This window comes from Diadema antillarum, unplaced genomic scaffold (genome assembly GCF_040938485.1).
Source record: "Diadema antillarum isolate AM-2024a unplaced genomic scaffold, OU_Dant_1.0 seq00001002_RagTag, whole genome shotgun sequence".
NCBI lineage: Eukaryota > Metazoa > Echinodermata > Echinoidea > Diadematoida > Diadematidae > Diadema > Diadema antillarum.
The window spans coordinates 506,179-650,357 of NW_027271840.1; the positions used below are offsets into that span (position 1 = coordinate 506,179).

At 37.9% G+C, this 144,179-nt stretch overlaps 1 protein-coding gene, 1 long non-coding RNA gene and 1 other non-coding gene across 3 annotated transcripts; all 3 read right to left on the reverse strand.

Moving 5' to 3' along the window:
- Positions 1–7,167: 7,167 nt before the first annotated feature.
- Positions 7,168–113,322, reverse strand: LOC139742472 (liprin-beta-1-like). Its single transcript, XM_071653010.1, has 26 exons — positions 112,322–113,322; positions 100,963–101,192; positions 77,929–78,000; positions 74,652–74,765; positions 73,657–73,788; positions 72,803–72,865; positions 71,915–71,977; positions 66,232–66,280; positions 65,233–65,294; positions 64,646–64,724; positions 62,370–62,467; positions 61,241–61,393; positions 58,546–58,572; positions 56,902–57,486; positions 47,701–47,905; positions 32,856–33,012; positions 32,020–32,163; positions 23,928–24,078; positions 20,927–21,127; positions 20,213–20,335; positions 17,816–17,863; positions 11,163–11,288; positions 9,927–10,115; positions 9,164–9,349; positions 8,343–8,420; positions 7,168–7,750 (listed from the first exon to the last, which is right to left on the reverse strand). The coding sequence occupies exons 1-26, from the start codon at positions 112,392–112,394 to the stop codon at positions 7,706–7,708; spliced, it is 3,453 nt and encodes a 1,150-aa protein (XP_071509111.1). The 5' UTR covers positions 112,395–113,322; the 3' UTR covers positions 7,168–7,705.
- On the reverse strand, positions 104,986–105,058 carry Trnas-aga (transfer RNA serine (anticodon AGA)). The gene has a single exon. It is a non-coding gene; the product is annotated as a tRNA-Ser (tRNA).
- LOC139742473 (uncharacterized) lies at positions 106,298–108,416 on the reverse strand. The gene is made up of 3 exons (XR_011711705.1): positions 108,318–108,416; positions 107,693–107,798; positions 106,298–106,497 (listed from the first exon to the last, which is right to left on the reverse strand). It is a non-coding gene; the product is annotated as an uncharacterized lncRNA (long non-coding RNA).
- Positions 113,323–144,179: the final 30,857 nt, after the last annotated feature.

The window sequence follows — 144,179 nt, forward strand, 5'->3', positions numbered from 1 at the left end:
GTTGGATTGATGGGACTTTTTCACCTAAGTGGTGAGAAGTAAAGATGGCTTCAAAACTTTTTGCTTGCCCAATTCGGGCAAGCATTTTTCTCATTGTTCCAAAACACTTGCCTGACTTTGATTTTCACTTGCCCCGGGCAATCGGGCAAGTGCTTATGTAGCACCCTGCTGTGATATGTACTCATTACAATATACATACATCAATAATGCCATAATTTCTTCATTATTAACTACAGACCTCTCTACAATTTATGCACTAATTGTACCCTTTCTCTCCCTCTCTTGTCCTTTTTTCTTTTATTTCTATCTATCTCTCTCTCTCTCTCTTTCTACCCTCTCCCTCTGTCTCTGTATTGTATACTCATTCAGTCAAGAGACATGCTTTTATACTGAAATTCATCTCAAATTTATTTCAATTCAGACTGTATGTCCATTTGTATGCCATAATGTGACTTGAGTGGATTCACAGGGGTACACCACTGAGAGACACGTACAGCATAATTGTCGTATTTAACATTTCACTCTGTAAACAAAGCAAAAGGTATTTATCAAGTCATGCTTTTCCTTGCTTGAAAATCAATTCAAATTTAGCAGTAGCAGTTTCTTGCATTCCCCAAATAGGCACCAAAGCAAAAATAAATCAATGAATAAAATGTAGAAAAAAAAAATGTAATGATGCGAAAAGTCACAGAACATGAAAATGACAGAAAACCCTTCAAAAACCTTCTATCTGTCTTACATTTTTGGGTGGAAAAAGCAAAATGGTGAATTGACCAAGTTTGTGCTACATCTACAACGAATTATACAATTAGTCTGTATAACTGGGACCTTTACACCATTGTCATGTGATGTGAACTTCTCACATCATAATTAAAGAATGTATAAATGAGATTCAGAAAGAATAACTGCTCTTTAGCCAGCCTCACGGAGTACACATTAATTTGAGGAAACAAAAAGGAAATGAATATTAAAGTATGTTTCTTGAGACTAAAGTCAGGGGTAGGTCTGAAGTGACAGGTAAAGGGTAATGATACAATAAAATGTAATTTCGGATAAACATGGACCAGGTTTTTCACAGTTCTGCAAATCAGTGAGTGAACACAAAGATTGCACAGCAGGACTTTTTGCCCCCCCCCCCCCTTAATGAATACTGCAAAGCAGAACACAAAATTTATACTATGACGGAGAATGATTTGGCTTGTGGGTATAGGACTTCATTTGAAAATGAATAATTGGGGAGTGTTCTTGATACAAAGAATTAATTGAAAGAGAATAGATCAATCTATCAGAGAGAGTAAGCCAAATTTCTGACGAAATCATCATGAAAGATATTATTGTAGTTGTAGAGACTGTCACAACTGAATGCTTACCACTGTCTCAAAGAATATGCCCTGTTACAAAACAAACAAAAAACCTTGTTGAACTATGTACAAAAACTATACAATGAGGCTTTGAAGTTTAAATAAATCCTTGAACAATAATATCAGTGCATGAAGCCAAATATAGTGAAAACTCAGTATGTTGGTTGACACAAAGAAAATATTCATCACTGCTGTGCAATACACAAATCATAAAATACAAACAAAATGTAATCAATCACATCATAGATATAAGGCGGATAGGAAAACTTATTGGAACTCATTAGTAATTTTCTATACTGACAAGTCTGGAGATAACAGAGTAGTACAAAATATAGGTCAAACATATAGGCCCGAATTCACGAAGGTGGTACAAATGAAACCATGGTCTAAACCATGGACAAAAACCATGGAGCGCAAAGTGTCTCACGGAATATTTCATTACGAAATTGGTCACTTCGTCGACAAAATGACCATTTCGTAAACGAAATTATCATTTCAGTTAATCTAGTTACAAAATGTTGTCATTTCGTTAAAAAATAATCATTTCATCAACGAAATGACTGATTTTATAACCAAATATTCCGTGCGACACTTGGCGCTCCATGGTTTTTGTCCATGGTTTAAACCATGGTTTCATTTGTACCACCTTCATGAATTCAGGCCAATGATTGCATTCCAATATACGGTTGTATACTTAGAATTCAAAATGGCACGTACTGCATTTTTCTTTCATCGTTATGAATTATTTTCGGTCTCACTTATAACATGCATTGATGTAATCGCCAAATTCTAAGAAACCAATACAGAGTTATAGATCCATGATCCTCCGCAATTAAAATGCATGTTGTATATCAAAACCCATGCCCATAAATATGGAGTCAGAGCAACATCAAATGTCAGTCTGGTTGAAGTGACATTACATGGAACATAAATAAGGCTTCAGCTTTAACTGATGTAACAATACAAACATACGCTTGTAAATATAAGTATATGTAAAACTTGTAAACATATCACCAGCCACAAAAAAAATATGAAAAAACTGAACATATAAATACAAATGACTGTACATGTACACTGTAGTTGTACAAACGATGAAAAATATAAAAAAGTGAACATATCAAAAACTCCACTTGAATGGCAGAAATCATGATTTTACCAATTCTCTCTATACATATAAACTTCAAGGCAGAGTTCAGAACTGTGCAAGCACACCTTAATCCTCTCATAACTGACAAACTGATATAAAAGAAGAGAGTTCTCAATTCAAAACAAGGTCTGCTCTCACACCCCGACAACAATGATAGCATTTACCACTCGCTTGTATACAATTTAAAATATGTTCAATTTTTGCACCTTTACCAGTGTCACACAGGGAGTGTCTTTACAGGTGCAACTTTGCACCTTCCAGACCAGTTAAGTTCCCTCAAAGGTGCAACTTTGCACCTTTCTTCTGTATGAAAGGTGCGAAGTTGCACCTAAAGGTGCTCCAAGTGTGACAAAAGAGTTCAACGTTGAACCCCTATTTTTTTCTCAGAGTGTATAGAGTGGGTTGAAAAGGGAAGAGAACTCAACATGCACAAATAAATAAGAATTCCACAAGGGAGTAGTAATAAGGTTCCCCCTAATTTACAACTGTACCTACACAAAAAGGAATGTTAGGGACTAACAAAAGAAAAGAGGGTCATATTGTAAAGTTACTGTTTAATGCAAGTTTCCTGCATGTTTACTGGAATCCTGGGAGAAAGAAGAGGGAGACAATGACTGGAATGGCATGAAAAAAGAAGCGGGAGGGGGTTTCATTATTTCTCATTATTTCTGATAATTTCAGAGACAAAACATAAAACTAACTGCCTAAGAGTACGGGAGAACCTCAGAAGGATTAAACAAGAGAATTTGCCATTTAAAATATTGTAATTTCATCAATGTACTACTTCATATCACCTCCAATATTTTGCTAATATTACTCACTGTTACCTGCAAAATCATCTTGTTGTATCAGGCATCTAGCTATATCTGACATTGTTAACAGTTGTTGTTGTTGTTTTGGGTTTAATGGCAATCAGTCATAATTTCGACTATTTTTGCCAAACTTCACATTGTTAACAGCATTCTACCCTACTTTAAATAGAAATACTGGGACCGGAATGAAAATAGTCACTTTCACCAATACTACCGTATACATGCATTAGAAATTTATCATATACCACACATGTGAGAAAAGAGCAATTACGACTCGTACATAAAAAGAAAAACCTCTCGCGCGAAAAAAAAAAAATGCGAATAGAAGGAAGCTCTGGTTTCCACAAGAAGTGAAAATAACTTTACGCTAAAAATGAACTATCAAAAAAAAGAAAAAAAATGAAACCCTTCAGCTCCAAAGTTATAAAATAGGTTTTTGATGTGGTAGGACTAGAGGTCATTATCCTAAGATTTGGTGACCCTGCAACTCCCAATCACCCCCCCCCCACCCCCAACTGTCTATCCATCAACCTCATATTCGCCATAAGTGTGAAAATGAGAGAAAACAAACTGAATAGAAATATTACAGCAGAAATAGAAATGGCTGTCCGCATTACTGCCATTAGAATTCAAATGCTCTCTCCAAAACAAATACATGAAATCAATTAATCAATCTATTATCAATATCATAACAACACATACAAAGTGTAGAACTTAAAATGTGGTTCAAAAGAACTACCTGCACTGTGAGACTTTCTGAGGAGAGTTACCAAATATGCTGAAGCAAAATATTACAGAAGGAAGGAATCTGATATTGAGCAGGCAAGAGCTAACTTAAGATAACCAGAATTTATTTCAGCCATGCAAGTTTACAGAGGAAAGAACCAAGAACAATTATCACCTCTTTTTACCGCTGATGTTTGCCACTTCTTTACGGCAAAATGATATTCAATCCTATTTGAGAATGATGTCACATTAAGGGCAGTTCAACACAAAAATAAAAAACACAAACAAAAATTCATCTATTGTCCAATACAGGAGAGATCTCTAAATCTCAATGGACATAATTGACATCCATTAAACAAGGCCAGAAATTGTATTGAATTTTTAAAGATATATAATGACTTCATAATAATCATCCAAGAACGTAATCAATTCATTTATTTCAATGAAGGTATAGAGTGAAAAATCCAAAGCCAAAAATAAAATGAGAATAACATTACAGGGGTGCGACATTTAAACAGAATGGTATTCTAATGGGAAATTATATAAAGGTGCATGGTCCCGGTGTTTTAGTCACATGCGTACGCGGGCGCACGGCGCAAGTTTCCTATAGAGACCTACGCTATTGACTCCTCTTTAGCGCTTACGCTTTGGCCCACTTTCCTGAGTCCGAAGAAGTCCGATTCACTGTAGTCAGTGGTCGAATCACAGTTCGGCTCATGATTCGGCTGAGGGGGATGACAGCTTCAGCAAACTTCTTTTGTGATGTCATAATAACAAGCACATATGCACGCACCCTGGCATTACTACAGACTGCACGATGCGCAGAGAAGACAACAAAGGCAACGTTACTTAGCAACACCCACACACTTTACTCTTGATGACAGCTAAACTTCGGTAATCTTCGTATCAATGCTAACGGTGATCGGCAGTATCATCAACAGCGCCCTCTACACTACCGGGACTATGCACCTTTAAGTAAATTTAGAGGTCAAGCAATACACCCAACTCTTTTTTCTTGGCTTTCAAACACACTATGTAGCACTTTGGTGAGTAAACCACATGCGTTTGGTATGGCCATAAACAAACATCAAACCTAACTGACCAAATGTAAGCACACTTAACCCGTTGAGGACGAGTCCCGAGTATACTCGGGCAGAGGTCTATTGGAAATGCGTGTTGTAGCAAAATCAGCCCGTCCTCAACGAGTTAAAGACTCGGGAGCATGGTGATATCGTGGAGTGGGAAGGTTGGCCTGGCTCAGATATATTCAAGAATCCTCCAAATGAATTGTGTACAGCTTCATCATTGATCTCAGTGTATTAAGTACACACATAGCAATAGAATCACCACTGGAGTTGACTGATACCAATAAGGAAGTTCACGGTTAGCGCGTGTCTCATTTGACCCCCACATACACCACAGACTCTCAAACAACACGGACATGTGTTGTGATCAAGAATTCCTTGTTGAAGCATGGCACCTTGTATTAAATCAATGCTCATGAAATGCATGGAGAGATTTTTGCTAATCAGTGTTGATGAATGAATAACTTACACCTGTACGTTCCAATTCAGTCTAAAAGACACACATTGTAATGACATAATTCAGATTCTCAGTTGCCCAAGGATTGTATTCATTTTAAAGTCAGTGGTAAACACACAGACAGTCTCATTTGACCTTTGTTTTGCACATGCGCAAATCACAACCGTGAACTCCCTTATAAGCCCACGTATCGAAGGTGGAATCGAAGCATATATTCGCAGATTGGTCAGTGCTATTCATATAGGCTTCGTACATACCCCTGCGGGCGGGGAAAGAATCGGGCCAATGCCTTCCATGAATTCCGTCGCTACCAGGTATTTAATGCATTTCTCTCAAGCTGAAGTACATTTCAGGCAGCATTGTTCACCTATCCTCTCTGTTGACATGAAAATATCAGCAGTCCAGGCATGAGTAGCAACAGCCATGCATACGGTGTTGAACGGTGACAGACGTGAAATTGAATACTGTGGGACCATTGGTGGATGGTGATTTTATTTCATTATGCACATTTGACGTCAGTTTTGTGGGGAACATAAGAGGGTAAGGGACAACACAGTGCACTTTCTTTTCTTTTCTCTCTCTCTCTCTCTCTCTCACGTGTATTTACACACCCAGCAATACAACTCAGAAGGTTAATAATTTTCTCTGGTAGTTCAGTGTATGAATTCTGCTTACAAAATTTTCCTTGTACATCAATTAAAAATTCACCCATAAATCTACATAGAATAATCAAACATTTATTGGAAGAGCTTGTGATGGGAAATACAGCCTGACGGCAAATAATTTCTTTCTTTCTATTTTTTTTCGTTATTCCCCGAAATAAAAGTCACTAATCTTTGGTGAAATATTCCGCCAACAATAGAAGGAAAACAAGGCCAAAGATGCGATGCAAGAAAACCCTGAAATCTGAGCATTCATAAGCACTTGCTGATTGGTGTATGGATTGTAAAGACAGCAACACAAGCAAAGTTACAGGTGTGAAGACAAAATGTACAAATACCAGTTTCAAATGTGAGAAACCATAGCTTGAGTTCATATTACTTTAACAATTCATTAGAAAGGTGAGTAAAAAACATAAATATTTTCATAAATAATAGCACTTTCCGCACGTCACTATAGTCAAGTTTTTCTTGTTGCAGAATTACATCGTGATTTTCCTCTCATCAAACAATACAAAGTGACAACAGGAAATCAATTATCACAAGTTATATGTGAAAAAAAAAATACAACAACATAGAAATGACATTTAGTATTCGTCAAGTATCAATGTTTTCATTTTCCATGAAGTGAGGTTGACAAGTCACTGGGACTTTGTTCAATAAACCCTATGTGTGCTATGAGTGTCAATTTGCACAAAAAAGCCACCTAGCGCTGTACACAGTGTCGTCCAAAGTCCCTGGCACAGAAAGAGGTAAATCCTTTCGACTGCAGGCAGCCCATTGGATCCTGTGCACAGTCTGAGAGGGAGCGGGTCAGTTGACGTCATCTGCGATGGAGAAATATTCGGTACTCCATCCCTGCGTAGAATTACGGAAGACCCCGTACAATGTGCATACTCTTTTTTTTTTTTTTTTTTCAGCAAGCTAAATTCACTTGATAGAGGAATGGGTCTATTCCTGCGTGGTTCTCACAGAATTGGGTGTTTCTGCCAGGATCTTGCCACCAATTACGCTTCCGTTGAGTTGGAGACGAGACTTGAAGAAGCTTCCGATTTGCAATGCTCACAATTACGGGGCATTTTCTCTTTGTCTGTGTTTCACATATATTTTTCATGTGCATAACTAGGGAAACCATCTGAATAGCTCATTCCTGCAAAGTGTTCAGTATGCAAGCTGCACCGTAAATCATCTTCCCATGTCAGTTGACGTAATCATCACAATTCTGCTTTGCCTTTTCAAAAGAAAAATTATTCCATCCACATATCCAAAATACTCGTCACGGCTTATAAAAATACACTTCCGCATAAATCTTGCCAGGACACGGTGCCAGATGTTCCCACTTGTTCTTTTGGCTTGCATATATTCCTTTGTCTGCAAAAAGTTCAGCGCAATAACTGGCTGGGCCTGAGGTTGGGCATGTAGTGAATCTAATCCTGCATAAGAGGTTGGTTCGTCACATCACACGTGGGTGCTTCGCTCCATGTCCGAGTTTGACAGCATGGTCTGAAATTGAGAAAAAGATCATGACAGTTTTGAATACTTGTCATTCAAAACATCAAGCAGTGCATGTACCAAAGAGACTTGTCTTTTCACTAATTTGTATTTTCAATTGCAAAATTAAAGGGATGGTATAATTTTGGTTGAGATGGGGGATTCAGATATCAACTTTTGGTGAGATAATTAGAAACCACTTATGAAATATTAAAGAGCATACAATTCTAAGAGGAATTAAAAGTTTATCTGATGAAAATCGGTTTTGAAATGGCTGAGATATATATACATATATATATATAAAGGACAACAAAGAGGTCCTAATAAAAGATGGATCCCACCTTCTTCTTGGACCTCTTTGTTTTGGATATCTCAGCAATTTCAGAACCAACTTTCATTAAATAAACTTTCAATTCCTATATGAACAACAAAGGGAAAAGTGGAAGGAATGTTAGGTTTAAGTGAACATTTACAATGAATAGTTTAAATCAAAAAATGAAGGAAAAAGATGGAGCACCAATCCCCAGAAGCGTAGTTTTTCAGACTCGATGGCAAATGATGAGACAGAAGTCCTTGATTGGGTAAGATGGAATGATAGACTCACCGTCAATGAGTTGATCTCTTCTGACAGGGCTCCAAATTTCTTGGCCGTTCCTTCTTGCATCTCTCCTCCCTCCGCTCTCTGCAGAAGGATTGAAAGTGAATACAGCAAATCTTACCATTTTTGAAAGGGTAAAGTTCCGAAGATGTGTTACTTTCTATTGTGGGTTTTTTGTCCATTGAATATGTCTGAAAGAAATCCATGAAGAGTACATTTCCAGACCTCCCATCCCTTCTAGCTGAAAAACAGGGATAATTTGGCTCAAAAGTAGGAAAGAAAGAGCAGTTCCCATATGAGTGTGTCGTAAAATCATCAATAAAAATAGGAAACTCCTATTGAAACAAGATCGAGAAAGAGTCAAAATTCAGATTCTTTCCTCCACATTCAGATTGGTTGGGAGGTCTGCATTTCTTCCTTTACATTGAATTATTCTAGAATTACAATGCTTCAACCAAATGACTTCGAAAAAGAGCAGCTGCAGTAACTACTTTTCTGTTATTATATAAAAAAGAAACATTTTATGTACAAATCATCAGAAACGTTGCCGAACAACATCATCATATCACTATACACTGAGTTCAGGAATCTTGGGAATCTTGGATTTCAATAACGATAAAGTCTGTGCTGTTGCATAATCCTCATATCCTTATAGCCAAAAAATTATCCAGCATTTTGGTAAAACAACAACATCAAAAAGGATAAAGCAATTGCAAAGCAAGTGCACCACTGGACATGTGCACTACTGGACATAACATTTAACGCTTCATGTTAAACGTCACAAATGAGATGAGTTAACGGAGTCAAAGGTCAGATTGTACCCCGACCTCATCCTGCTGTCGGTGTACCATGTCAGCCCGCCGAACCTCCACCCGGTAGCTGGGCGGGGGCGGTCGGCTCCCATTGACGTGATTCGACCCGTTCATGGAGGGTTGGTGGCCCAGATCCATCGGGCAGACGTAGTCGTCGAGCTCCGTCCCTCGCTTTTGCTTCCCAAACGTCCTCTTCTTGGGCTGCCGTGAACAAATTTTCAGGAATAGATGGTCACAACTCACACGCCTGATTGAATACTGCTGTCTCTTTTTGCAGAATGACACGCTTTACAAATGTGTAACTTATGTTTAATGATTGTCAATTTTCATCCAATGTCCTTTTGAATCTTGTAGTTCCATCTCCTTTCATACTAATGATTGCATCACATTGTAAATTGCTACATGTATATCACTGCTGCAACTGTACACTATCTTGGTCACACATGGGACAAAATAGTATGCTTTCCATTTACTGCAAACCTTACATCAGGCTTTAGAGCCAATATAAAGCACATGTACTTTGAAGAGATATTCTTGACCTAAAAAAAAAACACAGTAAATTTGATCAATTATACCTGCATCAGTAACAGAAATCCGAATAAGGTTAGGAAACATTCTCCAAAAGCTGTTCATCACATGACATCAGCTAAAGTGTTGCACAATCACATGCCAACAATGGCAAAGACCCTATGACATCACAATGGCTTACACCCTTTGACATCACAATGGCTATCATGACCCTATGACATCACAATAGCTCAGAGTTCACTGAACTCACCTTGACCTTGGCCAGGAAGTTGAGGGGCATGTAGGTCGGCTGTTTCTCCGCCTCTCGCTTCTGCTGCTGGATGTCGGGGCCAATCAGGGAGATGAAATGGGTGCTGAGGTGTCGCCGTAGCAACGTCTTGTTGCCTGGGATACAGAGGATAGCAGCTAGTGTCTCTGCTGTAAACCTTGGCTCTAGGACCTAATTAGAATTTTTTTTTAAAGGAATATGAAATAGACATGTACATTTTGCCATGGCACACATCAGAATCTTAGGCAGTACATTACTATATCAGGGGAAAACACATACACACACACACACACACACACACACACACACACACACACACACACATTCAAATCTCAAAAATGTGAAGCTGCATTTTCATGAAATCCCCCTGGTCCCTGGAACAGACATGGTTAAAATTAGGATGCATAGGTCTAGATCTGCCAGGGATAGAAGGAAACATATACGAACAGCAAAATTTCCTTGTCCTCTCATTGATATATTTCAATCAATGCAGTAGTCTTCAAGCAGGTCTGATCACTTTTTATCATATTTTAACACACAAATCAGTCAATAGGGAAATCAGAATTTTTCTTACCAATATTTCAATTGAAAAAAAAAATCTAGAATGAAATCAACTACTACTTACCAATATTCAACTGAATTTTCAGTCTGTAAAGAAAATCTACTTTTCTTTAACCCGTTGAGGACGGACTGATTTTGCTACAACACGCATTTCCCATAGACCCCTGCCCGAGTATACTCCGGACTCGTCCTCAACCGGTTAATAGCAATATTCAAATCATCAAATTGGTCTAAAGGTAATCACTTTAAGTGATCTATTCTATTCTATTAGTATTCTATTCTAATTGTATTCTGTTATTATTTTATTTTATCTATTCTATTCCATTCCATTCTATTTTATTCTACTCCGTTCTTTTCTATTCCATTCTATTATACTCCATTCTATTCCATTCCATTCTATTTCATTCCATTCCATTCTAATCTATTCTAATCTATTCTATTCTATTCTATTCTATTCTATTCTATTCTATTCTATTCTCTTCTAATCTATTCTAATCTATTCTATTCTATTCTATTCTATTCTATTCTATTCTATTCTACTCTGTTCTATTCTATTCCATTCTATCCTATTCCATTCTGTTCTATGTCATCTATCATAGGCAAATTGGTCTGGAAGGAAATCAATTGACAACACTTCTGGTTTTTTCTAGATCTTACCATGAGGGCACCATGTACTCCGCTACCTCGCAGGTTGGGGGCGTACTCCGATAGATCCACTGATCTCAGCCACTCCATCACTCTATGGTTGGTCCAGAGAGTGACCTGTGTGCCGGTCTCATAAGGCTACATGAGGGCAGGGAGGGGAGGAGAGAGGGGTGTAAAATACAAAAACTTTACATAAAAGAGGTCTACAAAATAACGTCTACATGGTTATAAATACATAGGTTATGCACTTGACTGAAATTTTACTATAAAGATCTACATACAAATAGCTACATACATATGATCAATATAAGAAGACATAGAAACATCTGGTGATAAAAAGGTTTGAGTCATATTGAAGATTGTTCCAATTTGGGGCAAATTGGAAAGCTTTTGATATTGTTCATCCCCCCCCCCCCAAAAAAAAAGAAAGATAAGAAGTTTATTTGATTATATTAGAGAGATTGTGGAACAGCCATTTGACAATAATATTCCAAATTCACTTAACTTCTTCTAACCTTTCTCCAAGATAAAAAATATATGAGGCTGGTGGCTTAGTAAAACCTAAAGTAAAAATCACCAAATTAGTATTCTATTCTCTTGACAAACAGTCAATATTACAGGCCAACTTTATATTCCAGGTATTTACCTAAGCGATCCAATAACAACGGGAAGAAAGAATGAGCTAATACATTGCTACAGGTGTTTTGAACAAGAAGAAAAATCTAAAATTTCAAGAAAAACAACCATCACCAGAAGACAAATTTTCATGCAAAATATAAAAATATATTAACGGCTCTGGCAAAGAGCAAAATAGAGTGCTTAATAGTCAAAATCATTTTACCAACTAAATCTACGAGAAAGACATTTTCTTCTACATTCTTACACCCAGTGTCACACTTCGCTATTTCTTTACTGAATCAAAAACCCTCCACCATGAGTTGGAGTACCTATCGGCTTGACTTTGACCTAAATATCTTGCTCTTTGATTGATGGTATGATTTCTACACTAATTGAAGAACTACACTGCTATCTATTTTTTTTTTCTTATCCCAATGAAATCTAGACATTTTCACTGAAAAGAACTTGTTAGTTTTGCAAATATATACAGATGTCAAGACATCCCCAAACACAACACATGGATTGAGCTGAATTTGCCAGAGCCTTTATCATATAAAGTACTTGATACTTATATTCCTTCCTCTGCTACAGATACATATAACAAAGTGCCACACGTACACCATTCTACAATTTAAATGCATTTAAAGAATACACAATTACAATGGACAACAATAGTCACATACATACACATGGTTGGGATACAAGCATGTGGAAAATATGTGCCCTAAAATGGACGCCCCAACTAATAACCCTTTAATATCTCCAGCTACTTTGCAGCCATTGCCCATCACAGATGTTAAGAATTTCAGAGTCATGGTAACCTTTTGTTTCTATTTGATTGGTTGAGGGTTGATATCATGTCTTCTGGGCCCTGTTTTATGAAGAGTTAAAATTGATTATAAAGTTGATTTCAACTGTAAGTATATGGCAGCCTGTGTGGTAAGGAAATTCAAAATCGATTTTATCTTTTGAATTCTGGATTATGTCTCAATGGCTTTCCTTGTGTCCTTCAAAAAATATGATGCAAACAGATAGACTTTGACCCTCCTGGTGGGTAGCAATGTCCCAATCATGGAAAACGCCTCCCTCTATTTCGGGCAAAGCCCACAACATTATTCTAAAAAGCCAAAAGCGGTCTTTACAATGTGACCCAACAGGAAACCCCGATAAGCCACCTGTCCCCTTCACAGTTCAATGGATGTGAGAAAGAAAAAATTTAAAGTTCCTGTGATTAAGACTACTGAGACAAATTGTGCTCCTGGTATTGTGTCACTGCATACAGTTTGTACATGTTTCTACAGTGACTGTACATTGTTGGAGGAAATGTCTCTATATTCTTTGCAAAGTCTATGATGCTAATATCACTGATTCATGATGGGATTTACCCAACTCTCACACTCATCTCCGTCCCCCCCCCCCCCCCTTGATTTTTGATATGGATTTGTACAAGTTAACACAAGTGCAAGGCATACCCCTCCTTTTTCTTTTAATATGTGCGTCTGTCTACAGTAACGCCTAACTAGGCCAGGCTATTTAGGTAGATCATAGAGCCGGGAAGGGGGGGGGGGGGGGGGGCCTCCCAGGCCCCCCTCCAGATCTCGGCCATCGACTGCGCGATCGCGACGAAAATTGGCACACACACTGCCTATGATGTAATCTAAAGTGCCACAAAGTTAAATTTTCAAAAAATTATCATTTATGCTAAATTATGCTAATTTATGCATAATGATGCATGAAATCAATCAATTTGGTATAAATCACTAAATAAAGCTCAAAACAGGCACATTTTTTGTGTAAATATTCTTTTTAGTGTCCTTAGCAAATGTAAGAGAAAAAAATTGTGCAATCATAAAAAATTTCCTAAGTTTTTTATTGTTTTTTGAATTTCTTATGTATCTCCTTTTTTTTTGACTTTATGTTTTTCATTGTTTTTTCGATGAAATTTGTCCGCGACATTGTTCCGAACAAGAAAATAAGTTACTAATTGATTTTAATCAATAAAACCCCCCAAAAATCATGCTTTTATGAAATTTGCCTGTAAACACAATTTGCATTGAAATTGTACACGAATTCACGTTTTTGAGCAATTTTTGGTCTGACATGCACGTGCATTGTATTTATGCGACACTTCGGAACCGCGCACCCGGGCATCGCAAATTTGGTGTCAAAAGATGCGGGAAACTTGAAAGAAAAAAAGTCATGAAATGTCGTGGCGATAGCTTCTCGCGATAGCGATACATCGCGCGAAACGTCGAGGGGGGGCCTCGGAGACCCCCCCCCCCCCCCCCCCCCCCCGGCCTAGTTAGGGTTAACACAAGTGCAAGGCATATTGTACCCCTCCTTTTTCTTTTAATATGTGTGTCTGTCTATAGTAACCACTCAATGAAAACAAAGCAGGTAGTCCTTATAGACAGGAGGCCACTACAGACAGGTTTGACTGAACTTTGTAAAGTTCATATCAGAAGTGAATGGCGTGTGCATGCATTTGTAACAGCTTTCGTAGTAAGTGTATCAGTAGGTGACATGATGTTATGCCTTGTTTTTAAATTTTTTGCTTGTTTTGGGTTTTTAAATACAATGTACATGTAAATACTGTACAATACTTAAAACCAGTCTACCCTGTAAGCTGTATTCAGATTTTAAGAGCAGGACAATGTCTTGTTCCAGAAAACTGTACTGAGTTGCAATGTAATCAAACATACAGCAGCAGTTTTGTCAAAACTGGACATTAACATGCTAAAGTTTAAAATCCTAAAAATTTGTTGTTTCTCATCCAATTATGCCAAAAACTTCTACTATTTTATCCAACTTCAAAAAGAAGTTGATTTGCCTGTGTGAGTTAGATTGACGATGAAGCCACGAAAAAAAAGAAGGATTAAAGCAAGCAAATTACTGCAACGCAAAAGTGATATCAACAAAAATTGTTGAAATTATTTCTCAAGCTAATCAAGCGAGGTTTGCGATGATCAAGTGTCCTTTTGCTTTTTATCTAATGTATGGTTTTGCTCTTGTAAGAAGAGAAAAATTATTGAAACAGAAAATACGACATTGACAATGGAGAAATCACCATTCATTTGGCGATTACTGTTATGTGTTGGGAAAAATGAAAACAAATACATCATTTTTAAAAAGAAAATGATAATAAAGAGTGAAATTCAATATTTTCAAGTATCTGACAAATCATGTAAAACTTTAAAGCATAGATTACCCAGACTGTTAGTATTCTAGTCTCTTTTTATGATTACAGATGTAGGGCTATTGAATGGATAGTATAATATTGGTGGAGATGAGGATCGGGATTTTAACTTTTTGCAAGATACCACTTATGTATAGAGCATACCATTCTAAGAGGATTTCATAGTTTATTAGATGAAAATTGGTTTTGGAATGGCTGAGACATCCAAAAACAAAGTAAAACAAAGTAATCTTAATATTACAGGTGAGTCCCACCTTTTATTAGAATTGTTCTGTTTTGGATATCTCAGCCATTTAAAAAACATTTTTCATCAAAGAAACTTTGAATTCCTCTTGAAATTACATGCTCTTTCATATGTCATGAGAGGTTTCTCATTATCTCACCAAATCATGTTATAAACCTGAAGTTAGGTCTCAACCAAAACTAAACGATCTCATTATAAAGCCAACTGTTTCAGAGGCAATGTCACAAGTGTGATTTCATCCACTCCAGATCTCTGCCCCACAAAGGAATGTTACGATGTTGTGATGTGACACACTCATGTAAAGGGTAGTTTCATATGCTTTGCAATTTATAACTCCCTTCTATCCACCCCTGCCATCACATGATCACTTTCACATGGTCATGTGACATAATGACATTTTATATTACGCAGCACATATTTTATTATGGTTGTGCAACAGAGCAGACTGTCGATGTATTTAATCTCTTCAATGCATAGTTCTGAAATTTCCACCGAGATTTTAGCAGACGCTGTAAGCTTTCCATCGTTCAAGGGTTAATGTTTGAATCAGTTCCTGACTATATAATGATACTTGCCCTGTTTATTTAATACAAAAGAATGATTCCATTAGCCAATTAAGGAACAAATTGATTTTTGCTACAACACACATTTCCCATAGACACCTGCCCTAATATGGACTAGTCTGCCATTGCTAGGTCCTCATTAGTAGAAGGAACATATGAAGTGCTAATGTATTTTACTATTAAACCCACTCAGTGCCAAGATTTTGACATCTCCCCTGACTTTGTACACAACCCACCAGTTTCCCAAAGGAAATGTGTTAATTCTTCCTTTAGCTACGGACCATATGCAATATCTGACTTTTTACTCCTTGTACATATATAAGTAAGTATGATTCACTTAATACACACCATCACTAGTTTTCCCGTCAGTGGAAGAACAAATAAAAAAACATTATGAAACTTGTCAACAGAGAAGGGGGTTTTTCACTTGAGATGGTGTAGACATTTGCCACAGAAAGACTAACACCAATATATACAGTATCTACACGTGTACTACACCAACATAGCCATTCTACGGTAACATACTACTCAATACATCGTGAGTGGAAGTGAAGAGTGTTATGTTAAACATTAGTGTTGTGATTAACTCTGTGATTAACTCAAGAGCGAGCAAGGAAGAGTTCTGTATCTGGTTCAAAAGAATATTTCTACTTAAGATCATGCATTGCTGTGAGGAACAATCCACTCACCCCTCCCTAAACACACACAAACACACAAACATAAACACAAACACAAACACAAACACAAACATAGGCATACATATTTTGCATCTCCCTTCCTTTTTTTTTTTTAAGACTTTAAAATGGATATTCAATGTAGAAAATACAAACCACTGTCTACCTAGAATTGGACTGCTATCTTACAAACACAAAACTTTTTAAAGAGATCTTGAATTGAAATGACTTCTATTTTTTTTTTCACAACATAGAAAACTTCAAATAACCTTGAATTTTGCGTTGATCATTTGTATGCGAAGGTTTGTGTTCTTAAAAAAGGTCCTCCTTTTCAAAATGTAGCAGTAAAATGATATAAACATTTTCATCTTTATCTATATCCACTGATTTGGGAATTCTTTTTTCCCCCCACAATTTGTACATCAGTGCTGTTTGTTTGTTTGTTTGTTTTTTGAATAACTGGTCCATTAAACTTCACACAGCACAAAGCCACTGCCATACAGTACATGCAGAATAAATCTCATTTCCAAGTTCACTCTGTACTTTCATGTCACAAGACGCACACATTGTCACATGGAGAAATAAAATTGCCGCTAATAAAATCAAATCTACAACTACTACTGATGTACACGTACATTTGAGCTTGAAATATTTTCTAGAATGATGTAAATGTCAGTCTTTTCTGGCTTCACCCTACAATGCTACTTGATGTGCGAGACGCAAATAATAGTTAGATAAAATGCTGAGGGGATGACAAAGGGTAAATTTGACTTTTTAAAAAGCTGAGTTCTCTTCAACTATTAAAACCACAGTAGTTTCTATTCTCTTCTGTTTTGTGTTTTGAATTAATATAATCTTTTAATCATACGTGCAGTCCTCAAATTAAGAGGCTACCAAATTGATCAACAAATGCCTAGTAAATGGGTAGACAATCTCGCTTGGATTTCGACCATTCTCTAAATTGTAATTGGTAGTGATAAATTTCCACACTACCATCAAGACAAGTGCCATATATTTGATCTTTACAATTATTTTCATGCCAGGATATTTTCTTTTTTTCTCCTTATTTTTGGCTTCAAATTCAAAGACACAAGAACTCTCACACTATCATGACCTGAATAGAATTAAGAGATATTAGAGTTTCCTTCCCAACAATTTGAATCACGCCGCACAAAGACTGAAATTTGTACCATTCTTTCCACACATTGAAGGCTCACCAGAGTTTTAATAAGCAAGCACAAAACTATATCAGTTATGTAGCAATGGCCATTATAATGTAAGAATAGCTTGCAGCATATATTAAATAATGTGCAGATAATATTAAAGATATTGAAGTGTGAGAAACATTGATGAACATCCATGCATTGTACCATTTCGTTACTCCACGGAGGCATATTTTTAAGGTTTTTATACCACGGCTGCGGGAATAAAAAGCATGAGAAGAAGTTATAGACCTGTTAAGCCAAATCAAAAAGAGATAAAATATATATATACACACAAATGACACACATGTATGAAGAACAGGAAACAGAGATAAAAGGGGCGGAATATCTCGTGGGCGTCACCCGTGAGGCCCAACAAATATTCCATGTGCACAAGAAAAGCTGAAAGAAAGATTACACGGAGGAGTTTTGTTTGTTTTTGTTCACAGTTTCCCATTAGTTCGTCAAAGTTGTTTCTACAATGCATGGAAATGTCAGATCAATTTTCGGTGAAATAAAGTCACAAAAGCATTTAAAAAATGAAAGAGAAAACTACATATGTATGTACCAGGTAATCATATAATGAAAGAGCGATGATCACTATTAAGTATTCTGCTCATACATACAAGAGGCGTGAACATGTGTCTCAAACAAAATTGATTGATGGCTATGACTGCAATAATACAGATAAATAGATTGAAATACAGTTTGGGAATGCTAGGCAATTCTCATGACTACATGTCAAAAGAAATAATTTTATCATGACTCAACTATGAAATACACGTATCATACGCAATCAGTGTACATTGCTTAATGGATGACAGAATGCAAGTACATATGAGCTGCTCGGTAAATATTTAAATGTACATGAATGCACAAATAAATTTCAATGAACTTTACAACTTCTATGTTTTTCATGTTCTACTCCAAATTTGGTGGGGGGTTTTTCTGATCGTGCAAATTGCAAATGATTTCTTCAGCAGACAGATTTTAAACGATAATTGCACTACAGATGTGCATGTGAACATACATTTGTACATAAGCAAACAAGAATTCATATGACATTGTCAGTTGTTTTGGGGGAAAAGCTAGCAATATAAATTTTTATTACAAAGTGTGGTGCTGGGGTGGGGGGGGGGGGGGGTGGGGGGTGGGAGGGGGTGGGCTAGGTCTTGTATGTGTATGTGTATCAGTATTGAAGAGATGAGAAGAATATGGATGAATGGCATGGAACTCCAAAAGGGGGGAGGGGCTGGTAAAAAGTTTACAGAAACATATGAGGTAGGAATTATCACAAGTTATCAAATGGTTCATACACATGCACGGAAAGTACGTACACACTCCACGAGACAAATGGACTCGCACACACACTTATTGATGCCGCTGCACTATTGCTTGGCATACACAAGAATGAACGAAGCGGCGGGACAGAATAAAATGAACACATGACAGGCATTCCGTTAGGGGATCTTTACAACACAGAGCAAGGGAGATAAACACGCAAACATGCATAAACATGTTATTCATGGTAAACAGGAATGATACAAAGTGTTCTTTCTGTAACAGAACAAAAAAAATATGTTCATAGTGAAGTAAATTAAGACGCGTCGCATACGAGGTTTGATGGAACAAGAATCTGTCCATGCCTTTGCACATTCCCCCTTAACCTCTTTCCTATCAACTTTATTGCATTCTCTTTATGACGTATTACATTTGCTGCTTTATTGATATATGCAGGTGGATCAGCATCTTTGTGTTGTAAAGACTTTATTCTAAAGAAAAATAAAAGTAAGAATGATAAATATGATGTTGTCATTACCATTTTAATAACAGCAAAAATGAAATATCAAAAATAAACCTAAGTCCTCCGGTTCTACTATTAAGTCCTGCAGTGATAGTAAAAGATACAGTAATATTCATAATTACCATCATAATTGCACTATCTTTCTTATGATTATAACAATGTCATGATAATTAGGAAAATGGTAATCATCCAACTACAATAAATACTTTAGAACTCTATCATTGTACATAGAGAAATTTGTAAAAAAATCCAATGTCCTTATTATTAAACAATGGCATGATCAGCTCAGCCATGAACAGGAAACCCTTTTGCATCGCTCCTTGTATACTATAAACTCTACATTCTTCGGCAATATGCAAAACTACTTAAGAAATAGATAATATAAGGTCATCCTCTGCATCACAATACTCCACTTGGATGTTACTCCTTCTCACACTGCATCCCTGGCACTTTTTTGCAACTCCCCTCTCTGGAAGTCCATGCCTAACTCCACTGAAACTATTAAGTGATGCTGGCGTTTCCAAAGGCCTGGCTTAGAATGATGACAGCTACAAAAACTGGGAAGGTATACAGTGAGGGAATAGGATGACGTGCACTGTGATTATTAATGTTATCATAATTATCACCATCAGTATCATCATCATTATCATCATCATGATCATCACCATCATCATCATCACCACTATCGGGATCACTGGCAGTATCAGTCGCAGTATCACAATCATGTATGGGCCATGTTTCCATGGCGACGCATCTCTCACCTCATCCGTGGGTCTCCTCCGGAGGCAGCTGGGGTGGAAGTTGTTGAGGCGGAGGCACTGCACCCCACGCATGATGCTGGTGTGGTGGAAGGCACTGGTCACTTTCAGGAGCAAGAGGTCATCCTAGACATACCAGAAAGGAAAAGAAAAAATGAAAGAAAGTTTGAGATGTTTGTGTAGCAGTATAATCTCAGTCCATGCACAGCTACTTTGTATAAATAAGGAGGATTATTTCTTGCAGACAAAGTGTGTATACACAGATAAATGTATGTCTTTTTTTTTTTCTGGTATTAAAATAAGAACAGATAATACGTAACTGCTACAACAGTATACACCCTTAGCAAAAAGCAAACAAATATCTTTGTTGAGGCAACTTGCTTTCCTCAGCACTTTTCAATTATTGATATCAACACAGAGAAGTAAAGAGAAGACTAGTAGCTTTTGAAACAACAGTTAAATATTTTTCACTATTAATATCAACACAGAGGACTAATGAAAAGTCAATTAGTTTTTGAAGCAAAAGTTAAACTCTTTTGAATTATTAATATCAACACAGAGAAATAAAGAGAAGTTGGGTAGTTTTCAAAACAAAATTTAGCATGAAAGTGGACTCCAGTGGACCCTCCCCACCTCCAATTCTCAATCATCCTCTCCTGAAGACAGGATGGATGGGGGTGGTGGGATTCAATCGAGAAAGAGGGCGTGGCAACTTACCACTGTCATGTAATGGAGCATCCTGCCGTCCACTCTCGCCTCCAGGAAGGTGTCCTTGTACTGGGGTAGGCCCACGTCATCCAGCCAGCGGGTCACCCAGTGGTAGTCCAGCTCTCCGGGCTTGTCCTCTTGCTCCGAGCCCACGGCCTGCAGTGCCAGCTGGAGCTTCTTTCGGTGCAGCGGGTTCTTCAGCCCCAAGTACTGGGGATGGAAGGAGAAGAGGAGGAAGGGGGTCAGAGGAGAGCAGGTGCTAGTTTCACCTTCTCACCGGATACAAGTCACAACAATACATGACAGCAGGGAAGCAAACCTTTTAAACAGCATTGCATTGTTCTGATGACTAAAAAGGCATGCTTTTTGGTGGGTTCTTCAGCCCCAAGTACTGGGGATGGAAGGAGAAGAGGAGGAGGGGGTCAGAGGAATGCAGGTGCTAGTTTCACCTTTTTACCGGCTAGTGATATGAGTCACAACTACATGTATACATGACGGTAGGGAAGCAAACCTTTTAAAAAGCATTGCAGTGTTCTGACGACTAAAAAGGCATGCTTTTTGGTGGGTAAAAGACTATCAATCCAGCTTAATATCTGTTTGCACATACATTGTACAAATGTATATCTACATGTATGTATCTATCTTTAGCAAGATAAAAGTTATGTATTGCTCCCTTACCATTTCAGTCGATATACAGAATGTAAACAGAATTGAGCCACACAGGAAACTTTTTCGTTTCCTCAGAGGTAATTTTAGGTAGTACATCAATCAAAATCAGATGCCTAATGACCAAAATTTCAGGTAGCATGCACTGTATATATTCTTCAACTGAATGCTACATGCTGTATCAATGAAAAGCATTAATGAGTTTTAGTTCTGCGACATGAACGTTGAGATAATGTTTTTTTTTTTCTCCGGGTTTGACAATGGAAACGGCTGTCTCGGGCATGTACAGATAAACCATGATTGTTGCCTACAGTGTCATAATAGCATTCACATTGCAGATCGAAAGCTCAGTATTTTAGCTGGAAACAGACTAGCCTGGCAAGTGACCAGAGTTTTCAATCATACACAGAGCTGACTACACTTCACTACTAACTAAGTAACTACACACTGTACTGTGACTACATTTGTCAAGATGTCCATGGACAATGCAGGAAGCAGGAAATGGAGCCCTATCAATCTATCGGATGAACAAAGGTCAGTTACATGAATGAGACACTTGAGTCTGTATAACAAACCACTTCATTCTGATATACAGTAAATCATCATTAGCAAACCATTCTCTTCAGTGGCAGCATATAGACTGAAAGTTAATAGTCATGGTAAACTGTTTTACTCTGCTGAAACAAGTGCTCCATGTGTCATACTACTTCCATTTCTATATGTGGGACTACACAAGTCATGGGGGATGGAATAATCCTCTCTAAATACGTCAAGCTACAACCAGTCAAACATAACATGTGCGTGGTAAACACGTTCCAATGAAGCAATCATGAACGATTTATCAGCAACACCTGTATTGTGATGAGATACATTGTATGCCCGGATTGTGTCAATCTTGACAATTACATCCATAATATTATCATGTCATTAAAATCAGTAGACGTGCAAGTTTGACTGAAGTAGGATAGTACATTTGGAAACCATGATTAGTGCAGGCCTGCTAGAATAGAATTGCCTGTAAGTGAATACAACCACCGGAGCATACACTTGACGGTGACAGTCAAACCCCATCGAGGCTGTGTTTGTAGTGCTGCGTTACGGGGATTATGAGCCAAGAGCAATTACACATGATCAAAATCTATATGTAAAGCTCGGGATCCAGGTGAGCAAACTTTGCACCAGGTTCCGGCAGTAGGAATCTGACAGTAAACTATTTGTTGTTCATTATGAGCTTTGCACAGATACGAACAGATACTCAGTGCGGAAGAGCGAACAAAAAGCACACATACCTACACTGTACCATAAACAACTGTCAGCCTTTAATTTCCCCTTGTCAGCCAGTGGAAGTTGGACTTTAGCATGCCATGCAGCTTCAACAAGACTATAGAATAGGCCTCCGAAAGTAAATCACATGCTTTACTTTCCTTTCTCCAATCTCCCAAGATACGTAACTGAGCACTCCTGGAAGACTTTTTTAGAGTCATGCAATTTTATAAGACATGACCATCAATCAAGTGCAGCCAATGACAGAGATCTTCATTGTTACAGAGACTCCAACCCCAAGCACCTCTGGAGATTCTCCCGCCTGAAACCCCTAGCAAACGGGAGACCCAAGTTTATGTGTGCGAAGCGCGAAGTTCCTAGGGTTATAGATGCTCTCTGGTGTATATCTAAGGCTTATTTTTGCAACATACGATAGCAATAAGTAAGAAATCCTTTCCAACGGGAGACATCGAGCCAGGGCGGGAGAGATTAAATCTCAAACGGGAGAACGGGAGATTTTGCAAAAATGGGTTTTCGGCGGGAGATCTCCCGTCGAAAACTGGAGAGTTGGAGTCTCTGTTGTTCTATTATACACCCGGCCAGCCATCTGTGCAATACCAAAAGTGTTTGATGCAGAGTCAAAGAAGAAGACGACTTTTATTAAAGGGGAAGGCTAGTAACTGATCAGTGGGAATCAGTGGAAATGCTGGGAGATGATTGTTCCAATCCTTATGGGATTCATTCAAGAGTTCATTGTATATCTATTGTTGTGTGAAAATGATTTGCTTCAGAATGGTCTCATATTCAAGTAACGTGCAGTTTAATGCTTCCAGGTTAGCGTCCCTGGTCAGTGACGGAGCATTAATCTGCACATTACTTGAATATGAGACCGTTCTGAAGCAAATCATTTTCACACAACAATAGATATACAATGAACTCTTGAATGAATCCCATAAGGATTGGAACAATCATCTCCCAGCATTTCCACTGATTCCCACTGATCAGTTACTAGCCTTCCCCTTTAACTCTGGCCTTTTAGGTTGTTGTGAAAAAAAAAAAATTATGAAGCAAGAACTCTCACCTTTTCTATGTCCAGGGGAGTGGCGGTCAGCAGCGTCCCACCGTTCTTGACCCACACCCTGCAGGCGGAGGCGTACTGTGACAGCCCCATATTTCGCAACCAGTCAGCGATCTGATCACCTTCCCACTTGGCAAAGGGTGCGTTCACATCCCTGGAAGCCGGTGAAAAGGAAGAAAACGGAAAGAAGGTATAAATGGGAAAGATTCAACAAAGTTGGATTCATTGATGATGCAGTATTGGTAGTGCCTTCATCCATTTCAATAAATTGCCATCATGGACACATGAACATTGCAATCATTTAATTTGGAATGCCTGTGTGAGTTTGAGAGGGCAGTGGCAAAGACTTTAGATGAATTTGTGCCAAGTCTTGGAAAATTATTTCACCAGGTAACTAGTCAGAGTAAAATCTTATTAAAACACAAAAAGGGGGACAAAAGGTCTGAGTGTATAATGGATACCATTGAGCTATGTTCATACACAGTACTGGTCATTTGATTTGGTTGTGGACAAACGGGGGAAAAAGGAAAGGTGAGCAGAAAAGGAAAAATGAAGCAAAAATGCAAAAAGAAAAGATAAAACAGAATCCTCTCCGATGTAGAATAATGTACAAATCTTCTGACAAGCATTGTCAATCAGTGCTGATGCTATAATGTAGATGGCAGTAATAGCACCTGGTCCAGTATTCATATGAACAGAGAGTGATAGATAATGTACATCTCAAGATGCATATATACAAAGACAATAGATAGAGACATAAACAGATGGATAGACAGATGATAGATACATTGACATATAGAGAGATAGATAGATAGATATAGATAGATAGATAGATAGATAGATAGATAGATAGATAGATAGATAGATAGATAGATAGATAGATAGATAGATAGATAGATAGATGGATATAGATAGATAGATAGATAGATAGATAGATAGATAGATAGATAGATAGATATAGATAGATAGATAGATAGATAGATATATAGATAGATATAGATAGATAGATAGATAGATAGATAGATAGATAGATAGATAGATAGTTAGATAGATAGATATACAGATAGATAGATAGATACATAGATACATAGATAGATAGATATAGGCTGCGTTTATCAACTCCTTTTCTCGGCAGAAACAGGTTATCCAAACAGCTTTCAAGGAATTTTTACGAGTTGACAAACGCAAAGCTGTTTTGAAAGCCCTTTAGGAAAGCCTTTTACGAAAGGGTGCGTTTATCAACTCTCCTTTCTCGGCAGAAACAGGTTATCCAAACAGCTTTCCAGGAATTTTCACGAGTTGATAAACGCAAAGCAGTTTTGAAAGCCCTTTAGGAAAGCCTTTTCGAAAGCCACAAATTTGTGACGATCCAAACAGGTTTCCTAAACAGGTTATCAGAAACCTGTTTGTAAAAGCCTTTCGAAGTTGATAAACGCAAAGCTGTTTTGAAAGCCCTTTAAGTCGCCCTTACTGCGGTTACGCAACCATGCGTTTCCGGTTTCTGAAAAGACGCGCGCCACGTAAAGTGCACACGAGTACGTGTACACAGGTGTATACAGCTGTGTGTAATGCATGCATATGCTTGGAACAAGGAGGTGTTTCTTTCACCAACAAGGTTTGAGAAATAGAGTAACAACAGTCTCATTCCCTTTGATCCCATGTCTCATGCCGCCACTCAGAAATATTTGAAGTACAATGTATGTGCTAAACTGGAGCTGCCTCACAGATAGGCCAGACAATCATTGATTCATGTGGCATTGTATCATGACTCGTCACTCTCAAAGGAAGATAATTATGTCTTTATGATGGTAATTGCTTTTTGCCGTCCCTTCTTAGAAAACAAGCGGCACATTAATAGTACAGGCAGTCAGGGCTTTAGGGCTCTCGAAAGGGCTATGGAAAGGGCTTTCGAAAGGGCTATCGAAAGGGCTATCGAAAGCCGTTTAAACAGGGGAAAGTTGATAAACGCAGCCAACGAAAACAAGCGGCACATTAACTCTTAATGTGCCATGCCCAAAACCCCTAACGTGCCAGAGGTTTTTACTTAACGCCAGAATGTTTCGAAACTGGACTGACAATGTAATTTAAAACTACCATATCTTTGAAACTGTCGATTGTTTTGAATTGAGTTCTACACAACAAATATCGAGAAATGGTTGTTCTTTCGTGTCATGTAGTCAGTTTGCCGTAATATCTATCTGAACCTAAAATATTGCAGAAACAATTAATATCATCAAAAAATTATTAGAATATTTTGTGTAGTATGAAAAGAAACAGTCAGTCGTGGTTTTTCTTCAATAGAACGCTCCCTTGACTCTGTGAGAAAGTTTTAGAGCTACATCTCCCCTTTCAAATGATAACAAAATTGTCTTCTAGAATTGTATGATTCCAAAGATACAAGCAGTTTATTTTGTCTTAGCAATTTCTTTTTCTGCCTCAATAATTCATTCCCAAATCTGAGTCCTTTAGTCCCAGATCCTGTATTTGAAACTAAAGTAATTGTCCCGGGCCCTGGAAGAGTGTCTTTTGTCCACTTGAGAAGGAAGCACCTACTAATCCTGCTTTTGTCTATGCGGACTGCGGGCGGGCGTACTCTATTGAAATCGGCAGGCCTTTATCAGCGAGGGATTTGTGCGCGCGCAATTCCTTGGTAACGGCGGAGATAATCCGAGTACTGATTGAGTACAATACACACTAGTGGTTGCTAGGGGCAGTTTGAAGGATGAACATAACTCCTGAAATCGAAGATGCTGCCATGATCTGACTGATAAAAGTGTACACGCCTTCCGGATTTTTTTTTTCTAACGCCGTATCCAATCAAGAATCCGATCAACCTATCGCCAGCCGCTGTCATTCCGATCACAACATTACTAAAATATTTTAACAAAATTAATTCACGATAGTATACCACTTACATATTTATTGCAAATCCAGGAAAATCAAAGTGAAGTGGGTTTTGGCTAGAAAACCAGTTCAATCTCACCACCACGAGGTCAGTCGTTCGGAGTAACAAACCACGTTCTTGCAAGCCCAGCGCTGGTGTTTGAAGCCACGAGCGTGCAACTGAAAAAGCTCACCATTCATTTCATGATTGGGTAAAATAGCACTACGTAGGGCTGAGCCCTCTCATTCTCGAAACGATCACCTCACTTAGAAATAGTAAATTTCAATAACGCTGTACTTGTGAACTATTCGGCTATAGTTGTGAAGTAACTAATCTTGCAAACAAATAAATTCTGTCGGATTTGAAATTTTCAAAAGTCAAATCAGAACAGAACAGCGAAAATAAAAACGCATTGTGACAAGACACTGAAACATGACACAGATAAACAGTGAAAGGAAAGGCAGCTTGCGCATATCATGATGAAGGGGCAAACAATGCAATTACATTCAACGAAATTATTACGGTAAAGAATAATCAAAAGCCCCCCGAGCAGGCCTGATTTGTATAGCTAAATTGGCAACAAGAAGACAAAACTGAAGGTGGTGATATATGGAGTCTACACTTGTGTAAACGACAAATATGAAATCAAGTTTTACATTGCTGGTATGCTTTTTCGATGTTTGCTGTCTTTGATTGTCTTTAGTCTCATTCGCTAATCACATTTGATTATCTGAATATGACATTATTCAGCGGCACATTCCTTACTTTCGCATGGCGTAGGAAATCTCTATAGCGCCTGTCAATATTGGTTTCACCGAGCGATTTGTAACCATCAGAATCATTTTGATCTTTCATGGAAATTATAACATCACTCTATTACTGAAGTTCCTTCATTGGTTTATAATAGCCGATGGATGTTAGTTCCGTACTTGAATTCAAACCTATCATTTACCTTCATTGCGCTGTGACACAGTTTTCACGAAGCAGCATCATCCGACATTTCTTTCCTTTTTTGTGTGATCTCCAACACTGATTTACTCCAAGGACTGAACAGCGGGATTAGAGTTTGAAGTTTTCAAGATCTGTATGCTAACAAATAGTTTGACGTTACTTTGCATTGGTCATGCTCTCTCTATCTGTCATCTAAAGTTCTACGTAATAATAATCTTGAGGGATTTGCTTGAGTTTGAACATTTTCCTCTTCACCTGCGACTCGGGGAAAATAGCATGTTTCCATATTAGAAGTAGGAATAAAACGATAAGCACAGCTCAACAAATAATATAAATACGTGAATATACTTTAATTCTGTGTCTCACTCAGCGATGAATGTTTGGAAACCTATCGGATTTTAGGTTTCGAGCTTCCTAAACAGTTGCAATCAAAATCAAACAAGAAAACCCGTTTGCGAATTTGATATCGGCTGTCTACGAATTATCGAATTCTGTTCTACTTTATCGAGTCTGTGCTGTAGGCACGCTACTCTCTCCAACATTTTGTCTGCATCATCGCTTGGCGATAAACGATACTGCTTTGATTTTTGTCATCATGAAATAATAAATCGATCATTTTGCGTGGTTGAATAAACAATTACTATGATACACCAATCGGCTGTCGATGGTTCTTTTTTGTTTGTTTTCTTTTTTGTTTTTGTCTGTTTTTGTTTTTTGGCCAAAAGAAATAAAATATATATTCTTGACGTTCGCAACGATTCCGGTCGCTAATTCGAGAGTACGTAGTTAGAGACATTTGCTGTTCCCATACAGCCAAAGTTGTTTACACGCCATTTATAGCCGGAAAGCTACAAGAACTAAAACATCCTTCAAAATACGGCAGCAAAATGACAAATCATACGGAGAAGGAGACATGCACAATGCGTGAAAACTAATTTTCTTCAAAATGTATAGGGAAAAGAAGAAGCGACATAATAAGAGAGAAGGCACGGCGAAAGAGGTAGGTACCCTACAGTATATGAAGACCAACTGAAGAGAAACTCTAAAAGAAAAGAAAAAATGCAACAGTTAACGCTAGCACAAAAACAAATGCTAGTACAGTGTACATGGAAAACATCATAGTTTGGCCGCTTTTCACGTGCACATCGTCACATACAGAGAATCAGGCGCTATAATGTTCTTTCATATCCGTGGAGTTGAACCAATACAGCCAGTTTGCCCCAAAATCACAGAGAATACTAGATAGGTTTATTTCTATTTACTTTTGTAAGTTGATTAGTATTGGTACTATTCGCATGTCGTCGCTCAAAACAACAGCTCTCTTCGCGCTTTGAGAACGCTGCCTACAATAAATTTTGAAACTGAACTGAGCAAAATAATGTTCATCTTCAATGCTCTATATTTTGTCTGAAATTCCGAAACACTAGATTTCTACTTTGATTTTCATTTCGCTTCGAACTATAGGAGACGACGATCACGCCAAAACAAACTAGAAACTACGTGTGGTACCAAGCGGCATAGTTTACAGGTCTACTTTCCTTTCACTGTACACGTGCATAGACAAGAACAAAAGCGTTTTCTTCTTTTGTATGCCAGCGTGGGGACGATTAGTGAAGTTCAACAAAACAAAAGGATGAAAGACTTGACCGACGAACGAAAGCTTACCGTATCTGAGGGACAAAATCAAAGCAGCTTCCCGCCGGACAGCATCCAAGCGGAACAATACAAGTGGAACCGCATAGACAATACACGCAGATTCAATAGCATACACACGCGTGGTTTACCAATGAGTCTTTTGATCTATACACATCACGCAGAGGGTGCGCTCGCTGCGGATTTTCCCGACGCGAAAAAAATACGTCTAGCCGAAGAATCACGTATTTACTCGAAATTTTCCAATGTAAGCATACTCATATTTCTAGTGGAAACGATGGCTATGCTAGTCAGCTGCCAGTACATATCATTGTCAGTTTCTTGGTGTAACACATTATGGTACCATAAGAACTTAAATGACCAATGTTTTTCGTGCTCTTCTTTGTCGCCGATCGGCGACCATGGCACGTCAGGACTAAGGTCGCCGTTCGGCGACCATGGCACGTTAAGAGTTAATAGTACAGGGGAGTGGACAGGGCTTTCGAAAGGGCTATCGAAAGGGCTTTCGAAAGTCGTTTAAACAGGGGAAGTTGATAAACACAGCCATAGATAGATAGATAGATAGATAGATAGATAGATAGATAGATAGATAGATAGATAGATAGACAGACAGATAGATAGATAGATAGATAGATAGATAGATAGATAGATAGAGATAGATAGATAGATAGATAGATAGATAGATAGATAGATATAGATAGATAGATAGATAGATAGATAGATAGATAGATAGATAGATAGACGAACAGATACAATTCATGGACAAATATATAGGATAGATAGATTGATAAACAGAAAATAAATGAATAAATAACTATTAAAATACATGAATAGACACAGCGATGTAGGTAGATAGGAACAGATACACGCAAAGAGAGCTTGACAGACAAATGGATATTAAAGATGAAACGATAGTCAATTACATGGAGATTACAAAGTAATATATTGATGAGTGGGTACACTGTAGGATAGATAATTTTTGTGGCCATAATATCTCGTACTGATTTCCCCAAATCTCAGTGAACAATGCCTTGAAGGCATTAATCCAGCTCTAACCCCTGACAGCCAACTTTCGCAAGAGTTTGATTATTGCAAATTTCGCGAATCACTGTTATGCTGCAAATTTAACAACATGCAAAAACATTGTGAACAGACAGGTACATGTAGTAGTTCACTTCTGATAATCTTGATGTCAAATCGCAAAAAAAAAAAAAAAAAAAAAAAACATTTCGCTAAAATGTCTGTAACCTCATTTGTGAAAGTATCTTTACACAAAAGTAACAACTATCTTTTATAGAAGTGCATAGGCCTGGCTACTGGCAGAAGTGGTGTGAATATATGTATAATGCAAAATGTGTGCATACACCTTTAATAGTGTGTGTGGTGGCATATTAATACACTGTGCTACCCTTTCTGTGAGCCCCATTAAGAGTGTGTTGATAACGGTTCAACACATGGACATTCACCATGTACTATAATTGAGTGTATAATAAGCAGCACATTTAGCATTGATCAACTTTACCCATCCACCCCTCCCCCAAAGTGCAAGTTGCATTGTGTACTATATGTTTATATCACATCTTAATGCATAATGTCATGCCCAAGGGCACTTTCCTAGGTCAGGAGGGGAAAAAGCAAAGTAAAACAAATAATGTTTATAGTGACCCTGACTGGTTGTTGTTGTTGTTTTTTCATCCATCCAGACAGTCTGATTATCAACTAGTGTGGGATGTACAATTTGACACCAAGTATGAATCCTTTAAGATTTTTTTGAACACTCCTTAATTTTGCAACAGTGGCAAATAAAATAGATCATTGATACAGTATTGACAGTGCTGAAAATAATGAAGCTGATGATGATGCCAATATAATAATGATGATGATAATAACAATAACCATAATTGTATTCATAATAATTATGATACAGCGTTATCAAGTGCTACCACTAATATTGACCAAAACCACTGAATGAAAAACGTATGGTCAAACCTGACTGCTGCTGATATATCTATCTCACTTCTGTGCTGTCTGTAAGTTTAAAACCGAAAGAGTTGAAATAGATTGCTCAGTCAACCGCTTTTCAGCATCAACAATGCTGCATTCACACTACGCAGTGGGGGCCGAGGATAAGATGGTGTACTCGTGCCCAAATTACTTCAGTACAGAAGAGGTAGAAAATAAATTATTTGAATTAATTTCACAACTGTAGTCTCTTTCATACACATGGCAAGGAATAGAACGTTTTAGTTGCTAATCCTTTTAATTGCTATTAAAATAGTTTTATCACATTGCACTTCAATTATACAACTTCCACTTCACTGCATCCCCTTTCTGACTCCACCCCCCCCCCCTCAAAACAAAAACAAAAACTATAAACATGAAAAAATCAGTATCCAATTTGTAAAAGTGTCCCATCTACCGGTTTTAATAAGGTGATATTGTCTTTCAAAACTATGAATCGTAAATGTGTGTGTATTGCATGTTTACTGCAATCTATTTCACTATCAGCCCCTTCCGCCACTCCCATACCAACCCTCTCGCCCCTCGCCCCCCTCTCCCTTTTTCAACCCCCACTCTGCAAGACTTGGAATAAGGACTGATACATACGTTGAACCATTCTTCTTGAGGTCCCGGGACCAGGCGAGGCGCGGTCCCGCCGTGGCCCGCAGCCGGCTGTTCCTGGTGAACTCCACCTGCACCTCCTCGTCCTCCTCCTCCGGGTTCAGGGTGGCCGAGCCGCTCCTCTTCAACCTGGAGGGGTTACCATAGCAACGTAGTTGTGATTCACACTTCCAATGTCATGACCCCTTTGGGTATCCTCAAAGTGATGAAAAATGAAATCAATATGCATAGTCCCTTGCCGCACGACTCAAAAGCGAAGAATACAATTCAAGGTTTTCAGAAACCTATCTGAAGGAAGTAGTTGTCATGGCAACAAAATGTCAAACTTCCTTTACTGGCTTCTTCACATCAACATTACAGAGTGACCATGAAACATAATGGACATATAATTTAGAGTGAACGACACTTCTTACTCATCGTTCCAACCTGAAGGCCTACAGGTTATCATACGGGCAATTTTAATACAATAGTATCATGCACGTAAAATCTAGGATAGATAGTAAAATCAAATGCAATGACTACATTTGTGGACTGACTAGCAGCAAGCAAATAATAAGGACAGTGACCATGAAGTCTTAATCCAATCATACACATATTTCTTGATTAATAAGAAAAGACAAATTCATATTTGGATGGTTCAACTCAAAATAAAAGCAATAATAAATGATTATTTCACCCAACTTTCACAGAGAAATCCATCATCAAGAATTCTTTCAATCCAAATATGATATAAAGTCAAAAAATTAATATGAAACTCTTTGGGAGATCACATGACTACATAGGTCACAATGAGGAAGGTATCCACGGTAGACAGGACTTACTTTCCAATTAGCTTCTTGATTCCTCCTTTGCGGCGGCGGTAGTCAAGGGGCGGAGTTCCGGGCGGGGCCGGGTACCCGCCCCTCTCCAGGCTCTGGAAGGTGACGTTGCGGGGTCGCTGCACCCCAAGGCCATCCTCCCCTTCGGATTCTGTCATGGCTGTAGGAGTAGGAGAAAGAGGAAGAGGAGAAGGATGAGGAGGAGGAGGAGGAGGGGAACAGTGAGAATGTGCATAAGGGGTGTGGTCACAAATTCTGCATCACAAACTCTCACTGCTGTTATGCTTGGTGGAAACTGAGATGCAAGTCTCCAAAGTACTTCTTCATGCTACCACATAAAACTTGCTGCCTGGATGCAGCGTGGAATAGAGGGTGTGCACTGTAATATGACTCTTCAACGGATATGTCTCCAAAGGCATTTTGATACAGTGTTCATGTGTACAGAGCTACATACATCATAAGGAAGGTAAATGCTCCTCATCCAGTAAAGACACAATAGTACACTTCAGAGACATAAAAAAAAAAAACATTCTATGTATTTCTTTTGGATCTGAAGAGAAAATGTACGCTGCACAGACTTTCGTTCACTATAAATTGTTGTAAACTTGCCCTTGTTAATTCACAGTATTGCAGACACAATGAAGCTCTATGGCATAAACACTCCTTCCTTGACCACAAAACAATATCAGGACCTGATATAAATGGCAATGCAGATTTCATCACAGAAACCTAGATTATTCACACCCTCCTGTGATTAATGGAGAAAGTAATAATCAAACTGCTGAGAATGAGAGCTTTAATGTAAAAAGAGGGTGAGGGGTTTGAGAGAGGGGCGATATAATGAGCTATTAAAGTCTTGCACAGCAGGTGTCATGTTCCTGCCCTCAGAACATCTGTTAACAATAAAATTCTGCTTTCATAGTTTTGCTGTACCATTTGCGACAGTTAAGAAAGAACTGATTTATTTTCAACACACACACTGCTTTACACACACACACACACACACACACACTCACTCACTCTCTCTCTCTCTCCGTCTCTCTCCCTAGAATACTAGATTGAGGTTTTAAAAAGGCATACATGTATTCAGGTCAAAAATAAATTGGACTTAAAGCAAGAGAACAGGAAGAAGAAGAAGAACAAGATGAAGAAAACAGGTATAACCTTTCCAAATATCTGAAGGTTTCAAATGGCCATATACATCGTGCAGATTCCAAATAGATTCTTATCAAAATAATTATATACAACATAAAGAAAGTGGAAAAAATAGGAAAGGGAGAGAAAGAGAAAAAAAAGAAAAGGAGGAGGAAGAAATGAAAAGGAAGAGGAAGAGTGAAACTGGAATCGTCACAGAAATAGAACTCCTACTACAAGCTGCTTTGTTTGATACAAACAATGGAGGACTTATATGAAAAGTACTTGAGGTCAAGGACTAGACATTGAAGATGGGAGTCTTATCTTATGGTGGGAAATTGTAATCATGTTAGTGATGCACACGAATGGATCTGTATTTACAAAGTGTACGTACAACTATGTCTCGCATTCTTCATAAAATATTGTTCATTGACAATATGATTATAACGATTAAAAAATAGCTATATAATAGCTATTCCTCCTAAAAATTATAATAATGAAACTAAAAATGAAACTAACAATATACAGTGTAATCATATTTGAATGATGATAATTACTTCAATAATAACAGTAACATCATTAGTAATTGTAGGGAACATTCGAAATTCTTGACATTTTTTAACTGATATAATCATTATTTCAATATGGTGAAAACAATACAATTACAGTAATACAACTCCTGATGAGAAATACACTACAAATCAGTACAATAACAATGATGACAATAATCAGAACGAATAATAATAATTAACTTGATAACAATACAACTATAAATCATGAAAATAACTATAATAACAACAATAATGTCATTCATAATTATTGGAAAAATCTTGAAATAGAATTAAAAACATCCGAAATGGCATGTTTTTCTGCCAGTCATTTGCTGGAATGAGTGAGTCACTGGGTTGGTTCATTCCCCAGGTTCCTGTTTTCTTCGCCCCATGAACTCATGCGGATAATTAAACTTTCTGGCAAAACAGAAAAATAATAGCACTTTTCGGTGCCAGGGTCATTAAACTGGCCTTCCATAAAATATATCACTTTGGAGGTATTATATGAAAAGTGTTGATTTGGCACTTACTGCCTCCTGCACCACACACCAAATGTCGGTGGGGGGGGGGGGGGGGGGGTGGGTATGGGAGCAAAATTTAGACCAACTTTTCTGACGATTTTCTAGCAAATTATCTCGCTCATTCTCACGTCTCTTCAATATGTAGCACGACACATTTTGAGGTCTCAGAACTCTTGCCAAATGTATTGGCAACCTACTATTAAACTAAAGTAGATCTTTTTTTTTTTTAACAGAGTAGGGCCTACTGAGTGTGAGGATGCAAAAACTGCTCTGGAAGATGCTAGACTGCTTGAAGGAATACAATTCAAAGTCAATCCCCCAAATCAGCACTTGAGAACGATTTTTGCATGAATGTATACAGTAATGATTTTCATGAACTGAAGAGCATAATCATTCAAATATATACCCTAATCAACAAAAGTTAACCCCTTTATGCACCCAGGTACTGAGCTGTAACTTACACTAAAGATCTCTAATTCCTCGAAATGTGAGTTACCTCTTCACCAGCCTTCTCAGGTTTTTATAACAATTTGCCTCACTCCTACTGGAAGACCATGGTAAGACAAGAAAGAATCACTTGGATTAGGTTATCTCTTTCCACTGGCAATTCATTACCAGACATCTGTTCAATTCGGCCAAGAAAGCACTCCAGCCGATGTGCCAATCAGCGACCAGAGCACATTTGGGGTAAAACTATCGAGGTTCACCAAAGTTGGCCCTGTGCCAAAAACTTGATCACATTAATGTTTCCACTTCCACAGTACTTGCACATACATGTTTGTTTGTTTTAGTTTGTTTGCTGTTTACAATATCATATCCGATGGGTGAATACCGTGAGCATTAACCAAAAGTGAAATAAAAATTTGTCAGCGAGTGAGCAAGTTTCTCATCGCCGGTTGAAGTGGGAGATAATATTACAGAAAATATCACTTGCCACTTGTTGACACTATTAATGTACCCACATTTGTGAATGAGAATTCCTGGAAACACAAAGTTTTAAGAAGGGCCACTCAATTAGATTCATTCAGGGGACTCCAGAATGTTCACATTTACATTCACCACTGCCAGAAGTGAAATAAAAGTGAGATAAAATACATGTAACATTAACCAGAAGTGAAATTAAAGTTCGTGAGCGAGTGAGCAAGCTTCTCATCACCGGATGAAGTGGGAGATAATTTCACAGAAAATATCACTCGCCACTTGCTAACACTATAACTGCGCCCTCATTTTGTGAGTAAGATTTCCTGGAAACACAAAGTTCTAAGAAGGGTCACTCAATCAGATTCAGTCAGTGGACTCCAGAACATTCACATTTACATTCACCACTGCCTGAACTCCATCCTCTTCACATCTTTTCCCCCTCCACACCCCTTCCAACCCCAATCCCAACCCCAACTCCTCTCCCTGTCTCTCTCTCTCATCAAATGGGAGATTATATCATTTTCATCACATCTCTGGAATCTCATCCAGACATCCAGCGGATGACGCCGTGACACAGATGTTCTAAACGCTCGCAATTAACGCTCGCCAACTGCAGCACTGCGGTCTAATTAGTCATATCATCGCCCTCCCACCGGTGGAAGCGATTCCGAGCAGACACAGAGATCGGTCTGGGTGATGCGGTAGCCATGGCGACCGCAAAGGGAGGCTGTCAGTCACGATGCAGACACATCATTCTCTTAATGCGGAGGAGGCTCAGCTTTCTTACAGCACACAAAGATCAGTGAGGTGATTAGATAATCCGAGGGATTTTCCAGGCAGCCACACAATACCAGAAATAATTTGCCTCGTGTGGTTGAGTCATCTCCGGCAATTCACAGCCGGTACGCTTGGCTAGATGCAACACAAACAACCACACGGCCTTTTACAGATCTCGCTGTTTAATAGTTGGCATTCATTGTTAAGTGCCTCCACTTAACAATCTCATTATCAGACAAAAGAAGGGCAATTAGCCGTTAAAATGCATTTGACTGTAAAGGAAGGTCACATGATGTGTTTATGAGTGTGATGGGGAATAAATCTATTTAGAGAATCATGCCATGTAATTTTTTTTTCAACACTCGTTGCACATACTATGTACACAGACTGCACGATGTCCTGCACAGTGTGTACACGTAATATACACTGATTGTACATGTATGTCATGCAATTGAATTTAGATTTCAAATCTCTACATTCTATCCAGACAGGAGCCTAAAGTGGCGCTTGCATGATTGCTCGCGACTGCATTTTCTGCCATAAACACAAAAGAAAGGGCACACATTTTCACTTTACTAGCACAAAAAAATTGTCTTCATTTCCAATACACTGTCTTCCTAATACTAACTAGCATTCTCTCACCAACTATAATACACAGAAAGTACTTCCATGTGTTTACTGCCATCCTTAATTCAGATGTACCGGTGACTGCCAGCTTTAATACCTGATTTATTGTTTCTGTTAGGGTATTATGAAATTTCTATATCATCATTACGTTGCCATAAACTTAAACTGATATGAACATAAAATGCAGAGACACAGTTTTAGCACTGTACCTGTGCTTTCCCATAGAGTTAGTGCATGTAGCTTTCATACTACATCACATAACTTTGTTGTGTGGTCCCATACATCATGTATGGTGTTGGGTTCAATAGATGCTGGCATGGCCTAGGCATACTATAAACCAGAAATTTTCATGTACAGGAAACCTTCCTGAAATTTACAGGGAGCTACGATTGGTGAGAGTAAAATTCATGCAGACATTTTTGTCTACACAATCCAGTTCATGTACAAGTTACTGTAAAAGGGCAATTCCACGGTAACTCACGTTACAAATAATGGGTACATTTTTGGGATAATGTGCCAATATCTTTGTAATTGGTAGGATCTACAAGTTACTTTTTTCATCATGGGTTAAGTAGACATACACCAACTAAATGAATCCAAAAAGAAAAATAAAGGACAAACATGTTGGGATTCTTGAATCATTTAATTTCGGTAACTCGCGTTACACAAAAAGGACATGGTCAATTCTATGAAGACCTCTTTTTGGAAAGTCTCCTCATACTAGACAATCTTGATAAAAGTTTTCCTACCTTGAATTGATAGTGGGTTAGGACTCATAAATTAACAATATCAAAGTTGAGTAACAATGACCTGGAAAAATGTAGGGAGCCTTTATGTCGGTAACTCGCGTTACGGTAACTCGCGTTACGGTAACTCGCGTTACATTATGTCCACTAACACAGGGTGACACAAATTGATGACATACAATTGTTCTGATGGCACTGAATCTTGTGTTGAATAATCTGAGAGATGCTTATTTGTGTAGATAGTAAAACGAATAAATGTTAAACAAATATTTTACTAATAAACCCAATAGAAGAGTGTGTTTAAGACTAATAAGAGCTTCACTCCTCATAGAGACCTTGAATATGTTTGAATATATACTAGATGATATAGGTGTATTATTACATTGTAAGTTTCAGAGTGTAAAGATGAAAAATGTTGAAAGTCTTTTTAAAACAAAACATAAAAGTATCAAACCCTATATACAAGTTTACGAAGCAGCTTACAATCTTTCAAAAATTCAAATCCTATCTTTGTGAGGAGTGAAAACTAGTACATTTCTTTGCAACTGATTGACAAAAAGACCAGTTCGTAATTCCACTTTGTGCATGAACAAAAAAAGATCATTTGTACGAACAGACATTTTGGTTTGTAAATTCACTGACATTAAGCATCTGTGATGCGATGATTATTCATGCGATCCTTATCTAAATGATGCTTGCCGGCACATCCACCTGACAGCAAGAATGGTATTTTGCAATATAAACGGAAATAAGCTGTTACTGCATTCAATACAAAAATAATGAAATGGATGCCTGCTAAATTATAAATTGATGGGAGTATTCTGATCCCCTGATCTAAATGCAAGTTCATTCTTTTTTTGAACAGAAGTTCCATAAATTGTTATGTCATGCAAGCTTTATGCATTATGCTGCTTTGAAAACAAGTGAAGTGCCGAACCAACTGAGAGAAAAGAAAGGTCATTTGTACCAATGTGTACATGAGCTACAGTGTATAACATACGAACTGGCTTATTACCCTACATCGACGTAAATAAGCACTGAATTGATCAGTGTTTTAGTAGTAGCCATGATAAAAAAGTCATGGGCGTACATACTCAAGCAGTATTCAAACTTACGACCTCCTGATCATGGGACAGGTGTCATCTCCACTAGACCACCGTGCTTTCGCCCGACAGCAAGTGCTGGTTCTAATCCTTATAACATGCAGTGGGTACTGCGTAATTATTCAAATTCATGAAATTCTTCCGTTGAGATGTTTTCATTGCAACTGATTGACAAATTGCCCTACATCAACGTTAATAAGCTCACTGAATTGATCAGTGTTTTATTAGTAGCCATGATAAAAAATCATGGGCATACATACTTGAGCAGGATTCGAACCCACAACCTCCTGATCTCCGGACAGGTGTCATCTTCAGTAGACCACTGAACAAGGATTAGAACCAACACTTGCTGTGCTTTATAGCATTCTGTAATAAAAATTCTGTAATACTGATGCAGGAAATTCAAAAGATAAATCTAATGGTCTCATTCACTGCTGGATACATGTACAGTACGCAGTGAAAGCCAGGCTAGACTCTTCAATGTGGCATGTGATCAGTGGCCTTGATGCTAATCACAGTTTATTAGGCTGCCCTCCTTTGTTTCAGTCAAGCATAGTGTGTATAGCATTGCATTTGATTGTTTTCACCACAATCTAGCTCAATTAAGTGCTAAAATTTGCTTATGTTGGGGGAAACTTGTGTTTATAGTTGGTAACTCGCGTTACATGCCGGTAACTCGCGTTACATGGTAACTCGCGTTACACTTTTCATTGACATTTTTTAATGTGATAACAGTGTTTATTCAAGTCAACATCCTGTGTACAGTATCAGGGTGTGATGAATTTAGAAAATTATGATTCCCAACAAATTACCTCCATTGCTTCCTTCAGAATGAAAAATATTTCTTGTTTCGGTAACTCGCGTTACTTGGCTCAAGGGCTGAACTTTCATGTGGTGATTAGAATTTTTTGAAGGTGGCATAAAAATTTCCTCATGGGAGACTGAAGTAGAACCAATTTGCTTCTTTAAAATAAATTAATTGAAGTGCTAGCAGAATTTTTCTATTAAAAAAAAATTATATCAAGTTAAACATGCATTTTAGCAATTTGGATGACTGAAAAATTGTCTTCAACATTTGTAGCTGTTTCTCGGGAAATATTTGACCGATTGATATAATTCTTTGAGTTTCTTTAATTTCAATATATGGGTAATACATAATGAGTAATTCTTTTGCAATATGAGAAAGTTGAAATTTTAGTGCCATGTCCACATTCCCATGGAATTGCCCAAAACAAGAAATTTTCATGCACATGAAATTGTAATGAATTTTGTGAGGAGCCACGATTCTCAAAGGTAAAAAAAAACTTTGTCTACACAATGCAAAAGTCAGTGAAAAAATGACAATTCACACAAGTCTCGTGCCACAAAAATAGCCATCAGCTCCAATTTATGAAAGATTAACGCTGGGAATGTTTCTGGTTTTACAGCATAACCTTAAACTGCTCAGTTTCGTAAATCCTGAATGGCGTCAGGTTACATAACCCTTCCATTGTACATAACTTTTTTACAATGATCATGATCAGTCCCATACACCTTGTATGGTGTTGGGTTAAAAGTATATACTGCCATTGTACAGGTCAATAGGAGTGCAAGTTGATGAACCAAATCATGTCAATTTTGGATGATTTCATCAGACATCATCATCTGTTGTCAAACTCATATAATGCAAATTTATGTAGAATGTATCAATTATAGAAATTGGAGTCAAAAGGAGCCTGAGCTTTTGATCCTAGCAGAATCTTTATCGCGGGCAAAATGACAAACACAGAAATGAAGAATACACATAGCAATAGAAATTATGTAATGTCCCATCTTTTGTATTCTAGGTTCTAGGCCAGAATAAAATTATGTGTTGAGGCAATGAAAGATGATATGATACGATACGATATGGATTAGCATTTTCAATGTATCATTTTGTGCATAGAGTACTACACAAAATGTAAAACACTTTGAAACATTGTGTACGCAGAAAATCAAAATGATATACATATAGACTACCTTTTGGACGAATGTACAACATGATCCTTCCCTTTTAATGAACCAATGTTCCAAAATGGCACTTGTAAAAACAATCCACACGCTTGAGAAATTTGGGTGATGACTTCCACAAGAAATCACAGACGTACAGTGTATACAGCCACAAACTTCAAGTAGCTGGCATCCTTTAAGAGCAGACAGACAAATCCTAGCATGTAAAGAGAGTTTTTGTCCCTGTATTCTCTTTCTGACTGTAGAACTGTGTATACAGGTGTAATCACAAAACAGATACAACAGCAACAAATACAGGAGTGACTAAAAACAGATTTATACATAGTCTTGAATCAAGCTGTCTTTGACAAAAAAAAAAATAACATCTAAAATCAATCACTGGTATTTTAAACACAATAATGCTGCCTTGATAGTGAGGCAGTAAAATTGACAGTCAAAAGCTATGGATACATCCGGTGTGTATGCATGGAGGAATTTTAATGACACTGCAAATATCCACCAATATTTGATTGCAATTATAAACAATAAGCAAGCAATTGAAGTGACTGAAATGAGGCTTACATCGTAGGTTCCAAAGGTGAGAAACGTCTCTTTTTTATCTACATTTCTTCCTCTCTGTTTTTTTTTTCCTCTCTCTCTCACCCCCTCTCTCAATGTATATTCCTCTGTGTATCTGTCACGGGTATTTGACTGCCTTGTAAAGCGTGACGTAGTAGGCTCTTGTCAATATTTGTACGATTTACAAACATGAGCTTCAGGCAATAGAAAAGAAAAAAAGGAAAAAAAAAAGATACAAACAGCATGAATCCACAATAAAGGAAATGCCTTTATAGCCTTTGGCCCACATTTAACCATTCAATGGCCTAGCTGCTTGGAACTCCTTGTTTGTATTGTGATGTCATAATAGAGTGACTTCGAGGAACCGATTGTTGTTATTTACCCCCTAACAAGCTACCAGTTTCCTACCAATATCACAACCCTGACCCTCATTCTCCTCTTAGGAGCCCTAAAGCACCACCCCCCCCCCTCCCTCCCACACACACACACACCCATCCCTTCTAAATTCTACTCAGATTGTAGACACAACTACTTTACTTTTGTACAAACACTGTCAATTCAATTATTGTGTAGGTGCTACTTGTCCACTATTGAATTAAAATACACGACCATTTCTCTCCCCTCATCTTTTTAAACTTTCCGTTTGTCTGTCTGTCTGTTTGTCTGTCTGTCTGTCTCTCTTCTTCTTTCTTTAAATTTTTGGTCCGATAGTATGATTCAATATATATTACAGCTGTATTTTTATCTCCACACCGACTAGGTAGTCACAGCAAATGTGTGTATCAGTTTGTTGGACAGTTCACTCAAATTTCACATTTTTATGCACCATCAGATATACCGGGTACAAAAAGTTATACTGGATACCAAAATGTATACTGTGTACTATACACTGCATCTAGATGTACACCACAAACTTAGCGTGTCACAGCTAGAGTGTAGTGTAAATCATAGAGTGTACAGTGTACCATGAAGCTTTATTGTGTATCATCTGCTATACTGTAAAACCATCATAGTGTAAAATGTAAGCATGGTCTTGTAGGATGTAGTTTTCAAAAATTGTATCGGAAATAAAGACCAGTGTTCACAGTTAAATGGCTTGACGTCTGCAAGTTTAGCGAAAAAAAAACTTTCGTGCTACACTACAAGTCTATTGAGAAGAAATCTTCCCCCCCCCCCCCCCAAATTTATGCACACAAGTGCATTTTTACATCACACACTCAGTTTCTTGCCCTAGTTTCCTTAGGGCAGGAACTACCTGAATGTTTTGACAGAGAATACATTTTAAAGTACAGTTCACACCATGTTACTGTTATACAATAAAATCAGAAGCTTCATCAGAATCAAGCAATAACAGTTATAGACTACCAAAAGATTCATGTTTTGAATGAATAGTGACATTTTCACAACAACATACATTGTAAACGAATCATACTTGACATCAATGACATCACCACCTCACAACTTTCCTACTGGTGATGATGTCACTGCCTTGCAACTTTCTCATTGGCTCACAGACAAATGTATGACAAGCAATGCATGTTTGGTCAATGATTTAGCATCCATTTGTCCCCTTAAAAGTTACTGTAAAGTCAGAAATTTTCACACCCATGAAACTATTGATAATCTTGACTCCTCGCAAGATTCATGAAAGCTTCTTGCATATGAAAGCTTCTTGCATGTAAAAATGCGTGCAAAAGTTTTCGTCTACACAATGCACTGAATGCCGGTGGCAGCTGCGAAAAGTTTCCTGTCAAGAAAAAGGCCGGCAGCTCCAATTCGCAAAAAGTTTCATAATGTGTAATGTTTATGTTTCTAGTTTTACCGTACAGTTGCTAGGTTATCACGAGATAACCGCTTCTTGATGTATTACAAAGGATGAAAGTGATTCCATGCCATAACAAGTAAATATAGCTGAAGATTTCTTTAAACACAGGAAAGACATAAAACTTTATAATTCTAAACTTCACAATTCCCTAACTTTCTTATATAAACAAGATCTGATTTTGATGAAAATCTCCCGTTATGGTTGTCTGAGGTAATATGATTTGAATACAAAAGGCCACCCTCAGTGTGGTGCAGATATGCACTTTAAACGGAAACAGCAGAAGCACAGGCACAAACTTCAAGTAGTTGGCATCTTCTCAAGCAGTAGGTCCCTATACTATAAATCCTGACAATTGAAAAGACTGTCTGTGCCTGTCAGCTCGCTTACTGGCAAGTGGCCAAACATCTCGACAGTTTAACAGCATTTCAAGCCTTAAAATCTCAACGGCATGGTCTTAAATGTTACTAATGTCTCTAATGTTGCCCACCCCCCCCCCCAAAAAAAAAAATAATCATAATAACATTAATAACTTTATGGACAAACTGCTTCATAAAATGATGACTATGCACTTCAAAAAAGTGGCAAACTTCCAGCAACTGGATTCAATGTACACACTTTTTCCAATTATCATACCAGGGATACAGCAAATCCTTTTCAAAGCAACCGAATCACTCATAATTATATTTTTGTTCATAAATATCTCCATTTAATGAGCATAATTTTTATAACTTTGATATGCTCGAGTGTTCCCTCGTCCATTTGAACAATGTCACGCAGCTCAATTGGCGGTTGGTTGGCAAAGTTCTGAAAAATGTTTGAGATTGTGCCAAAACAATGTCGCAGTGCAAGCAACATCTTCATCAAATCAGATCCAGAAATAACAGACAGCATCTTTGAGATTTGTATCAAGTACCCTCATCTCTCTCTCTTCCTCAGTTCTTGGGTTTAATAACTGTTTTCCACCCTTTTTTTCATTCTTGGGGCCAAGGATGTGCTCTTGTTAATTCTTGACGCCCATGACCTCTTGAAGGCTACAAGGTTTCCTGCGGGCTATTCAAACTATTCACCACAACAAGGGATACCATCCTTGTGTGATCTGCACTACAGTTTTCTTCAGCTGTAGAGGAATATTTTATGTGGAAAACAGTATTTTTATCTTTCCTGCAGAAAATATGTGTAGCAATACATTTTTTTTTAATTTTTTAACAATTTTTTTTTTTTTTTTTTTTGGGGGGGAGGAATATCTATAACACATATTATCCACGAAAACTGCAGAATTTTTTAAAACAAAAACAAAAACAAGACTACACAATACTATTTAAAAAACAGCAGTTGGCATCTATGCACAACATATCATTTCTCTGCAAACCTGCACAATGCATTCAGACAATGTGATGCTGAAAATACACTTTTCTCTTGGAGACCTTTCAAGTTGTTTGGCATTGCTGCATAACATGATATTATTAGTTATCCCCTGCTTGTTCACGAAATACGGGCAAATATCTACGGTCTGGTGCCATATTCCATGAGGCCGAAGGCCGAATGGAATATGGCACCAGACCGTAGATATTTCCCGTATTTCGTAAGAACAAGCAGGGGGTAACGATTTTATCTTTTAGTGTAAGTGCTGACCTTCTTCTCGCTGATTTCCCCTCGTGAATGATGTTGAAATCACCGGCTGTCAGCCACGACCATGTTGACTTAGGCCTACGTCTCCTGAGCTGATTACCATGTGATGCGCGCATACAAATACGTACACGTACACGCCATAAGATACTGCAGTGCAGTAGCCAGATATAAGTTGCTGTTGTTTATCAAGTGTCTAGTGGTCTCAGGTTATGTGCGCAATACGCTTGAGGACCGCGCGATGTCCATTTGTTTTGTACAGGATTAGCGCGCACTTTCCTATAAGCGTCTTTGGTACACGCGCAGCTGGCTGTGTAATACAGTATCATGATGTCATATCCACGTAATACGGGATAGACTAAGTGGTTGATTGACCAATGAGATTACAGAATTCACGATCACTAAAAGATAATACAGCTTGACCAGTGTTGAAGAATGGAACATGAATACTAACTATCCTGTGCAGTATCTGAACATACATTGTACATGTAGACCTACACAGAGATTTCTCTAGTGTAGATTTCAATGCAGTGGGTATACTAGATCTTCTTAAATCAATTTAATTCATGTTATATCACACCCTACAAGCACAATATACGTTAGTATAACAAAAAACATCCAGACATGCACACCAACAAGCACAGACACACACAAACAGACGCAAAGAATGATTGTACTTTAGACTCACTTCCTTCCCTTCTGTCTACTGAATTCCTGCTGCGGAGCATGAGGCACTTTCAAACGCAGGTCAATCAAGAGTCAATTGAAAACACAAAGTACCAATGGCAGAGCTTAATAATAATCTGCCACTGTCCACATTGAGTTTCACGTCCAGCTGTTTTTACGTGGCTTCAGGAAGGGCTAGCTACATGTATGTCCACTCAACTTCAGTATTCAATCGACGGCAGCTGACCGATGGTTTGTCAGGCACGACAAGTTCGTTACCTTTCCTACACAGTCCAAAAAGTGTCCATGGGGCACTTTGCAAAGTCATCGTAATCATCAGTGTGCTCATGCAGCAGCCATTTACACACAGGAGTAGCCTGCGCACTGCACAATCGCATTTCATGAAGTCACTTTTTCATGATACAAGGGAGCTAATCATGCTGCAAATTACGAGCCAGACAACTCTATCATGACTGAATAATGCCTCTAATAGCACAAGGTCAACGGAATACTAACAAACACATAGAAACAACAAGAATAGTGATGAAACCACACACACACACACACACACATGTGCACTAAAAATAATCCATCATTTTACTAATGGTGAAATTACGTTGTACATTTTACATAGGAGCCTACATTGTAACTCCCATGTGTGTATCCCACACTCTACTTCAACGCTAATTGCATATAAATCCCTCTACACATTACATATTGCATTTCCATGATGTGTGTTCACCATCAGAGGGGAAGATATAATCATGCACGTATGAAAACCTGATGTCGGCGAACGCTGTTCGAAATCATTCAATTGTGATAATGGATTACTTCGGACTCAATAGACCAGAAATAGCTCACTGAGTTATACCAGGGATGAATTTCAAGGCAATATCAGACAAGATTACTGTGGCATTCATTTCTTCCCTCTCTCACTTTCTCCCTCTCTTTCTCTTCTTTTTTCTCATACATTCATTTGCTGCACCTTTCATTCTTTCTCTTACCGTGTCCATTTCTGACATATGCATCTTACTTTACGTAAATAAATTCCTTCAATACATGTACATCTGCCCATCTACATGTACGCTGGCAATGGAGTGGAGTATACATATTTTACAGATCTTTAATATTTCTGTCAACATCTACCTTTCCCTATCTTCTCTCACTGTGTCAGTCTTTATCTACCTTTACTATCTCTCACTCTCTCTCTCTCTCTCTCTGCCTGTAAAGTTCTCATCAAGCCTATCTCTTTCTCTCTTTCTCCTTCTTGCCCTCTCTCATATCTTGTCACTCATATTCTGTCCTACATTGTCTATATATAGTGTATCTAGCTATTAACTATCTCCTTATCTGTCAATCCATCTATCCATTTTACCTATTTATCTATATACCTATTTATTCATACATTTATTTACCTATTCATCAGATAATCTATTTCTTGATATATTCATCTATTAATTTATCCATCTCTCTATTTATGTCTATCTATCTACCTATCTACATTGTATATTATATTTATCTACCTTTCTATTTCAATATTCATATCTATCTATCTATCTATCATCTATCTATCCATCTATCTATCATCTATCTATCCACCTATCTACAATATGTATATATCCACCTATCTATCTATCTACCTTCATTTCTATGTCTTCTCCTTACCTAGGTTGGGAATTCATATCTATCAAAGACTATCTATCTATCATCTATCATCTATTTATCTACAATATGTATCTACATGTATCCACCTATATACATTGTATCTATCCATCTACCTCCATTTCTATGTCTCTTTCCTTACCTAAATTAGGAGCGCTGGATGTTTTCTTGGAGCCCTTCTTGAACAGTCCCTTGCCGAAGGACGCTCTTGTCTTCCTGGTCTCTGGACTGCCGTGGGCCGACGCCGAAGCCTGCTGGTTCTGCAGCGGTAGCTGGAACTCCTGATTCCTGCGCGGGGAGGGCAGCGTCCGGTAGCCTGAGGGGTTGGACCTCGACGCTATTTCAGTCTGTTTTGGGTGCAGGGTCGTTGTGTTGAGGGAGGGGGGTGGGAGGAGAGGGCAATGTAGACGAGGTGAATGCATGAAAACATTTAAAGATGGTGAGAGCAGTGGTAGTGAGGTGATGGGGGATAGGGCGTTAAAAAGAGACGGGGAGGGGTCATTCCACAGAAAAGTTTGCAGTAGAAAGTTCATGTATTGGCATGCAAGACAAAGAGAAAATTGAACAAAGGTTGTTCATTTCCAATGGGTATTGATTTTCAGCAGGGACAATTGAATTCAGGAGAATAGAATGACAAGACATCAACAAAAGACACAAAGCACACATAACATGAGTCAGAGAATTAACATCACCACAGACAAAAGACAAATATTTGAATAAAGGAAAAAAAAAATCAAACATTAAAAGAAGCAGTACATAAATCACAGCATGAGAAAAGAGAAAACAAAGAAAGAGGAAAAAAGTGAAGAATAGAAATGGATTCAAAGACTCAAGCATGAACACATTAAAAAAAAAAAGAGGAAGAAAATGAGGATGGAAATGTGTGGGAAGGAACATACATACAGACATTGAATGATGTGAAGGGAACGAAAAAAAAAATGAATTGAGCCATAATGTTGACATAATACAGGAGTGTCACAAATACATGAAGAGAGAAAAAAAATGACAGCAAGGAGGAAGTATGGTTGATAGATTAAAGATGACTCAAGGCAAAGGAATGCCAGACCGGAAAGACGCATTTTTTTTTTTTTTTTTTTTTTGGGGGGGGGGGGGGGGGGGGGGGTGGATTGATAGGAGCAATGTTCACATGGTGGATATATTGAGGAGTAAAGGAAGGTAGGAGAAAAGGGGGTGGTGGGGGTGGGGGTGGAAAAGGAAAATACCAGTAGGGAGTGAGTATACAGATGTTATACAAATGACACACTCGGTGGGTAGGCACTCCTTCAGATTCAATTCAGTCATACATCATGTAAACACGCTCCTCACTCCAGCAGCTGACTATTAAAGGGAACACTCAACACTACTTCGTTATAATTTAAATACTCTATATTAGTACGGTACTACAATACCACTCATCTAAAGCTCACTGTTTACTGCTACAGTGGACTCCAGTTATATTGAAGTCCTCGGGACCGGCAGTTTTCTATCGAAATTTTGTAATAACCGAACAAATAGAGTGGATAATGTTGCAGCCTGAATTTTTACTTTGTTGTAACCGGATTTCGTCATAACCGTGTTCGTTGTGACGGGAGTGCACTGTAGTACACATTCATGTAAATATTTCCCTCGGTTGACAAGTGTATCTCAAAAATCATCAAGTTTCAGGAGTGTGAAAAAAAAAATCATTTTTGCAGCATTTTTCACAACACAACGTAATTGTTGATGTCAAATAATGTAGAAACATTGTTTTGGATCACATTAATAATACTTTCAGTGTTCTAAAATTTAAGTCAGCATTTTGTACACTCAAGATTGAGCAAGGAAGTGTTTTGATATGTGCCAATAATTGATATATGAGGTATTGTCAACCGAAATGTGGTTCTATCTCATTGTGGTTTTTGCTGTGTTGGTTGAATCAATTCAATTCTATCTAATTCAATACGAGAAATGGGTAATGAACGTGGTCAATGAGCGACATTAGATTTGTATTGTACGCATTTTTAAAGTGAAAATGTACTGCTAGCAATGTTTCTGTAACAACTACTATATATCATTAAGCAATGATACAGCATCTACAATATTAATCTTGAAAGAAAAGCATTGATGTATCTTATTGTTAACTCTTTATGTGCCACGTTCGCACGTCCGACTCAGTCGGCGGCTTGCCAACTTCGCATATTCTGCTCAACAAACAAAGCCGCCAAAACCAATCGATAAATCGCTAATCACTGCTAATCCCGCGGCACAATGAAAGCGTTTCTCGTGCTTTTGTTTCTCTCTTATACAGCTTGCATTCTATGTGGTAATTGACTATCAAGCGATGTTCCCAACTAGATTTGCTCGTACATTTTAAGTTTCTGTCAAGGTTTTATGTGCAAAAGTCATGCCTGATATAGAGTAATGTAGCAACTGGTCATTCAAAAGAAACATTGAAAATAGATTCGTCATACAATTTATATCGAAACAAAGCTTGGCATTCCTCTTTAACTTTGCCTACTATTATGCCCATCTTAACAGAAATTTGTAGAAGTTATACAAATTGGGAAAACAGAATTCTCTCTCAAAGCATGACTACCTTCATGTCTCAAAATAAGGTGGCACACAGGGGGTTTGCACCATGGCACATAAAGAGTTAAATTCCACTGTACAAACTTGATATTCAGCTATTAATGGCATATCAACTACAAGTACATAGTTGGAGTACCTGGCATCCTGTCACATTTTTCCAATGTAAAGACCTCTGCTTTATATATGCATTTCTGTTCTTCTATAGTTGCAAAGTGAGAAAGGATATTATTATAACGCTTTTACCACAGTTGCAATTTTTTTTTTTCATTTATGTGGAGAGAGCCCTCTTTAGATTATAGTTTGCACATTGCATATTTAAACCACCATGTAAACACATACAACTGCACGCACCCCATTGACTACAACACACACAAACACAAAACACACATAAAGCTTGCATGAACCACTAGAAATATCCACACACTTTCTAACATTCATTCTGACATACAACCACTACAATACATTTCATCTGAGCAATGTACAAGTGCATGTTATATACCATTGTTCATTTTCCTAATGAGCATACAGTATGCAAATGCAGTGAATGCAGAGATAAAACATGCTCCAATGAGTTAAGATATATATCACACTCAAGAAGCAAACATATAATATAGGGGTTATTCTCATTCATACTGGATTAAAGAAGCTGCTAATTAAATATCATCACCAAGTGCAAAAGCACAAGGAACAAAAATTAGTTTGTATCATGAATTAGTATTTCACACATACATGTAAATGTAGTAGAAAAGTTCCCATGAACTCACACTGTTGTGTTATACAGGCACATCTAGTTTTGAAAGACCAATTAACTTTTTACACAATTGAATTTTTACAAATTTTGAGCTTTTAGTCAACATGAGTATAAAACTGAAGCAGGATTAATACTCTATTAACCATGTTGCACTGAAAGATGAATAAAACAAACAAACAAACATAAAAAATTAATGTCACAGATGCGTTTTGTTATTCAAATCCGATGGTAACAGGTATTGGATGAAGTGGTTCCTGTAAACGCACGCTGTCTCTGTTCATCATTCTCTTCGTCAAATGCAACACCTGTGAGGAATTTGAAGGCCTCTTGTTGATTAGTGCCAGGCGACCTTAAGGGTTAAGTTCCACAATTTACACTAAAATTTAGAAAGTTATCTGCAGCTACTCAAGAGGGGACAAGGTAACAGGGGACAGAATGACATTCTACAAGATAAACTAAAGGAAAAGCCGATAGTAAATCCTAGGGTAAAAGTAGAAATTCTCATTGTGTGGAAATCTTTGCGCAATTTGAGCAACATAGTCGAGCACAATTTTTTTTTTTTTTTTTTTTTTTGCTTGTTATACATACTTTTCATATTTTCAATCTGTGGAATTAAAACAAGCAAAATTCATCTCACCTGGTCAAGCACACAAAAATTACTCACATGAAAATTTCCACTTTTACAAAATATAAACATTTTAAAATAGTGATAGAAGGTTAATAAATATGAAGTACTCAAGCTATTAAAACTCCTTTAGGTAAAATGAGAAATGCATAGATATAGATCATACATGGCGTGATTAAATGAGGTAGTCTTGATCGTAAACAAACAATTCTATTATATACAGAGTATGTCCACGAAGGTTGGATGAATTCTGGTCAGGGTTAATTCTAGTCTGATGAGCCCATGTTGGGATACGGATATGAAGCAGATTACTTCTACAATCACAGAGACTCCAACTCTCCCGTTTTTGACGGGAGATCTCCCGCCGAAAGCCCATTTTTGCAAAATCTCCCGTTCTCCCGTTTGAGATTTGATTTCTCCCGCCCTGGCTCTGTGTCTCCCGATGGACAGGATTTCTTACTTATTGCATATCGTATGTTGAAAAAATAAGCCGTAGATAGCACCAGAGAACATCTAGAACCCTAGGAACTTCGCGCTTCGCACACATCAACTTGGAGTCTCCCGTTTGCTAGGGGTTTCGGGTGGGAGAATCTCCAGATCAGAAGGTGCTTGGGGTTGGAGTCTCTGCAATCATACAATCATCAGTTCATCACAGCAGCTCTGTAATCACATGTGATGTATTTGCGGAAGTAAAGCAAATGTTAATGCACATGAACAATACTCTGATGACAGTGGGTTATTAGGTGGCATGGATGTATTAATTATTGATGGACTTTGAATGGAGGATGAGTTGGCAGTGTTGTAGTTGTCCCTGCTCACAAGCCAAAGCACCAGCGTCATGAACATCACAAGTATGACTCAAACACTTGCAAGTCACTATCAAGTCATTAGGTGGAGGTGTCGTGGCTGAGTGGATAAGAGCGCTCGTCTGTGAACGACATGAGCGTGGTATGGTTCGTGGGTTCGAGCCCATGCCAAGCCCGACACGTTTGCCCTTCAGCAAGGCACTTTATCCACATTGCTGCTCTCCACCCAGGAGTATAAATGGGTACCCGGTAGGATGAGAAAGCTTATGTTGGTTGATCAGCATGTCCGCGCCTGTAAAATGGCTGCGACTGGCTGGAATGCTCCCCAGGGAGTGGAGAATGAGCACTGTTAGTGCTGGTTGGAAATAATGTATCCAGTGACCGGGGTAATAATAGTCTGTAAAGCGCATTGAAACCCTGAAGTGTGTGAAATGCGCTATATAAAAACCAGCTATTATTAAAAACTAGCTATTATCATAATTGAATACTAATCCTACATCATTACAAATAGCAATGACAGCATTGCAGTTATGAGTAATGATGTAGAAGTCATTTAGTAGCACTAGTAGTAGTAGTATTAGAAGTAGTATTAGAAGTAGTAGTAGAAGTAGTAGTAGAAGTAGTAGTAGAAGTAGAAGTAGTAGTAGTAGTAGTAGTAGTAGTAGTAGTAGTAGTAGTAATTGTAGTAGTGTTAGACGCAGTAGTATACAGTAGTAGAAATAGTAGTAGTTCTTCTTCTTCTTCTTCTTCTTCTTCTTCTTCTTGTAATGGTCGGTTACCTTAAGAAATATCTGAATATGCAAAATATATTTCATCATGGGATCAGTCTTGCATCTGACGTGCTAACTTTTTCCCACAATGCAATGCATAATGTGTTTTCTGATGTATGTTTCTGCTGGCATTGCATAAGATATGACTCCATTACATTTTACCCCATACTGCTCCAATTTTCAACCCAGAGTATCATCTCCTTTTTTTTTTCAAACCAGTCAGGAGATAATCACACTTCACATCAATGTTTTTATTAGGTGATGAATGGGACAAGCTTACATGAGTTTATTTGAGACACAAGATTCATATAGGATTGCACTGAGCTCATATAAGGTCATAATGGTGAATGCAGGTTCTATAAAAGGAGGCAAAGAGCTCATATAAGTTTAAATCTAGGTTCAAACAGGCTTTGAATGAGGTAGAAAAAACGTTACTTGGGTGAACCAATGTTTTCTAGAGGGTTGGGTGAGATTCATATAATTCATCCGCGTGTGCATAGGTGTTGCACAAGGTTGCATAAGGTTCTTCTATGACTATCATAAGTCTATGAACATATAAGTGCATATATAAGTGTTCTTCCCAGTACAGCTTATGCCTAATGGTCCATTTACGCACACATTGGTTTTGTACAAGTTCGCACCAAGCTCGTAATATAAACTGACATTCAAACAAATTGTTCAGGAGAAGTTGATATTCAGGTAGCAGAGTTCGTTTCAGTATGTTTTCTCACAAGGATAAGGATGCTTTCCAACAGTCGCACGGGGGCTCAAGGAATGATGTGAGTTTGGGTGCACAAGAGTTTTGCAGGTATGCACAAGGTTGTACAGAGGTCATATCAGTTCATTTGAGTGCACATGGGTTTCTCACAAGATTTCAACAAACAGGTCACAGTGCACATAATGTCTTTCTGTCAACCAGCTCACCCACTTGACTTTCATCCACACTGTGACTTCACAGTATATATGACACCAGTGAATCAGAGGGATTATGCCATTTTGACTCATAACGGTGCGACACAGGTTCACTTTCTTTCTTGATCACAATGCAAAGCAGCGTTCAATCCTCAAAACTACACTGGAAAGAGGCGATTTAGGGTGTTACGCAAGGTTAAAAGCCAAGGCAAAATGCAATTACTGCAGTGCGAATTCCAGCCAAGCTCCTAAACTGATGAAGCACGTGGCAATTTGGCAAGATGTTTTCTCCTGCGAGAAACTTAATTTTAACTTGACGGCAACATAATAGTGCAAACCAATCTCAGAACAGAATGTGAGTACAGCTGAAGCAAATGAAGAATAAGCAGCCTGTGTACAGTTCCTCTGACTTTAAATGAGGGGGGTATAAGAACCTACAGGACCTCATCATTGTTGAAAACTTAATATGTTTACTTAACTTTAATTATGTTGTTTTGCTGCTGCATGTTATATCACAATACATATATTTACATAATGCTGTATTTTATTTCAATGTCATACTTCTTTTCTTTCTTTTTTTTTTTCCAGATCGATGTGCTTAGAAACATCAGTTTTAAGCGCTATATAAATGTTATTCATTATCATTATCATTATCAAATGGAACTGCTACCCAAGGGGTGCAGGGATATTGAAGGAAACCCACTTGCCCTGCTTGCCTGGGGCAATCAAAAATTAAGGTTGGGCAAGTAAAATGAAAGGGTAACTATCCATAAAGATTATGGGGCTCTTGACTGAATGCCCATCAGGGTAAGTGGGGGGGTATATTTCTCCGCATATAAGACCCGAGGGTGCAAAGAGCATACTATATACGGGTGTACATGAGCATTATACATTCTATATGTACATTGTACATGTAGGTATAGATTCTAATCACTGGGGTGATATCAAAATTAAAGTACATATAATAGTTACAAAGATTTTTGAGCAATATAACGTGGATTGAAGGTGCTACACAAGCTATTAAAAAAAAATAAAACTATCATCATATCTCATTGAAATGATAGTATTGGACTTGTGACTTTGAGTTCAACAAAGACCTGCCCATGTCATTGGTTACGGGAATGAAATGTCTTTCAGTTCAATTTCTCAACCAGAAACTCAGAGACACAAATTTCTATAGCTACTAACTATTCCAAAGCATGGGGTTATGCATAAGTGTTCATATCTAAACACTGCTTTGCCCCTACAATGTAGGGCATTGCAAGAGCTTCTATCGACAGAATTTTTCAGACCTTGGTAAATTTTATCACACAGCCAGTAAGCCAGTGAGAAAAATGCATAAAGTGGGTCAGTGCTGCGGTTGTATCATTCAAGCCGAAAGTCGACGGTCGTCTCATGGCAAATGCAAACTCATTCATATTAAAGGCAAGTGCATCTGAAAATAAAAATGGCTACTCACAGTAAACATATTTGATGCTGCGGTAAGAGCTTTTATAATGGCTGCCATCTGTAAAATTTGCAAACCAATTACAGATACAATCTCAAGGATAAGTAGTTATCTCACCTATAGACTCAAAATTCTGTACGATTTTTTTTTTGTGAGAGCATGCTTGACTTGAAATTCTGTACGATTTTTTTGTGAGAGCATGCTATTAGACACAGCTGTGCAAAAACATCTACACTGTACATCTCTACAAATTTTCTCTACCATATGTATTATCATAGATTTCTTCACAAGAGTATTTGGCTACATCACATCCTAACTCTGAAACTGTAACCAATCCATGAGACGTGCTGAAAAATGACTATATAATCTTCTAGAAATATGCATCTTTTATGCATAGTACATGTTTGCACGCATTGTAGGTTTAGTGCATAACTCTCTGCAAAAATATACATCTTTCACTGATTAGCTCAGGAGTCCTATACTTGTGGAAACATCCCATACATTTAGAGGAAGAATGCTCAATCCAGCATGATGAATGAAAAATATGAAAACAGATCACAAAATTGGCACAGACAAATACGCTGGGACTTTGTTTTATGCTCATGGCGCGATTCCAGTTTATGAGTACACAACACAACTGCCTTGTAGCATGATGAACTTTTATTATAATGGACTAGAGTACTGGATGACTTCCATTTGTGGAGGCATATTAGAATTCAGCATCTGTTTTGTGTTAGAGAACAAATATGAGGCCTGGTGTGATGAACATAAAAATGCATTAATTGACCCATCTAGTCAAAGGAATCATATTTCTATGGTTTGCTGCTACATAGTTTATCAAGATTTTCTCTATTAATTTTCAATATTTATTTATGTCATATATTTTGTAATCATTTATCTTTCGTACAAAGTTGTGCAAAATATGCACTTCCATTCAAGTCCCTCCTTGATATTTTAATGAAAAGTTGTGTGGTTAGGTGCACAAATTTATGACCCTCTTTATTCCTTATTCACAAGTGATTCTTAAATTGGCAACAATAGTTCTTGTTCAATTGATACATTTTGTACAGCTTTTTCTGATTTGTGCAGACTCAATGAATTTATCCATTTTCAATGAATCTTTCTCCACTACACAAGATATGCAAGAAAATTCATAGTTGCCAATTTACTGAGAATAATATACAAGAAAATTCAGAGTTGCCAATTTACTGAGAATAATATACAAGAAAATTCAGAGTTACCAATTTACTGAGAATAAAAGATATGCAAAAAAATTCAGAGTTGCCGATTTCATGACAACACTAGAATTTCTGCAGCAATATGTTCCCAAGACTTGATGAGTTACGGGCCAGATGAATGCTGTTAGAGTGACATGAGATGTATCGCAAAGATGATGCGCAATGGTTCTTTGCTGAAGTTGGAGAGAAAAAAAAAAGGCATAGGTACAGAAGACTGAACGTTTACCTCCGGGTCTGCTGTTTTCGTAGCAGGTAGGGTCATGTGACCAGGAAGATTGGTAGCATCGCGTCGGAAGGGGGTTACGTCCGCGTCGTCGGAGTCTGTCAGGTTGGGGTCAGAATTAGAGTCGGTGGCACCGTTTTCGTTAGCTGCGTTCCCATTGGCCAGTTCCCTGGCAATCAGGCCCTGATTAAGGAACGCAGCTACATGTTCGTCCTCTACGAGGTCACAAAAGTCGTCACCTACCGAGCTCCGTTGGTCAGTGATAATTTCGGTGGTGGCGTCGAGATTGAAATTGACTTTCTTCACAGCGTCTGGCGGACTGTGAGAGTGGACGGGGAAGGGCAGGGTCTTTTGAGTGTCCGAGGGAGGCACCTCGGTGAGCTCAGCGGTCAGTTGGAGCATGTCTTCCGGTAGGGAGTGGTCAGCCGCATCTGGACTATGTGCGGGAGGGTCAGGGCTACGCTCAGCCTCCGATGTCGGAGGGGTCTCAAGGACCTCTAAGGATTGGGGGGATTTATCTGAGAGTGGTCTCAAGTCATTTGTGTCGGGAGTAAGACTGGATAGAGTACTGTCAGAAGGGGGGTCATTCTGTAAGGGCAGAAAAACATGCAAGGACAATGCAAAAATATAAGTAGTTGATGATCAAACACAATGATTCCTCAAAAGGACACTGACGAACATGGTAGTAGTAGTTACTCAAGTTTTTAAACGTTGTGGTGATTTGAAGGAAAAGTTACTGTCCAACCAAAACAAGAGAAACTCCAAAATGCACACAATGCTCAAAATGCAATAATTTTAAGTCATGAAATGCATGTGTCACACAGTGACTGATGTCATTATTTTATACAAATTTGTTATATTATCAAGAAGTTGAAATTCACACGGAAAATTCACACATGTTTACGAGACAACCTGTAGTTTATGAAATATATATGAAATATACTTTAAGAATATAAGGTGAATATATACAACAATATTTCATACATTATATTAATAGATACAAGTAGATCAGATTAATAGCAAACACATGATGCTGAAACAAATATATTCACATTGATATAATTATACATTAATTCACATACATGTAGACATTGACAATACTACAAACATATCTAGATGTATGTACTGTATATAATATTTCTGATATCTACCTGCTGTGGCAGATCTATACAACAGGGAAGAACAGGAGGATGAACATTACAGATGTTGTATCTTTTAACCCACTGAACACTAACTGCTCAAGTATGTATTTGGGCAGGTGTCTATGGGAAATGAATGTTATAGCAAAAAAAAATCAGCTCGTCCTCAGTGGGTTAAGGCTTGCATGCAAGTCAGGTCCAAATTTTTTTTCAATTAAGAACGTCAATCTACAACTACATGATAACCAGAAGGTAGTCTATGAAAGCTTCAAACACTATTACAGGAATTTCATGAACATTCAGTACAGGGATTTACTATAATGATGATGCATTAGAGGCAATATTTGCATTATTGTACACGAAGGTATAGGATATTTAATTGAGAAACACCAATTAAGAAGGATAGCCATTTCAGAAAGTGATATGTATAAATACAAAGGAAGTTTTCTAGATAAGGAGTATGATGCAATACTTTTTGTTTTGGTCCTAAATTTAAGCAGGTTTTTACCATTGTTGATCTAGCCTTTTTCAATCGCTACAGGGTGAGAAAATAAAGACAAATAAAAAAACAACATTCTTGGATGTTAAAAATAAATAAATAAATAAATAAATAAGCAATGATTTAACTGTGGGTGAAACATGAAAAAATGTGAAGGTGTATCATCAATTAATATTCTGCTTCTTTCAACAAATATGGCATGGTAGGGTAGGTATTGACATTATCATATTGTTCTACCAATGTCACAATTTTTGTGGGGTATATTTTGTTGACTTGAAATGCAATGAAAAATGATCATAATAGTAATCATGTCAATTTGATTATCATAAATAACAGTAACAAGGAACTATCACTTGGGCCTGTTTAAAACATACTGTATACGCTACAATTTTCGCATACATAAATTTTCGCGAATTGCCGATATCACACATTTTCGCGAGTGGTTAAATTCGCGATTGGGGGACCAGAGAAAATATGAAGTGGCAAAGAAAGTGTGAATTTTCAACTTACTAGCATATAAGAATGATACTAGTTATACACTGCATGAAAAAGACTTGCCAAACTCTGCGAACTAGTAAGTTAGAATTCAACATTTTTGAAGTGGTTAAGTCCATCGCACTAGATTTCTCACGAGTGGTCCCCTTGCGATAATGGATTGGCTCTCTACAGTATTCGTAAGTAGACGTGGACGTGCGTAAACAAGCTTAGCCAGTATGGTCTGTTCGGTAAGCCGTGACATGGTACTCTAGTACTGAAATGTTCGTATCATCAAGGCAAGGGATTCATTTTGGAAGGTAATATTTTCGCGTGTTGTTAATTTCGCGAATACACTTGTAGCTCCCGACTCGCGAAATTCGCGAAAATAAAACCCCCGCGAAATATATAGCGTATACAGTACTTGAAACATATAATTAAAAAACATCTAGGGTACTACAGTACCAACTAGTTCACAATCTGCTCCAACAGAACTTTTTTTTTCAGGAACGAGAAACAAAGTTTGTAGTCTAGCTTTACCAGCTCCATGTAGTAATTCTGATAGGCACAGGAGGTAGTAAACAATTAGTTTAAAGACTGGTTCAATTAGGGTGCAACCAAACCAAAAAGAGGTTAGCTGTGCAGAATTGTAAAAGGGTCTCATTGATTCTTCATCACCAATGGCAGTGAAGATGAACTGGGTATTACACAAAGATCCTCCTAGACATAGGTAGTTGGGGTTCACTTGCTGATTAGTTTCTTTTTTATCTATGTGCTTCCAATGCTCATTTTTAATTTACATTCTTCCATGACATACAACTTTCCGTCCTTTATATTAGTGATGCTGAATTTCATGAATATTTATGACATTATTCTTGACATTCGGCACTAACTTTAGGAAAATCAGTATCTTTTTTTTTCCATCACATTCAATTTTGTTCATGTTATAAAAATACAAAGGATAAACCTTCCTTAAAACATATTAACAGAAAAAAAATCAACTTGTGTCTTTGAGAAGATACAAGACAATACGCATGCATATGATGCTGATCAAAAATTAACATTATATGTTGTAACTTTTGATACGATCAAATAAACTAGAAATTTGTGGAGGTATAGCCTGTATTGAAATATTGAAGGATATGTGCCAACATTTCAAGTATTAGTGTTACGTGCATCTGTCTGATTAGGACACAGCTCAGTGAGAACACACCTACGGCAAATACACTCTCAGAATGGTCACTCTAGGTAAGAACTCAGTGCTTAGTTGTGGCACGTTTACACTCATGAGGATTAAAAACTTGGTATACTCCGTGGGATAGGACCATGCGGGGCCTGCCTGAGAGCTATTGTACCAAGTGGGGGCGCTCTTCAGAATGGCTAACTTCACAGGATTGGCCAAAGTTGGCTTCTGAGGTGTGAAATGCTGCATCCCCATGCGCCGCCATCTTCATAACACTTGCCCCTTGTTTTCTTGTTTTTTTCCCCTGTTCCATGCCCAATAAAAATGGCAGGGCTGTCCTTAAACTTGATAACAGTGTAAATAAGATTCTTCTCCCTACATGCATGCGTGTGAACAGTTGAGTTCCTTTTACTTGTGGTATGCTACTCTGGGGCGAGGCAGTTTTGCAAGTTTTCTCTCTCAGCTTGACTCTCTTGCCCTTTATTAAAGAAATGATCTCTAAAGCCACGCTTTTCTTTCCTTAGAATTATTATTGCAACTGGGAAAACAAGGTTTTAGTTGGCCTCCTATAAAAGTTGGATTAAAAAGTTTATCATAGATGGGTTCAACTTGCATGTGGCCTTCCCAAAAAATGCTGGCCGCTTTGTGAGAGATTCAAGGAAGTTGAGCCTTGCTTGAACGATAGCTTAGGGCCTGTCTTATAGAAGAAATTTGCAGTCATTAAAACTTTCCATAATTTCAGTTGCTATGGTGTCAGCTAGGAAGGGACCAATCACATTTGAGCACCCAAGCCATCACCATGGTAACTGTGAAAATTGTAGCTTTCAATGACTGCAATTATCTCTAGGGTGTCAAACAGGACTCGGATTTAGGAGACGTACAAGGATGGTCAACGGCCACTGAGGGATATCACTGCTATATGTACATGTATGTTGGCAAGACTCTCGTTTAAAGGGAAGAATCACACATGGGACCTGTGGTCTGAACCGTGGATGCACTGGCTGCATGCAGAGAGTGCCACCAAGGGGCGGGGATGCCTATACTCACCGTGGAGGGGTGGGGCTGCGTCTGGAGGTTCTCCAGGCTGGCCGACCGCCGACCCGCGTTGGCGCCAAACATGTCCTCCGTCCTGTCCACCATTATGGCGTGCTTGAAGTCCATCTCGGGGGTCAAAGGTGACGACCCCTGTGCATTTTGCCTCTGAAAGGATAGAAGCAAGCATTTCTTTGTTAGTGAAGCACTGAGATCAGGTTGAAGGAAATCCAAACAATCTGCTAAAAAGTTTTGATTTTCACAGTTTGATGAATTCCTGCGCAGGCCTCTGTAAGACAGGAGCTTCACAATAATTTGTGATGTCACAGCAGTAGAACTATACAACAACAACAAGAAAATGAGAGGAATTTACACACACCTACACACACACACATTATTTATCTGGAATATCATAAGACATGTGGCCTTGCTCTTCGAGAAGGCACAGACAGTAGTATTGCCAGAACACATTTCAGTAACAGGTCAGGTTAATATGTACTTAATCCTTCATGCACCCCAGCCGTTAGCTGAACTTGCCAAGGATCTCATCAGCATTTGTTCATCAATCCAAACTTGGACCCAGTGGTAGGTTTAATAGCGAGCCCAATCAGATGTAGCAATGTGCCTCAAGTCTATTCAAAGGTATGTTAACACATCATAGTGATTAGGTAATCTCCATTGCTGAACAACGTGTTTCCACTGATCTGTGCCAATCACTGAACAAATGTTTGCATGCATTTTAATTTTGCTAAATTCCTGAAATTAAAATGCACGCGAGCATTTCCAGTTTTACAGCAGTGTCTAAAGTGTGTGAGACTCATGAGCCCGAATTCACGAAGGTGGTACAAATGAAACCATGGTTCAAACCATGGACAAAAACCATGGAGCGCCAAGTGTCGCACGGAATATTCCGTCGACAAAATGACCGTTTTGTTAACGAAATTATCATTTCGTGGACGAAATGTTCATTTAGATACAAAATGTTGTCATTTCGTTACAAAATAATCATTTCATCGACGAAATGACTGATTTCATAACGAAATATTACCTGCGACACTTGGCGCTCCATGGTTTTTGTCCATGGTTTAAACCATGGTTTCATTTGTACCACCTTCGTGAATTCGGGCCATTGGGTGCTACTCACACTTTCCCTGGAGGTATCAGTCTCTCCTGTAGCAGAGCTTGAGGTGGACGTGCTGTCCGTGCGAGGGTTCTCAATGTCCAGCAGCTGACCAATATCCACTGAAAAAAGATTTGAGACAGGAAAATATGAACTACTGTAAAACCAGAAATGTATGTATATAATTTGTATCCATCACTACTAGGATACAAACATTACATCATATAAGTTTCTCGGAAAGAGAAACTAATTCATTCGTGAGATTCCAGATGAATACATGTGCATTTTCATTGTCTTTTGTTCTTTCAAGGAGGTTCAAGAGAATGGAGTCACAACTGTCGTATTTCCTTTGAAGTCACGTTCGATGCCGCCACTCAAAAGTATTTAAAGCATGTGGCAAACTGGATCTTCCGCGCAGATAGGAAGACAATTCACCCATGTCTCATTGCATAATCATCAGCCACTTTCTAACGAAAATATGTCTTTGTGATGGTAATTACTTTTCGCCATCCCTACTTATAAGAGATAGGTGGTATATAATGGTAAAAACATGGGGATGCGCGAATAGAAATTGTGCAAAAAATGATGAAATGAAAATGAAAATTACTCGACTGGCCGTGCCCGGCCACTAATCTGATATATCTATTAATATAGAATTATACTCGAAGATTATTCCATATCAGTTTTATTTGGAGGAATTAAGTGGAAAAGTGATAAAACCGGCTTTCCAGGGGGGTACAGTTTTAAACACTTTCACATGATACAGCTCTGATTTACACTTTTGCACATATTTCTTGAAGGGATTGACCTTTGTTTAATGAGCTTTATCATTAAGTGAGATTTCATTTCAATTCATAGGTAAACAAGCAAAATATAGCCAACATTAAGTTAACGTTCAAAATGAATCTTCAAATTGCTCAGCAAGACGGCGGCATCAAACCCCGTCACCAAAGGCACAGATGCACCTGTGGAATTCTTTTGTACATCAATAGAAAAGTGACAACTGTTTGAATAATTACAGCCAGTTGGAACTCCCATCTCTTAAACCTCCTTGGTTCTTTCATTGAATAAAATCAAGGGGGAAAAAAAACAATTACAGGAATGTTATATGAGAGAGCAAAAACAGGTTTTTCCTTATTATGTGTGCAAGCGATATTTCAAGCAGCTTACGAAATTTTGTGGAAAACAATCATTAGTATCAAGAGGATAGTAGGGATGGTAGGGGTAGAGGAGGATGTGGCAGGGATAGGGGCGAATAGTAGGCCTACAGCGAAAATATTGTTTACAAAAACGTTCCAATAATTATATTATGGTTCTTTTAGCAACTTTAGCAGAGAGCTCTCGAAAGCTGTTACTAAAGAAATCAGTTTTCCTTTTAGAATATAGGGAAGTAGATGAGTGTAACTCTTTTTTGCTATTAAATGTCTATGGGTTATTCAGCAATAACTACAGTATTGGTGAATTGAGATAACATAGCAAGGAAGGAGGTAGATAACATTATATAGATGATGACTGGCGGGGGAGGGAACATACCGAATGTTCCACCCAAAGGGTTTGAAATGCTATTGAGGGAGGTTATAAGTCCCGAGACGAAGTTGAGGGACTTATAGCCTCCCAAAATAGCATTTCAAACCCTGAGGGTGGAGCGTTTGGTACATGTTCCCGACAACAAAAGTCATCATCTGTTATATCATATATGGGTTTATAGTCAAATACGTAAACGTTAACCACCACACCAGCACAACACACTTGATCGCTCGCGTCGCTCGATCGCACATGCAGAGCCAAATTCACTGTGCGCGCGCAGTCCTAGGCCTTCTGTCATTTGTTACTTGAAAATGTTTTCCCATGGGCGAACATAACAAATGTACCTCCATCACGTGACTGTGTTCAGCCAATCATTAACCAGTATTTGACTAACCCATTTAATATAAACATGATGTAATGCAAACAAGGAACATACCTACATTGTATATGACAGCTCTCTGAGAGGAAAGGAAGATACACGTGTAGTTGGGGCAGATGAGAGAGATAGTAACAGACAAAACAGAAAGAGAAGTGGATAGTAACAAGGAAATAGTCCATGATATTAAAAAGACTATGGCTCCATTTAATAGCAACCTTGCATTGAGTTGCTGCCAGCCCAGCCCTTACTGACAAATCTATGAATGAAGGAAGGTAGTCCAAGGTAGAGAAGGTGGAAAGTTGGGGGGGGGGGGGGGGGGGATAGAAGGAAAGTAGTAGAAGGAAGCATGGGCATAGTTCATATTAAAGATAAAGAATGGTGTTATTGAATATACCTCTGCCCTGGGCTGCAGCCAGCTCCTGAACCCTGTAAAACTTGGCCAGTCGTCTGTTCAGCTCTTCGATCATCTTGTCCTGTTCAAAGAGAAAGAAATATAGGATATGACTATAAAGCAATAGGCCTGCCACGGGTGATCTGACTTTCATCACTGAACGTACACTGAACATTCCGTTATCATTACAACTCAAGGCTATATGATAATAAGACTTTAAGAATTTAATCTTAAGTTCATTCTGTTTTGTACAGGTGAACTTTACCCAAATGTATGGTGACAGACTCAATGAATTATTACAACTCAAGGCTATATGATATGAAAACTTAGAGTAGGTAGCAAACTTTGCTTCAACTTAATTGATTTTATGATTATATTTTGTGCAGGGCTAACTTTACTCGAGTGTATGGTGACAGACTCAATGAATATTCAAAAAGACAATCAAATAAGCTCTTTGATTAAAATACCAAACTGAACACCGTTATAATATTTTGAATGGAAAAAAAAAATCCCTACATCAATGACTAGGAGAAAATGTTTGCCAAAAAAATCTTCTCCTTAGTCCTACACACTAAGTTTTGTGTCCTCACCTTCTCCTTGGTCCCACTGATCAGGCTGTCGACTGCTATCTTTAGTTTCTCCTTCTCAACTTCTGCACGGAAAAAAATATATATATATATTTAGAAGAAAAAAAAATCTTGAGAAAATATAGTCATTGAGTTGTCAAATCACTCCATTCAGTATGCGTGACATAACACAAAACAGCAAGAACAAAATCTGAGAATAAAGTAGAGCATGTGGTCGTCAAATCTTGTTGTTGTTATGAGTATCCTCTGTAGAGACATGACGACACTAAAAATTAAATTAATGATATTGTCCACTGTAAAGTAGGTAATAAGGATCTCTTACGAGATACAGCAACAACAAAACAAACTTGTAAAACTAGTTGTCACAACTTTCTTTCATTATTTCCAGATTTAAAATGCATGTAAGTTTTGCACTCACTTCTCTCCAAAATTTATGTGAAAATTATATAAACAATCAAATGGAATATGCGTGTCTCCCTTCTATCAACAAACGAAATGCTCAGATTTCAAGTCAACAGAACTGAAATCCCAAAAGAACCTTCTCAAACCTTCCAAAGCAGGAAAACAATGTCAGGTACACATCGGGATGGCCTTTCAAGGATCACAGCTACACGGTCCTTCACAAAAGGAAGCCATAAAAATACTACAGTGCATATTCTAAACATGATATTCATGTTTTTTTACTCACTAGGAGATGCAATCAATAAAAGGGCACACCCAATTGTAAATCATTTTCACAAATCTTTGCTTGCAACTTCATCTCAAGTGCAATGCCTGAATTTTCTGAAGCAAGTTTTCAGTGATCTTTACACGCATTAAAGACAGAATTACACAGTATAATACTCAGCAGAGTATTGGGGGGGGGGGGGGAGTATTTAAGGTTACCAAGCACTAAGATAGACAAAATTTTCAAGTCTAGGGTTTGAGGCAAGGAGAAGAAGAAAGCATGACAATGCAAAAAAAGTTCTAATATGAAAAGTAAGGTTCCAATGGCAAACATACCTTCATCCAAATTGCGGACCTGTTTCGTCTGTAAGTCATCGAGGAGAGCCTGTATGCAGGGGCAAAACAGATATGGCAGAAAGAATCTCTTAAAATCAAGAATACCAGGGGTGAATTTAAAAAGACAATATCAAATCAAACTTTGAAAATTGGGAAAATCAAAATTCATAAAAACCAATTACAACAACGATAGAAAAATGCAGGACAAAAAAATCTGTTTACCTTACTCCTGGAAAAGAAAGGCAACACAGAAATGCAATTTCCATGCGGCAAGTCTCAACAAGTTACAAATGTAGGCTGAAGTGTAAAGACTTTACAATATCACTTCTATTTACAAATCAAAATGTTCAGCATTGTGCTTCATTTCTCTCTCCACTGTGAAATTTTCTGAAGTTAACCTACTCCAAAGTTGATTTCAAAATCATTATAACATCAAAAGTTTGTATTCAATGTTGAACATTTGGATTGTAGAAAAAACAAACAAACAAATAAACCAATTAACACAGAATAAATCATCACTAAAACTTATCACAAAGTACAGTATATCTCCAGACTCAATTTTTCATGTTATTGCAACAAGAGAGTAATCAATCCTTTTTAGTTCTCAAAGAACTAGAACATATAAACAAAACTTGGGCACTTTAAATTTTGACTGTTGAATTCTCTCACAATACCAGAAACTAATCCCAAAGTTTATATGATGATTACAGATTAAAAAGAATACAAAAATAATATTCCACCATTTCCGCAATATCAGTTTCATACTTCTTTTGCCTACGCACGTCCATTAGAGGAAGTTCAGAATCAAGAATACTTGGAAAATGACGCACACATTGACTCTGGAAACATGCGACGATGCAAAAAGAATGCATTTGATCTTGCTGGGATGGCAGACAACAACATATTATGTGACACATCATCATGTGACTAGGATAAAACTGTACACATTAAGATGCATTGCATACAGTGACTGAGTTGAAATCTATACGAAAGTTGATATTTGTTCACAATCAACTGCTTGATATCCCAACTACTGTATATGTTTTTGCAAGTATAATACATAGTTAGTTGGGACTTGTTAAAGTTTGTTGTTGTTTTAAAGTGCTTGTAATACACAATGCAGACCCACAGTGAAGGAATGAGAGATAAATGATGTCCTTTTTCAGGAGAAAATTTGATGAATCCCCAGCTTTAAAGATGAATAAACAGCACCTTTGCAAAATTTGCAACAAGGAAAAAAAATGACAATTAGAAGTCTGCATATACAGTGTCTGTGGTTCAAAGTATAAAGGCTTGAAATGTTTTGATACATCTTTTTTATTCCTCAAATTTTGATGATGCATACACCATTGATGTGTTGAATTGATCAATCCAATTTTTCAAAGGGCTGTATGTCTTTGACCATGACTCAATGTTTTGTTCTTTTAAATTGTATTTCTCTGGTGGCCAGATTTCTTAGCATTTTTGTGGCACTCTGTAGGGTCCTGAAACTCATAAAGTTAAAGGGATGGTACAGTATTGGTGGAGATGAGAATTGGGCTTTTAACTTTTTGCGATATACCAAGAAAACACTAATGATATAGTACAGAGCATACCATTTTATGAGGAATTCGAAGTTTATTTGATGAAAATCAGGTTTGTAATGACTGAAACATCCAAAAACAAAGTAAAACAAAGCGATCGTAATGAAGTGTGGAATCGCTCTTTGGATATCTCAGCCATTTCAAAACCAATTTTCATCAAATAAACGTTGAATTCCTCATAAAATTACATGCTCTTTCATATTTCATAAGAGGTTTCTCATTATCTCACCAAAAAATGTTAGAAACCTGAAATTAGGTCTCAACCAGACCTGTACGATCCCTTTAATGCATCATTAGGAAAAGTTGAAGAGTCTGAAAGTAGAAATATCACTACTGCCTTCATCATACTGCAGTATTTTCCCGATGGGTCTACAGTTTGAAATCACTGCTATCTTTCATATCATCATTTTTTCTATAATAAACATAATCATTGTCATCGCAATTGAATTCCTTCTTTAGAAAAACTGAAAATACTACAAGTGAAAACAATGATTGCCAGCTTTATCCCATTTTTGCGGTGATGGGTCACGCAGGATGATATTCAAGGAAGAGGAAAATGCAGAAACTTCCGAGCCACTCTCCCTCACGACATAGCAGAAGATGTCCCTTCATTCATTCAAAACAAAGTTGAGCAAAGGCCCAGAAACTGTCATTGCCGTTACCGAAGTCCATGCTGTGAGAATGCAGGCAGGCACAATGCAGTCTCTCTACATGGCGTGGACGGTTGATAACCATTATCATCACAACCTCTGAAAAAGGAACACTAAACACCATTCTCTGTTAGTATAACGGGCAAAGAGAGGGAATTAAAGAGGTGGTTAGGGTCAAAATGTACTTGTGGCCGCATTCCCGCTCTCCTACACTACGCAATGTAATGTTAACACAAAGGTCAAGCACGGGTACTGGGAGATGGGCATAAGATCTGCCGAGCAGGGTCAAAGGTCATGGGTGGAGGTCATGCTTTGATGGAGACTTAAACCGATGCAGTCTTCCAAAAAATCTAGATGTAAAATGTGTACCTAAAGAGAACAGGAGAAAGCATTTGTGTTAGCAGTCACAGCCCGACAAATCTACAGAATGACTAAAATGGCATTCAACACCATGGCATTTACACATTCACACACCTCTGTAATTTTGGCTCAACATGGCATCATTAAACCCTAAACTTTAATTGTATAAAAGTATGTATATCTAGTAAAGACTTATTATTGTGATATAAATGCCACTTCAACAGCATCCCCCACCAAAAAACAAAAAGAAGACAATAACATAACATCTACGAATTACACTATTTAAGAGATGATAATGAAAGAGGAGCCTAGCATGGCATGTTATCTACAAAACTGATGGCCCCACTGTACATGAAAGGACCATACACTTGGATGCAGTTACCAAGGCAACAACTATAATATTGTTCCTTGGCACCTATCACCTTTCATTCCTGCATGCCATTAAACCCAGCTGCTCCATCTGCAGGCGGTGCTAAGGTTCAAAGGTCAGAGTGCAAACACAGCATTCCAATTGTGGGTGAAGTATTTACTGCAGAGAATATTCCATAAAGAGCATGTCACATTCTTTAAAACCTTATCATGGAAGGAACAAAGATGTGCCACAAAAGAGCATCACCTAGCTTTCTCTAGAAAGAGAGGGAGATAGACAGATCTAGATAAATACTGTATCTGGACAGATAAATAGATTGATAGATAGATAGATAGATAGACAGATAGATAGATAGATAGATAGATACAAATGTAGATAGATAGATACATGTGTAGATAGATCATAGATAGATAGATAGATAGATAGATAGATAGACAGATAGATTAATCGACTGATTGATTGACAGATAGACAGATATCATAGATTAATCGATAGATAGATAGATAGATAGATAGATAGATAGATAGATAGATAGATAGATAGATAGAGAGAGAGAGAGAGCATGTGTATCGTAAACAGAAACTGTGAACAGATTGTGCGGAGATGTAGTGGCAAATGCACAGACATCCAAATTGACTCAAAAAAGTTAAGAAATGCAACACGTGACCGAAACGCAAAGACATGCCTCATCTGTGCAGTAGATGCAGATTTGGGAAAAGTTCAGATTCATAGTGAAGTAAATATTCCAATGAATAAAAATCACTAGGGACAAGAAACTGGTCACTGATACTGATACATGTTTACAGATTTATGTACAGTTTTGATACCTCATAACTATTTCCTCAGGATGGAGTTTTGATTTTGTTTTCAAAACGTCCCCAACGTTAATGTTTCCTACAGATGGAGTTTTGATTTTGCTTTCTAAACTGCACCCACATTAAAAGTGAATTCTGTTATTTTCAATTTACATGGAAGTAATATTTCTATTTAAAATAATGTTAACATGAGAGTGATAGCGAAACTGAGAGAGAAGCTGTAGTATCAGCATGAATAATGCCAATAATGCTGATAGAAAAATAGCAATATGTACCAACAATTATTGAAACTTGTCTGTTCTATCACATGACAGGAATTTTAGAATAATTCTGCTGACGATAACATCAACGATCAAGATAGCAATACTAATTCTACCTCATTAGAGAGATAAACTAGCTACACTCCTACAACATGATACAATTGTTACATAATATATTTCACTGTACTGTAAAGTGTAACTTGATGACCCTAAGGAATAAAAAGTTATAATGTAAAGACAAACTCAAACAAACTACACTGGTAAGACTGACAAAATGGGACACGGTGAGACAAACGATCCAAAAGTGCACAAAAATCACAGCATTCCGTGGAACAGCATTCTCAAATGAGTAAAAAGAAAAAAAAAGGTGAAGAAAGATAGAGGGCGACAAACTCATCCAGGGTCACTCACATGGCTGTAGCGGAGGCGGGCTTTCAGCTCGGCTGCCTCAGTCTGTGACCTAACTAACTTGACCTGGGTCAAAGGTCGGAAGAACCATTGCAAGGAGCAAAACACATGGACGGTATCAGACACATATGTTTAAGATGAACACCTTGTGGGAAATAATTCAAAGTTATACTGTATGGCAGGAGGCACAAAAAATAATAATAATAAATAAATAAATAAAAATGCAGTTGGAAGGGACAATAAAAAGGGAATTAAATATTGAACCAGCTTTCACACAGACAAAGCACACATTACTGTCTATAAACATACATAGTGTTAAAGAAAAAAAACACTGATAATCCAGTACTGCAGATAACTGGCACTATACAATTGTATATTGTGTTTGGCAAGCATAGCAAATATTCCCCCAACGTAATTTACCATAAACTGCAGCACATAAATATCAATTACAAAAAGATACAGGTGTAAGGCATGCTACCCACAAGGTCATATCCTTTAATATAAACTATGAGATTTTCACAATGACATTTTCAAGGATATCGTGAGTATCCATTTCATTCATATTAAATACACATACAACAAGAAATTATACTGCCCTTATTGATCATACTCCATTCTCATGACTGAGGTATCTTTGTAGTCCAGTTCCACACAACATACAGCCAATGGAAGGGCAGCCAACGTTTCCGCATCAAAGTTTAGAGAGATTCCACAGTGTTCAGGGAGTTAATTGAGTGCTAAATGTACTTGACGAGGCCACAATGATTCCAAAATGAGGGAAGCCTTTATGGGCTCCGGCCAGAACATGAAGATGTACAAATGTATGTGATTTTTCAGGTAGCCTCCTCCAGAGCCAGTGAGACTAGGCAGCTCTGATATTGGTGTATTTCCATGGCCTGGGAGAAGGGATAACTACAGCCATTTAGCTCGACAAAAGGAAGCAAGTGACATCACTATGACTTCGAACAAGTTTATGGTAAATTGTATCTGACATTTTTCATTGATATTGGAGCAAAATCATGACATTTTCAATTCATAGACACCTCTCATTAGGATGACTTGCTCTGGCTTTAAACTTGGCGTGTAAGTAGAAACACACTAGGTCAAACCTAAATGTATAAACGAATTGAGATTTGGAGGATTTTTGTCACTTGCTTCCTTTTGCCATCAAAGTCTCTATTGTGTTGCCACATTGCATCCTAATGACCTAATAGCGTTTACAGGCAGAAGGGCTCACCTGTGTTTCCATGTATTTCTCTTGCCACGTGTGACATTCTGCCTGTAACTCAGCGATGAGTTTCTGCAGAGAGGGATTGATGGAGAATGCCTTGCAATGAGACAAAATTATCACTACTAGCAACATCGTCATTGCCATTGAAATTTTCATTATATTTTGGATAAAAACATGTGTACCCTCTCGTGATTGGCTGAAAGAGGATCATGTGATTACTGCAAAACCAGAAACATTCACAGCTAATTTGCCCCCTCCCCCCGCTTCCCCATTCTTTAATGCCTTGGCTATTTATTGACCAATTGTGAACAACCATTGCATGTCGGATTCCCATCATGCGTTTTAAAAGAATGTATAGTAAAATTGATGATATCTATTGTTATTCTTAATTTGTCTCATTATTTATGTAAATTCTATTTCTTTTAGAAACTTCTAGTCTTATTCACTTTCTTCCCCACTGACAAAGAAAATGCAATCAAATTTGGAATCTTTGTGGCTTGTCATGTAGTTAAGTAAGTAAAGAAGTTAAGTAAAGAATTTAAACATTAAATGTATTGAAATTTTTAATTTCATTGTATAATCTATAAGCGAATTTTTGTTGAAATTCTTTTTACTGAGCTAATAAGGGTTAACCAAGAACAGGACAAGCAGCATCGGAAACATCTCTAGCAAATATAGACCAAGATTGTTATAATTTTGAGCATGAACATCAATGATTCCTTATTACGATCATAACTATTATCATCAGCATTCGATTCATTGTTGGAAATTCACCTCTCTGATCTTGCATGTCAAAATCTTAGGTACAGTGCTACAGACACATTGAAAACAAAGTCAACAAATATATTCCCCTGAGGAGTTGCCATGACTACGGGAGACAGGAATGGACCTTACCTGACTCTGTTGGTATTTGGAATGCAGCTGATCCATCTCCTGCTGTTTCTCCTCTATGTTAGCCTGGGAAAGAACACAAAACAAATACCAAAATATTTTCTAAATGAATACAGTGTATATGAAATATATTGAATCAGAAGGTGTAATTATACATTAACACGTGTGAACATAAAATAAATACCAAAATATTCACTAAATGATGATATGAAATACACATACTTAGAGGGAATTAGAAAGTATAATCATACATTAACATCTGTGAGTTGAATAGTTGGAGTATCCCCTACATAAACCCTGGAAAGAGAGGAAATGATCAAATGCAAATCCTGCGTGGTATGGACTAGATAAAACATGATCATTTTGATACACCACCTCATCTGACTTTGTCAATATCATGTATCTGAAGTAAACAATGGGTAACGCAATACAAAGGTTGTTCAGTCCAGACTTCAGAAATGTTCACATTGCCTTCTCAGTCATGGTGGGAAAGAGAGACACAGAGAGACAGACAGACAGAAACACACTGTCAGACTGATGGAGTGATTGAATGATAGATAGATAGATAGAAAGAAAGAGACAGATACAGACAAACACATAGATGCAAAGACAATCATGCATACAGACAGAGACAGTGACAGAAAAAGAAAGACAGACAGACTGACATACAGACATACAGACATACAGAGAGAGAGAGATCCGTGGGGGGCATTTCATGAAGTATTTTGTCCGACAAAGTTGTTGGACAAATTTGCTCTCAGCCGATCAGATGCAAGAATTTCAGTAGCTTGTAACAATTTGTCAGAAAAATATCCGACCAAAACACTCCACGAAATGCCCCCCTGGTCGCTGCCCACCTCGGCCATGATGGCACGTTCTCTGACGACGAGGGTTTCATTCTCCACAGCATCAAGTCGCGCCTTCAGCTGCGAGGCCTCCACTGCGTAATTCTGCTGACTCTGTTCGAGTTCACAGTGAATCTCGGATTCCTGAATGAACAGGGGACAAAAGATTAATATTGAAATATGAGCCTGGTAAGCTGCTGTTTGAGATATATGCAAATTACTTGTAAAGTCCTTCATATCAATTTTTCAGGAATATAATGCTGTAAACCCAAGCACTGATGACATGTGAATTTTTTAAGTCATCCAAACCTCATGTCAATCTACACATTTATATAAAACAGATTTGCAGTACAATGCCAGCAAAAATGCATCTTTTGCTTTCCAATCCCTTTCAACAATTGGTTCTACTATGTGGAGGCTGAACTCTGTCATACTTTCCTTCTCCCTAGAATATCACACTGCGACATTACCGAAATATGTAACAAGTCTCCTATGTCATCATAACTGTTCAATGTGCTGTATGTGGCATAGGGAGTCCAATTTTTTTGTGAATCAGGACTTCTCTACAATTTCGCGAGTGGTTAAATTCATAATTGTGGAGTACAGTAATGAATGTAGAAATGTATGCTTGCACATCACATTCACGTTGAGACCAAAGTTGATCATTTCGCGTGTTTTTGAATTCGCGAATAGCATCCAACCCACAAAATTTATGAAAATGAAAACCTCGCGAAATATTCAGTGTATACAGATGTACAGTAATTTGTTTACGGTTTTTTCAGAATATTGGTCTATTTGCTCGAGAACCATCATAAATTCCACAAATCTATGCATGGCACCATCGATTTGTGTATCACTACATGACGTGGAAATTATATCCAAAACATACCTTGTAACTTGCCCCTTTAACCCAATCCATTCTGAATTCCGAAATCCCCATAGATTTAATACACAGGCCACTGGGTTCCCTAAGGGAATGGGTTATCAAGAGGAGGACCACCACCCACCTGTAGTAGCTTGGTCTCTGCAGCACTAAGCTCCTTGCCTCTCTTTGCCACCGCCAGCTCCAGTTCCTGGATCTTCTCATTCTGGACCTCAATTTGGTCCGTCAAGACATTCACCTTTAATGTCAAACACAGAGGGAAAACACCTTATGCTAAATGCAACATTCAATTCAATTCAATTCGTTTATTCATCTCAATCATCATAAAAACAAATACATTGTGAGATCAACATGGCAAAAAAAGAAATATTGATGAGGAGAACAGGGACTACAAAAAGCGATAGCTTGAAAAGGCGTAAAGCCCCCAGATTACAATGGTAAATAGAATGCATGTACATGTACATGACGAAGTGAACAGAATTTTTAAATGAAGTAAAATCATGAACTGCTTGAAATTGTACATAAAACACAGGAATATACTATACATTGAAATGGAAAAAATAAAATAATAGACATGATGATCCTTTTTAATCGGCAGAAAAAGCTTATTGGAAAAGTAGATTTTTTTTTGTAATGAAAGCTTGTCGACCTTTTGACTGAATTATTTCCTTCTAAAACTTGACTTAGTACCTGTAATTGCTACAATGTACAAGTAATTGATGCACCAGTGGTGTGAATTCTGTGATCCTACAGCATTGCTGTGAGGATATACTGTAAAACAAGGAATTTTCGCGTGCATTTTAATTTTTCGAATTTCGCGAGCGCCAAGATACGCGAAATTAAAATGCACGTGAAAGTTCTTGTCTACACTATATGCATTGAATGCCAGTGGCAGTTCGCGAAAATTTCATGCCGCAAAAAAGGCCATCGGCTCCAATTCGCGAAAAATTCATGCCGCAAATATATCATGTTTTACAGTATATTGAGAGTAAATTGCTTTTTACAGAAAGTCCATTGACCTTTTGACCTGTGACCTTGGTCTAACTAGACCCCAAACAATGGGTATCTAGATTTGGTCAAAATATGCCACCATACAAAATTTGAACACATCTGCCACAAAAATGTGGCCAGGGGAGCACACAGAAGATATGAAATGCCATGGCAATGAAATACCAGTGATCTATAATTATAAAATGGGTTCAAGAATGTAGCCAATTGGAAGCGCTGAAATGAGTCACGTGTGCGTGCATTAATTTCTTAGTAAATGCACGGCCGGGGCCTGACGTACGTCACAATGTTTACACTAGCAGTGCGCACTCAATCAGTTGTTACAAGTGCGTCACGCGCTACTATACGCGCTGTCAATCCTGTAAACAACTTTTAGTTCGGGCTGCCACAACAGCCGGCGGTCTTTCTTGCGCATAACACGTGGCGTACGTATACTCTTATACGTACGTACAGTACTTATGTGCGGGATTTCCGAGTGCGACGTGCGTAAATGTTTGGGACAAACATCTTCGGACATCTTGACTTTTGAGCGAGTGCTACATGTAGCTGACTGGTATTGACCCACAAAGGTACGTAAATAATGCTGTTAGTTTTCGACCCATTTCATAAAACAAATGATGCACAGGATTCTTTCGTGGCATAAGGGAAGGTGCGGCTCACTCTCGAGTATTGACAACGGTTGCAAACATGCACTCGGCTGCGCCTCGTGCATGTCGCACCATTGTCAATACTCTCGAGCGCGCCGCACCTTCACTAACACACTCTATCCTGTGCATCATTTGTATAATATCACACCCATCCTCACCTCACTTTCCTGACAGGGAGATTCAATATAGTAAAGATGAAAAATAAAAGCAATAAGTTAAGACAATGTTCTCATCTTTTGTTTTTATTCTATGTCAGAAACCTAAACCTCAAAACATTTGCAGACTGTGACATTGGGTTCTCTGGTTCCATGACTTTAGCTCCCATGAAATATCAATTCAATTCAATTCAATTCAATAGTGTATTTATTTCCATCATCAAAAAGAAAAGAAAAAGTTGGCATAATCCAAAGTGATACAATTCTTTCATTTTTATGCCTCCGCAACGAAGTGGCCGGAGGCATTATGTTTTCGGGTCGTCCGTCCGTCCGTCCGTCCGTCCGTACGTCCGTCCGTCCCGTTTTGTTTTTGTCGATATCTCAAGAACCGTGTGGTGGTTTTACATCAAACTTGGTATGAGGGTATATCCTTGGGGGATAATACTTTGTGTGGATTTTAGGGTCACAGGGTCAAAGGTCAAAGGTCTCAGCTTATTTTGTGAAAACAAAAATTGAAATTTCATGTTTTTCTCCATATTTCGCAAATGGTTCAAGGTATCTTCATGGAACTTAGTATATATGCTTGTACCGATGGGCAGTGATTATCTAGGGAAGTTGGGGGTCATGGGTCACGGGTCATGGGTCAAAGGTCAAGGTCAACTCCTCAAAATATCACTACTTTCCTTAAAATACAATATGCCTGAAGGTTTTTTTTTTTTAACTTGATGTATGGCATGTATTACCCTATATATATTTTTGGGGAAGTTTCTTGCCAAAAGGTCAAAGGTCAAAAGGTAAAAGGTCAAGTGAAAATGCTAAATTGCACCTTTTCCTCCATATCTCGAAAGTAACTCAAGGTGTCATCATGAAACTTACATATTTATGCATGTTCAACCTAACAGTGATTCTCTTTGGAACTGTGAGGTCAAAGGTCAAAGGCCAGGTTTAGATAATGCTATTTTCCCATTTGATACTGAAATTATACTTTTTCTCAATACCTTGAAAATTACTCAATGCATAAACTTCTAAAAGGGTCAAAAGTCAAGTAAAAATCATCAGTTCCCCAAATGCCTGCACTCTGACATTTTAATCATTCATCCAATTGAACCTAGTTCTAGGAAAGTGAACATTCAGCACATTTGTGTCAAACCTGTCATTTTAATATTTTGCCAATTGTGTGAAACTGTCATCACACATTGTCAAGACCTATTAGGAGAACCATGCATCATGGCGGAGGCATATCAGTAGCCGTAGCGATATATCTAGTTCTTTAATACACTCGTCTGACAAAGGATTTTTTTTTTTCAAATACGATATAAATATCCACAGGCTCAGCCAAACAAATTCTATCAAAAACATAACCCTAACCCTAATCCTCATATCAAAACTAAATATCACAACCCTTACCCTAACCCTATTAAAGTCCTTGGAGAAAAATAAGACTGGAGTAATTGCCGCAGGAGCAAATGTCGTGTCACCGATATCCTACACTGTATATTCCAACCTTGCTGTCACCCTTCTGAGAGTTTAATACATGTACATTCACAGAAATATTTTGCTGGTCTGTTGCTATTAAATTGCAAAATCTTACCTGTAATTGCAGACTGTTTTTGTCACTTTCCAGTCTCTTGATCTTCTCATTTGAAGCAGCATCTGTCATGTCCTGTAAAATAAAACAACAACAATATTTGTCAACATTCAAATCATATATTTATCAATATCAGGAAACCTGTTCATCACACACACACACAAAAAGAAATGACATACTGTACAATTTTTGTATGTACGATGATCAGAGCGGCGAGGAGTCTTGCTGAGCAATGTTGTGCGTTATCATGCCGTCCCCTCTAGTAGCAGAAGCGACACACTCCGTCCCTCAGAAATGACATAAAATGAAAGTCCAATGCATGAAAGAGTCACAACTAATGCAGATAAAAGATCTGGTATATCTCGAAGAACAGGGTGCATAACGAAGTGACAATCTCCCTCAAGTTTAACAACTGGACCGCATAGAAGACAAGCAGCGCTACAATTGTGAAGCTGAAATGTAACTTTATCCAGCCATCTTGTCTGTACAAAATGGAAAATGAAAACTAACAGATGAATTTCGTTCATACCTGCAACTACTCAGTCTCATTAAAAATTATTGCAGATGCAATAAAACAAAAAAGACTGTAACCAAACAACATGAGGTGATAAACTGACATCGCCATCTACATCACAGTCCTGTGACAAAATTTGAGAGCAAATTACAGGGGTAACAATATCAAATACCAGCACAAATTGTAGACACACAAGCAAGTAGTCGTCCGGGTAATTACATAACGTGAGGGTGTCACAAATCACAGTTTATAAAGCTGGTTCCCTGCGTGGCTATTGTCCGTCCCTTCTAAATTCCAACCAAGACGCCCCCATCTCGCTATACCAGATGGTTTCTCCGCGGCAACACTCGTCAATCCCTCATTAAGGAGACGGATAATGATGAATCGCTTGGGCAGTCAACCCTGGGAGGGTCGGCCGACTGTCAATGCCACATCTTGCTGCCGCGATGCACTGCCATCTCTACGTAGCTGTTGTTGTTTGATTGTTGTTTTCTTTTGTGTTGTTTATAGCCTGTCTTAAGAACAGTGGTGCGCACATCTCAATAACGTGCTAGCCAGACCAGCTCCATGGGGTTAGCTCCCCTGGGACACCAAGTGCCTATACATGCAGCAATGATTCTTGACTTTTGTCCAAACAGATGAAAGCAGCACAATTTGTTCTACAGTACATCATGTGAGTTCCCTCCCCCAACCCCCCCCCCAAAAAAAAGACAACTTTAAACCTGCCTTATCACTATACATAGTGATGAGTTCAAGGGAAATTCCATTATAATATCAAGCAGTAATATATATAAAAACAACTCAAGAGGTATATAGTAGGCCTACAGTGTAGATCAGTGCAAATTCTCCACAGAAAAATTTTTCTTCAGACCTGTTATTGATATAAGAATGAGTTGCTTCTGCATGTCCTCCTCAGCAGCTACAGGCCTACAAAAAAAAAAAAATTGTACAGTGTAGGTTCTGTCTGTTCTTAAATATTTGAGAAATGGAGATCACTAAAATTTTGTGAACAAAACAGAGCTGTTCAACACTATGATCACACCAAGGAGGTGAGCACCTCCCTGATCACGTATAGAATTGCCAATTTGTCGTAATACTCTGTATAAAGACATTTTTACAGTTCATAATTTTTTTGTGTGTGTCTGATTTTCTGAAACCAATATTTAATGGATATACAATGTACAGGAGGCCTGATTTCTCTGATATTTCAGTTTTCCTATAAAGAAATATGATATCACAATGGAATTTCCTTACAGACACCAGCATGAAAAGAGCAATAGAAAAAGACATTAATAGCTGGAGGACTGTTAAATCTCCCCTACATCTACTGGTTGATACAGTAAATTTCTTGTCTTTTCTTAGAACTGTAAATTCAGGTACGTATATATACCAGTATGCGATACACATAGTATGTGACTCAGAACAAAACGGAATCCGTAGTCCGGATTTATCAATATCTAGTAGTATAAAGTGATATCAAAGTCACGGAGTGTAGGCCTACAGTATACACTGTATTTTCCATCGATATGGACAGGGCCTGAGTAATTCTCGATGGTCTCCAATTCATGAATTATTGACACCCTGCTGCAATTTGCAACCGCCTGTCATACGTTCAGGGGGATCTGATACAACATAGTTTTGGCAGGCATGAACCCATGTAGATGGCTGAAATAATCATTTAGTCTAGTATAATTTATATCAGATTATTATCGCATTATGGCATTTAAATTGCTTGCAGACCCTTGCACTGTACAATCCAGCAGATATACACCGTAAGAGTATTAAGCCCACGAATATGATTTCACTATGTTGCCCTTGTGCAGGTGTGGAACTACTCCAAGAACGAGTCTGAGAGGGCAAGACTAAGTGGGCAGTAAATTCATCAGTGTGGATTTCGCCCAGGCTCTGCCGAAATTGACAAGGCTTTTTCGCCGCATTCCAGGCAATCTTGGGATGCCAGCGAGTAAGAGGCGTGATGGATGGATCAATGCAATGACTTTGCCATCTGCCCCGTTGAACGAGGACTCCACTATATTACTGGGGAGAATCTTCCTTGATGGGATGGCCGGGCAGGGGTCTTACTGGTCAGGGGTCTTACTGGTCTGGGGGTCAAGTTTAGGGGGACAGCGGCCATAAATTTACAGGATGGCCAGAGGGATTTAAAGGGATGCTTCAACCATGATGAATTGCCAGTTGATAATCTCTGTGCAGTTTTCATAAAGATGAACATACATTCTCTTGTCTTGCAAGACATCCATAGACAGAGTAACAATCCCTACCCCCCCCCCCCCTCCCCCAAGACTAGAGCCCTCAATTAATTTTCATTATCCACAAACCTAATTACACGAATGATAAACAAATCAAGATACACAGTGTCATGCAAAGGCTCACCGATGGAAAAACACGAAGCATCTACATACAGTACTTTATAGCAAAGGTCACACAGCTGAATGTTTGGATAAAAGCATGTGTGGGTGAAAAGTTCAGCAAAATTTCATAAACTGCATGTCACATAACGAGACATTGGTTTTAATAGATACATTTCTTTATGAATAACCCAACTTTGCCTACATAGAATATGAATGACTGTAAAATATCTCAACACCACTCTCCCCATCTACAATTGAGTACATACAACAATAGCTTTGTAACAACAGAAGGTCTGCACAATCACATCTGAAGAGTGTCTGCTACTTGCAAATGTGATCCATTTCTTACTGCCATTGATTATATGCAAACACAAGGACTGTCAGAGATAAACCAGGGCTATACAAGCACTGTATTTGTCATACCTGTGTAGACAAGAAGTGCTAGGGGCTATATACACATGCAGAGGTAAATATGGGGACAGAAAAAAAAAAAGATAACAAGATTGCACGAAGATGAGTCACTCCACATTTAATGTCCTTCTTTTATTTCCCCAAATCCATTTTGCCTCTTACAACAGGCTTCGTGCACCTTTGTGAATGTTCAATTGAGCTACAAGTGCAATCTCATCTTGCTGTAACACCTCGTCTATGCACACCCTCTGGACTAAACCCATTGAGCCTGAGGATGAATTGATTTTGCTATAACGCACTTCCCATAGACACCTGCCCGAGAATACTAGGGACTAGTGTTTAACGGCTTAACGGGATGGTACAGTATTGGTGGAGATGAGAATTGGGCTTTTAACTCTTTGTGAGATACCAAGAAAACACTTATGATATTGTACAGAACATACCATTTTAAAAAGAGGAATTCAAAGTTTATTTGATGAAAATCGGGTTTGGAATGACAGAAACATCCAAAAACAAGGTAAAACGAAGCAATCATAATAAAGTGTGGGTCCCACACTTTATTAGAATCGCTCTTTCATGGAATCTCAGCCATTTCAAAACCAATTTTCATCAAATAAACGTTGAATTCCTCATAGAATTACATGTTCTTTCATATTTCATTAGAGGTTTCTCATTATCTCACCAAAAAAAGTTAGAAACTTGAAATTAGGTCTCAACCAAAACTGTACGGTCCCTTTAAGGAGTCAACTCCTATGTACTAAAACATGGTAGAGGGTTAGGCTTTAAAGTGGTAGACTCATGCCTGGATATAACCGGTATTCTTCAATAATTTGACATGGCTATTAAAATGAAGCCAAATATGGGCGGGGGGAATGATTATCCTTGTCGTCCCTCCACACCTTATAAGATGGGGGATATTCAGAGCTACCAAGTCTCACATATTCTGCGTGAGACTCAAGCATTTATATAGGGTCTGTCTCACGATCTCACGCATGGCTCCCATTTTTCTCACGCATCTGGTGAAGTCTGCAATTTGGGCCAAAAATAAGGAGCATAGCTCAAAGGATTAAAGTGATAGTTGCAACTGAAGGTATATTTCCCTTTTGCCTTTCAAAATTAGTAAAAAATAGTCACTTAAGTATGCACCAGATTGCATCATTAAGAGCTAATAATTTAAAAAAGCTCCTTACCATGGGAGGGGGACACCCCCCTCGTTCGCGTGCGCATGCGCGCAAGCGCCGAGATGCTGAGTCATAAAAATCTCACTTATAAAAGTTTTTTGAACTTGGCATCTTTGGATATTTGAGATAAGAATCAGGATAGATTAATCCCTGCTAAAAATGCGTGATAGGGATGGTATACATTGTAGTTTTGGTTGAGATGTGCTTTCAAGTTTCCATCTTTTCTTGTGAGATAATGAGAAACCTCTTTAACCTTTTATTAATAAATATGAAAGATCATACAATTCTATTTACGAGGAATTCAAAGCTTTACTTGATGAAATTTGGTAATAAAGTGGCTGAGATATATATATAAAAAAGGTTCCTAATAAAAGGTGGGACCCACCTTTTATTAGGACAATGTTCTGTGTTTTACTTTGTTTCTGGTTATCTCAGCCATTTCACAAACAATTTTCATCAAATAAACTTTGAATTCCTCTTACATGCTCTTTAATATTTCATAAGTGGGTTTCTTATTATCTCTCAAAAAGTTAAAATCTGAATCCCCCATCTCAACCAAAACTATGCAACTCCTTTAATAACGGTCACAGGAGACAGTATATATTTTTCCTCAACGCGTTAAATATCATAACATTAAAACCCCAAATACTGCCCAGTCAAGGGAATACACATGGACAATCTGATTGCATTTCCACAGCAATAAATTGTCTTGTTTCTTTTTCTACATATTAAAATGTAAAGACTAAGATGGAAATACATGTAGACTTAATCAAGGAAAGACTTAAAACTTACTTGGTTTGTGCGGTATAAAATCCACTCCATTTGGTGACATTTTCTAGCCATGCTGACAAGATTGAGCTCTCTGTTGGTTGCGTTTGAATGTATTCCAGGTATTGATACCGGTAGCTACACCAATATTGGCAAGATACTCTTCTCCTTTCCTCACCCTAGAAGAGTGTGAGGGCTCTTTGCAAGGTGTACAATTCTAACCACCCTGGGTAGTAATGGCAAACAATTCAAGATCAATCAACTATTAATATCTGCGTGCAAGTGGGCCTACATCGTGCACACCTGCTCAAACAGTGTCTTGATGTACAATGCCCAGGTGTCGCTTTTTAAACAGAGAAGATGACGCTTTAAAATGAGTGAGATTGGATGAATGAACTGGGGCTCACTGAAACGGAACTGGGTACCACCAGTGATGCGGTGCCAATTTCAGTGCAGAGGTACAGTGGACGTCATCCAGGCCCTGCATGCATACGGCTGGCTCCGGGGGAAGTTGTTCACAGAGTTGCACACGGTGGAATGGTAGAGCGGTAATTGTCAATCAATGCTGCGTAGTGCTGTACCTACGATTGTAAGCAGTGGACCAAGTCGCTGTATCAGAGCTGGATGACAGACAGACACAGATATGAATGAATTGGACCAAAACGATCGGGGGATCGCCCATGTAGAACGGGTACAACCTGGTGACGAATTGTGAGCTTCCGAGTTCTAAAAGTCAGAGATGCATCGACTACTGTAGAGGCATAGGGTTAGTTCTTTGCTGTAGCAATATCAAGTGCTATGAGCACACGGTGCCAACCTTGTGTGAGTCTACGATCATCATACATCGATGGCATTTATATATGACAACAGTGACGCTGAAACACATCGACCGATCAATCTATATTCATTGACATCAATTACAGGTACAGTAGCTCGGAGGCTCTTGAGGCGACGGCGTGATGCTGCGGATCTCTGCGATAACAAGGGGTAAAGGAGATTACTGCCAGACAGCCTGCTGGTAGAGAAAACAGAAAGTCACAAATCCACCGAGATTCTCCAAGATCCCAGGTTCAAATCCCTCTTGGTTTTCGCCCTCCATACAGGTGGTGTTCACCAGTCATCTGGACACGTACTGATAGACTGACGCACTGGGGTCTTCTTTGCTGTGCAGATTTTGGCTGTGTAACCACAAAAGCCGAGACTAGGCAACCGAAGTCAATCTGCGCAGCGTCGTCCCGCAAAGCATGGGGACTGGCACGGCTAGACTAGCGTCGAGAATACAGGGCATGGAGCCATGCATCAATGTCTGAATAGCCTTGATGTAATCACATACCGACCCAGAGTCTAATTAAAATAACAAGCTTCCTCCTCACGACAATTTCCATCGACCAGACAACTGTGCAGATCAACCCACGAATGATTGTTGCACTGGTCGCCCAAAGGCAATTCATACTCACAGAGTTTCGTACAAGGCACTGTCACAGTATGCACGAGTGTGCCACCACCACTGACCAAAAACTGAACCAGAGATGTTCATTCATTTCTTAGATTGGTCCCAATCATTCCCTGAGCTTCTCAACCAAACTCCAAGCGAAGTATGAAAGGCTCAAGATCCATCTCCTTGTTTCCTTGACATAGGAATGTTTTGATTCACAAAAATCATGACACAACACGGTAGAATCGCGGCATGGAGAAAGCCCAAAACAGAGCAATTTCCACACTGACAGTCCTTTCAAATTCCATGGTTTTCGGTACTAATGGTATTGCCCTTTTGATTCAAGTCTTCAACCCTTTTTATATATATCTTTTTCCCTAGTGTAATAACTGGTATAAAAATATGCTGATCCCATGCAACCCATGACAGAGTCAATCTCCATTACCATTCTCGATAAGAGGAATGTGAGCTGCCATGCATCCGAGATGGAACCACAACTGAAATTAATGAAGAATATTGAAGGCAATTTTACCAAATGCACTTCGAAACAAGTTTTATTGTCTGGACAGAAAATTCCCTCATCACAACCATCCATGCATCAAAGTTCAACTATGGGGAAAAACAGCAGAGAAACTACTTTAAACTAGCAACCTCTTTAATATCATTGTATCTGACAAAGTAACCCCAAAGTAGAGACTTGGTGGTAAGCACCAATTCCCCCCCCCCCACCCCTCAGTGTAATATACTGTAGGCCCTATGTGGCAAGTTAATGCATTGTGAGGGTTAAGATAAAAATGGATAAATTTTTATGGATAAATGGATAAATAAAGATGCATTTGAGAACAATTACACTGTAAAATTGTATAGTTTGTCTGTTTGTGTGTGTGTTGTTGTTTTGTTTTTTGTTTTTGTTTTTTGTTGTTTTTTGTTGTTGTTGTTGTTTTGTTTTTTTTTTTTGGGGGGGGGGGGGGGGGGGGTCCACAGACAAGATTTATCAGTTTTCACATCCCATCCCGAAAATTGGGTTTTGAAAACTGCCGTTTTCAGATGTGCTTGTGAACGAACCTATCGTACGTATCTGGCCAGGGCCCCGTTGCAAGAAAGTTGCAATCAATTGCAAATAATTGCTAATTTTGAAACAACCATTCTGATTGGCTCAGGGTTTGCCCTATTAAAAAGACATGCATGCAACAATGATTTTGATTGGCCAGTGACAATCAGTTGCAAGTTGCGTTTAAACGCAAAGTTTCTAGCAACGGGGCCCAAGTCTCCAGTTCACCAGCCTAAAACTTTTTGGAGACGCATCAATCCGATCATGGAGCACCACTTTAAAACGAAAGCCCTGACGGAGATAAGATTTCAAAAGTTGGTCGTTTTCGTGGGGGCCGAAAGTTCAACTTTCGGTGGCATACTTCCCCATCTGAGTCATGTGGTATTTTTACGATCTCCGAGTTTTGTTTACATCTGTTTTGCCTGCAACACAACAGATCTATCTGGAAGTTGTCACAGTTATTCAAGAGGACATTGCTGACGGACCATGACACCGAAAAACTCTGCCCCAGTGGCAGAAGTATTCTCCAAGTGACGCTCCCGGTACTTTCAGTTCAGCTAGCATCCAATGTCAAGTGGAAAGGCTTACAGTAATTCACCAGGCCCAGACAGTGTATAATCTGAGGGTATACTTGAGGCTAGTCTCACGGAAACAGACTTTAAAAGGTTTCTCTGTTCCTAAATTGCATAGGGTCCCTGAAAGACTGCTCTCTAAAGAAAGAATATAGGCCTAACGATTGCAATGATGTGTGCACAGGAATCATAGCATGAGAGCAACTTAACCCGTTGTGGACGAGTCTTTAGTATACTCAGGCAGGTGTCTATGGGAAATGCATGTTGAAGCAAAATCAGTTCGTCCTCAATAGATTTAAAGAATGGAGGGCATTGCATACAATGTAGGCCTACATTGAATGATTATGCCACATTTTAATATGGAAGGTTTACAAATACCCCAATTTATACAACGGCCAAAATTTGCAGCCTCTTCGAACCATTTCAAAAAGTCTTTCAAACAAGCAGTCTCTTATCTGTGCATTTTAATTTCATGAATTTTGCGAGAGCCAAGATTTGCAAACTTATCACAATGCATGCAAAAGTTCTTGTTTACATTACAATATGTAAATGCATTGAATGCTAGTGGTAATTCACAAAAATTTCAATCCGCGAAAAAGGCCGTCGGCACCGGCCAATTTGCAAAAATTCTTGCTCCACAGTAGTTTACTAGTACACGTGTACTGTTTTTTAGCCCACAATGCGTTGTATATTGATGTTATATTGGGTTTAACAGGTGCTAATGTATAGAGAATAATCCTTGAATTAGATTTGAATACAGCCCCCCTCAATAACCACAGCATTATCATACTTTAATACTGTACAGCAAATCCAGCATTCGTATGATGTACTATGTTAATAGGCCTACTGTATATGCCTGCTTTATTCTGTCAGCATCGGACTGAACACTTGAAACAGAGGTCTATCATCAAAGACTAGCCACCTGGTACAGCCAGTGATCCTATTATTGGCTCATGGTCTATTACCTACCCTGTCAAGCGCTTCAAATCACTGACGTGATACTGCTTACACCTAGAATTCTTCACCAGACTCAGCAAATAAGACCCACCATAAAATATTTCAAAGACCTTCCTTATGATGCTACTGTAGTCTCCAGAGAATTATATGTACTACACACATTGTAGGTAACTACATGTTGTATTCAATCACCTTTTGTTAGCTGTCTTGTAATATCATAATGCTCATATTCTGCAGAAGGTATACAAGGCAATTTTGGGTCATTTGTCACAAAAAAAAAAAAAAACTCATTCAAGAATTCATAAAATAGATACAATTGTACACTAATTATACCAAAAAAAAAAATGGAAACAAAATGATGAATATTGGATATGAAATTTAATACATTGATACACACCCAAATAAATATTTGAAATACTGTACTAGGTAAATAAAGAAAAGAAATGAGATTATCAAAAAGGAAACAAAATCATTGTAACAAGGCTCTTTTATACACACTGTTGCGTACAGAGCAATCTGGCGGAATGCAAAACAGAAAAACAAGCTTAAAGTGGTTTTTGTTATTGTAAACATCTAAATACACGGACAGTTTGTAAGATTTTAGCAAGCAAGATCAGGCTTTAATAGAACTCAGCAGAAACAATAAAGCTGTTGTTTTTTTTTTTCAACCACATGGATTAAAACTGAATTGACAACAGAATACGGAGTATATCGATGAATGATTATTAAATCTCAAACACAGAATTGACTAAATATTTTGTGTTTCGAGTTCAATTTGTTAACTTGCCAAATGACTGAACCGCTTTATCAATAACTGCTATCATCAACAGAAAAATTTATGAAAATATCAATAAAAACTTTGTAATGTCATTTCCATCAATACTTCACCTACAGTAGCAAACACTCCAACTTACTTTCTGCATGTGTGCATGACTTCTAACAAATCAATGAGATAAACAGAGCTCTATAAAAGTACACATGAAATAAGTAATTGCTGCACTGATAAAAGAGTCACTGGCTTTACCTAAGACTAGTTCACAACCTCTATTCCATCTTCAAAACTCCCCCACCCTCCTAATCCCCCTCAGCCTCTCCTCTTCCTCTCTGGGTCATCCTCCTAGACAAAGTTGTCAAGTCTCATCCACACAGGGAAATCATTGCTTCTGACAACCCACCTTGAAAGTTTCGCTATAAACATGCCCTCTTTTTCGCTCCTCTTTAACTGGCTCTCAGGAACATTTAATATAGGCCTACCCCTTTGGTAATTTCTGATACAGTTGAATACCCAATCAAATTTCTGTGATTCAGTACAATATTTTTTCTTTCTATTCTATTCAGGTATTTTACAAAATTACAACATACATAAATCACAAAAACTAATTCTTTGTTAAGGCCCTATACGGCAGTGTTTGTTTTTCTCTTCTTATTACAGAATTATAAAAAGCATCTATAATTTTAATCAATGAATTAGTATCGATCCTTAAATTGACAACACATTTGGATTAACATACAAATGAAAATGTTTCTGTCGCAAATTGGCAAATTTCTGTAGCTATGTTTCTCTGAATTTTTCAAAGTGTAATGCATTCAACCATGTTTCATTTCATCTCTCTGCAAAGCAGGATATGCAGTAAAGTTCAGAGTTACCAATCTAATGAAAGTACTTCAGATAATAACTTCAGCAGCAAAATGCCCCCTTCCCTCCCCCCATTTGGCGGTGTTAAAGGAATATGATCTCACACCATTCTCTACTGTCTGATCATCACTGGCACATCACATGTTGTGAGATGATGAGATGAACTATTTCGGTGTTGTCGTCACGGCGATCAGATGCACCTCACACAACGCGTGGGTTGAAATTGTTGCACAGCCAGTCATGCCAACTCCAACATGCAGGGAAGTCATGAGTACTTATTTTCACACAAAGGGAATGAACCTCACTGAGGAAATTTTATATCCCATGAGCATTACAGAACGAAAGCAACACATTGGCAATATTTTGAGGCAAACCGGATAAACAACAAGGAAGTTGTAATCACCTGACAAGTGATTACTCTCTCTCTCTCCATCAGCACTTACGCAGAATTTGCCTCAGTCATGTGACCTGAATTCACTTGCATCATACCCATAATTTCCTTGAAAATCATACTAACTTTACATACAATGTACTTTTAAACAATTGCTTGAAAATGCCATTTAAAATGGAAATGGCTCACTTTTTTCATCAGAAATTGATGAACTTGAGCTGTATATTGACGCTAAAAAAAAAACCTCCACCACACAAAAGTTTTGACAATTGTGCTGTAATTGTAAAACGAGGAATGTTTGTGTGCATTTTAATTTTGCAAATTTTGCGAGAGCCAAGATACGCGAAATTAAAATGCACGTGAAAGTTCTTGTCTACACTAAATGCATTGAATGTTAGAGGCAAATCTCGAAAATTTCATGCTGTGAAAAAGGCCATCGGCTCCAATTCGCGGAAATTTTATGCCACAAAAGTACTGTGCTTTACAGTACTTCTGAAACATTTCAAAACCATTCAAACTTCTGTGAGTCTGAAATGATGTTGATGAACTCAAATCTTTTTTTTTTTTTGGCACCAACAGCTACACAACTCTATCTTAAGAGTAGGTACAAGGTACATGTTAATCAAGTTTAAGCTTTGTCTAGCTGAGTATCAATGAGAGTACAGCGCGGTCCAATGCTGGTGAAGTAATACCTAGCTTCTGATAAATAATTGTGAAATTTGGAAGTGATACAGAAGCAATTCACTGACTGTATAACCTGTAAAGGAAGCACTGGTAATCATCAATTTTGCTGTTAAAACCATAAAAAGCCTACTCCAACAACAAAAAAAAGTCCTATGTGAGGATATATATGCCAACTGGCCCCCACGTCACATTTCGATTTTAGATCAAGAGCTTGGCAATTTGTCACAAATTTCACCTTCATTTCTCGATAATCTTGAAAAAGAAATGTCTACCACTACAACTGCTTTTTTCTAAGATTCATTGAAAAGTTAACTACTTAAAATGAAATCGTAAACCTGAAATGAAGTCTTTTTGTAGTAATATACAGATGTAATCTTTGTTTTACAAAATATAATTTTTCTTTGCCACTCAAGGGTATTACAGAACTCTGTACATCTTCAAATCCATTACTGGCCTTTCATACAGCATTCCTATGTTTGTTTGTTTTTACTCGATAAATCATTTCACTCATATTTTGAGACATTTTTAAAATCATTCTATGGCTAGTATACTTTAATAATTATACCTTTTAAACCAAAGCATTTTATATGTTGCCATATTGTAGACAGAAATACAATTGGTATTTCAGTCTTGTGCATTTACATACATTGTACCAAGAACAGAAATTTGTTATAAAGTGATAATATTCCTATTTCAATTTGTTTCAAAATGTATATAATTCATGTACATTGCACTTGTATGTGCTTGTAATAAAGATAATCCAGTTTGAGAGAAAATGTGTGGCAATGCTATGAAACTTCAATATTCCAACTTTCTTCATATGATATTTGAAACTTTCAGTCCGATTTATTTGTTTGACTTTACTACAAACTCTACGAAAAAAAAATCAAATTGAATGTGGCGTGATGTTTCCCTTTAAAGCCACAGCTGGCCTATTTCCCTCCACATGAGCTGTCCTACCCTCAGAGGGGTGAAGTGGGAAGTTGGGGAATGCACTTCACCTGGTTTATCTGACAGATACCCCTGACACTGCCGAATATTACTCTGACGCAAGATCTCTGACAGCAAGATCTCTGACGTAAAGAAGGCGGTCTACACACCAGAAAACACTCGCATTTCGATGCCAGGCATACAAAAACATGGACTAGCAGCTGAGGTTGCCAAATATAAACTTGGCAAAAGCATAAAACAACAGCAAAATGGAGATCCAGTTGGAAGCATTAAAGGCATAATTTTCTTGCTCACCTACATTGTACTATTTATGCTCATAAGGTGATGAGAGCAAAAAGGCAATAACTTTGTGGTACAATTGCCCGGGTGACTATTATTTAGCATGAGTCCCACAGTACAGCAAGAGAAGACACCAAAGGAAATTTGGTGAGATAATCTTGCGTATACTCTACATGCATCTTTAATGATGAAAAAGAAAAAGTAATTCCCAAATTAGAGACTCTCATTAATGTGTTGCGCAAAGCCGGTTTGTAATTAGCTCATGTGCACATTTCTATTAAAACGGAAGCTTTTTTTTCTTCAGTTGACCAGGCATTTCATTCATTTTCAAAACAAAATTCCAAATGCATACAAGCTTGCCTGATGTACAGTGTACAGCTACATACCAATTCATGGAAGTCTTGTTCAAACAAAGAATGAACAGGTTGCATCTTATAGACCAAGTGACCATTTTGGCTCATTAACGAATGCACAGGGAAGTGTGGAGGAGATACAGTATGCATACATTTCGGGGAATTCTCCCGCAGAATAAGGGATACTTGGCACCTACAGTACAATTGTAATGACAGTAGTTACGTTCAGACGACAAGCCTTAACCTCGACGTTAGGAAACCTCAAGGTTAAGCTTGTAGTTAGGGACCGTGTAGACGCACTCGTAGTTAGCAAACCTCGAGGTTAGCTCGATGTTAAGAGCCACGAGATATCTCAGGGTTAGCGCTCTAACCACGGGGGGGGTCCCCACTCATGGTTAAGCACCGTGTGGACACAAAAATCAAAGCATTCAAAGGGGCAGGAGTTTAACATCGAAGTAAGGGGGGCAAGAGCTTAACCTCGAGGTTAGGGCCTGTCGTCTGAACCTAACTAATCAAGTGTCAAACCAAGCCATCCTCATTGCAGCCAACAGCTTGACATCGAAACACAAAGTTTTATCCGTATCAAATTTTTACATCACCACAACTTTCACTTTCGTAATACGATGACAATGGTCCTTGCACTCCTCTTCACTTCCTTTCCTTTGTTGTGTTTCTTCACGATTCTCGGTAGATGACACTTAAAAAGCATTCATTGAAACATGATGACAATCTAAACGAAAAGATGCAATTCATTCATCTCAACTGAAGGCACGGTGGTGGTGATGGAGTTTTCGAAAGTCTGGGGGGAATCCCCCTATCAACACTTGCCTCATACTCAAGGTCAAATGCTCAGGATATTGCAGATTGTAGTGCTCAGAAAACTTACAATGTGTACACATGTACAGTAACAGCTGATGAGTTTACACTTTGAAACATGAAGAAAACGGATCAGTACATGAACAACTAAAAATCTCTGCAAAATGATGATCTAATTATACTTCACCAAAAAAAATACTGTAAAAGTGGATATTTTCGCGCGACTAATTTTTCGCGCTTGGCTGGGTCAGAATAGTTTCGCATGTTTATAATTCCACGGAATCAAGACATCACGCACAGGAACATATGGCAAGCAAAAATATTCATGGGCTTTAATTTTCGCGCTATTTTCTGGTTGCGCGAAATGTACAAAAATTTCAACACCGCGAAAATTTCCACTTTTACAGTAGTTTGTACCGCAGGTCTATTTGCAGAACTGATAATTGACTGGGGTTTTTTTTCTTTCTTTCTTGCAGAGATGAAGGAATTGAATTCATACATGTCAAGAGGATTATTATTTGTGGTAAACACAAAGCCTGGGATATGCACAGAGTCCTGCGAAACTTCCCATGTCATGCATGCTTGTGAAACACAAAAATCAGATGTACACACACATACCATACTCAGATAAGATTTGGATTCCTCTTCATTGGTCAATACTGATTGTGAAACTTGATATTCGTCGGCTTTTCAGCAAGAGTAGAGCAACGAAAAGCTGCCTCTCCGTGCTGTGATGAGCGATATCTTCTTTGAAAGGTCGCGCAGAAAATAGTGAAAGGGCACGGAGACGAAGTGGACAGCAGTCCACATCCCATCACTCATTTTATTCATCCTGGCGACTGCAGGACGCAAAACAAACAGTCAGATCCAGGCGATTTCGGCGAGCGTTCACTGGTGCAGGTATTACGGATCTTTGATATGATGACATACATCTGTAGTGCCCCGAATTCAAAATTTGTAAGTTTGTCTTGAAACCTGCCAGAGTATTCTTTGTACTCACATGGAAAGTTTTATGAAAATGCAGTACACTTGTACATTGTAAATGCAAGTTTGCAGCCAGGGTTTTTATGCCTCTGCCACAAAGTGTTGCCGGAGGCATTGTTTTGGGGTTGTCCGTCCATCAGTCAAAAGTTGTGTCTAGACTTTACAATGTAATTGCATATTCTCTACTGCATGAAATTAATAATGTACAAACACAGTATACAACTGTATCCTGCTAAGACAACTGAAGTTTAATGTAATTGTACACTACAACCACACCACAGACAGTACAAAGATATGGAGAAGAAACAGCAGACAGTCGATGGATCATAAAAATGATTTCAAAACTCACAAGATGGAAGGAAGGAAAACAGACAAGGGAATAAACAGTTAAACACACTGTGGTGTCAAAATGTCAGGTGGCAGAATTCTGCTGAATATGACGTGAATTTCCCAAATTCTTGTCCTCCGGCAAATGAAGCCCACTCAATGTTAATCTCCTGCGTTAAACTTGGAGTTTGCAATTTGTGCTTGTAATGTAGAAATGCAGATAATTGCCTTGACGATAATAGCTCTTTATGACTAAACATTCCCATTTCCATCTAATCCAATCAGTTGATGACATTTGCCTTCAGACGGAGTGACTTGACTTTTAGCAGACACCGAGACCTATTAGGGGTTGGCAAATTAAAGTGGAATATCATTTTTGTTGTTGTTGATTGCTTTGCCTACAGCCCCATCTTTTGGGCAGAAACAATGCAAACTTTCATTATTGGATAATTTAGATCTTTTTGTGTGTATAAAGGGTATGAAGTGTGATGTAACAAAAGGTGTGCACAATGCATCTTGTCACACTGTGTCAATGTCAAAATGAGCTGGGTAGTTACATAATTTCTGTTTGAAACAAATCTATAGGAAACCAAAGATACATTTGTAGACCTATTACTTTTGAAAAAGAAATATTCAAGGTGTATTAACTTGTAATGAATGGCATTGCAAGGAAGGATGCTTTTACAGAATTCTGCTTTAAACAATGAATTTCAAAATGTGCATGCTGATTTCTGGGCAGTTCGTTTTCTGATGAAATGAGCCATGAATGTTTTGATGAACGGGCAAGTCCAAGATACATGTAAGGTCCCCTCAGAAGGCAAAATTTCATCTTTGCTCAATATTGACATGTTTGGTATCATTTTGAAGCTTATGAGTTGAAGTTTTGATTTCCGTGGAGGAAAAAATGATATTATGTAAATTTATGCAAATTTCAAGGGCTTCATTTGCATAAATGTGAAACACAGCGTTACGTATGGGACATTTATAAAAATTCATATCAATTCAAAGGAAATCAAATAATATTTGATTAATATGTGGACATAAGAAGTTCATCACATAGTTTAACTTGGTATGAAAATTTAGGGATTATGCAAATGATTATGCAAATTAGCTCGTGTCCTATCATGAGATGTCCCATACGTAACAAAATGAGGTCATTTTTTTAGTTTTTTTCTGAAATTGCTAAGGTTGTTTTAATGCCCCTTTGGAAAGTTCTGATTTATTGTTTAGAGAAATTAAATACCAGAGAAAAAAGAAAAAAAAAGTAAAAGAAATATTCTTTATTAGGCATTGAAATAATGTTACGTATGGGAAAAATGTGTTACGTATGGGACATCCTCATACATATTGCATGTGAATGCATGTAGCTAGCTGGGAAGGTCTCTCAGTACACAAATGGTCAATCATACTGAAGAAAGTATCCCAACATTGTAGCTACTTTTTGAGTTATAGACACTTGAAACAATACATGAACTTGACTGAACAATTTTCAGAAAGGGGGAGGGGAAAATGGCAAAATACACAATGAAAAATCAGCATTAAAGGGATGGTATAGTTTTTTGTAGAAATGGGGATTCAGTATTCAACATTTAAAGAGATGATTGGACACCAATCATATGAATTACTTAAGAGCATAAAATCCTAAGACTAGAGGAATTCAAAGTTTATGTGATGGAGATCCAATTTGAAATGGTTGTGATATATTTTTTTTTTTAAAAGTAAAATGACTTTTTTTTTAATTGCAAGTGATACACAAATTTTCCTTATTCAGTTTTCAGTAGTAGCCACAACAAAATTCATGGGTATACATACTGAGGTGTGACTCGAATCAATGACCTGACTGCTAGACAGACATAATCTCTACTCGATCACTGGGGTTCCACGCAGCAGGTATTGTTTATTTATTAAACTTAATATTTCTTGAGTCAAGTTGTTTTTTATTGAAACTAAATGGCAAACTGCCCTTCATCAATGGTAGTAAACACTTTAAACTATTCAATTTTTCAGTAGTAACTATCCTGATAAAAATAGGGCATACATACTCAGGTTGGTCATAAAAAAAAATATAGAATATGATTGAATGTGATTATGATGGTAAATATCTGGGGAATATTGTTCCCTTGTCATTCTGGATCAGTATTTGAGTAATTTCAACTGATTCCACCTCAATAATTATGCAAAAATTTATTTATGGGTATTTTGCAAAATTATTTTGCAAAATACCCATAAACATGGTTCTCCACACACTAAACGAATGGGGGACAAAGGGCATGCATACCCAGGTTGGTCATAAAAATATAAAAATATGATTGAATATGATTATGATGGTGAATATTTGGGGAATATTGTTTCCTTGACAATCTGGATCAGTATTTGAGTAGTTTCAACTGATTTTACTTCAATAATTATGCAAAATACCCATAAACATGGTTCTTCACACACTAAATGAATGGGGGACAAACTGTCCCATACGTAACTGTCCCATACGTAACACGTCATGTCTGTCTTTAATTAGAACCTGTAATTAGAGCTTTTTGCCTAATGACATGAAACTTACCTGTGATAATCTTGAGTGTTGTGACTTCCATCACAGTGAGTTACAAGTTGTAGAATGATATACTTTTAGAGAGTTTTGAGGTTGAAAAAAATGTTCAAAAAAACAAAATTTTTCTGGTCCCATACGTAACGGCACATATTTTCTCTTCTAGAATATAATTTTCAAGGTCATTTTTCTCAATTTTTTACATGATTATACTTCTTCTAGATATCAATCACCATGATGAAGTTCAATATGATCAAAGGCCATTAACACTATTTTTCAAGTCAATAAAGTCTCTGAATGTCCCATACGTAACGTGCGCGTTATCTTGGACTTGCCCGAATTTGAATGGGAAGGAAGTTTTTGACGGCATCTGATGCCCCCCTGTTCCAAAGTTCATTCTAAAAGCCATCTCCTATCACAATGTAAACCCCTTCATGCACTTTCCCTCGCTGTACCCACTACACCATCACAATCGTCTGCAGGAATCGTAATGAATGTTTCACTGTGTTCTGGACAGACTTAATCAAATTATTCTGGCCCAATTTGCTCCCGGAGATATGGAACACAGGCCAATCGGGGGTCTGGTCATCTGCCCAGCTAGATTAATCAAACTCTAATCTCGATAACGGAAGCTTGAAGAATTACAGTGCGTATTTTGAAAGTTTAATAAATGTCCTCGTGTGTGAAAGTACAGCCTGTGAGTTACAGTAAAGACTATTCTGGTACAGTACAATGTATGAAATCTGTCTTGCTACATGGTTGCATGGCCAGCAAAGCATCAAAACAAATTTTGTGTGATATACTACCCCAAATTCACTCACAAAGGTAGTACATACATGTACACTATATACAGTACACCTGTTTTGCAATGTTTACACAGCATGTGAAGCATATTGACAACACGAGGCATGTGCGATATACCATGCTTTCATGGACCCACATCTCATTCACGTTAGAGACTTGACTGTAACATGTTTAACTTCTTACACATTATAAATACAGGGCTGACATTTATAGCGCATCTCCACTCCACCTGAGAACTATCCAATCCTTTATACCGTGTGAGAGGTACATGTATGGCCATTTATAATCTTGTTTTCCAGAGCTGAAAACTCAGCAACTTGCAATAATTGTAATTCTCAAGATGATCTTGAGAGTTTAAAGCACAGTCATTCAGTGCCAAGCGGAAAATATACTGGAATAGGATATTCCAAAATTACCGAGTATCTAAAGTAACATACATTGTATCTAGTGTTTTTTTTTTCTCTCTCTCTGGTGAAATTTGGTGTTTAAGAGCCTTTGAAATATTTGCATGTAATGCATTGTACATATAATGAGTGTAATTTTCTGTCTCTTTACTTCACAAGATCAACAGGCAACTCTTCTACTCTTCATGTCTCTTTAAAAATATGCCCTATCCAATATCATCTTGGTGCCACTCCGTTCTGATTGGCCGATGAAGGGAAGCCGACTCTGGTTCATGCTTGAGCACACGAAGAGATGACATGTATTACACTTTGCCGCCAAAAGGCGAAATATTAGGAAAACACCTGACTATAATTGGAAGTTCAACAAATACAAGGTTTTGCTCCTCCAAAATATTTGAATAGTTTTTGTTTGTTTGTATCTTTCAATCTTGTGAAGAATTTATGACGCAAAATATTACAGCTTCTTTACTGTTTCCATGACAATGTACTGAAAATGAATAAATTTACTATTACATCAAGAAGATAGTATTTTGCAACTGTGCACTCTTCTCTTCGATGCAAAAGGCATCAGGAACTTTCTGTTTTGTATGTTGCTCCTTTTCTTTTTTAAGCAAACTTTGGACAGTTTCTCTCAAAAAATATTCCATTCTTTATAATATCAAACGTTCAAACCCTTCTATGAGTTTGGAAAACTGATCCGTTTGTTGGAAAATTAAAACATTCAAAACACATGGGATGGCTTGGTCACACAAATGCTTACTGGTAGGAAAACTACCTTTGTAAGTTGTCCTCTCAAATGTTCATCTTTCCTTGTACTTGTGATTAGTGAAAGAATGTGCGATAAATAATTTTTAACAAAATACTATAAATATATATCATATAATATTGGCTTTGGGTTCAAGAAAATACTTTTTGACACAGTTTACTACCAGATAATGGCACAGTCCTTCTTCTTGGGTTACTCAAACCAAGGAAATCAATCGAGAGTGTTTTCTTCTACTCTATCATTATAAAACATTTACAATATAGCATCTGAAACACAAGATTCAACAAACTTCACAGAATAATTCAGAATCACATACATGTATAGAAACTCTTTCAAAAGTTGTTGAACTCAAAGTACTATTCCTGCATTTAATATATCATAAATACCTTGCGCAATCAAAAGAGTTTGTCCATACTCCACTCACAATTGCATAGTCTACATTGCAAAGCAAACAGTTAATTGTTGTTAAGATGATACTACATCATCACGACAAGAAACGTGACAATTGCTGATATGAGGGAGAGATACGGTCATAATCACCACAAGTCAATATTTATCTTACGGGGTACCTTTACGAGTGCAAACATTACCTTAAGCAAATACAGCAAACACCTGAAGAATAGAAGCAGTGAGGAGTGGAGTGTTAAATGCGTACTGATGTTTTTTTACGATGTTTAAGTCACAGGTACGATGACATTGTTTTGGACCCTTTGTACAGGTACAATGACATGCTTTAAAAAGTGTCACTTGGTAAAGAAAACCCTAGATAGTGTTGAACATGTTCTCTAATGTTCCTGGCACAGAAAGGACTCAGAGGTATTAATACCAAACAGCTGTGAGCATGTTAGATGTTGCTATGGCAACTACACCTGCAAGTCTTCTTTGTTCCAAGGTGACATTATCATTTTTGTTTGTTGTTGTTTTCTACTTTCTCTGCAAAATGTGCCTGTGGTTCAAGTTTGGTGTTGAAACCTATAATCTGCTTCAGTTCTGGCTTTAATGCAACACCCTTTTAATCAAACATTGTACATCCTCAGTAAATACTCATTTGCAAGGGAATACATTCTTCCAAAAGAAGAGATCTATCAAATATTACCAGCTTTGAGTCTGTATTTAATTTGAGCATCAGTTTCCAACATTTCTTAGCAGCTTTCAACTTCTAAGCTAAGCTAGACTAGAGACATTGGAAACCGATTAGGGACATTTCTATTAAACCAGTGCTTTAAATGCATGCTGCAGCAAGGTCACAGTCATGGTTGAACATCAAATATGCATTTCTTGTTCAGTTGTGTTTGCTTTGTGGTCCTGCCTGGATACATTTACAATGTAGTGTGTCAAAGACAAGCAAACAGGGGCAAAGTCTGTTAGATGAGCTGCATGCACAGAATTGTACATTCGCTCATGGCTTGCACTTTTTCCACAGCACCAAGTTCTGCTTTGCTGATAACTTTATCAAACTATCCTCATATTTTTGTATCTACTAAAGTCATCCCATGCATGTTTGTGACCACTTCTGGTTTGCAGATGTTCAATATTTGAGTACTTTCTGTTGCTTTGTTCAGTTTTGTTTTTCAAACAACCATCTTTCAATGAATATCTTTAGTAGTATTGTTTATAATACACAAGTATCAAACCTCAATGAAAAGTGGTTCGCACACTTATAAGAGGTTTGTACTTCAGGTCTAGTTTAATACACGGACCACTCTTCCTGGTCTACAGTTTGTATGTCTGTAAATTATTAGTGTTGGTGTAATGGTGGTGTCTGTGAGGTTTCTGCACAAAACTGCAGAATCAGTCAAGTGATGCATTACCACAACGAAGATCAATCATTCCGTCAAGACTTCTGCATGTTTGTACCACATGAAACATCACTTTTAGTGGAGAAGCAATATACATGTAAATTGCTAGTCTTAATCTCTGGTATACAAATAGTGAATGGTCGTGAGTGCGATAGTACAAGATTTCACACGAGGTGAAAGATAGAGGTGCTCTATTCAACGAGACAAAGCCGAGTTGAATAGTGCGCCTCATCTTTCACCGAGTGCAAAATCTTGTTCTACTGTACGAGTATTGTTATTAAGACCATAAAGACTGTACACTATTTGTTTTATACAACACCTCGAACGTCAACAGATGTGGTCCACACAGATTCTTGAAGTTAGCACAGAAATGGCAACCATTTTCTGGGAAAGATGAATGAGTAGCTGCACAGTAACAGTCGCTGTGTGTATATATGTACGCGAAACCGATCACTTGAAGTTTTTTACAAAAATGAGTGACAAAAGTACACGCTTGTACAGTAAGTGGGCTTGTAATCGTTGAATGCGCGCGACAAAGGATTGTTTATTATGACATCAGAGACCCACAATGGAACAAAACCTTCGAGCCAATCGTGAGTTTAACACTGAAGTCAATGGAAATGGGTGACGTCAGCCATGCACTATCCATTTTTGCTCAAACAAAATTGCACCGCTGACAGCCACAGCGTGCGATGGAACTTTTATCTAAATGTCACGTGATGGGCAATTGACCAAGCAGATAGCTATTTGTACAATGTACATTCTTTTTAGGTGTTGTATGATAATAACACGATGATGATTTTGTGATCCAGAACATAGAAAATGTTAATATGTCACAACTTGACAGGCTACGCTTAAAGGGAGGTAATAAGCCTCTGGATTTCATCTCGAGGCGTTTAGCTCTCTCAAGAGCAATCCGAACCTTTAGGATGGATCATTCTGTATGCCAAGAATCATCTATGTTATGTGCCAACTCTATGGGGAAACATCATAATCTCAGAAGCAAGAAGTTAAATACAGTGAGACAATGGTCATCCACTCACCCTCTGGTCGCCTAGCAACCGGACGATGTACTGTTTGGTGGAGTCCTCGATGCGATCCCTCAGGAGGTTCTCCTCCCCGTTCTCGATGGCTCGCTCGGCGGCGAAGCGCAGCTCGTCCACCAGGCGCGGCACGTCGGCGTGGGAGCCATTCTCCACCGGGTGCGTGATGTTCACCCGGTTCTCGTTGACGACGACGTCGTTCTCGTAGTCCATCGATTGTAGGCGAGTTCCTACATGCACAGAGAGAGGTGACAGAGCAAAGTTGGCACAGAAAGATCATGTCAGCGGTGGCACGGGGGCAAAGAAAGATCCCAGCTGCCTGTACAAGTACAATGTAGTACCCCTAGGCACTCAATTTTGCATAATAGAGAACTTTTGTTGGCAAAAAGTACAATGTGTAGGGCATTCTAGAATCGAACATCATTAAACTTGTACCACAGAAAGGGAAGACAGCACACACTCGGCATTGAAATTATCGCGATTAAAAAAGAAATTGATTTTTTTTTTTCTTCTTTAACTAAATTTGGCTCGAACACACATACATACAAAAAAAAATATATATACAAGTTGGTACATACAACTGTATATCTTTTGTTTAAAATACTGTAATCACACAAAGGCACCTTGTTTCACCTAAACACCTGAACTTCCACAAAAAAATTTTGCACACATTGACATCTTTTTTTTAAGACAATCTGGCACCAATGTTAAGTTACACAAATGTCAATACTACAAGATGACTCTGACCGAACAAAAGATACACAATGTACGAATGTACCTACAAGTATGTGCTAGTGCATATCATGTATACTGTACCTTGATTTCCGCACAAAAAATGTCTATGATATTCCAGCCAAATTCTGCAAACGACCAGTGATCAATGTCAGGTTTCCTTGTAAACTGAGCAATTTCCTGCCTGATACTATACAACATCCATGCAGTTACCTTTGACGGTGTGTAAGAACTCTGTGTCATACGTTAATGCTGTAGACAGCGATCTCAATTCCTGAACTGTGAAAATACTTCCTTCCTCTTTATAATGGACTACAGGGGCATTCCAAACGAGAAGTGCACTATCACAATTGTGCAATGCATGACTATAAAACTACCTTGAGACAATCTGCGCTATTCAGATAATTGTACATCCAGCCAACACAACCACGCAGCCGTGTTAATACCGATGCGCCACTGAAGAGTGGAAGGGCTGAGAGTTTCAGGATTTCACACACTGATAAACACAGGAAACTGACCACGATTATCACACAGAGAGGGTTTATGGGTATGATTTCACAGGCGCTATTTAGAAACACTCCAGGAAATACCCGACGGTCATTAACACACACGTGAACAATAGCCGGTGGTCATCCAAATGCTGCCCGGTATTAAAGGGCTCAATGCGAAATCAGCTGGACACAACACAAAGCTACCAACGACAACAGAAAATAGCCAAGGTGTACTGTACATACAGCACAAAATCCCACTTCAGAACTTGTGGGCTGTCAGTCTTCAATAACAAAGGGGATCCAAACGAAAGCCAGTGCTTTGATTCCACAGAAAGCAGAGACCTACTGTATTGAGCTGCGTTGGTTATCTGTGCACATTAAGCTACCCATCTAATAGCCTCCTACGTAAGAATGGATTAACACTACATCCCACCACGCATGAGCTGCCCAAAAGAATGCCTACCCTACGAAAGTAAAGCTCCAAGGGTAAACCACACATTTTCCTTACAACTACAACAACAACAGAAAAGCCAAACAAACGCGTCGCACATACATGTATATCAAAAGTCAAAAGTCATTATTTAGGATGCATGAAAACCACATTCATCAATGCGACAAGCTTCCACACTAACATGGCAATTGACAGATGAGGAATGTTTTGTTTTTCATGCCGCATGGTCTGATCAAACAGTCTCACCCCCAGGGGAAGCTCTGTCTCTATAAATGAGTGGGTGGTGTGCTATATTCCAACTGGTTAGTTTGGAGTTTATATAAGTGGCTCACATTTAAAAGGTCCTATCCCCTTTTGCAAACATCACAAAATTTTGCATGGTTGAAGAATAATGTCTCCCAACATCATGTATGAAATCTATACAATAATACACTTCAGAGTTTGTTTGTTTTTTTTTATAAAAGAAATATAGAAATAACCCCATGTTACGTGACAGCATGCTCGCAATTAATACCAAGAATAACGGTCGGAATTTTTCGAGTCCAAATTCTTCGGGGTCCAAATAAATTCACTGGAAATCTATAGTACTGCTTCCTCCTAGATATCATACACTGTACAAGTAAAGAAGTTTCCTGTTCTATTATTATGAGGATAGGTCTGAATCACCTTCCTTTGTAAATCAGCTTGTGAAAGGAATTCAATTTCCATGGTTGCCAAAGGAACACACAAACTTTAAAACTTACCAGATTATAAAGTGTGATTACTAAAATCTCAGAATGTGATTTTAACCATTGAAAATAAAATCCCATTAGCTCTCTCTTTGCCTTCACAATTTCATTTTTCTTAAATCAAACAATATTCATGATAATGAGAATGATCATTATACAAATGTACATGAATTAAAACCATGACAATAATCATACTGTAAATAATAACGATGACAGTATTATTTTCACACTTACAGACCAAAAATTTAAAAAACATGCTTTTTTTCCTGAAAATATGGGTTCTAAATCAAAATGGAATGATGCCAGTCCACAATCTATATGGGCATTTCCACAGTAAATGGGTAGTTTTAGGTTGGAAAAACATGAAAAATTAAAATTGTCTTCAGAGTATCCATATTTCAGAGTTTGGTTGCCTAATACCTATATTAAATATTTTTAAGTAGGAAAAGATAACTTCGTATTCAAATAGAGCTTGAGTGGGTATGTAAGTAAGACATGTGTAATAGCTATGGGGGCGAACGCGTGTAACACATAGAGTAGGACAGAAATATTGGAATGATGGATTCCTCATACAAAGAATACAAATATTGATTTGAAATCATCTGACACTATTCATTGTGCTGATACATTGTGATAAGAACAATTTAGGGTGTCCATATTTGTGAAAACATTCATTATTTGTGTCATTTTGAAGTGTGCATTCATGATTAATGCCAGAAAATGTGTGCATCATATCCGAAAGGTGAGATCATGTTTGTACCAAGTTCCTCCATAATCGGGCAAACTGTTGTCATATTCAATATCTGTATGGGTGCATGTGTGTGTGAGGAAAAGCCAAAGCTTCATTGGCATGGAGTTTCTTGAAATTCCAAAGTACATGATATGACATGTATCACTGCATTAGTGGTGAACGTATGTAACACAAGAGTAGGACAGAAACTTGAACTCTACAGAGTTTTTTAATTTCCAAGGTATACAATACACTCCCATTCTCCAGTATATTGTGTAATTCATTTTAAACCGCAATGTGCAGTATATACAAAGGCTGAAATATCGAAATATTGTATGCAAAGGAGCATTTTGCTGTTGTCATTGGGTCAGCAGTTACCATTTCGTGTCCATTACACCTTGAATTGATATTCCTACATACACATACATGTAAATCAAGTGGATTGTATTTGCCTGTCCAAATTTAAAACTAAAGTGATTTGTTTTTTTACTGATACAAAGTTACATACAAATGTTAAGATACAGTTTATAAGGAATTAACTAGAATTTCAGTCATCACATCCCAAACTCAATCAACACACAGGCTCTGGAAACAAGAATTAAAACTTGCATTGTTCATTTTTTCTATTGCATTTAATGTCCATCAGCCACAGTCAGAAACATAAAGCAGTTAATGTACCAATAGCTGATTTCAATGTGAAAAGAAACTGTCATTTGATAGTGCAACAGTTAAATCTGTTCATTTCAATTTACATTCATTTGAAAATGAATAGTTGTAACATTCATTATTAAAGGAAATAATCCTAATAGGAAATCAATACACAAAGAATGACACTTTCTGAATTGTTCAGTGTTTCTATAGTAGCCATGATATAAAAAATCATGGGCGTACATACTCGAGCAGGATTTGAACCTACGACCCCCTGATCTCTGGACAGGCGTCATCTCCACTAGACCATCGAGCTTCTGCCTGACAGCAGAAAAAAAATCAATAAATCATGGACGTACATACTCGAGCAGGATTTGAACCTACGACCCCCTGATCTCCGGACAGGCGTCATCTCCACTAGACCACCGAGCTTCTGCCTGACAGCAATGAAAACATCTTGACAGAAAAATTCCATGAATTTGAAAGCGCCCTTTTCTTTGCCTGCCAATTCAATGCAGTATGGTGTATCTAGGCTCATACAGGCTCCATAAACAAGAATTAAACTTGCATTGTTCACTCTTCTATCGCCTTAATGTCCATCAGCCATAAAGAAACATATGGTTTATCAAGAATAATACTGATATCTCCTTATACTTTCGGCTTTATTGCAAACATTTTAAATGGTAGGATATTGTGATACAACAGACCGACACATATGCATCAAATGTGATATCTTGAACATATTTCAAATCACTGCTCCCAAAGGTAAACTGGACCTTTAATGTAAATCAGTCACAGTAAGAAACATAAAAAAGTTAATGTGCCATCAACTGTTTTCGAAGAATAACACTTTCCGAAATGTTCAGGTACTGTCAGAGAACTCTTAACTTTACAATCTATGAGTTGATTTGTAAATTAGACCAAAAAAAAAAAAAAAAAAAAAAACACGCACAAAAAAAAAACCCACCCTTTTTATGTGCCCGCCCATTCGATACATATGCATTCAAATGGTGTATAAGGCCCATCCTGGAATTTCAGTCATCATATTCCAAACTCGATCAACATACAGGCTCTGAACACAATAAAAACTGACATTGTTCGTTCTTGTATCGCCTTAATGTTCATCAGCCACAGTAAGAAACAAAGCAGCTAATTTAACAACTTTTTTTATTCAGTCGTATCCCTGTTTATATCTTGCTTTACAACAAAAGGGATGGTAAGTATTGATTTAGGTGATGACTCAGCTTTTAACTTTTTGAAATAGCATATACCAGGTAGGTTCTCTTAAAGGCATTGAAAGTTTACTTAAGTGAAAATCAGTTTTGAAAAGGCTGAGATATCCAAAAAGAAAGTTGAACAAAGTGATCCTCATAAAAGTTGAAACCCAGATCTTCTATTTCAATAACATTGGTTTACTTTGTGGTTTCATACCTCAGCCATTTGAAGACCATGTTTCATAAGCTAAACTTTGAATTCCTTGTACAATTGTATGCTCATAAAAATTTCATAAGTGGTTTCTTATTACATTGTATCTTGCAAAAGATTAAAAGCTCAAGTCATATCTGATATAGTTTACAACTTGAAGGAAAAAACAACAACTGCTGTCTTGTGGTGCTTTGCTCCTCCAAGAGAATGGGATCAGGCATTCTGCACAGGATATTGTTTGTAGATTCTCTGGAGATGTCATCTTTGAACAACCACTTGAAAACTCCATGCCTTGGTTTCCCCATCAAGTCATCATCCAGGATGTCTTACCTGTCAAAAAAAAAAAAAAAAATTATACATACATAATCAACAAATACATATATTGAGTTCATTTTATCACAATTTTTGAAAGTTTGGAATATTCCTACATACTGAGTGCAGATAAAAGATTGTTCAAAAGCCATGTACATGTCACCCGCAATGGAAATAATCTCACATAGTTAAACATTTTGCTGCATAGTTATTCCGTAAACCAAGCAATAAAATACACAAACTACAAATACAGTAGACTCTTATTAAAAAAAAAAGGAATTTTAGAAAAAAAAAAACTGTTACTGTAGAAACAAAAGTATGTGTAGCCATCCAATTAGAAGAGCTGTGTTTTATCTAACAATCTTCATTCAAAGACATCTAATAATAAAACATTTCCAATAAGTTTTGAATACACTTGTACAGGATTATAGAAATTTGGAGGAGGCCGTGAGTTATCGCTATCTTCGAAAGGTAATGTGTAATATTTATTGAGTATCAACACCTCTGCACAATGTTTGCCCTCTTGAATTTCTTTTCTGTTTGATTATTTAGTAATGTATGCAATATTTATAGATTTTGGGAAATAAATAAAGAATACTTCTGTACATAAAAGCAATGTATGTTTGTCATAGAAAAATAAAAGTTGACCTCCAATCTATCAACCCACCTAGCAACCTTTCCTGGCCAAAGTTAAAAAAAAAAGAAGGATAGGTGTAATTCTTGGTATCGCCAATACCTAGTTGCCGTGCGGAGAGCAGTGTTCTAGATTCATTATGAGATAGCTTACAGGACAAACTTGACCTGGTTTTGGCTGCTCATGCACTCAGATCATGCTCTATCTTTATCCAGAGGTATTTTTGTTGAAGATTTCTTCGCTTTCCATCATGTGACCAGCACATTGAAGCCTTGCAGTAGTGAACCAGGACTCTAGTGACCGCAAATCAGTAAAACTTAAAAACTTCCAACTCTTTTAAGCTGAATTTTAACCAAGAAAAAAGGGATGGCAATGGAAAAGCAGACAATTAACTCCATTGAATCATATGGGAACTGCGACCTCTACTTAGCGTGAGACAACCAGAAGTGAACAAGGGCACAAAAGAATCCCAAAGAGTATCTGTGACAGAGCTCTTCAGCATGCACAGAAGTTTTTTGCGCACTGGCGATACCGAGAATTGATTGCAACTTCATGAAAATATGCATACATTGTACATACCTTATCACTGGAAAGCAAACATGCTTGGCGTGATGAAGAGATGCTCTGGGCACTCAGAGATTTAAAAAATTTCCATCAAAAGCTGTAGAACACGGCAATGCAGCTTCTATAAATAAAATGATAATAACATCTGGTGAAAACCCCGATAACCACAGATATGGCTACACGACAACGGATAAAGATATTACCAAAAACAACAAAAGGAGGGCTAACTACAATTGTACATAATCATTCAAAAAGATATCTATGATAAAATCTTTATAATAAAGAAGAATATGCCATAGTGTCAAAAAATATGGAGGCCATGGCTTCTATCTTTGAAGGGTAACAATCACTGTTTGTTTCACACTGTAGAAAGCAATTCAATATCTCCTACAAACATCCTACACAAACTGCTCTGCAATCATTTATTCATGTATGCACTATAAATTTATATACTTTAAAAATGAATAAGAAATAGTCCTGTACATAAAAGGAACTTCTTTTTTTTTTTTGTCATGGTCTGAAAAAAAAAAAAAATATATATATATATTATGCACCCTTAATATATTGAGTGCCAATGTAGCAGCCTTTTTGGACAAAAAAAAGGAAGATTACATAATGAAATGAAAATATGCATTCACACCTTATCACTGAAAAGCAGACAGGCTAGTCATGATGAAGGGATGCTCTGGGCACTCAGAAAATCTCCACCACAAGCTGTAGAACAGGGCCACGCAGCTTCTATAGTGATAATCGTATCAGAAGAAAACCCAAAATATGCACACATGTGGCTACATGACAATGGACCAAAATATCATGGAAGACAACAAAATGAAGACTACACATGTACCAGTCCTATGACATCTACAAATAAAATATTTACAATACATAATAGCATGGCATTAAAATATGGAGGTCATGGCTTCTTTGAAAGGTATTACTGTTACTTGTAATGTTTGTTTTCCACTGTAGAAAGAGATTTAATATCTCCTACACAATTTGCTTAGTGGTCATTAATTCATACATGCAATACAAATTTATAATCTTCATTAAATAAATACAAAATAGTTCTGTAAATAAACATAACATCGCAGAATTTCTGTGAAGTGAAGTTGCGGAACTTTGGTCATGTCATACATTTATTAGAGCAGAAAGATTTGGGGCTGATTTCATGACAGGGATCGTTTTTAGGACACGACACAGGCCAGCAAAGAGCGAACATGGTGGATGGTGCGACAGCTGGAATGAGGCTCTGCACAGATAACTGTCCAGGCCACAAAAGACAGGGTGTTATGGACATATTGTACATTGAGTCAGGGTCACTTAGCTCCAACGAGCCCTCCCGCAAAATCACAAAAATATGTATATACACCTCACCGTAACACTGGTAAGCAGACAGGCTGGGCACCAGCATGATGATCGAAGGGACGCTCTGGTCACTCACAACACAGATTGAATCACCACTAAAAGGTGCAGAACAGGGCAGCACAGCTTCTCACATAACAGTTGCTAGTTGTCTAGTCTACATCAAAACATAGAAATACAATCTAAATAAATAAATCATATCATGAGAGAACTGCAATCCATGAGCTCATGTGGCTGAAGGACAACATTAACAACGTTAGAAGTCGAGTTTGCACTTTGCTTAGGCAGAAATAAATCAAGTCAAATCCCGATGTAGGCCTGGTAAATTTTCTTTTCTAACTTGTTTGATCATGGGTGTCTACATACACAAACGATATCGTGTGGTTACAACACTTGCACTTAGGACTCATGTCACTAGCGTAGCGCTAGCCTGGCTTTCGAAATTCAATATTAAAATGTTACACTTACACTCGTTTACGTTTCGTAAACTGAATAGCGAGTTAACGTTAACACGGTTACAGTGCATCAGCTCACGATGGACAGTGCCAGTGGAGTTAAACTTGTATTCAGCCATTCTAAGTACCACTCTTGGCTTAGCTTTCGATCATTGCTGTTTTGTCACTGTCAGTTTGGTTTTATTTTGAGGAAAAAATATTACGAAAAGATGAAAAGAAAGATTATTTGAAGCTGGAAGCAACGAAGAATTTACTAACAAAAAATAACACATGTGGGACTTGGCTCAGTTATCGTCCGTGTGAACTCGAAAACGAGTAGTGAAAGCTAGCATACAGAGAATCTCAAAAGAATTTCTAATAATGCCAGCAGGGCCATTAATCCTAAAAATACGGAAGATTCTACTCTAGAATGCAAAATTTACCTTTTGTCAGTGAGAGTCGTAATCACCTCCGTCATATTCAGATCTGAGCAGTCGATGCTGGATTGTACGCAATGCAGACATAACACGGGAAATTTCATGCGAACGATACGCAACCTCGGACAGAACGGCGCGAAACAATGAGGTAAGCAAGACATGGGAACGATCTGTCTGAGTTACGCGCGTGCGAACACACGTAACGAAGACCGATTGTAGATTCTGTCCACCGTTCGTGCGTCCCACCAAGCGGAGCGTACCCACTGAACGCACGTAACATACTGGACAGAATTAGAAACGGAAGCTGAAGCTAGATAACTAAATGTTCTGAAAAGACAGCTATGCTTATGGCGCGAAACCGAAAGCAGATGTCTAACTTCAGGGTAGTGTCGGCGTTTCCGTGTTAAATCGAACGACTCTGGAGTGTCTCAACTAGCAGTTACGTACGTTCGCGACGTGGACAGAAAATTGAATTTGGTAACTTTGAATACGGATATTAAATATTTGATTTAATTTTCTGTTGAATTAGTGAAATCTAACTTGAACTGTGGTCAGCAAAGTGTATTTAACACAAAATAACTGCACTCTGACGCCTGGAAACCAAACGAAATTGAGGCCGAACGTACGTAACTGAAGTAGGACAGAACGCCGACCTTTTTGGTCCAGCTTGCTTTCCACTCTCTCAAAACTCGTGTAATCGTTCAGGGCGAGCAAGAAAGTGATTTCTCGGTGTATTGGCGATAATTTTTGAATTATAATCCATCCAGGGTGTGTGTCTTCTAAGAAAATTTATTTTATACAAGTTACAATTTATGTCAATTTTTATTTCAAATTTGCACATTATCAACAATATTAAATAAAAACAAACAAACCAGCACATCACAAAAAAATGACAAAAAGACTCAACGAGGTTGAATATTTTATTTCACCTTGCCACATATATTCACGAAATAAACAAAAAAAGATGATTAAAACAAATATATTCAAATAAAATTGCTCTATGTCTAGAGTGCATAAAACTACCCATTTACCGTGGAATTGCCCATATAGAAGAACTTTCACATGATCTTGTCTTCACGTGGTTAGTGTGATTTCCCATACAGGTACAATACCAGCTAATGTATACGAGTATACAGTTATACACAAGGGGAAAAAGGACATGATATGTTCAATAGAACAATTGTACAATACGACCACATGACATACAAATTTACAAAAACACAAAGTTTGTCATTGTGCACACAACTTTGCGAAAACCTGCAGAGAAAATTTTTGTGGAAAACTTGACTCACCCAACATAGTGACAGAACACAAAGCAATCGAGACAGCTCTTCCCAAAGCATGTACAATAGTGTGTATCCCTGTGCAGCATATATACTGTATGCCCACGACAACGTTGCACAACGGCGATATTTCTACCGCTTCGACAGTCACAGATGTTATCAGCTGTTGTGTGCCAAACTGTCTTTTTTGAAAACATGCAGGTGTTTCAACAAATATTCAGGAAATGTCCACTCCGCCCTTCTTTATTTCTTCTCCTTCTGTTTACGTCGTTTTCGGGAGGAAGCTTTTACAGAATGGCAGACAACCGCGAGGTGAATCATCGGAGGCATTTAATTACGCTCGTGGCCCACTTTTCTTTTGTTTTTTTCTCGCCCGAGGGGAATTTGGGACGTAATCTCTGTATTTGTGACCACTATTAATAACAACATGGAGGTGAGTAATTTGTGGGCTGTGATCAAGCTCCCACATTCCCCACTCAAATAGTAGGTACAGCATACATGTCTGTGTGTGTGTGTGTGTGTGTGTGTGTGTGTGTGTGTGTGTGTGTGTCCAAAGAGTTTGGCACATTATCTCGTTACAAAGAATATTAAAGAACAATCTTTTTATTCAAATACCCAAGAGTTACAGTAAGCCTGCTCTCTGATTCTAAATAGCAAGAACAAATCAATAGAAGAGCCCTGACAAATTGGAATTACCACTGACTTGTTATCAAGAAGCACCAGAGAAGACAGGAATATTTGCAGACCCTCGTAGATTATAAACAAAATAGAAATCATGATGATTACAAATCATGCTATTAAGAGAGCAAGTGGCATTAAACACGTCACTGCACCCAAACTGAAGTATACTTTTACGTGTATCAATGAAAAAACATGTGTCATTTACTGTAAATGTCCTGTTGTTTCTTTTCATAGAGAGTTCAGGCATACGGGTACAACTACAATTATACTCCAATTTATAGTCATATGTTTTCAAACATTATACAATGTACCTCCAGAAAAGCCATGAGACCTCCCCGCCCCCCCCCCCCCCAAAAAAAAGAAGAAAGAACTTAGAGAATTTACAATGTACAATGTACTACCACTTTTAGAGCAAGAAGAACATTTCACAGCATTTGACCAAATTACCTGCAATAATGTCATCCATCTGCTCAAGCGCTGCAGCCAGCATCTGGCTGGCATCTGATGCAAGATTCGTCATCCCGTTGCCTTGGCGACCCTTCCCTGAATTTATTCCGTGGTGCACAAAGTCTCAGCCTTTGAGAATTTCAACCAGACAGAGATAAGTACATTTGCACCGTAAATGTATTTGAATCCGCTAATACTCCTTTCCTCAAGCATCAATTACTGGAAAATGTGATGGAGTTGTTCATTAAGTATTCTGTTCCATTGAAGTCACATTGCCTATAAAAGTAAAAACAAAAATAATTGGTGCAGCAATTCTTGGTCACATCATTTGGGAAAATCTTCTCATCATCTACATGTAGCTGCCAAATCACGTTTTAGCATTTTCTTCAAAAATGAAGAGATAATTCACAAGTCTCCATCATCACGATTCCCACTTCATGTTGTGCTTTCTGGATAACACAGAAGTATAAATGCTCTTGCACCGTTGCTATGGCTACCGCATCCACTTTTTAGTTTCCAAAACTCGGTCGATGAGGCTCGCACCTCTCTCCTTTGACATACATATGTAGGATTAGAGGGGGCGCTGTAATCTTACTCCGGACTTGGCTCGAAATCCTCAGAAGGGCACTCCATCAACCCAATTTAGGTCCACCACAAAGACTCCGGTTTAATATATTTTCTCTTCTGTTCGCATGTGACTTCGAGCAAGGTCTGCATAATAATCAAAAGTGAGTTGATTTGCTTGGCAGAGTATTAAAGTTCCTTCTACGTCATCACACGCTCACGGTCCGTTAGGATAAAATGACATTTAGCAACTGCTGGAGGGATGCCAAATGAGAGAGAGCCCAAAGTATCATCAAAGAAGCAGAATATCAAAATTTGGTTATCGCTTGCAGGAGGAAGAAGACTTCACCACTGCCGAGCAGAAGATGACTGGCGATCACCATCGGGAATCACGACGTTGACATCCCAAGTCAGGTGATGGCTCTCTTCAACGGTGACTTCCCATAGCAACGCGGTCTCTCATGGGGAAAGCAGCGCCGGAATGAGATAAGGGGAGACCTGAAGTGTTTGCCCAGATGGTAGATAGGGGGCTTGTGAGCGCTCCTCAGCACAGTCCCACGCCTTTACTTTCCTGTTGGAATGCGCAAGAAATAAACACAACATGTCATTCATAAAATCAATCAGAATAAAAGTGAGATAAAATTTGATGTGTATTACTACTGTAAATTACTACAAAGTATTTTATCTCTGCATTCACTGTATTCAAATGGACATGCTGTATATAGAATGTTTAATTTGTTATTTATTTCCCCAAGCAAAGGAGGCAAATGAACTCAAACAAGAGAACATGTTTCAGGCAAAGAGCATAGTGTCTTGATGGTAGTCATTGCCATGGAATTCACCCCAAGCGAGGTAGAATCCATGGAGGATTCAGACGTACTCGGCGAAAAATTGCAACGGGCGCCCAAATTCAATTTGGAGCCACGGCGCTTGTAATCACTTCGCAAATCAGCACTGATTGCCCAAATCATCCAGCGACAACTCTCTGATGGCTGCCAACTAATGGCCTGCATGCGTTGCCCTTGGTGATCAATATATTCCATCTACAGCGCTGTACAGATGAGTCAAGAGTTCAATAGTCTTGCTGATGATACAACATGCGTGTGTATAGCACTGCATCTATATGCTTTTTACCATACCACAAAATGTGAAATATTTTCTCACAGACTTAATTAGAAAACATTTAAAGAAGGCACGATTTCAAACAATATCAAGCACAAAGACTGACCTCCAATTTCAATTTTCCAGCCATTTCTTTAGAGATGAGATACAATTGTACATTATACATGTGTACATACTTTGTCAAGAAATCAATGTGTACACTACAGGCATGTTACGTACAAGCTGTAGGTCCATGGTACAGGTAACACATATTTCCTAACTGTGTAACGGTCACCAATCAAACAACAACAAATAGAGGAGGAGAGAATATAAATGTATCGGTATTCAATATTGAAGGTCAAGATCATTAATGAAACATTCAACTCGAGTAGTTTGTTTGTTTGGGTTTTTTTTACAAGCTGTCATGATAAAAATATGGGTTAATGAAAAACTACTAGGCACTTTGAATAACCAAATTGTTGCCCACTGATGTTTCTTCAAATATCTCTCTCACACTATCATATTGCAAGGACCATCTTCTTCCTAGGTAGGAATGACGTTGTCACAACCAGGCACATGTGCTCAAAACATGCCCCCCTCCCCTCCTGTCTCAACTGCCACTTTCTAAATTTGACAGCCAGTTTCCATGGGATCAATTTAGCTATACGGCCATTCAAATTAGCAAACATTTCAGTTGTTGCCATGGTAACTGTGAACATATAGGCCTAGTTCGTCACCTGCAGATTGTATGCTATCTAGTATAAAGCAGGGCATGGGTCATCACATCTGGGGTACATCTTGTACCCAGGAGCAGCGGGCATCCTCTGGAGCTCCCCACGATACCACTCAGCTACCAGCATGTCTGTATCATTATCCTCCTAAGCAGTGCCAAGACTTATTCCAACCCCATGCTAACTACCATTTAATTATCATAATTACATGTACACACTGTATACTGTAAAGCAAGGAATGTTCGTGTGCATTTTAATTTTGCAAAGTTTGCTAGAGCCAAGTTTCGCAAAATTAAAATGCATGCTTAAGATCTTGTCTACACTACAGGTCCTATGCATTGAATGTTAGAGCCAATTCGCGAAAATTTCATGCTGCAAATATAAAGGCCGTCGGCTCCAATTCGCAAAAATTTCATGCCGTGAAAATATCGTGTTTTACAGCACGTATCTTAATACAGCAACTAGCACATCCCTCTCCTATATCCGAACAGTTGTATTTGCCTGGTCATGTTAAATGTAATGGGTTCTCTTGCCCCGGCAGTAATACAAGTGCTGTATCTCAATCATATCATCACCCCTGATCCCTATTGAAGCAACCTTCAGTCAGTCAGACTATACAAATCATGCTGACAAAAATTTATTAAAAAGTTCCTGAATGATGACAAAATGAATTTTATGAGGGTAGCACTACTAAACGCAAACATGAGCTACAGATGAACTTGGAGAGCTAAGAAACCAGGAAACTACATTGCAAGTTGAAGTCTTGATGATAAAACGGTACATATGTACATGTACACTATGTATTATCTATCCCTCCCCTACACAAAATTCCTAGATCCACCCCTGTTTACATTTATAATACTTTTTTGTCCCCCCCTCCCCACAAAAAATGCTGTACACTCACATGCATTTCTTTTGTAATACATCCTATTTGATTAATAGCTTAATAGCTTGTTTATGATTGACATCTTACCACACAAATCACCCAGCATCAAACTGAACATCACATAATAGAGAAACTGCCATAGAACCAGAACAGGGAGAGAATACTCTACATCACTCACCCCTCCCCCCCCCCCCCCCCCCAAAAAAAAAGACCAAAAGAAAGACAGAGAAAATAGCAGGATGTTGAAGTAATTTACAGTCTGACACCCAAAGGGCCAGACTGTTACATCATCATTTTTTCTAAACATTAATATCAATCAACAAGTCCTTTCACTGCTCACTCAGCCTTAGAATAGGAGTGATGTTGCTGCACGCTAATTACCAGAATTGAGCCCATTAGGCCTAATTGGGCAGATTATCTGCACGTTTGCTAGTCTTCCAATGCCAGACTTTTTAAGGAACTTTAATAGTAAACAGCTCCTCAACTGATAATCAAAATGCACCATCATCAGAAAATTATTACATCAAATTTACACACAAAAATGCTGTTACATTTTGAAGGTGAAGAAGCATAGTCAATGATTCAGGTTTTTTTTAATACCTATTTCAGACACCGCATTTCATGTTATCAAAATGTTCACCAAAGATTGCAGCTTTTGCTACAAGCAATTTGACATGTATTGCGTATATCTGAGATCAAAATGGTTACAGAACTTGAGCTTTACAACAGGGGAATCAAATTATTGTCACTTAAAATAATTGAAAAATTCTATTTTTTATTAAAAAAGACGACATGCATTGTAGTACTTTTAATAACACTTTGTCCTTTTATCACGAAATTTGATGGCTGTTTTTTTTTTTAATCAAACAGTTTCTCAGTAAATAATTACCTTAAAAGGTTGCAGCAGACTGTCAATTATACACATCATGCTGCTACATTGAACAAGCTTTCTTCAAGCATGGGGAATGTGCACACATATGCTGTTTGTATACACACTGGATGTTTGAAACAACACAGCTGGTACATTGTCTTCAAATACCCTTCTTCCACCCCCACCCCTCCAATCTAATAAAAACAGAAAAGAAATGACAGATAGAAAACAACAACATCGATTAAAGCTCACTTCACAATACAACCAGGAAACCAGCTCAGAGCAAAAATGAAAGTGAAAACAGATACAGTATTAAAGGAAGCAGTAGACGGCTGCGTATTTTGAAGGACCTTCGGAGTGGCTAATACTGAAAGTTTGAAAATTCACAACAATGAATACAATGTAATTTGAATATCGGTGTACCACCATGGCACAGGAATATGGTGAAATTATAATCCCTATGAAGTAATACGAGTGCAGTGAACCTATCACTATTTGAACAGGCTTTAATTGAACTCACATATGAACTCAAACCAGCCAGTCATTATTCCACTATTTCCAGGGCTTCAAAGGGGTCAATGACAGGAAATAATTGAAGTGGGAGGTCGCGCATTATAACTTCCAAAGTGAATTATTAAGCTGTAGCAATTTGGGGTCAACTGATCAAAAGTGGTCATTCACCGCTTTTAGCATGATACTATGGTTTAATATGGCAACCCCTAATTTGTACTTGTCTGTAGAAAATGCACTAAACTGTACATGCAGTTTATTTCACACCATTTTTATAATGATCAATGTAAATGACCACAAAAAAAAAGCTTGCTGTAAAAACTATGTGTACATACATGTTCACAGAGACTCCAACCCCAAGTACCTTCTGATCTGGAGATTCTCCTGCCTGAAACCCCTAGCAAACGGGAGACTCTAACTTGATGTGCGCAAAGCGCAAAGTTCTAGGATTCTAGATGCTCTCTCCGTGCTATCTAAGGCTTTATTTTTCAACATTACGTTGACACTGAGTTAGAAATCATTTTAAGCGGGAGACACAGAGCCAGGGAGGGAGAAATTAATTCTCAAGTGGGAGAACGGGAGATTTAGCAAAAATGGGCTTTCGGCAGGAGATCTCCCGTCGAAAACGGGAGAGTTGGAGTCTCTGGGTTCATGAAGTCAATAGAAATTGAAGTCAATAGAAATTGAAGTCATGAAGTCAATAGAAATTGGTATAGTAGATGAGTGCTTACAAATGTATGGGCAAATTATAAATTGCAATGCATGCAAGGGATGCTTTTAAGCCACAGGTAAGATCTACATTGTGTATGTATTAAAATGATGTATGCATATGGAAAATTTGCTTGAAATTATAGAAAAGAGGCATTTAGCACAATATGAAATCGTACATTGTACATAATATGTACCGGGTAAATACTGTATTAATAGACTGAAGTGAATAAAAGTAGTCACAACATACACTGAACATTGAATATCACGTTACTGATTGGTGTGAATGTACATAGGCCTATTAGGTGTACACCTGTCTTTTAATATTCCTGCACCTAGGGTTCCTACATTCTTTCCCTGATACACAGATGATAGATGGGGAAAGAAGTCAACCAAACTGTCAGTACCCTGTACAACATGAAAATCACATCAGCCATCAGCACCCCACCGAAGAAGTCATTACACATTACCACAGCCATAAATCTGGAAATTAGGAAGGAAATATTAACGAGTGTGACTGCAAAACCAAACATAAGAAACAGCCAAACTGCATGTCCAACATTGTACACGATATGAACATGCAATATTTCACTTAATGCATTCCATAGTGAGTGAGCCTGCGGAATAGTTTCTCTCGAAATAGTTTCAGTGGCACCTCCTTGGTTTCACTCTGTTATCAGTGTACACTCTCACTGCACAAGTTAATATCATAACTTCCTAGTCTGGTTTCCCAGTTCTCTCTCTCCAATCTATAAGGGCTTTTTACACTTGCAAATTTTTGCTTAGTCCCGTACCAACGGTGGGGCTAAGGGGGGCCTTAGCCCCACCGTTGGTACCGGACTTTCCTTAGCCCACTTTCTGTTTACACTTGTTTTTGCCAAAGTGGGCTAGCCCCACCGATAATCCCGTACAATCTGGTCCTGCAAAATAGCAGGGTTAGCACCGCAAATTGCGGTGCCAAGCAAGCGAGTGTAAACAGAACGAAAAAATAATCCTGGGCTAAGCGACAGAGACGAAGTCCGACCCCCACTGACCAATCAGAAACGAGGTAATCAAGTGCTGCCAGTGCGTTCGTGTACTTGTACAGTGCACGGCGTATCATGAATATTCATGTGGTTTGGAAAGTACAGGACTAAGAAATACGCGTGTAAAAAGGTCAGTTTTCTCCTTAGCCCAGGACAAGAGCTTAGTACAGGATTTATTGGCGAGTGTAAAAAGCTGAATAAATTGGTACGGGACTAACGATAGTCCTGGGTCAGAGAAAGTCCGGGGTTACATGTAAGAAACACTTGTAAAAAGGTCTTTATGTCCTTTGCTATGACAATGAATTTCCTGAGCAAGTTTGCATCATTCTATTAAATATCTATTGAATACTTCCCAAGGCAAGTATGAAATACCTGTTCAATCCTGATTTTTCATCACAGTCCATGCTCCATCTGTCATGCAATATCTGTCCATTTATACACTATAGCTATATTCACAAACAAGAGTTCTCATTCTCTTGCATGATGCAAAAATCAATTTTACATTTGCCATCATTCACAAATACAGCAAGAAGAAAAATTCACTTGGCTGCGTAACAGCTGCTTTGAAACTCCAGACTGTGTGTTGGTTTCTTCATGTGCCATTCACACAAATTGTGCAAGGCAAATAATCACAAGAGTTTCATAACAAAAGAATCAAGTTGGACCAACTTGTGTATTGGATTGTGCATCGCCAAAGTTGACTTATTTTCACTGTCCCTATGCAAGAATTCATGGTTTTCATACCTCATCACATTGCAAAAACTAATTTTCAAGAACCGTTAATTTCGGCTGTGTATGATCAGGACTTTTTTCCTCATAATAACAATTACTTTTCTTGAGCTGTATGAAGGTAAAACCGCTCTTCTAAACCTCAAGCATCTCGCCGTATTGGGTTGCCTTGCAATGAGCCCTCACTAATAATTACATTTTAATTATGCATCCACTCATAAGAGAACTATCTCCCTACCTCACCCTGTGACTTTTTACAATATGAAGATGACTACAGTCTACCTTCAAGACGTCTAGAACACAAATAACATACATAGTATGTATATCAGGCAATTCATGCACGTATCAACTTGGTATATATGCACATTTACTGTTGTATTCAATAGGCCTACATCATACTTTTTTTTAAATCTGTATTGATAACGATTATATTTGAAATATTCAAATTTCATTTGAATTGAAATTACACAATATAAGAACTGCAGCATGGTGATTCAAAGAGAGGTTTGCAGTGAGAAGGATGAAAAAGAAAAATTACTACTAAGTGCCTGGAATCTAGACTATACTCTGTCTCCCAATGTCATCCCAGCATACTCCCACAAAGGAGTCACAACCCAGCCAGAAGGGGAAATGACCCCAGATGACCCCAGGTATTGTGACATCATGCCTCCCAGATAGAGAGTAGTGGTGGATACAATGGGCCATTCTTTGGGGATGGATGATTAAGGGTTTTAAACCTCTTTGTCTGGACCAGCACATTGTTGAATAGTTGCTCCTTTAGGCTTAATACCACTGGCAGAGTACCAGTACACAAAATGCAGTCACATTTGATTCAAGATTAAATCTTGGATACAGAATTGAAGTTTCTTCAGTTTATCTCATTTTCTATGTACTGCTAAAAGAGTCTGGCATTTACCAAGCGTAGATTAATACTTCTCCTCTTTGTTGAGCGACAGTATAGTGCAATGTTGAGTAGTCTTCCTGTTAAAGGCTAAACATGAAGATGTCAAGATTGCTAATTTCTTCAAGACAGAGTCTTGTATCAAACAATATAGGTCTACACTTTAATACAGTTGTACAATACATTCTATTTCCCGTCTCATCAATTCTATTGTATCGCACTAAAGCCAGACAGATTACTAGTAATGTTTACAAAACTGCTTCTTTCTGCGCAAGTACCAACATTATAGTTTGAATGGTACTTTAAAAAAATAAATGAAGATTTTATAACATACAACATAAAATGCACTGTAAGCAGAGTGTGATACTCAGTACTTGATACATGTACGTAGGCCTAACATAACTCCAACATTACTTTCCTCCATCAATCTTCGCAGTCTTCAACATTGTTCTCGAGAGGTTTCTATGACACAGAGCCTACATTTGTAGCTGTATAACTCCATGTACAGACTACCTCACAAGCTTACACTTGTAGCACTTGTAGCACTTGTAGTCTGAAAGAACAACACTATTGAAGTGAAAAGAATACTGTAAAACGAGAAATTTTCGCGTGCATTTTAATTTCGCGAATTTCGCGAGCGCCAAAATTCGCGAAATCAAAATGCACGCGAAAGCTTTTGTCTACACTACATGCATTGAATGCCTGTAGCAATTCGCGAAAATTTCATGCCACGAAAGAGGCTGTCAGCTCCAATTCGCAAAAATTTCATGCCGCGAATATATCATGTTTTACAGTATGTGAAGAGTTTGTTCGCAAAAACCAACAAGTCCATTTTTGAAGATTTTGAAGTACGGTCTCTGTCATAAAGTACAAAATAATACCTTTTAAATGATAGATTGATCACTACATATAAAGGTACATTTTCGAAGTTACACTGTATGGTCAAAAGAAGCACACATTTTCTTATTATTCTCTTTATTTTTCTTGACCTTTAATTGCAAATATCTCCATTTGGCAAATATGGACTTATCGGTTTTTGCGAACAAACTCATCATGTGTACCACTGTCATACTGTGAAAATGTCAGTGGAGAAGAACAATGATGTTTAATACACTATTAACAGGGTGTAACAAAAAATATATATATTTCCCACTAGCCCACATCGGCTGAGATACACTGTATGTGGCTAAGCCAATTTTCCACAATTTTTGACATAGGCCTACAGAGGAATACCTTGTTTTGCCACCTCACAGTCATGAATGAAAGACTAGCAATAAACACAAATTCTGGGAATCTTGACAACTGATGTATAAAGTGTACTACAAAAAGACTTCAAGCTTATCGAAACTAACTTTTATATCGAAACTACAAAAAATACCTCTTTGAAAGCATATCACAGAAATATATTCATGATGTAGAGCTGTAGCTACATGTATTGCAAAGTCTATGTAAAAGTGTTCAATTACTGGCTGTGATGCAGAGGAAAGAGGTCTACATCTCACCAAGGGGGTATAACGCCTTAGACTCACTCAAGACAACCGAAACTCTTTATTCCCTTTAAGTTTAGGGATATTTTTGCCATGATTTCACCATCCCCTGCAGCTCGGGGTTAGAGCTGTGGAATTTCCAGCCGATGAGCCGGAACGACCCATCTATTGAAACCATGGGGTATCAGATTCAAAGGGACATCTCAGTATCAACGTCTTTAACGAGCAGGTCACGTTTCACTCTGGGTTTGATGCACATCAGATGTGGTGCTGGAATGGTTGTTGGCTTTTCCAATTTATCAGTAATTTTATACAAAGCCTTGGCAGATATACCATAAAATTTGCAGCATGAGTTGTACGTGTAGGCCTACATGGTGTACTGTAGTCATATTGGTCAATACAGTGTATGCACGTGGTGGATGCAGGCACTCAATAAATTCTTATCAAATCCAGAATATCTTCAGATTTTTTTTTTAATAATTCATTTTGAAATTTATAGCTTCATGCATATTGTGACATGATCTCAAACACAAAATCTCAACAGTGATTTGTATTGCTGTGACATTGCAAGAGCCTGATAGTCCACTGTGACTATAGGGCCTACAATGAACAATATGCGTACTTTCAACTTTTTTGATAATCCATCAAATATAAAAGACCCTGGTAAGATTAAAAGGAAGGTCTACATTTCGACTGAGTGTGCACATTTCTCAAACACACATTTGACTGTCTTACACCAAAGACCTATAGGGCCAACTAGGCCTATACAAACAGCATACTTGTCCGAGAATAGGCAAAAAGCTTGAAGATCCTATAGAAATTTAAATTTCAGTCCCATACATGTAATCCCTCTCCCGGGTTCAAAAACTTCAATACAAACATTTGCCAATGATATTAAAACTGGGCGATAAACTGAAGCAATTTGTATACTCGTCTATTAAAAAGCATTGGATATCCCAAATTCATATACTGGATACTGCTAGAAAGAAAAGAAACAACAGAAAAGAAAATTCTTCTACATCGATTTAAGCTGAAATAAATAAACATGCACATGGTACTCGTCATCTGCCTAGAATACGTTGGGTCTAGGCTAAAGTAATTAAACCACAGCAGAGCCAATAACAGGCAGGGAAGGGGCTTGACGTTAATGCATTTTGATTGATTTTATTCTCAAATACAGCATAAGAGGGCGAGTAGTTTCTACGCACAGAGAGAGTAATATCGAATGATCTGCAAGCCAGACAAGGGGGGGGGGGGGGGAGGGGGAGAGGATTAAATCATGAAAAAAAGTATCAAGCCCTGTTGTTGTTTTCAAGCCAAATACATAAAGTAACTATACTTTTAGAACCATGATGCTTGAAAGTGGAATGAATGGGTGAATATTACAAGAGCTTTTTTCGCAAAAACATTAAATAATCATTTAAGCATGATTGTTTTCATGCTACAATGTACCACATATTTGCCTATCATACTCATATAATCCATGTGAAGTTCTTGGTAAACATTGACAGTCATAAAGATGTGGTTGACTCATGATAATGTGAGATGTTGCAGTCTACGATTACGCATCAAGGAAGCGAATCAATATTTAAACATTGATTATTCCTACATTGTAGACATGAGAGGCTCAAAACTGACACGCCGTTGAGCCTGACCTGGTCGTAACCTCGTTACATTTATGCCCTCTCAGTCTTCCACAAGTAGATTTAAAGGGATGGTACAGTATTGGTGGAGATGAAAATTGGGCTTTAACTTCTTTGTCAGAATCCAAGAAAACACTTTACAGAGCATACCATTTTAACAGGATTTCAAAGTTTATTTGATGAAAATCGGGTTTGGAATAGCTGTAACATCCAAATACAAAGTAAAACAAAACAATCGTAATATAATGTGGGTCCCACACTTTATTAGGATCGCTCTGTTTTGGATATGATCTCAGCCATTTCAAAATCAATTTTCATCAAATAAACGTTGAAATCCTCATGGAATTACATGTTCTTTCATATTTCATATTCCAGAGGTTTCTCACTAAATCTCACTAAAAAATGATAAAACCTGAAGTTAAGTCTCAACCAAAACTATACGATCCCTCGAATAAAGTCATAAAAGTCAAGTGCTCTTTCATTTTGCTTGAAATACAAAAATAACGTTGAATTTGGTTTGTGATTATCTTTTAATATATCGTTGTACGCATACATTGATATCACAAACTAGCAATGAAATCAGCTAAAACTGTTCAGCATAACTGTTGTAAACAGATGCAGTTTTTCTCAGCAGAGTCAGCTTAAATTATAGAATACCAGGGGGTTTGGACTGTATACATTTTCTTTATCTCAATCTGTATTGTCTGTAGACCTACCTATACAATATCTGTCAATCCCTTTATGTATATTTTTCATTGTGTCAATATATATGTGTCTATCCCTTTAATCAAATACTGTATACGCCGAATATTTCGCGAGGTTTTTATTTTCGCGAATTTCGCGAGTCAGGTGCTACTCGCGAAATTAAAGACACGCGAAAACATTGACTCTGCTCCCGATGTGAATGTGACGCACGCGTGTACACTTCTCCATTTAGTACAAGACTCCACGAACGCGAATTTAACCACTCACGAAGTCGTCGGGAATTCCCGATTCGCGAAAATTTATACTCGCGAAATATATGGCGTATACAGTATTGTTTGTTATATACACACAATGAAAAATATACAAAGGGATACTGTATTTAAAATGTGGATATTTTCATGTGAGTATTAAAGTTCTCATGCTCAGCTTGGTATAAAGGTGAGTTTCGCTTCTACAGATTTAATTCCACAGAATCGAGGCACAAACTACAAAAACATACAACTGTACATGGCATGCACAAATATTCACATGCGTTTACTTTCACACTAGTTTCTGGTTGCGCAAAATGCGCGAAAATTTCAACACTGCAAAAATTTCCACTTTTACAGTAAACAGTAAACAGTATAGGTCAACAGACAACACAGATTGACTCCACCTTTTTCTCATTTTTTTTTTCTTTTTTCTCCTTTTTCACTGTTCACCCCAATCATCTCTAAACATTGAAATTTGTCATAAATTTTGTTACCTACATACTAGTTTATATCTGCCTTTGAAGATTGTAATATGTTTTGATTCCTTAATAAAAAACAAAATAGAAAAAATGAAAAAAATGGATCCAAATCCACTTTACAGTGTAATAACCGCTGTATGCAATGTAGTACACACCTATAGCTTTTTCTGAGAAATGGACAGTGATGAGCGAACATGACCTTCATACAATATGAAAACATTTCTACCCAGTAGGGGCGCCTGGGATTCAGAAGGAAAAAAAAAGCAAAGAATGAGAAAAAGTTGTAGGTGTGAAAGCCGGAGGATCTCTGACGCAAGCATGGAGTCCCCTCCCTTGAGGCAGGGATATCGGTGCCAAAAGGGAATACTAAACCCCCATTGCCAATCTTGTCCCCCCATTAAGATAAATTTTTGATACATATGGCAACAGAGAGTCTTTAGCTCTATCGCGGTTGAACCTGGCAGCATACAAACTTATTCCACTCTCTACTCAAGTCAGAAAGCAGTGTTCTACTGTTAAATATTGCTGCATTCTCTCGATCCACATATTAAAGGGTGTGTACAGTTCTGGTTGAGGTGCGGATTTAGCTTTTAACGTTTTGCAAGATATTAAGAAACCACTCTATGAGATGTCAAAGAGAGTGCAATTCCATGGGGTATCAAAAGTTTATTTGATGAAAATTGGTTTTGAAATGGCTGAGATATCCAAAAACAAGGTGAAACAAAGAGATTCTAATAAAGTTGTGGCCTGTCGCCTTTTATTATTATCACTTTTTTGGATATCTCAGCCATTTGAAAACCAATTTTCATCAAATAAACGTTGTATCCTTCTTAGAATTACATTTTCTTTCATATTTCATAAGAGGATTCTCACTATCTCACTTAAGAATGTTCAAAACATGAATCCCCACCTCAACCAGTACTGAACAGTCCTTTTAAGATGAATGGCTCCTTTAAATAGCTGCATCACTCTTCAGACTTTTGCTACTATTCAAAAAAAAAAAATCCTTGATTATGAAAATCACACTGCTGATTTAAACAGAAAGAGACAGACACGCACTAGAATAGCATATATTGCATTCACGTCATACAGAGAAGGCAGTTTTGTGACAATCCTACACTGTGATGGTGAACGAGGAAAAAATGTCAGGAATTCGAAACTGGAAAAGTTCAGTCAAGAATTGTTCTTTTGGTTATTCTTCTTACTGGAAATGAGGCTACCGTGGGTCCAGCACCAATAACACACTTTCAAGTTCTGCAATAGAAAGTGAAATGCTATGAAAACAAGCAAGACTACCAGAGGGAAATTGCTGGCCAAAGGCGTCAGCGGAATGAAAACAGCGCAGAAATGGTTCGTCCCACGCCCACAGTAGCACTACCAGTGGTTTGACACTTTATTGCGATTGTTCAATCTTGTTTTCACATCTGTGTTATTGTTTTCCTCCACATGATCATATCAGTTTGTATTACTATTTTCGTATCTGCACTCCTGCTCCCATAAATTCCCATGTTTACAGTGTGCACATGTCGATACACTGTGAAGATGTTATCCAACACTATCAAGGACCAAATAATACCAACTGAACTATTAAGAACCATCATCCCAATTGGACTAATGCCCATGATATTGGGTCCTAAAATAATGTACAAGCACCAACATTTAATTTTTTTTTTTAATTCACAAAAACATCATAACAGTTTTAACCCCAAGATTTTGTAATAGTAGACCACTTTCTCAATGCACAGTAGTATGCATATTTCTGCACCACAGATTATTTGGGACATTCTTCCAAAAAGCTTGTCAAAGGCTTGCCCAACCTAGCAACAAGTAATGTAAAAACTTCCAATTATTATGCTTTTCTTGTTTTTATTTTTCATGTTTTTGTTTCTGTTTGTGCTGACAAATACACATAAATCTACATTGTATACACTATGCATTGATAATTATGCTCTGGACACTATTTTTAACACTGAGCCATTCTACTTTGACTTTTAATATGTAATTCACATTTGATGCTGAACTCATAATTTGTGTACAGCTTGCAATTCTATTCCATTTTTATTTTGCATATGATTTTACAACGTTCTTTTAATATACTATACAATCACTATCTAGTGGTTTCAAACTTTTGTGGATAGGCAAAATTTACTCTCTTAAAAAAAAAAAGAACAAAACAATCTCATCTCCCTACAGTACATTGTACAAATGATTGATTCAAGACTATACGAAAATTCAAACATGTTTGTGAAGAGAAGTGCAAATTTCAATGTCACTAATCACTCAAAATCTGAGGGAAAATAAGAGTCCTGACTACATGCAATTAGCAAACAACCTGACTGTGTTTTTCAGTTGGTATGACTTGCGCAAGGTCACTCAGAATAGCCATCATTATCATGTTATGACAAAATTTTCAGACTTGCACAAATAATGTTGCAAAAACATGATTTTGGTTGCACTGACAAAATATATTAATCATGTGATCTGCTGGACTTCCTCTGTCTTGAAAGAAAATAATAATGACAATGTCACAATGGTACATCTTAGATAAATCTTGAATAAGCCTCATGAGGGGCAAAATAATAAACAAGATAATACAATGATTAATTCTGAAACAAACAAAATAAAAAAGAAACAGGAAACTGGTGACGATTCATGCTTCTAACAAATGAGGAATACAACCCAAGTAACAAAATGTTTCCTTTTAGAGGTCCATGGAAAAAGTCTTTGTTCAAGTTTCCTCGCATAGATCTATTAAACTTGGTGTTAGTTGATTTGAATAATAGAAAGAATGACAAAAGCTAATAATGAAGATAATAACACAATTGATGATTATGAAGATAATAAGGATCATTATTCTAATAATAGGAAGAATAAATAGTAATAATGATAATGATAATTACAAACTATTTTGTGTAGTATGAACGATAACAATAAGGCGCTCAACTGTTTGAATGTGGTAGTATTTTCATCCATGTGCTGCTCAGCTGTTCATGAATAGTATGACCTTTATCTAACGTCCTTCTTTCTGTATATTTCCACACACACAAAAAAAAAGGTCGCTTGTATTAAACTACTAGAATGCATTCTGCTTGGCTACAATATCCAAACTATTGATGCAACTGCATGCATTTACAAAAAGCATGCTGTATACATGTAAAATTGTAGCTTTGAGTCACAAGAGCATTCTTTCCATCCATTTGCTTCCTAGATTCCATTAAGGAAACATCGCATGGTGTTTTTTAAAAACTCTTCACCGCGGAGAATCACTAAAAGCTTCTCTCTGGCTGAAATGTCTCTTATCTTTAGTAATATAGTTTGCTTATTTCTTGGATTCATGAACATTATTTGTAGTGAACAGTTGTACTAGTGCATTAGCAATTCAAAACACATTGTCGTATAAATCTCCTTTTTTCATGCATCCTTTGCTGTTCAAGTACTAAAGTATTGCTGTGTTTAATATAGAACTGTAGATTCATAATTTTCTTCTGATAGTCTGTTTAAAAATAGATGATGGTGGGTTGAATTCTCTAGTCACAGGCACAATGTGTCAAACTTGTTTGGCATGAATTTAAAGGATGGATGCCTAATTTTTTTTTCTCTCACTCTCTTTCTGTTTGCTGTTAAACATCACAGAGGACCACAAGAGAAATGAGTCGGCCATTAGTTTCGACGATGACTTTAATGTGGTTCATGACTGATATTCCGATGCCATCCAGCATTTGTCGGTGTTTCACCAAAAATTCTAGGCAGCTGCAAAATTTTGCCGATGTTTCTGCACCATCAGTTCAGGATGAACATTTCAATCACCAGGGTGCACGGAAAATATAAGAGATAATACGACTCCAAAAATTTCAGACAAGAACTTTGCATTAATACTATGACACATATCAACAAATCCTTTACACTGTTGTACTCAATAATCACAATTATTTCAGCAACAAAAAAAAAGAACTGTCAACTAACTGAATAATTACTATGCTTCAAATGCAAATTTTGCATATGGACAAGAATTACAATGAATTATGCACTACAGTAGTGGACAGCCAAACATATCCAGGGAAAAGATCTCCAAACCCAAAATTGTGCTCAACTTCGGAAACTCTCCTTTTCACACTTGTGCAGTATACCATTGCACATGTTGTGTATCATGTGTTGCCTAATACGATATGTACAATGTACCAAAAGCTTGATTTCTTTCTGAACAATGTTAGAAACAGTAACCCTCTGCTAGTCACAGTAATTTCCTGTCAGTAGGTACATAATTTGTACATGTGTGAAATTTGTACACATTTGACTCACTGGCATAGAAAGGGCTCAAAGAAAATGAAAATAAGAATACTGTCAGTATCACCATGGCAACAAGAGATAGTTGCTGTTGACGAAGTCTTACTAACATAGCTGGGACAGCCAACGGATTGGCAGACGATCTGAAACGTGAGACACTTTTAGAACCTATTCATCCCTTCCATTCACACGTACTGAGCGAAAGCCGACACGTCATCACGCTCTTAAGAGAAAGGAAGAAAGAAAAAAAATAAACGAGGGATAATGACACTCGAGCTTTCACGGTGAGATTTCCTGCCGCGCGGCGAGAACATCTCCGACAAGCCTCCCCCGGCGTGTCGGCACATCCCATGCACACGTCAACAGACGTCATAGTTCACTTCCTTGTTCTGCTTTTGCCGCTTTTGCACACAGGAACAAGGCCTGATCAGGTCAGGAAAAGACTGTACACACTATGTTTGTATGATCAGAACATGTCACTGCATGCCCCCCCCCCCCCCCCCCTTTAGACACATTCTGAATTGAAGTTTCCAACCTGAATGCTTTCATTCAACACCAATGTGTTTTATAGGGGTACTGAATTCAGGGATGCATGACGGTAGTCACATGATTTCATCTGCCATCACAAACCTCCAGACCTTCCACCAAAGTTCGCTCACACATGTATAACTTGCAAACAGCACAAGTATTTTTTTTTCAATATTTAAATCCAGTATTTAATTAACCCATTAAAGGATTGGCTGATTTTGCTTGAGTACGCATTTCCCAGAGACCCTTGCCTGAGTATACTCCTGACTCGTCCTCAATGGGTCAAACTCTGAACCACCCACCCATAACCAATACCGTTTCATTATTGCTACACTAGGTGGGACTCTAGAAGAGTTTGGCACAGCGTGTATGAACAGGGAGGTGAGGTCTCACTGATATGAAGGATATAACTTTCTTCAATTAAAATATGTCATTTTAAGAGGACAATTTCTGTATTCAAGACCTACTATTGTATATAGGTGCAAGTGCATGAGGGTCATTTCAAACTAGGACATCACCACCTCAGCTTACGTATTTTGACTACACGTACGTACAGAAAATCACCAATTTTTGTATGCATTTTGATTTCATGAATTTTGCAAGAGCTAAGACTTGCGAAATTAAAATGCACATGAAAGTTCTTGTCTACATTATAATGCATTGGATGCCAGTGGCAATTTTGCGAAAATTTCATGCCATGAAAAAGGCTGTCTCTGGCCAATAATAACTGTTTCAGAAAACATGAAACTTTGGAACTCCACAAAGTTCTTTCTCATTTTACGTCGAATTCTAATGAAATTTCCACAATGTATAAACTTCAGTTTGTTTGATAGTCTACAGTGTAGCTATCAAAATCTATCTATCAAAGTCAAAGACATGGATTTCCTTTTAAAAATTTTCACTGTCACTGGTACGGGGTATCCAATGCTATGGCAGAGGAGTTTTGAAACGTGCATGGGTCTGGAGAGGCTATTAAACAACAGTCAACTTCCACATAAGCCTACAATGTACGACATATTTTGTCTGTGACACCTTCAAACACTTTATGGTGCAGACTTCTGTATGCCGATTCTTCATCATCAATCACGCACCAATATTGTGGGCTGCAAACTACAGCCGGCTGCCACATTGGAAGTTTAACGGCACCATAAAAACCGTCTGAGCTGGTGTCATCCTACATGGGCACAGGTACACTGTAGCTAACTACACTTGTTGTAGGTACACGTGTACTTCCACAAACAATCGTGACCAGAGGCTCAAACTTATGCTGCAAAATTACTAATTTTTGTGTGTGAGTCTGTGATATGCAGTGGTGGATCCAGAGGGGGGCGCACTGGGCATGCACCTCGTCTTTATTTGTTATTAAAACAAAAGAAATAAAAAGAAAAAATGGGGGGGTTGCGTGCGCCCCCCTTTAATTTTGTAAAGGCGCCTCCCCTTTACGGAATTCCTGGATCCGCCCCTGATACGCGCTATATAAATATGGTTTATTATAATATCATGTCAAGTTAGAGCAAATGAACCAGGAGGGAATACCAACCTACCCATAAATACACTGATCCATTTTTTTTGTCTGTTCGTTCTTCTTGTAATGGGTACCTTCCAGATCAGGACAACATGTTTTGAACATACCCAGCTTGACAGGAAGTTGTTAATGAACGGTGCTACGTACGTGTCCACACACTCCAGTGTTTGACATCGGCCCCTTTGGCCTTGTGTTGCTCACAGCATTTCCTTCCCGTCAAGTCAGGGGGGATGTTTAAAAAATGTTCCAAGTTTTATGCCCCTGATTATCGCCTCACCTCTGCTTCTTTTAAAGGGGACAACTTTGAACCTAAGCGATGAGACATCATTGAAATGCAATATATCGGCGACCGTGACTGTACATACCATACCAGGTATTGTATTATGAGCAGACTGAAAGAAATGGCAAACACATTTCTTTTCTTTATCAAATATCAAATCAAATACCTGGTCATTCAACCCACAATGACAACAGAGACACCTAAAAATAAATAAATTTAGAAACAAATGAAAATAAATTCTCTAAGTGCATGTGTATTCTTTATTCTACAAAAACTTGGATGTACTGTCTGCAGTGTACACTGGCAATTGAGAGTATCATATTACTGTGCATCGGGGCTACTCGATCTTTTTTTTTTATCATTATTACTTTTGAAAATGATTTAATAGTTTGTTGAGGGCACTTTGTGCAGTTATACTATATGTATAACACTTCACAGACATCACCATTCACCATTCAAACACAACATTGATAAAAAAAAACTAGGACACCTTGGACAAACACAGGACTGCCAACTCTCACGCATTTAGCGTGGAATCACGCATTTTGGTCCTTTCTCAGTATAAAACTTTATTTCATTTGCATGCATTTCTATTGATCTCACTCATTTTGACTCCTAAATTATAGCATTGGCCTATGGAAGTCTCACTCTCAACTAGTTTCCAGTGTTGGCAGCCCTGCAAACATCCAAACAAAGTATTTTTTGGAGTATTATTAGCTAAAAAAAACAGTGATTTTTCAGGCAAAACAAATGAAATACTATTCCCAACATTTAGCTACATCTCACTTTAAATACAGGAATTAAATAGACTATGGGCAGGAAATAAATCAACGAAACCTTTCAGAGAAGACTAACACCCTGTGAATCCTATACAGGCCAAGCAAACACAAATACATGTAAGGTGTACTGTCAGCGGATAAAGTTGAATGCAAGAAATGGAAATGGTGAGACTATTAATCCCCGATTCACTGCGGATTGAGCCTTTAATGCCAAGTGGGCCATCGGGCAAATTAATTACGTTTGCTGACCCAAATGCTCCTAATGACAACTTCCTGATACAGTGAGGTGACCAGTGCATGAAACACACTTTCTAGCTACACAGATAGATCTACATTGTACATACACTGTACACTGTACCTTGATCTGACGTAACATCAGTGTAGATATTTACTGTTAATCCTTATCTAACATTTCAATTCAAAAAAACCATTGAGGACGAGCTGATTTTGCTATTCAAATATGCATTCCTCATAGACACCTGCATGAATATACAGTGTACCGGTACTACGATGTATGCTTATTGTATTGATTGTTTCATCATAATCTACTGTACTCCTACGTCATTTGACTGGACAACCATTTGCAATTCTGTCAACATTTTTAAAAAAATTAAAATAAAAATGACTTGCAAACTGTATGTAGATCATGCAGTAACAAGTTTTGTTGGTCATGCTTACCTCAATGAGTTCATGCTCAACTTAACTACCAAAAATTAAAAAAAAGACTATTAGTTTTGCATCAGATCTTGGTTATTCCTGCCACTTGAAAGAAAATACCACTTTGTGTCAAATTCACTAGGCAGTACCCAGAGTATCGAAACTTCGACAACCTTCTGACCAGCTACTTTGGAACTTTGGAAGATTTTGTTGTTTTTCTGTGAATGATATGAATAGACTGTTGGGGGTAGGGGTCTTCTATCACATTCTATGATGTTTACTCACTTGTTATTGGTGGGGGGGGGGGGGGGGGGGGAGAAGTGTAAGACTAGTCAAACCATGTCTGGCACAATTTCCTACCACACTAGGATTTCATACAATTATCACCCTCTGCACTTCAGTTTCTATTCCCTAGTCTTTCTACTGCCCTAGAATAACCCTGGCCAGAAGTCACAACCCTTCTCTGTGTACTGACTACCGGTACTCTCCTCTGCAATGTTTTCCCTTTCGTAGTCAACACAGTCATGATTCTCATAGAGCAGTTGTCAAAATTACTGCATGATATAATATTCTATACACGGACCGTACAAACTTGTATGTACAATAGAGTGCAAACTACAGTTGATATACCACCCACTCATGTAGGTCATCTACCTTTACAACTAAAATGTAGTAGCTGTACAAGGAAAACTTGATGTAACTTTAATACACTTGTATAATTCCTATACCCAGATTTTCATGTGTAACCTACAATTTGTAGCTGCATTTTTATGTAAAAGCTGTTATTTTTGCAAGGGTTCCAAATCACTGCTTGGCCATTTGTACATGAAAATATTGCAAACAGTCAGACATGAGTGTTCTTTCATATGATAGCCCTGAGACTTAGGCAAAATCTTGGAATAGCCCCCACTGCAGGATGCATACATCCGTGCCTTTAATAGCAAGCAAGGTTAGGGTAGTGTAGGGTTGTATCTACATGCATGGTGAAATTTATAGTCGAGGGACATTACATTTCTGGAGGAAGTCTTTCCGAGGATATTAAAAAGAAAGAACAAAGAGAAAGATCAAAGAAAAAAAAAAGGAGAAAAATACAGAACGAAGGACAGAAGACACAATATCATACTGGGTTTGTTGGTGCATTCATTGGCCAGCCAGTGACATCCTTAAATTTCAAGTACAATGTACATTCGTACCACTACCCAGTACACGAGTAGGATATACTCTGCTACTCCAGTTCGTAGGTCGTTGCCGTTGGTCAACCTCCTGATACGCTTCGCGTGAAAGGAAGGAGTATTCTGCAGATCAGTGCCAGTGGTTCCCCTTTTAGAAATTTGTAGGCCTACATATACATGTATGGTTGGGTGTTCATAATACCGGCCACCTAACGTTTTTCTATCAATAGAAACGTGAAAAATCTCACAATTTGCCTGAAATTTTACTCACGTGTGGAGAAAATATTCCGGATTCACAAGCGCGCACTGAAAATGCGATCTGAGGTACGCGCTCTAGATGGCGGCTTCGAACGCGTGGGGTGTCATTTTTTCCGCACTCAGTTGCCCTGCTCATTTCAAGCGACCACCCTGACAATACGTATAAAGGGCACTTAAATGCATTTTTTCGACAGGCCGCTGTTTTTTTCTAGCCGTCATTTTTTCCCCAATAATTTTTGAATATATTTTGAATCCTTCGATATTACTTTTGAAGGACTATTTGATGAATTTGAATTGATTTTCATTTGGAAACTTTTCATCGTAATTGAAATAAATTAGATGAGTCGGTTTGTTTTTTCACATTCATTACTCGTTTCTGCTTCAACTCGTACGGTCGTAGCGGGCGACAAAATAATTATGTCATGTGTATGTGTAACGTGTGTGCACGATCGTACAAGCGGCGGTGACAATTTTGCGGTCAAAATCGTCAAATTTATTACGGAAGGATACTCTACATCTAACAACGAGTCAGCAAAGGTAGGCCACTGCCGGCCTAGTTATATGTAGTTACACGATAAATCTTATTCGATTTTGCTAAATTTCGTTAATTTAGAGGGAATACTTATTTGTTTTCGCCTCATTTTACTTGGTAGCGTAGCCCAGTGAAGAATCGAACACCGTTGCGCGTAGTCCCATGCGTACATTTTCTTTCTGTACGCGCAATGACATTATAATGCGCGGACGGTCGTTATGGACCCGGTCGGTGGGTTGAACACCTACCATACCCCTATTGCCACATTTTCGACTGTAAACTAAAATAGGCTTGGCATACATGTAGAATTGTAGGGCTTAGATTCTATGCAGAATTAGAAAACATGTAACATCATTTCCAGAATCCCACATGATGGTCATAAGAAAAAAAAAAAAAAAAAGTCCTTTTTATGTAAACATGATGATGGTGGTATCATTATTGACAGCTGCTAGCTGTAGATGAGAAAACTGATGAGTGAATAATCTAGACAACTTCTAACGCTATAGATTTTACGCTAAGCTATCTATTAGATGCTTAAAAAAAGACAGTTTACCCAGTAAGGCAGTAGACCTAACAGTTAAATCTTACATAGTAGTGTCAGTGATTGTGTGTCTGTGAACGTCAATTATATTTATTTATAGGCAGATTCAGATTCAGATTCAGATTCAGATTCTTCAGGAAAGGCGAGAAATTAAAATCAAAATGAAGGCACATTCGTTTGAAAGAAGGAATTATCTGTACAGATCTATCACGTAATTATAAGACACCACTTTGCTACCAAATACACGTAAATTTACGTGAACTACGTGAAATTCCTGCCCATTTCCCTCATTGTACAGCGCACAGTTCCCTAACCCAAGCCCAGCTGCACACCCAGCGGGAGCCTCGACGTGTAGCGGTACACAGCGCTTCCATTCGGCTTCGCGGTGCCGCTGCACCAGCAATGTGATCGCGCTTGGTGCAGGTGATTCTGCGCTGCTGCAGTACCGCAACTGCAGGCCAACACCGTTAACATAGATTTCGGAGATTATATCTCAATCGAATGAGACGATATTGGACACAACAATCCATTAATGTCATACCTGACGATCCATTAATAGAATGGCGAGGTTGGACAACTCGGGCCATAATATTCAGTCACTTACCTGTCTATCTTCACCTGCCTTTCGAGCCTAGCTTGCCCGCAGAACACAACACAATCGTTTTTGTGTGTCGAACCTGTGATTACTCCTGAAAGTGTTGCATCAAAAAAGACGCTCTACATTGACGTTTTATGTGCATGGTTCATTAGAAAGAGTACAACGAAAACAACACTGTATGGCTTAGCACACGTTCGGTGTGATCAATGGGTTGATTACTGTACGCGGAAGTTCCGTACACTGCACTGCAAGATGGGAAGAACGTGTGTTTATTCTTTTTGTCTGTTTGATCGGATGTAGATTCAGTGAGATACGAGATGTACAAGCGCACTGTTTGACGGCAAATATTATATGTGATGAGATCATAATCACCAATCAACGTTGAATGAGGTATCTGAGCGGGTAACTTATTTTGATAAGATATTCAGTTTGTAGTAAGCCACAATGGATGACTTTCTGTAATGAGAAAATAATCAAGAATTAAGTTCGCGGTGTATCAATAGAAAATTACGATATTCGTCCCACCTCCCTGGTACGAGGCATTTGAAAACAATAATTTGAATAGGATGTACTTTGAAACATACTAAAACGTTCAAGGATTAAAGACTCGGTATTTGTCATAAAAGTCATATCTTTCACTCATGTCAGCGATAATGCTTGATCCCCGTTTCAAACCGTTCCCCTCGAGCGTTGAATTGTTGGGAATAGAGGCCTATATTATGTTATAATTAAGCTAATCATAGCAAACTAATGAGTTGTCACACTTTTTCAGTAATTATAACTACTTAATCAAATTATCTGATAATTGTAATAAAAAACTGAAAGGCTGAATAGCATAGTCAATACCAACAGTTCGTTTGATGATAATGAGCACTCCGTGCATATCCATAAGTTCAAAAGGTGTTATGATATGATTATACCATTAAAATGTATAGAATTAATGTTGCTCAAAGTTTGCAGCAGATGACAAGGTTCAGTTTTAGGCTGCAATACAAAAATCAATGTTGATACGTACTACTTATAACCATCTAGGCCTATGAGCTGGTAGGACCCTTATTGTACTGTTCATAGTTTTTATTGCACTTGTCGCCAAGAAGACAAACCAAGACTATGTAAATACCACTATTATGTTATCGTTGAGATGGTATACGTTTCATACAGAGAAGTGCAATAGGCCCTGATCATTCGCAAAAGTATAGGATCCACACAAATTAGCGACAGTGTTCGATGCAATATAGGGAAGCAAGCTGCTTTTCCTAAGTTAAGACACGAAATTAGCAATACATGTCATTCAATATGTTTGAACTTTAGAGATTTACCTCATTAACAATAAAATGTGTGAGAAAAAAAAATAAGAAGGAGAAAGTGTACTGTCACAACAGTTGAGGTACGCGTGACAAAGCCTGATGCCAAAATTAGAGTGATAATACGTACTATGTGAGCCAAGTCATCTAACACATGGGTTAATAAACAGTGAGTGGGCGACAGATGCCCTTTTTCCCCTTTCACTTCTTCTATGAGGTGTTTAGTCAACAGTATTGTACTTTGACCCGCAGTGATGATTCAGGTGTAATGCCATGCCAGCCTGGTAAACATAAATCGAAGCGCTCAGCGGCTTTTTATACCCGTCTTCTTTGTGGTGGTAGTAGTAAATGACTAATACTCTGATTACACGCTCTGTGTCAATACCAAGCGTGACGCTGGCGTAGATGGCGCTATGTAATTTTTATAAAACGGGCATGATGCAGCGACTGCTCAAGAGATTTTTCTTCTCACCAACTCACTGTCCTACAGTATTAAAGCTCTCTGATTTAGCACCACTGCATTCTGTCTTATGTATCCTGGCTTATCAACAGGCCCGTAGCCAGGATTTTTCAAGGGGGGTGCGGTCACTAAAAAACGGACCTTCGGTACCAATACCAATGATCACACACACACACACACACACACACACACACACACAATTATATATATATATATATATATATATATATATATATATATATATATATATATATTCTTTGGACGACCGAACTACAAAAGTTGTACACGTGTATAAGAATTTGCGCGCGAAGCGCGCCGCAAATTGTCTCGAGGAAATATGTATTTTTGTCTGTTGCATGCAATCGCGTTACGGTATTTCATCTAGGAAATAGTAAAAACTCATTTTGCCAGGAAGTAGCAAAGTTTAATTGTGTTCGAAACTCTGCGCGCGTAGCGCGCCGCAAAATTGAGAATAGTGATTTTCCTGGTGTTGTTTTAACTTTTATTTTTTTCTATTGTATACCCGCGTTAGCAGGCCTGAAGCCAGGATTTTTAAAGGAAGGGGGGGTTGCGTTAATTAACAAAACGGTCCTTTGATACTGTCCCGGGAGGGGTAGCGACAATTAAAAGGTGGACACCATACTCATACATGGACTTTCAAAATGGCCCCTAAACGAGTAATGATCATATGATTTTTTCGGGCCTTAAAAACAAGTATTCCTTAAATGTTTCCTGCACCCTAAAGAAGTACTTCATCATGAATGAACAATATACCATTTTCCCAAATTTCGGCCTTTTTGATACCCTTTGATTATATACGCTCGTACATCACACTTTCCATCTAATCCGTGAGAAATAACGACCCTATTACGCGTTTTCTTTAGCGAGTATGGTCACGGTGTCCACCTTTCAGTTGGAGTTTTCCATCCCATTGGATGCTGTTTGGAAGATGAAACATTCACTTTACTATACAGTATATCAGCCGTTGGTATGCGAGTTTGTCAAAAACGAAAATAAATAAGAAAATTTGTAAAACAAAATGAATTGTAAATGTGAACCATTTATATTTTGCCTCCTTGTGGTAGGATATTTCCAGCATTTCCGAACTTTCAAATAATCATTTTAGATTTAATAATATTAAAGGTAGTAGATCCGATTCGCAAACATCTCCAATATCAGTCAAATGTCATATTAACCATCATGCTAAGAAGGTTTTCTTTGTGAAATTTGGAGGTCAGTGAAATTCAAAAATTAAACATCCGTTAGCCATTGGAAGAAGTTGAGTGCAAATTCAGACCTCAGGCTTAGTGCTCAGATGTTTTCCTATTTGATTTGATCTGTCTTACTGTGCACACTAAGATACATACTGGAATGGTTATTTCTTATTTATTAAATTATAGTAGCATATTTGGTTACTAGCTGTCTCTAGGCATTTTCGAATTTGGGCTGCAAAGAGATCCACTACCTTTAAGTTAGAAGAGAGATAAGTAAATAATGATAAAATAAACAAACAAAAAAGAATGAGTTTCTTTTGTAATACTATCTGACAAACTTTTTACTTTACCATTTTACTTCATAGCTCAGCACTTTCCATTCTCTCTCATACCCTCTTACCCATTACATTTAAATGAAATACAACTAAAATGAGTTTGCGTGCCTGCATAATACTCTTTGAAAGTTATAAGTGAAAATGTTCTTAGGTTTTGGCTCACTTTAGAATGAGAACCAATAGAACTGTCACAACATGAGAAAATGTATAAGTAATAATCAACACTACATTTCCGAATTTGGCCTGCAAAGAAATCCGCTACCTGTAAGTTAGAAAAGAGATTAGTAAATAATGATAAAATAAACAACAAAAAAAGAATGAGTTTCTACCGCCGTATCCAGAACAGAGCCTGAAACGGTGCAGGCTCAAGAAATCGTTTGTACTATAATACGTCTTGAAGTACTGTGTGATACTGTTGACTCAGACTTCTACAAAGCTGTAAGTGAGAATTGTAATCCAATCCGACTCATTACCTGAGATATTTATGAAAATATATCAATAAAGAATGTAAATTAAATAACGATGCGTCACAATGCAGTCTAACGCTCTCACAATGCTATCATACATAGGGTTTTTCACTGACTGTTTTTACTCCGGAGCTCTTGCAATATGCAGGCTTTTGTAATACTATCTGACAAACTTTTTACTTTACCATTTTACTTCATAGCTCAGCACTTTCCATTCTCTCTCATACCCTCTTACCCATTACATTTAAATGAAATACAACTAAAATGAGTTTGCGTGCCTGCATAATACTCTTTGGAAATTATAAGTGAGAATGTTCTTAGGTTTTGGCTCACTTTAAAATGAGAACCAATAGAACTGTCACAACATGAGAAAATGTATAAGTAATAATCAACAGTACATTTCCGAATTTGGCCTGCAAAGAAATCCGCTACCTGTAAGTTAGAAAAGAGATAATTGGACATTGTTCTCTTCAAGAGCATTGTACTTAGCAATACATGAAACCAGTGATGCAAATGAGGTATCGTTGGAAAAAGAGTTGTTCTTTATGATTAATATACTTATAAATCTCTATCATTTATGACTTATGCGGATACTTACTCTCTAAAAATGGATTACCTTTATTTTGATACGCACTGTATGTTGTTCTTCAATTTTTACTGGGTACCATTTTTCAAAGTTTTAACCCCTGGGCCCAAGGTGACCTTGAGTAAAAAGTGGTATAACTAACCCGCCCTTCCACTACACTCAACAGCATGCAACACCAGAAATCGCTCCCTTCGCGCACATGAAATGCGCCTTTGTTCATTTTCGCACAGGCGTGACGGTCGGGTGAATTCTTTTGTTGGAACCGTAAGCAAATGCCAGCTGAAGGCGAGTAGGCAAGTGTGTTTAAAAGCATTAGATTATGCACGGAGATCGTACAGTTACTTGATAGATGATCTTTTCTCGAATGTTGGTACTAGCAAAACGGCTAGAAAAAGCAGCTTTTATAATTCGTTAGGCATGCATAATGGCCCAATGAGTGTTACAAGAGAACTGGAGTAAGACAGGCCTTTCATTTTGTTTTGTCTCTCCTGATCGTTCGTAAGAAATGCTAATTCATGACCACCTTTTCACAATTTGATTGGAGCATGCATTCATAATGGAAAATAGTTGACATAATAATCTATCCCCAGGCATTATCATGCCAACATGTACTTGTATATACATGTACTGTATCTTTGTGAGACGTAGATATAAAATGTCTCAGGTTTTCGATTATAGTAATTTCGAGGAAATTTCTTTAATTTTTATCATATATGTAAACTTGAGGCTATTAGATTTTCATCCACTTACCTCTGTTCCTGTGAAAAAATGCAAGTGTCAACCTCAATGTCATCCACGAATCGCACGTACTCGGGCGGCCAGTGGAAAAAAAAAAAACACCGGTCACACGCGCCAAGGGCCATGGCATGCAGTGCCAATATAATAATAGCTCGCACAAATTGATACATAACATTTGTGTTTGTGTGCATGGGGACGATCCGATGGTTCATACAACAAAAGGGTTTCGTACAATTATTTTTAACATTGTTAAACGTACTCTTCCACATTTACGTAGCATATAATGTGTCTTTATATTTATTTGGATTGTTATCTTGAGAATTGCTAAAAACCGTTATTATGAAAAAGTGGACCTTTCAGAATTTGGGGGGGGGGGGGGGGTGCGTACGCACCCGACGCACCCCCCCCCCCCCCCCCCTGGCTACGGGCCTGATCAATCGAATGTTATTTTGACAAAGTAGTACCTCTCTATAGTCACTCTGTCAGTACCGTTTACAAATGATATACATTGTATGAGAATGGGTCTATTATCATAGGTAGGCCTATAATGCTCCTTTTATATTTGTTGACAATCAAAAGTATACTTGACTAACTATCAAGAACTTCAGAATCAGTATAATAATTATTATGAAAATGAAGACGGGTGCTCCAGTCAAACAATATTTGATGAAACTTTGCAAATTCAATGTAAGAACTGATTACTGAAAATTTGTAATGATAACTGTTACAATCTTGAATTAGAAAATAATAATATTATTATTTCTTCATTTATGTGTAATTTTTTGTTTGGCTTATACATTTTTTGTATATTTCTTAAATGTATCTGTGATCATGTTGGTGTATGAATTTTCGATCATAAACAGTATTATAGCGGTATGATTACTAAGAAAAGAAAGGGGGGTATGTCCGGTAAAAATTTGCGTATGGAGGCCTGGCGGTCGTCGCGTCCAATCACTGAAGAGTTCACTCAGTAGTGGGTCCAACTCACCCCCAAGCTGAACTTTTCATACAATCTGCTTTTACCTCGCAAAACCCACTACGCCCTCTACAACGGGCAAACAGCCAGCGTCGGTCTCACCGACGGTTCGGAAGTATTCCCACAAACTACCGTTTTTGTTTTTATTTTTTCATAGAATCTCTTATTGACGAGTCTTAAAAGAATGATGTTTCACGTAAAGTTTTGAAGGAAATCGAATTAAGATGACGTTGGATATTGCAGAAAGGCGACAGAATATTCCTATTTCACCAAATTACAAGAAGGAGGATGTGAGATTTCACCGGGTTTTTTTCAATATCCCACCGAAGTGTCAAGTGTATGTAGGAATTCCTATAAAAATCGACATGACTATCAACAGCAGCACCGCTGCAGCCAACTTATGATCGTCCGATGTGTCTGTTTTCCTTTGCTTTGTTACCACACTTAACCCGTTCCATACTGAATTCTTAAATCCCCATAAACTTAACACACAGGTAACCAGGTTCCCGTAGGTAACGGGTTAATACAATACACTTGTATGATTATGACTGATACGTACGAAATGTATCATCAGTGGCGTATCTAGGGAAAACGGCGCCCGGGGCAAGCGCGGAAATCTACGCCCCTAATTTCTGAAAAAGTGTTCAACCCCAACCCCATCCCGGTAGGGACTTCATGCTTTCTCATAATATATGTTTTTTCAAGCACTTAAAAGGGGTCTTTTGAGAGTGATTTTAATGTAATAAAGTGTGATAAATTTAGGCGAGCTAGCGCAGCGAGCGAGCCGAAAATTTTTGTATTTCAGCTTACAAAACATGGAATCCTTGGACCCGTTGCATAAAACTCCAACCGGATTTTTCTCCGGTTGAAATCACAAAATTCCGGTTAGAAGCTCCCAACCAGAGTTTTTATGCAACGGATTTTACATTCTTAAGTTAACAACCTTGGGCAAATCCCAACCTGAATTTTTTAAGGTTGCTAAAAAAGTTTTATGCAACGGGACCCTTGTGGTTTTTTGTATATTTCCGCGTCATCATCACGTTTTGTTCTTATCTTCTTTTCTTTTTCTTTTTCTTTTTTTGATAAATTTGGGCGAGCGAGCGGAGTGAGCGAGCCGAAAAATGTTTGTATTTCAGCTTACAAAACATGCAATTCTTGTCATTTTTTGTTTATCAAATCTTACAATTCTAATCAAGATAATATAGTGACGGCCTTGTAGATACGATTTATACGAACAAACTGAGGACTTGAAAAAAATACTCCATCTTAGTACGCGCGAGTGAGCCGAAATTTGTATATTTCCGCGTCATCATCACATTTTGTTCTTATCTTTTTTTCTTTTTTTGATAAATTTTGGGAGCGAGCGCAGCGAGCGAGCCGAAAATTTTGTATTTAGCTTACAAAACATGGAATTCTTGTCATTGTTTTGTTTATTAATTACAATGTAGTCATGAAATAGTGACGACCTTAATAGATAACGATTTATACCAACAGAGGACTTGAAAAAATACTCTAAATTAGTACGAGCGAGTGAGCTGAAATGTGTATATTTGCGCGTCATCATTACGTTTTGTTCTTATCTTGTTTGAAAATTTTCGCCCCCCCCCCCCCTATGTTCGAAACCGTTGGCGCATTCTTTTGATCCAATCGACGATCGCTTCAGAACGAAAGAAATTGCAGCCGCTGCTCCGTGTAACATTTTGCCTGCTATATAAAATGACATGTGTGACCACAATATGAAGAGTTTGTTCGCAAAAACCGATAAGTCCATAATTGCCAAATGGAGATATTTGCGATCAAAGGTCATGAAAAATATAGAGAATGATAAGAAAATGTTTGCTTCTTTTGACCATAACTTCAAAAATGTTCCTTTATAATATGTAGTGACCAATATATCATTCAAAAGGTATTATTTTGTACTTTATGACAGAGACCGTACTTCAAAATCTTCAAAAATGGACTTATCGGTTTTTGCAAACAAACTCTTCATATACATTGTCATTTTGTCCGCATCATCACGTTTTGTTTTTATC

Excerpts from the sequence above, each read along its gene's own strand:
- LOC139742472 (XM_071653010.1), bottom strand. The coding sequence starts at position 112,394 with ATGACGAATCTTGCATCAGATGCCAGCCAGATGCTGGCTGCAGCGCTT. Across the intron at positions 33,013-47,700 it reads ATCCAGCGCTCCTAATTTAG|CCATGACAGAATCCGAAGGG; the intron begins GTAAGGAAAGAG and ends CTACTCCTACAG. Across the intron at positions 24,079-32,019 it reads CTCAAGAAGAATGGTTCAAC|GGATGTGAACGCACCCTTTG; the intron begins GTATGTATCAGT and ends ACCGGCTTCCAG.